This window comes from Vipera berus (genome assembly GCF_964194415.1).
Source record: "Vipera berus genome assembly, chromosome: 12".
In the NCBI taxonomy this organism is placed as follows: domain Eukaryota; kingdom Metazoa; phylum Chordata; class Lepidosauria; order Squamata; family Viperidae; genus Vipera; species Vipera berus.
Genome location: NC_138215.1, coordinates 14,997,096 through 15,141,274, shown reverse-complemented (window position 1 = coordinate 15,141,274; position 144,179 = coordinate 14,997,096). Strand labels below are relative to the sequence as shown.

Here is a 144,179-nt window from a genome sequence, read left to right as displayed (position 1 = left end):
TAGAACTCAGGACTTCCCTCTCTTCTTGGACATCTTAAACTATTATGCCAGATCAGCTTTTAGGTCAAGGGGTTTTCAAAGAATAGAATAGAATAGAATAGAATAGAATAGAATAGAATAGAATAGAATAGAATAGAATAGAATAGAATAGAATAGAATAGAATAGAATAGAATAGAATAGAATAGAATAAGCAATAGAGAATAGAATAGAGTAGAACAGAAGAGAACAGAATAATAAAGAATAGAATAGAATAGAATAGAATAGAATAGAATAGAATAGAATAGAATAGAATAGAATAGAATAGAATAGAATAGAATAGAATAGAATAGAATAGGAATAATAATAGAATAGAATAGAATAGAATAGAATAGAATAGAATAGAATAGAATAGAATAGAATAGAATAGAATAGAATAGAATAGAATAGAATAGAATAGAGTAATTGGTAAAATGTGATTACACACACAAGGAATTTGTCTCTGGTGCAGAAGCTCTCAATGTACATGCAAAGCAACAGGTTAATAATAACAGATGGTAATAAGAGAAGGTAGTAGAAAAGATAATAGTAATACAGCCCTCCTAGACTGGTAAATAGGCTTAGACATAAGACAGTACTGTGAAAATTAGGTGTTCAGCAGAATGAGGGTACCAGGGAAACAACTCTCTTTGTGACTAGCTGTTTTGGCATGCAATGCCCTATAGCGCCATCCTGAGGGGAGGAGTTGAAACAGTTTATGTCCAGGATGTGAGGAGTCGGTAGGTATCTCCTCAGCGCTCCCTCTGAGTAACAAAGAAATCCAATTAAGAAGTCAGTGGGCTTTGTAATTCCCCCCCACACACACACTTGGTATTCTCACACTCCCAAACTACTAAAAAGGAGATAACATCTTGTCTTCCTACACCAAACCATCAAGCTAGGCAGAACTCTTGAAAGTCCACATATTTATGTCAAGTTTAAAAAGGATAGTCAAAAAAGCTTTCCATTCCAGCCTGAATTCACTTCTAACTCCCAATGTTACCCTTAAGAGCAATATTCCACCGCTGAATGAATTTCCCATTTCTCAAGATTATTTTTTTTGCCTAGCTGGATCTCAATGTCATTTCTCTGTCCTTTGCAATGAGCTTTGCCACCCTTCACTAGGAAAGGTGGAACATTAATATAAAATATTTACCCAGGTTCTCAACAGGAAAATGTTTTATCTTCTGACTGCCGAAAAAGCTTTCCTGCTTATAAAAAGGAGGCGTCATCAGAAGCTTAAAGAGCACCGCTGCGAAGGAAGGAAGGAAGGAAGGAAGGAAGGAAGGAAGGAAGGAAGGAAGGAAGGAAGGAAGGAAGGAAGGAAGGAAGGAAAGAAAATTATCCAAAATTGGAAACATTTTACAAGATGCTGAAGAAGCCCTAGACTTTTATTTTCATTTATTTCCTTTGCTGAATGCTATTTCATCACCCCCCTCATGAAAGTTGACTCTTTTTATTAGTCTAATTTTCCAATCAGATGAGATGAATCTTGATCGGGGGGGGGGGGGAAGGTTTCTGCTTTTTTTATAATTAATTTAGCTCCTTGTACGTGGCTTTAATTCATTGTCTCCTGAATGTCAACCCCTCTGGGAAAAACACACAACCTAAGGGTGATTTAAGTTGCATTTAAACAGATAAAACTTTGAAGAAATTTGGATTCATTTGTTTTCATCACCCGTGTCCTTCCTCCTTTCGGGTTTTTTTTTTAAAGGCATGATGACATTTCAAAAGCCTTTAGGATGCAAAACACATACCCAACATCCTGCCAAGGACATTGTAGTGTAAGAACCAATGCCGGATGTCATTTCAGAGCAAACAACGCTTTTGGAAGACTCCGATGTCAATCAATACATGCACACGCCACCTTTCTTAAGATACAGATAAAAGTAAGGACTATCAGCAAAAAACAGGGGCAAACATTGAGCATATTTGCTAAGATGGCATAGCTAGGTCTTCCTAGCAAGCTGCCAATTTCAGGAGCAGTGAAGGGCAAGTCATAAATATTGTCCTTGGAGAAGCACTGTTAAATAGGCCAAATCCCTGGAGCCATTTGGTTATCTTAGTGGCTTCCTTCCATTGTCAGCTGGGCAAACACGTATGTTCCTCTGCAATGGATAAAGAGCTTCAGACATTGCTTTCCAGATGATATTAGGAACAGGTTGCAATCTTGACCAGAAGATAAATCAAGAACCTGGGACACAGCCTAAATCACGTGGAGATCATTCTAACGACAAAGGAGGCTATCTTGATCTGTTGAAGGTTGCACAATCTGTTGCAGGTTTTGTGCTTAAAAGGAGGGCTGAAACAAGGAGCGGGTGAAGGCAGAGTAAAAAGGAGAAGGGGAATGTCTAGTTCTACAGATCCTGACTCACAATTGTTGTGTGATGCTAAAAACATCCTAGCAGGCCAATTAAGGTACAAAAGAGAGAAAACTTAAAAGAATAACCAACTAAGACCATTTTGGAAAATTTCCAAGATTCCCAAGGAATCTGGCTACAAAAACAAATTGTAAACACATTGATCTGCAGTTCTGTTGTATTTATTATTATTATTTATTTATTTATTTATTTATTTGGGGGGCTTTCTGGGCATCGGTGATCTGTTCTGCTCATTCCAACTCTCAATATAACTGTTTTGTTCCAAACAAAACCATCATCTTGAGAGTGCTCCAGACACTGATCGGCTGAAGATGACACAACCAGTTGCAGAACCACCAACTGGGATATCATACAAAGAAGATTAGAAAAAAGTTAAGAAGCAGCAACGGAGACTTTTCAGGATCAGCAAATCTGCTGGTCTGCAAACCTCCCTCGCTAATAAACAGCAAGACTATAGAGATTTAAATTATCCTGACTACTGTCAGCAAAATCCATTTTGAAATAGGTGTTGGGAATAGGCTAGGAACTCCCAGATGTGAATAATGCTTTTAATGGCCATGTCTCACTGGCAGGATTATTAACTCTATTATTATTATTATTATTATTATTATTATTATTATTATTATTATTATTATTATTATTATTATTATTATTATTATTATTATTATTATTATTATTATTATTATTATTATTGAAATTGATTATGTATAGTTCATCAGAAGTGCTCCCTTTGGTCAGTTCAAAGGGAAACATTGGAACTTTTTGAGTATGTGAAGATTTCCTCAACCCTTGAAAATGTGGCCTTTTCCACACTGACCTTTCTTTTTGCTAGTGATTCTAATACTGGTTTGAATTACCTTTAAGAAAATGACCCTGAAAAACATGGGCAGGAAAGCTGCTTAAACTTTTTAAAGAAAAAGAGAAAGGCGTTATCAGCAGTTGGATGGCCACGAAAGACAATGCTGGGTTGTTTCATGGGTCGAAAAGTGCTGCAGCTGTGAAGGAATTATAGCTGACGTGCTCCATAATATCAAGATATTGCTGTCTAATTTGCTTGCTCTCTAACCCCCCAATCTGTGGGGAACTAGGAAATTCAAGACTGTAACTGCAGGGAATAACAGAATAACAGAGATGGAAGGGACCATCTTGGGGGGAGGGGGGTTTCTAGTCCAGCCCCCCTGCTCAAGCAAGGGAGCCTATACCTATTTTACATAAGAGACTGTCCAATCCATCTGAGACCAAATTATCTTATCTACTACAAATAAACTTTTCTCTATAAAACGATGACCCATAAGGTGGACTCAGGACACTTTAACAACAATTCTGAAGAACACAAGCAGAATAATAACAACAACAACAATAATAATAATGATGATGATGATGATGATGATGATGATGATGATGATGATGATGATGATGATGATGATGATGATGGAAGGGACCTTGGAGGTCATCCCCCTGCTCAGGCAGGAAACCCTATACCATTTCAGACAAATGGCTGTCCAGTCTCTTCTTAAAAACTTCCAGTGGTTGGAGCATTCACAGCTTCTGGAGGCAGGTTGTTCCACTGGTTAATTGTTCTCACTGTCTGGAAATTTCTCCTTAGTTCTAGGTTGCTTCTCTCTTTGGTTAGTTTCCATCCGTTGTTTCTTGTCCTGCCCTCTGATGCTTTGAAAAATAGGTTGACACCCCTCCCCCTCTCTTCTTTGTGGCAACCCCTGAGATATTGGAACACTGCTATCATGTCACCCCTATCCTATTATTCTTTGGTCTCTTGCTCAACAGATCAGGTTTCTGCTCACACGTCCTTCCCCTTCTGCGTCCTTCATCATTTCTTGATTCAAAGCCGTCTTTCAATACTACTGCTGACACCAAATATTCCTTTCGTCTTATTTATGTGTTTCAGATTGTCTGTAGCCTATCCTTTCTCAGCAGGGCTGCATCCCTGCCTCTTCCATTTAAGATCTGTAAGAGTTTTGATCAGAACCCTCCTTTGTTTATTCCACCCTGGATTCCACTCTGCGTCTGTAAACATGCTGTAAAAGGGGCCATTGCTTCCACTAGATGCCACACATACGTGTGTGTGTTTCCTACGGAGATGGGATTAATGGCCACATCACGACTTTATGATAACTCGGCAACTTTGAGCACTTCTTAGCAGCACCTTAAGTATTTTCCAGGGTTGTTATATTTCATTCATGTTTAATTGCTGGGCAATATGGAGGACTGGAATCCTATTGTTATGTTGCCTGCAGGTTATGAATTCAACAATGCTGAAATCTGTGCTATTATTGCCTTATGCAACTTCACCTTCTTACCAGCTTGCAATCTGTAGGATGGGTTGACTTTGAAAAAAAAAAGAATCAAAGATATATTTTATATATTTTTGTAGGGCGGGGGGGAGGAACTAACCACAGCCAAGATACATATTAGTCGAACCACAAGCTTGCAGCATACAAAGGTCTTTGGCAAAATGAGAGGTACAGATCCTATTTATCATCTAAACAGCTTAAACAGGCAGCTGGCACTGATGCCCATGAAAACAACTGCTTCTCCCTACACCTTGAAACTTCTCGAACTGTTGCTGACCAAGTTAAGCAACCACATTGCAGAGCTCAGCCAGGATGATATGCCAAGTTCTGTTGGGTGAGGCTTAACGGTTGAAGCTCGAGAATAAGGCTTCAGGTAAGGTAACTTACCTGAAATGAACAGGTTATATAAGGAATTGCTAAGGTGAGAGAAAGGACAAGGTGATCAGTGGGGAAGAAAGAAGATTCTTATACAAAGGTGCTACGGGAACTTCCCAAACTACGTACAGAGTTACAGCATCCATACATCCACCTCAAATAGTAGAAGAGGGTGCCCACAAATTCACTACTAATACAATTTATAATTTATAAGGCTAATTCTAAAGGTGTCTCACAGGGTCATTGACTAGAGGCCCCAACAAAGAATGTATCTGATGCATAGTGAGGAGGGTTAACAATCACAACAAGCAAACCAACATCAAGACTTTAGAATGCAAACAAGGTACTAGAACAGGGGTCAGCAACCTGAAACAGTGAAAGAGCCACTCGGAACCGGTTCCCTCACAAAAGGAAAAACTGGGAGCCGCAAAAAAATGTGTGCACATGCGCGTACATGCACACATGCGCAGAACAGGGTTTGATTGAAGAGTGGAGCCAAGGCAAAATATGCACCTACCCTGCATATTTGAATTGATTGGTTGAAATTTTTTAGTCCCGCCTTTTTTTGGGGGGGGGGACTGCACATGGCAGAGGACTGGGAGCCGCGGGAGATGGCTGAAAGAGCCGCATGCGGCTCCGGAGCCGCGGGTTGCAGACCTGTGCACTAGAAGAAAGGCCCCTGTAAAAATTAGTCCTCCTATTACCACGAAAAAGTTTCCAGCATTTAAGGAAGTGAGAGGCACCTTACGACTGTTAACTTCTTTTTGAAAACCTCATAATATCAAGGCAAAGAGGCTGCAAGAATACGGATGGGTTGTGTTCTGCAACAGTTGATGAATAGAGTGGTTTCTGTTGAGAAGTTTTTGGCAAAGGGATCTGTAAATGCTGCAATTTTGTATTCAAGCAATGTGAAGTCAGAGTTGGCCTTAATTTCATGTTGTGTCAACCAGCTACATTGAAGGCCGCTGGCAAAAAAAAAAAAAGCTAATCTTTCTTTAAATTTAATCCCCCCAATCATTCTTAATTAGCATCTCTTGCGTGTTTCATCAGAAGGGGCGGGGAGGAAAGACCTGCTATGAACATCACAAGATCATTGAGATACGTGAGTCATGTCAGCTTCAAAACTGTATCCTCTTGCAAACAATAATTTAAAGACTACAGACAGGAGACATGTGGGAAACGGAGAGAAAAAATAGAAAGCATTCAAACAAATCGAAGTAAAACAAATCCTTAGCGTTGAAAGTTTAGCAAAATTGCAAAATAAATATGGCAAAATTGTTGATATAAGTTCAACTGCTCATCGACTGAAGATTCCCAGGGGTTTGTCATAGAAGATCATGGGTCTGAAACACAGGCAGAGTAATTTTGAGTTCCGAAAAGGAAAGATGGGATAGAATAAATAGATAAGTACAACTTATCAAGAATTTGAATCTGAATCTGAATACCATTTAAATGGAAGTTAGATCCAGCTTGGATTTTAACTTTTTTTTCTCCTGGTTTCACCAAGGACAATATTTCATCAATATCTTGATTGGATACATGCGTGCACGCGCACACACACTCAAGGTACTTAACTCCAATGCATCCTTGGCTTATGACAACCCGAGTTTTATTACGCAACCCTTTTTGACACCACTTTTTGCTGCTAGTTAAGAATTTCTGAAGCTGATCTCTCCCCTTAGTTTAGACCAACTCCACAATTGTATTGCTCCGTACGTTTATTTAAAATAAAGACCCCAGGAGGTGGGCTGTCTCTGGCATGGTGTCCACCTTACAGAACATCGTCTTCCCCAGCATGTGGTCAGTTCCATCCCTGTTGATTTTCCAGAAGTCCCTCAAAATCTGGTTATGCCGTCAGCTCAGGGGCTTCCAGGAGACCAGTGAGACACTGAAGAGGTTCATTGGTTATTGACATCTGCTGTTCTCTCTTAGCCTTCGTGATATTAAAAAAAACTTTTTAACAATAGCTTTTATCTATGAATTTTAAATACTCTTGCTGTACACTTCCCAGAGTAACTTCTTTGTGAGGTGGGCAGCCTTATAGATTTGAAGAATAAATACAGGGATTAAATACAGCTTGTTTTGTGACCGTTCAAAGTTACAACGGCGTTGAAATGTGACTTTATGACCGTTATTCACAGTGATGACCTTGGCAGCATCCTCATGATCACGTGATCAAAATTCAGATGTTGGGCGATTGGTTCGTATTTATGACGGTTGCCGTGTCCCGTGGTCCCTTTTGTGACCTTCTGACGACTAAAGTCAATGGGGAAGCCAGATTCGCTTAACAACCGGGTGACTGACTTAACTACAACAGTAATTCACTTAAGAAGTGTGGAAAGAAAGGTCGTAAAATGGGGCAAAACTCACTTTTTTTAATTTAATTTAATTTAAATTTTTAATTTTAATTCCATTTATATCCCGCCCTTCTCCGAAGACTCAGGGCGGCTTACAAGCTTAGCAGTAGCCTTCATTCTATGTATATGCCTGCTTATTAGGGCTTTCACACACACCCCAAGCGGCATTATTACAAAGTCAGCTTAATTGCCCCCAACAATCTGGGTCCTCATTTTACCTACCTCGGAAGGATGGAAGGCTGAGTCAACCTTGAGCCTGGTGGGACTCGAACCTGCACTAATTGCAGGCAGCTGGTGTTACTTAAGGAGGCATTGGCCCACTGCTCCACCAAGGCTCCTTGACAACTGTCTCACTTAGCAACAGAAATTTTGGCGCTCAATTGTGGACCACCTGTAAAGGGCTCCTTGTAGATCCACTGGGCTCACATCCCATTACTGACCAAGAATCTAGGCAGACATAACTTGACCACCTTACTGGCTCCATTCAAAGCCAACCATGGGGCCATTCATTCAGCCCATTTCCAGTGTGGGTCTCAAAAAAAGCCAGCCAGTGATATTTCTGTTAGCGTGTGTAAGCTTTTGTGAAGACTTAACTCCCCCAGGTTTTTCAGATCCTAGCAGAAAAGAGCTAAGCCAAAAACTTTAGTGTAAAAGGTGGCTTAATACGCTGAAAGAATTCTGGCCAATAAAGGAGAAAGAAAAACATCTTCAATACAGCTAAGAGGACACCTCTTCTTTGCTCTTTTATTAGTCCAAAATAACTCCCTGTTTCCGACATTAAGAAAAGAGGTAAAAGTGAAGAGAGGAACAAGAATCGCCTAGAAAAGAGTGAACATCTCAGCAAACTGTCTCTTGCACGGCATGGCACAATATTATTAAAGCATCCCCCACCCCTTGCTAAAAAAAACTTCCCTAAGATTACAATAATCCCAATGCTTTGCTTCAGTTAAAAGCGTTGAATCTTTATGCGCAATCACTCACATATAGAAGAAACACATCACAAGGTTTATTGAAAGAGGATTTCTAAGTGTCCACTAAGCTTATTCTGTACTTTGCTATCTTTACATCACAGCATGAAACGTCTTCTGACCGTGCTTATTTTGTTCCAGGTTTTACATATTCTTGGGCCTCTTGGAAAAATAAACTGGCAGAAAACAGCCCCAAAGTTTGGAATAGTAGCACACTGATTCTATTGCTGGTGTGCTGGAGAAGAAGAAGAAGAAGACTCATTTCAAGGATGCTTAAATTCACAAGTTCACACTGAACAAAAAGGATTTATATTCCTTGCAGACAGCTGGTCATTTGCATTCTTTTAGACCAGCTATCTGAAAGGAATGTAAATATAAATATAATTCCTTCCATTCCCCACCATGCAGTCAGAGTTGAAGAAGCTTCTTGGATGAGAAGCGAAATATCTTCAAAGAAAAACAAGAAAGTCCAGTTGCCTTGTGAAAAAGCGCCTTTGGGATAACCATGACCTGGATGACTTGAGAACCTCCATAGGCATTTCTTCTTGATTGTGAATTTAAGGTGAAATGCAATTCAACCAGTTATCCCTTGACCAGGCATTGCCACAACTAGCATGATATTCACAAGAGTGCCTAGAATAGCATTATTTTTATTTTTCCAAACAACAGTTCACCACTTCCGCCAAAAATAATTCTTCATCTCTTTTGAGATCTTTAAGCTGAGGTCTCAAATGATCTTCATAACGCAAAGCAATGCTTTTATTGAACTTTCAAACGGAGGCCATCATCTTGAAGAAAACCTACCTACACACACGTACAAATGTAATTACATTCAAAATCAATTGCTCACTGCAGCCAAAAAAGAGCCATTAAAGTTATAAGAAAAATTTTATAGGTGTCTCTGGGATCCCTGTTTTTTAGACTTACAGTGGCCAAATCGTTTATTCAGTTATAAATGGTATATGTAGCCCTCTCTAAAGGACAATCATAGATCATAATAACATGGATTTTAATGAAGCAATAAATTAATATATCAGTAAATAAATCACAGAGTGCCCCCAGGTGGGCTCATAAGAACATAAAGAAACTTTGGCCAACCCAGACCAAGGATTCAAAAAAAGCTAGTTTGTAATTTCCAGCAATGAAGGCAATTTTGTTACTCTACAATGCAGTTGATATAGACTAGAGCTTCCCCACCTGTGGTCTGCAAAACCCTTGGGGGGGTGTCACGATGTCATCACAGGGGGGGGTCCATGAAGACTTGATGCAGTCTAGTACTTAAAATTTGAGTTAATCCTTGGTGGTTTGTGGCCATAGTCCGTGGCCACAGAAGGGGTCCATGGTGAAGAAAGCCACTGATTTTCATTTCATTGTGTAAGCATTTCTTGAGCTGCAAATTGCATCCCAAAACTTAGAAAAGTGTACATGAGGATCCGTAGCTGTATCCTCTGCATAAGTTCATGAAATACCCCTTGGGAAATCAATCTTAAAGTGAAAACTCATCACACTTCTGTTCCCGAAAGAAGGACATTTCTTCCAAAATAGATATGTGACAGGTGCAAAGGATCAGGACCATACGTTAAATTGCAATTCAGAAGTATTTATTGCTCAAGCCTATACACAAGAATCTAGCCAGCTAAACTTCAAATCTGAAGCAACGACAGATGGGGGTCAACAGAATTCAAAGGGGAATGGACTTGGATCTTTTGTGGGAACATAAGGATTCTAAGCTGATGACATGCTTAACTCCATCCCCCAGCTCTGCCTGCTCTTCTCCTACCATATGCACGCATACACACTGCTGATTCAAGCATACCTACCCTCTGGCTGGGGCACAATTCAAATGAGTAATAAACAATAACAGGGTCAGTCATCCCCAACATCCTTTTTGGGATTCCAGCCTTCTTCCATTAACCCACGTAGAGCCCAGGTGATACTTTTGAATTGTCCAATTGAAGCCAACGGGACTAACATTCTCTGCATCAAACTTCAAGAGACAACTGAATTAATCTCAGTTGTTATATTGTAATACAATTACTCCATTAGATTTTCTTTCATTTTTGTAAGAACCACACTGTAATAACAAGATTTCTTCTTTTTTTTTGAACATCAGATTGTAAAGGAATTACTAGTTATTGTAGGTACAAACAATGGATCAAAGTGAAGTGCAGTTAAATATAGTGCAGAAACAAAGGAAGCTCCAGGTGAGTGAGGGCTCTTACGCTTGATAATCATTGTAATAATGTACATAACAATCAGTGGGAATTTCATCATTGGTGAGGTAAGGAGGAGGATTTTTCGGTGTAAGCAATTCTGGTACAAGAAATAAAAATTACTAAATTATTTGAAAATTGGGCTTTAAAGGTGAGGTATGTTGCCTCGTAATTCTTACCCTTCATCCTTTTTGCAGTCCTTCTTTATTGAAACCTACATTAAATAGTCCTCAAACGTACGGACCACAACTGAGCCCAAACTTTTGGTTGCTAAGTGAGACATTTATTGAGTGTTGCTCCATTTTACAACCTTTCTTGGCAGAGTTGTGAAGTGAATCACTGCAGTTGTAAAATTAGTAACAAAGTTGTTAAGTGAATCTGGATTTCCCACTGATATTGCTTGTCTGAAGGTCATGAAAGGTGATTATATGAGGCCGGGACAATGCAAACTATTATAAGTGTGAAAAATCGTGATAAGATAAGGTAAGGTAAGGTAAGGTAAGATAGGATGAGATGAGATGAGATGAGATGAGATGAGATGAGATGAGATGAGATGAGATGAGATGAGATGAGATGAGATGAGATGATGAGATAAGATAACCTTTATTGTCATTTTTTTTACTGTGGGCACAATGGCACACATCAAAAATAAAATTTAGTTGCCCACTCTCAAAGTGAAACACATACATGACACACACCTAAACATACTATATACAGCATATGTATAGACCCACACCCCTACATATATATGCCCTGTTCACCGCCCTGAGTCCTTAGGGAGAAGGGCGGTATACAAATATAATAAAATAAATAAATAAATAAATAAATAAATATAACAAATGAATATTAAATACTGACCATCTTGAATATATGATGGAAGGAGGAAGCTTGAGAGTTCACAAGGTTAACGCTGTATGGAATGATGCTGTGGCTGAATCTGGATGTTCTGCTTCAGATACCACGAAGCCTCCTCCTCCCAGAAGGTAACAAGGGAAACAGGTCGTGAAAAAGATGTGTAGTGTCCCAGATAATCTTACGGACCCTGCTCAAGCAACGCTTCTATGCCATCTCCTGGATGGAGGGGAGGGAACTGCCAATGATCTTTTTGGCCATCCTCACCACTCTCTGCACCGCCTTCCTATCCGAAGTGGTGATGCTTCCAAACCAGACTGTGATGCCGTATGACAGGATGCTCTCGATCGTCCCTCTGTAGAAAGTGGTCAGGACAGGGGAAGGAAGACGTGCTTTTCTCATGCGATGCAGAAAATGCAAGCGCTGCTGCAGTCACTTTTTTTTCAGTGCTGTTGTAACTCTGAACGGTCGTTAAACAAACAGTTGTAAGTCAACCTGTAGTCTTGGATAAAGAGTTGGGAGGGGGATTATCTGGCATTATATTTTGTTTTCTTAAAAATGGTCTAATGATAAAGATGTGTTCACTGACTAGACCCAGTCATTCAGTGAGATGTTCCAAATCTCAGGGTGAACCTCATTTTTCCACCCCTAATCCAACAGCGTCCCCACTACACTAAACTGGGTCTTAGACTGAAAAAAAATGCTTGATCCAAGGTGGCCCAAGGATATTCTGTGGCTAAGGGGGGAGGACTCAACCAGGACATCCTTATTTGTAGCCTAACATTTTCACCACCACCTCACCCAGGTTCTTGGGCTGAGGAAGAGGGACTGGCCCAAAATCACAAAGGGAGTTTCCATTGCTGACATGGGACCTGAAACAGATTCTCCATGATGCCAACCCAACACTTTTACCACTACACTAAACTCTCTCTTGGACCGAGAATGTGAGACTGGCCCAAAGTCATCCAGAGTGGATGTAGAAAGTTAGGGAGATGTTCTTGAGGAGGAATAGACAGGATCTGTTAGGTGAACAAAGAAGGCTGAAACGTTCCTTAAATCCTGAAAAGCAAAGTAGTACTCAGAAGTAACCCTAATTTGATCACACAAACCAACTGAGAACCAAGTTTGTATACATTTGGTGGGTGTCATGAAGCAAAACCAGATTTTGTGTCATGAGATGGTATGCGTGGCAATTCTCAACCAGGTCCACATAAATGTATGTGTGTAGTGGAGGGGGGGGGATAAGTCCAGATTTCAAAACACAACCAGCTGAGAACATAAAATTGTCTAAAAGTGGCACTCCTTTTCAAAACAGATTATTTGAGATCAGCTTTCCAGCCTCTTCTTAGGTGGCATGGTTCCCGTTGACTTTTCTTTAGACAGGTGCTTAAAGACAACTTTGTTTAATTTTGCTGATTTGATGCTTTTGTAGTGGAGAAATTCTCTTGCTGTGCCTTGAGACTTGCCTGCAGGAACTTGCCTGTTTTTATTACAGCAAACAATTTTACTTGTCCCTAAAGCTTCATGTCTCCCTGCACTGTCCAGCATTTTTCCCCCTATCTGGCTCTCTCTTTGCATTATTCTATCTGCCAGTCCAGACAAGTTTCAGAAGCTGCTAGCTTGTATTCCTTGTTGAGCAAGAGAAGCCTTTTACATAGACTTGTCTTCTTGTCACAGTGATCTTGCAATGCGCCGTGATGACTCAACCCAATGGTGGAATTGTTTGGGCTACTGAGCCCTGCAAACAGATGAAACACACCATGTGGGCAAAGTGATTTCAGGGCCTCCTCAGCATTGTGGAGACACAGGTAGTGCTCAACTTACGACCAAAACTGAGTCCAAAATTTATGTTGCTAAGCGAGACATTTGTTAAGTGAGTTTTGCCCCATTTTACGACCTTTCTTGCCAGGTTTGTTAAGTGAATCACTGTGGCTGTTAAATTAATAACATGGTTGTTAAGTGAATCTGGCTTCCCCATTGACTTTGCTTATCAGAAGGTCACAAAAGTGAATCATATGATACCTGGACAGTCACGTAACCATGATTTTCAGGGGATTTTTGCCCGAAAATGGTGTTTGCTTCTATTTTTCTGGCAAAATATACCTAAAGGGTATAATGGGTTCATTTAATGACCGCCACAGTTGCTTAACAACCATGACATCAGTTTAAAACTAGGGTCATAAAATTTAGCACATTCACATGGTGACCTGCTTAAGACCGCTATGACTCATGACCATAATTCAGGGTTCAATTACAGTCATACATTGAGGTCTACCTACAATGATCCTTACTCATTTGAAAATGTCTGGTCCCTGTTCCACCAGCTTCATTCCAGTCCCAGCTCCAAGCAGGGAGCCCAATTGAGGCCTCCATGGCAGATGCCTGTTCATCTTCCATCTGAGATTATCCAATGAAGGAGAGCCTATCATCTTTCTGGGTAACCGAGCATATCTCCCACATCAAATGACTTTTTGGTACTTTCTCCCCCAAATCGAAAATGTTATAATGAGGTAGCTCTTCTGCAGTGAACTGTCAAGGATGAAACTTTGGCAACTCCGTGCCTCCTGCGTTTCAACTTGCCTTTAGAGTAAAGGGGGAGGTGTTACTTTAGAGTGGGTTAGATGGAGAAATGAAATTTCTTCAATTCCACTGAAGATGTGAGAGCCTGAAACCTTTTCAAGGACACCATAACAGGTGTGGATTTGAAGCAGACAGTTCCCATAACAAAATGAACTTGTTTATTTGGACTACGTAAGATGTTGGGGGTTTGGCTGGGAAAATTAATTGTTTAAGTCTATGATTTGGTGTTGGAATCCCAGAGTTAGTTTTGCTTCAACTTTCTGGGAAACTGAGTATATATTCCAAATCAAACAACCTTTTGGTACTTTATCCCCCAAATCAAAAATGTTGTAATCAGGTAGCTCTTCTGCAGTGAATGTTATAACAGAGATGCTCTCCTAGTCCTCCAGTGCTGACTTCTTATGACTGTGACAGCCTGTGATTATATTACTAGCAGACAGAAGGTAGATGGAGCTGAGATAGCATCTGTTTGGGATCAAATTCCTTGTTAGTCAAAATTATACCCTTTGTTTTCTTCCTGGTGTCAATGGTTGACTACTCATCTCTTCAGTAGTGCTGAGGTTACTAATGATCTTGGAGAATCCTGAAATGAAACCTCCTCCAGGTGGTACTAGCCACAACAGGTCCATTTTCTTCCATGTCTTTTATGTCCCCAAAGACTCTAGTTTTTAACACACATCCTATCCACTGTTTCTAACCTTTACATCCTGACTTGATTGCTGCATCTCCCTATTGTTTTGTCTGCAAATCCTAGCAGAATTTGATTTATCCTGTTTTGACAAGGGAAAAGTAAAGTTGGTAATCCATTTCAGAACCGGTGACCTTTACATTCATAAAACAAGGCCCATTCATAGATACCTGTTGCACTGCTTTGATTGCTTCAATAGCCATCACTCATCATAATTATGGCATCATACTTCTTTACGTCTCATTTCCAGCAGAAATCTGACAGAACTGCAAAGATCTTACTTCTCCAGGTCCCCAGGAGATACTTTTCAGCTCCTGCTTCTGAGAGCAATTAACCTGGTTTGCCATTCAGCACCAAACTCTGTTTCCATCAAGCTCCACCTTTGATTAGATTTACTCCATTGTCTGCTTCTCAAAAGTCAAGGTTAGGACAATAGAATGGAGCACAGCACAGATTTGGTATGCAAAGATGTGCATTGTCAAAAAGCTGGCATCATTTCAGATCTGGGTGGGGACTCTTGAATATATTAGCCAAGTGGTAAATTTGCTCAATAGCATAAAACTGTCAAGTGCCCTCATTTGCATGGCTAAAGTTTAATCCAGAGAATGTCACTTTTTTCTTCTTCATTCAAGTTGCTTGCTAGCATTTCGTTTGACCTCTTCACTGCCTGACATATTTTATCCATTATCTGATTTATCTCTGCAGCTTGCATTCAGTTAAATTACTAACATTAGAGAAATAGTGTTCGATATACAAAATAGGAGTGCCAGGGAAACAATGCTATAGGGATGCTATAATGACTATATGCTATGAAGGCTATCATGTTCCTATTAGAAAGGACTTGGTGAAGGGACAAATTTTCCACAGATCCAAAGAGATATTATTGGCATTCCACAAATGAAAACAGAGAATATTACGAATTTCAGAATAAGAAATTTCCTTGGCAGATCACAAAGATGGAATGGACTTCTGTGTACACATTGGGAGCCCTGGAACAAAAAAAAACACCTGGAAAATGCAAAGAGTTTAACCTGAATTCATATCTTATTTCCAGTTCCAGTTCCTTGGAAAACAGGTGTTACTTTGGGCACATGATTCTTTCAAGCCACTGATCCTTCCATTCCCCACCAGTCAGGAAGAAGCGTCTTGGTTGAGAAGTGAAATGTTTTTTAAAGAAAAAAAACCAAGAAAGTCCAGTTGCCCTTTGGAAAAAGCACCTCTGGAACAACCATGGTTGGATGATTGAAGATCTCCATAGCCATCAAGCTTCTTGGATGAGAAGCATAGTGTTTGCAAAGAAAACCCCAAGCAAGTCCAATTGCCTTTTTGGAAAAGTGCCTTTGGGACCTTTGCAGTTTTAAAGTGTTAGGCAATCTGGTCCAAAACATATAGTTTCTTGCCGTTCCTCATTTGCAAGTTTCCACAGAGGTGGGGACTATGTACATTCAATAAAGAAGAAATCGTAATTCGCCAAAATCTAACCGCATGGTTTCCTGGATTTATGAATGCCCTCGACAAGAAGACGGGGTGGTTGTCAGGGAAGGCCTGCCAATGTTTCATACTTTCAGTAGAAGTAAACAAAACTCTGCTAGCTTGGATGTCTTTCAGGAGAGATGCAAACCCCAATCTGTTTTTGAGGCATTTTGGGTGAAGCTAAATCTGGATGATGCATTGTCTCAATCCGTACCTCTCGTGTGCGTACATTGACTTGCAAATTGTAATGGTTAAAATGTTACTGTTGCCTATGAATTGACTTATTTTCTTAATTTGCTGAACCACTTCTCAGAAAGAGAAATAAACTGAAAATGAGACCATCTGTTTTTGAACAAATGAGTTAACACCAGTGTCTTGCTCAACCAATCACCGGCTCGCCTTGGATTTGGTCAGCAACATTCACGGACTTGATGTCTTTACCATTATCACCACATGCTCAACGCCTCTTGGCTGGGAGCTTCTAAACACATCCTCATTTTTCAAAATAACATATAATTTCACTCCAAAAAAAATTGTAGCCAGCCTGTGCTTCTGCTACTGTTGCTGGGTATGGAGAAGATGTCCAATTTTACATTGCAATTTTGTATAGATGACTGCTCAGATGAGGTTTTTTAGCCGAAGCAAAAGCATCCTCTTCCAAGATACATTGCAAGTCAGAGGAAGGCTCTGAGGAGCTCCAAGACTTACAGTCTGACGAGGAGCCTGGCCCCTCTACTCGCGCTCAGGGTGAGACACAGCTGTGCTGGGAGCCTGAGTTGGACAGTGATGAAGAACAGTTGGGACAAATCCAGGATGCATGAAAGTGCCGGCAAGAGAAGCAAGTAGGACAGAGGAATGCAATGGGGCGGCTCCAAAGGCAAAGGAGAAGGCATTAGAAAGCCACGCCTTGGCTGAATTACAAAAGGGAATGTGTGAGAGGTGAGAGGTGTTAGGATTGAGTTTCGGTGGACTGTGTTTGTTTGCCTTGGACATTGACTCAGGTCTGTGAACAATAAAAGGGGTTAGTTTTTCTTGTGGTTCCTGCCTGCTTGTTGGAAAAGGGGTTTCTCCTTGTGAGCATAACAAGGACTCACATAGGCTGGGAAAGAACAGGATGCTGCAAAGGTCATAAGTCTTAAAAACGGTCCTAAGTGGCTTTTCTTTAGTGCCATTCTAACTTTGAATTTATTTATTTTTTTATTTTATTTTAATTCCATTTATATCCCGCCCTTCTCTGAAGACTCAGGGCGGCTTACAAGCTTAGCAGTAGCCTTCATTCTATGTATATACCTGCTTATTAGGGCTTTCGGGGGCCCCCAAGCGGCATTATTACAAAGTCAGCTTATTGCCCCCAACAATCTGGGTCCTCATTTTACCTACCTCGGAAGGATGGAAGGCTGAGTCAACCTTGAGCCTGGTGGGATGCGAACCTGCACTAATTGGTCACTGAGTTGTTGTAAGTCGAAGGCTACCATTGAGGACCATTGAATGGTCACTGAGTTGTCGTAAGTCGAAGGCTACCTGTATTGAGGACAAGAAGAAATCAGCAAGACCAGCCTGTTTGTCTTCACCCTGCCTGTGTTATGCTTCCAAGCAGGCAGGGATAAAATTGCAATCTTCTCAGAGCAAGACACCTGCTCCCCCAGAGAGGTTTGCTTAGGAGCTGCCAAGTCTTTTGTTAGCTTTTCCCCAGATGCAGTGATCTTTCCATCTGGAGCATCTCTCACCCACAGCCACCTCCAGACGCTTGGCTGCCACAATGCCAAAGTGCTCAATGAATATGTATTATCACCACACAGGTAAGGGGCCAAAGTATTAGGAAGGGAAGAGACAGGATACGTTGAACCATCTCAGATCAGACTTTTCCTTTTAGTCAATCTTGGTAGCAAGAGAGCAGGGAGCAAAAGAAGTCAAGATGGTGGTCATGCCTTTGTGGCTGAAGACCCGCCCCTTTGAAAGAGGTGGGGCTTTGATCTCCTGGTTGCGTATCCGCCATTCTGACTTCTCTGAGTCAACCGTCAGACACCCCTGAAATAAAGATACTCTTGTTTTTAGACCAGCTATTGGTGATGGTGGAGTATCCTGACCTTGAAGGGATTTGCAGATCTCTGGATAGCTAGTATGATGGGAACACTGTAGTAAAAAGGGAGAGCGATTTGCTTTCTCCTTCATTCTGTTCTTCTTCTTTGACTCCATCTTGTCCACCTTCTCAGCTCTGGAAAGCTCTGGAAATGGCCCTGGTTCAAATTTTATGCTCTTTGTTTGGCCTTGCATCAAGAAGTTGTCTTATCCTCCTTAAGTAACACCAGCTGCCTGCAATTAGTGCAGGTTCGCATCCCACCAGGCTCAAGGTTGACTCAGCCTTCCATCCTTCCGAGGTGGGTAAAATGAGGACCCAGATTGTTGGGGGCAATTAAGCTGACTTTGTAATAATGCCGCTTGGGGGGGGGGGCGAAAGCCCTAATAAGCAGGCATATACATAGAATGAAGGCTACTGCTAAGCTTGTAAGCCGCCCTGAGTCTTCGGAGAAGGGCGGGATATAAATGGAATTAAAATAAAAAATAAAAAAAAATATGCTTAAATTTTCTTTGCACAAAGCAAAAACGAGAGGTTGCAACGGGCAACCTACCCAGGTCAGTTTTGCTTGGGCTGAGACTCACAGGCCAACACTTGATTCTGGCATTTCATGTGCTGCTTTGTTTTCTGCCCTCCAAAGGCGTCCACCAGCCAAGCGCACTGCAGGGTGCTTTATCTCATATATGCAAATGTTACATTTACAAGGTGGCTAATTTTTGCTCTTCTTCAAACGGTGCTTTTAATGTGAAGTGTGCGGTGGTGACATCCTCTCTCCCAATTAGTACAGTACTTTGTGGGGTCCCGGGATTTCATTTCCATTACTGATTGGTCTGGCGTCAGGCGGGGAGAAAAAAATTAAAATATTTTGAGTATTATCGTGCTGAACTCTGCTGCTCAGTTTCTCATGGACAACAACAAAAATCTTCCCCTGTTAAAAAATGGTTTCTGCTTTATCCCTTATTTTTAGAAGATCGGAAACCTTCTTATAGATTTCTCTTGCTGAACTTTTTGGGGTTTTTTTTGAGGTAATTCTTTGTGGATGTGGAGACAAAGGCAGGACTTCTGGTGAAGGTATTTTATGGCTGGTGGTTTTATTTTATGGCTGCTTCTCAACCTGAGACTCATTAGCAGTGAGAACAATTAACCCAGAGGTCTTCAAACTTGGCCCTTTTATGACTTGTGGACTTCAACTCCCAGAATTCCTCAGGCAGCATGCCTGGCTGAGGAATTCTGGGAGTTGAAGTCCACAAGTCATAAAAGGGCCAGGTTTGAAGACCCCTGAATTAACCAGTGGAAGTTGCCTTCAGAAGTTGTGGGTGCTCCATCACTGGAGGCTTTTAAGAAGTGAACGGACAGACGCTTGTCTGAGAAGGTGTAGGTTCTCCTGCTTGAGCAGGGGGTTGGACTAGAAGACCTCCAAGGTCCTTTCCAGCTCTATTCTGATTGATTGATTGATTGATTGATTGATTGATTGATTGATTGATTGAAAAACTTGTTTGAAAAAAATAAGTTCCTTCATCAGACTGTCACTTGCTTGTACAGGAAGCTACAGAAAGTGTCATGTTCCAATGCCTTAGCCCAGAGGAAGCTAGACAGATTGGTCTAGTGGTTAAGTCATCAGGTTAAGATCCAAGAATTCTAGCCCCACCTTAGGGACAAAGCCAACTGACTGATCTCAGGCCAGTCCCTCTCTCTCAGCCCTAGAAAACAGACAGTGGCAAAACATTCTGAAGTCTTGCCCATGAATACTGCAGAGACGTATCCAGGCAGTGATCAAGAATCCGCATTGACTTGAAGGGACCCAAACAAACAAACCCAGATGAAGCTTCTGCACAAAAACTTCAGAACCCTGGGGTGTGTGTGTGTGTGTGTGTTTGTGTGTGAGTGTGTGTGTGCGTGCGCGTGCATGCAGAGAAGGACCTTTTCACAGCATTATTCTTTGGCCAAGCAGAAGAACAAGCCCTCCTTCCAAACAGAATCCTGAAATATGTTTCCAAACCATAAGGTTAAACTTTTCTTGGACAGTTGACAAGCCCTTTCCAAAACATGTCATTTTACTGTGTGGGTATGTAATTTAATGCATCAGGCGCCAGCAATGTTTGGTATACTATAATTGGGAGAGTCCGGCAAGGGAGGAGGGAAAAGGGCATGTTATTCAAAGGGCTACGAGGGAAAGCTCGGCTGATGTGAGTGTCCAGGTTTATAGCCTTATTTACAGCATTATATTATTACTATACTACTATATATTTGTATTACTGTAGCTATAAAGTTGAGGCACTTATAGAGCCATCTAAAGTACAAAGGTCCATGAGATTAATTCCCAGCAGTGGGTTTAGCACCATAGCGACTGTAAGTCAAGGGCTACCTGTATTCTGAAAAGCCAAGAGGCACAACTGGAAATTGTAGCAGATGTGCACTCGCCTTAACCTGCAGTATTATTTTTGCACACACAAAAGCACTCACGCAACCACACCAATGCCCTGTATTTAGTCATCTGAAGGGCAATTCCCAGCAGAGGGTTTAAACTCCATAGAAAGATCTATCCCTTCGTGCAGGTAGTCCTCAACCTAAAGACCACAACTGGGCCCAAAATTTCCGTTGCTAAATGAGACATTTCTTAAGTGAGTTTCACCCCCATGTCACGACCTTCCTGGCCACCGTTGTTAAGTGAATCGCTGCCGTTGTAAACTTAGTCACACGGTTGTTAAGTGAAGGTGGCTTCCCCCATCGACTTTGCTTGTCAGAAGGCCGTAAAAGATGATCCCATGAACCCCGGGACACTGAAACCATCATTTTACATGCCAGTTGCCAAGGGTTCAAATTTTGATCTGTGAGAAGTCAGCCCCCACCCACCCCAGAGAAAGAAATATTTTTGGAAATATTTAAAAGACAGAATAAAGGTAAAGGTAAAGGTTCCCCCGCACATGCGTGCTAGTCGTTTCCGACTCTAGGGGCCAGTGCTCATGTCCCTTTCAAAGCCCAAGAGCCAGCGCATATCCGAGGATGTCTCCGTGGTCATGTGGCCGGCATGACTAGACGCCAAAGGCGCACGGAACGCTGTTACCTTCCCACCGTAGTGGTCCCTATTTTTCTACTTGCATTTTTACGTGCTTTCGAACTGCTAGGTTGGCAGAAGCTGGGACGAGTAACAGGCGCTCACTCTGCTACGCGGCACTCGGGATTCGACCCGCCAAACTGCCGACCTTCTGATCGACAAGCTCAGCGTCCTAACCCACTGAGCCACCACGTCCCTTAAAAGACAGAATATGTTTCCCTAAAGGATTTAAAGGCATTAACCAACACCCCGCCCCCCCCAAGTCTCTCTGTCCCAAACAGAAACCAAGTCTGCAGAACTGCAGATGTGATAATCTTGTCAGAAAGACTGGAGTCAGGAAACTGGGATTTAAGAGTCATCAGCCACAGCCCTAGTTAAGCAGGATATGACCTTTGGGACATAATAGGATTAACCTACCACCATCAGAATAGCAGAAAGGCACACTCAGACTCAGGTCAAAGTTCATGCCACAGGAACAACTCCAAACACAAAAGCCCAAGAAGGTATAAAACCCCACTCCCTACATGTGCTCGCTCTCTTTTCTTCCACAGCCATCTCTCTGTCTGGCTCTCCTCTTCAATAAACTGCAACCATCTTTCTAAAGCAGTCGCCGTGTTGTTTATTCCTGGCTTGGACTGAACCATGATGAAGACTTTTCCTTCAACAAATCACATGACCATGGGGATGCTGCAATGGTCCTGTGAGTGCCGTTGTCACTTCAAATGGTCACTAAAACCAACTGTCGTAAGTTAAGGAATACCTGAAGGCTAAAACATATAGGGAACAGTTGCTGGAATTGGGTATGTGTAGTTTAATGAAGAGAAGGGTGAGGGGTGACATGATAGCAGTGTTCTAATATCTCAGGGGCTGCCCCAAAGAAGAGGGAGTCAAGCTCTTCTCCAAAGCACCTGAAGGCAGGACAAGAAGCAACGGATGGAAACTAGTCAAGGAGAGAAGCAACCTAGAACTAAGGAGAAACTTCCTGACAGTGAGAACAATTAACCAGTGGAACAACCTGCCTCCAGAAGCGGTGAATGCTCCAACACTGGAGGTTTTTAAGAAGAGACTGGCCAGCCATTTGCCTGAAATGGTATAGGGTTTCCTGGGTTGGACTAGATGACCTCCAAGGTCCCTTCCAACATTATTATTATTATTATTATTATTATTATTATTATTATTATTATTATTATTATTATTATTATTATTATTATTATTATTATTATTATTATTATTATTATTATTGCTATAAAGCTAATGCACTTATGCAGCCATGAGCTCCATGAGGTTGATTCCCATTCATGGGTTTGAGCACCATAACCCACCAGTCTGGGTAGATGGAGATAGACACAAATCTCTGTGTTCTAGGAAGAGGCCGTCTTCTCTTGATCCCATTATGGGCCAAACATCAGACGTGGCCTTTGTGAGTTTTGAGAGCCAAAGACCAGACTCCCCAAACTAAGAAAGAGGCAGAGACAACCAAAAGCTAAGCTGAATTCAAATGCCACCTAATAGTGGGCCCAATCAAATATTAAATATATCATGAAATGGATTCTAATTCAACCCGATGAGATTGCTCTCCGGTCATGCACTGAATTGCTTCTCCTTTCTGTCCCATTAAGCATTGGATTAGCTGACCATTTCAGGCCAGTTCTGTCTCTTCCTCCTAGCCTCAGCCTGTTCTGGCAGACGATCATTCGTTTGGTGTTTATTTTAGATCCAGGCTGACATTCTGCTGTTATTAGAGGCATTGCTTTTTTTCTTTTCATAAGTTGTGTGAGTCAGTTATTATTTTGGGGATATCGCTCGGATGATTCATAAACCAATAAGCACACCGGAACATTTTGAAGAGCGGCAACAGGTTGCGTCTTTCGGAAAGCCGATGGGTGGGAAACCTGAGTTTTTCTTATTCTTCCCTTGACAATATTAGAGAAGAAAGAAGCCCTGTAGTTATAAAGAAAAATTATGAAACTGGAGTTTTGAAATTCAACGATCACCCTTGTGTGTCCAATCACACTTGGCCAATAAAGAATTCTATTCTATTCTAAAACTTGGGGTGCTGCCCCCAATTGTCTCCAAACTGTCATTTGCAACAAGACAGCATACTATTAAATAAATGAGGATGATTATCATCAGCTTTTTTTTTCATACATGAAAGAGGTAAATATAATATATATTTTTAGAACTCTTCTGTCATTTATGACAGTGAGAAGTTTTGAATCTTCCAGCTTTTTTTCTTGGCAGATTTCAATCTTCATTCACCACAAAAGGTACGCCATTGCTACTAAGATGGCCAGGAATTTCGATTGGCGGTCCTTTATTTGACTTTCTTCAAATTCAAAACAAAACAAGAAGGGCTTGCATAGCTAACCCAGATTGCCTGATTATTGTAATGCCATTAATGGAGTGTCCATACCTCAATGTCGTGGTTAGATGGCTCCAGAGTTTTTCTCCAAAGAGGTTCTGCAATCAGATTTTGAGCCAATATTATTCTCTTGTGCTTTTTGCTCTTTTGTCAACACAAGTTCCCTTGTATATTTCTTTTAAAGAGTAAAATACAAGGCAACTTGTGTTGATAAAGAGTGCAACAGCAAGTGAAAAGAAGGACTAGGGGGTGACAGGATAGCAGAGTTCTAATATCTCAGGGGCTGCCACAAAGAAGAGGGTGTCAAGCTATTCTCCAAAGCACCTGAAGGCAGGACCAGAAGCAACGGATGGGAACTAATCAAGGAGAGGACCCACCTAGGAATTTCCTGACAGTGAGAACAACCAGTGGAACAACTTGCCTCCAAAGGTTGTGGGTGCTCCATCACTGGAAATTTTTAAGAAGAGTTTGGGCAATCACTTGTCTGAAATGATATAGGGTTTCTTGCCTGAACAGAAAGCTAAAGATCTCCAAGGTAACTTCCATAATAAGCACAAATTCTACCAGCTCCTATATATTGGGAGCTTGAAAATTAAACCAAGGACTCAAATTCATAATCCCTCAACCATACCCTGAACACAATACAAAATCAAGACATTCATCGTGAATTTGGATCAAAATGAACTGAGAAGGCTGCAGACTTCTTAGCTTTTAGGACCTTCGCAAATCTATTTTCAAGTAAAACGTATTCCAGAACAAAGAGCTGCAAAGTTGTCCATCAGTCAACAGTTAGTAATTACCAATGGACTAAGCAGAACAGCTACCGCTGTCTTTCTCACTATAGGAAGGCATGCTCGGTTTAAGGGATAGTAATTATTTCCACAGTTGCAACTTTACCCTGTAAATCAACTATGAAATTTTTACGCATACAAGCATCCTCTTTCTTTGGCACGTAGAGGAATCGCCCTCCTGCAGACAAACGGGAAAGGGAAGAGGTATCCCGTCATGCCCTGGATTCTCTTCCCCAGGGCTAAATCAAGGGGATCGCTAATAGGACTGTTTTATTGGTCGCCTTCTTCCCTGGGAATAAAGGAAAGGTCTCTGGTGCAAAACTTAGAAACCAGGATTCAGCTGCAGAGGCAGCGACAGCTGGTCAATGAAAGGCCCATGATAAAACACAGTGCTTCTATACTGTATCTGAAAATGCATTAAATGTAATTCGCAATGAAGGTCCTAATGCAGGAGCTCTGGGACTGTTGTTTTTTTAAAAAAAAATCATTGTTGCTAAAGACAAAAAAGAAAATCTAGCACAGTGTTTTGGACAGAGTTAACAGGCTCAAACTTTCTGGGAAAAACAAACAGCGTGGCCTCAATTTTCTCATCACTAGTCACCTCTCTTGTTGGATGGCTACTAGCTACTCATCTTTAAGGTAAAGGTAAAGGTTCCCCCGCACAGGCGTGCTAGTCGTTTCCGACTCTAGTGGCCGGTGCTCATCTCCATTTCAAAGCCGAAGAGCCAGCGCTTGTCTGAGGATGTCTCCGTGGTCATGTGGCCGGCATGACTAGATGCCAAAGCTTCTGCCAACCTAGCAGTTGGAAAGCATGTAAAAATGCAAGTAGAAAAATAGGGACCACTATGGTGAGAAGGTAACTCATCTTTACCTGCAACCTATCAGCCAGCCAGCCTAAATGTAACTGCCAGGGACACCCATTAATTCAGGACAAGTATTGGAAGATGCTGCAGTAGATAGGTCCATGAGAAATCAATTAAAAAACGACCCAGTGTTTTAAATCCTCTAATTTCAAAGTAATTTGAAATCCGTGTTCTGCAGAGCCTGGATCGACTGAGGAGGTTCAAATTCCTTCTCAGTCTTGATGTTCACCTTGGACATTTTTCAGCGCTACCATCTCTCAGGCAATTGCTTTGAAGATAGAAACAGGGATGCAGATTTCTCCCCCTGCCTTTGAACTGCAGGAGAAAAAGTGGCATATAAATGTCAAGAGGGGGAAAAATCAAAGAAAATGCAAAAAAAAAAGGAAAATGCAAAAGACCACACCTGGACGGAAAAAAATGAAAGTACAAGAAGATGACAAAGAGTGACAAACCTATCACGAGGCTGCTGGTGACAACTGAGAAAGATGTCAGCTAGTTTATCGTTAATTTTTTAAATCAGGAAAAGAATGAATTACACCCAGCTTGCCAAACTCAAAGGAAATGACAGGGAGATGCTGCCACCTAGAGGAGAGATTATTGTCAAAAGCTACTTTTAGAGTTTGCTTTTACAGGTACATAGGTTCTCATTTAGTAACCCCAAATGGGAGCCACAACTGGGTCATAAAGTGAAGCAGTCACTAAGTGAAACCACAGTGGTGTTTAAGGTCTTCTCTCAGCTTTCCTTTGCTTTACAGACCTATAAAGTTCATCAGTGCAAGAACTGGTCTCAAATTGTTTCATCCCCCTAGTCCAGGGGTCTTCAAACTTGGCCCTTTTATGACTTGTGGACTTCAACTCCCAGAATTCCTCAGCCAGGCATTCTGGGAGTTGAAGTCCACAAGTCATAAAAAGGGCCAAGTTTGAAGGCCCCTGACAGAAGGCAACTTGGTGGAAGTAGAATGTCTAAGCAGAGGTATGTTGAAGGAGGGGTCTTCAACCTTGGCCACCTCACGACTTGTGGACTTCAACTCCCAGAGTTCCTCAGTAGGCAAGCCTGGCTGAGGAATTCTGGGAGTTGAAGTCCACAAGTCATCAAAGGGCCAAGTTGGAAGAGCCCTGGTGTACACCCACAGAGGCAACACCTTTTACCAAACAAGAACGAAGAGATGGGGAGGTCACTTGTCTGCTGTGGCCCCCACCGGGGCACCACATCCTGGTGAATTAGCTGCCCCTTCCAAGCCCCCTCCCATGCTGGCTGGGGAATTCTGGGAGTTGAAGTCCACAAGTCATAAAAGGGCCAAGCTTGAAGACTCCTGCCCTAGTAACGGTGAATGTTCATTAAACAAGACAATCACTAAAGGAAGACTACCTAGATATCCAAAGTTCAGAGGAAAGTGCTTGGGGAAGAAAAGTCCTGATGCTGGGGTGAGGGACGCTAGTTGCCCAGCAAAGTTTTTTTTTTTAACCCAAACACAAAAAGGGATGCCGCAATGAGATTCAGAGAGAAATTTCATGCTTTAAAATAATGCTGGTTGCTGTTTCTAAAAATTGACCATATCACCCAGGGAATAAAATTCCTGATGCCGGGGTCAGGGATGCGAGAGGCTGGGAAGCCAACAATTTTTTTTCATTTTTTTTTCAGTTTGAATGCAAAAACGGACGCTGGGATGAGATTCAGGGAGGAATTTCATCCCTTAAAAAGATGCTCGTTCCTATTTTTTTTAAAACTGACCAAAAGCAAGATCAGTAGGTGTGAGACAAAGCTGTAGTGTGGGGGGAAAAAAGTTTAACATTAGAGAGAAAAGATCTTAAAAGGAAAAGGAACAAAGTCCTTGATTATAGAAAGACTTCTCTGGGTAACCAATGCTTGCTGAATTTTCTCATGGGCTACAGGAAGGGGAATTGAGCAAGACAAGAATCAGAATGAAGAAATTTGAAGAAGAGTAAGCCTTGCAGCTGGTGGAGCTCAACTTTATGGTTGGTTGGTATCAGGGGGGAAAAAGAGGGGGAGGGAAGCCTTATTTCAACCAGAAAGCCAAATCAATTGTAGACCATCTGTGCAAGTGTGAACCCCAGACAAACTAAACACGAGTGTCTATTACCAACTTAGCTTGAATCATGTTTCCTAAAGCAAAGGGGAAAAAAGCAAAAGGAGAGATAACTAAAAACCCTAACCTTTCTTTCCAACAGATATTAACAAACCCATTATCTCCCTTTCCTCTTAACTATCCCAGAGATCTTTTCTGCCCCTTATTTAATCCTCATCTTTCTCAATCATTAAATCCACAAATCATTGTTTCACCTACTGATTGATGCTTTCTTGGTACAACTCCTTAATAAAAACCAATTGTAGGTTGGAAGGAGATGTAAAGAACATTTATTTTCTCCCAGTTATTAACCAAAACAGGCCCCAGGTTTTCTCACTGCTGCCACTTGATATGCAGCTACATGGACCAATGGTCTAAATCGAAGAAAACAGATACCCTTTGTTGATATAGATTTTAAGACCCTGATAGAGTAGTATCTTCGCTCAGATAGTCCACAAAAGCTGGTCTGAGAAGCACTTGCAGATTTCATTAGCTGATTGTTAATAAACTAAGGAATAGAATAGAATAGAATAGAATAGAATAGAATAGAATAGAATAGAATAGAATAGAATAGAATAGAATAGAGTAGAGTAGAGTAGAGTAGAGTAGAGTAGAGTAGAGTAGAGTAGAGTAGAGTAGAGTAGAGTAGAGTAGAATAGAATAGAATAGAATAGAATAGAATAGAATAGAATAGGAGTTGGAAGGGACCTTGGAGGTCTTCTAGTCCAGCCCCCTGCTCAAGCAGGAGAACCTATACCTTCTCAGACAAGTGAATGTCCAGTCTCTTCTTAAAAATCTCCAGTGATGGAGCAGCCACGATTTCTGGAGGCAAGCTGTTCCACTGGTTAATTGTCCTCACTGTTAGGAACTTTCTCCCTAATTCCAGGTTGCTTCTCTCTTTGGTCAGTTTCCCACCATTGTTTCTCATCCTTGCCTCTGGTGCTTTGTAGAGTAACATGACTCCCCCTCTTCTTTGTGGCAGCCTCTCAAATACTGGAACACTGCTATCATGCCACCCCTATTTCTTCTTTTCTTTAGACTAGCCAAACTCAAGTGCTGCATCCAAGTCCTGCAGGTGACCTGATAGCAATCTTCTAATATTTGAGGGACTGTCACACAGAAGAAGGAGTCAAGCTATTCTCCAAAGCAACTGAAGGCTGGACAAGAAGCAACAGATGGAAACTAACCAAGGAGAGAAGCAACCTGGAACTAAGGAGAAAATTCCTGACGGTGAGAAGAATTAACCAGTGGAATGGCTTGCCTTCAGAAATTGTGGCCGCTCCATCACTGGAGGTTTTAAAGAAAAGATTGGACAACCATTTGTCTGAAATGGTATAGGATCTCCTGCTTGAGTAGGGGGTTGGACTAGAAGACCTCCAAAGTCCCGTCCGACTCTGTTATTCTGTAAATAAAACATTCTGAAGTTCATCTGCATCTCCCTTATCAGTTGTTCCAACACACGAGTCAACCTTTGAAGGAAAGTCATTCAGAAACAAAAGTCCTACATCAGGAGAAGTGATAAATTGGGACGTTATCTACAATTCATCCTCACACATTTCAAGGCATTAGCACAAAAAGGCTGACATAATCTGCCATTTTCAAGGAATTCCTTCGGTGGGAAGAAACCAGGGCAGGAGAATAAAAACACAAAGGCGAAACGTGAAATCTCTGCCTTTGCTAAGATGGATACCCTGTCAGCCTTTTGCCAGCAACTATAAAAGCAAATGAAAATTTAAGTGCAGATCAGAAAGAAATGTGAGCACAGCACGGCTACATTTAAAACCACCTGGCAACAGGCAAGCCAGTCATTTGTTATCTACCAACCCACTAATGTAGGCATTTAAGCTGTTCTTGGTGCTCTTGGAGATTTGAAGGAAGGAAGGAAGGAAGGATGTTTTGGTTCTTATAAAATTGCCACCCGTCAAAAGGTAATGCAAGGTTTATTACTTTAGAGTAAGATCACCACGCTGCCTTGGATCAATCGTCCTGCTTTTCTTTGTCACCCGCAACAGTCAAAGATGTGCCAGGTGTGTACTTAGTCCTCTGGCCAGGAACAGGAGATGGTTTGTGTAGTGTTCGTGACTAGGTAAGCCAGTGATGGCAAACCTACAACATGCACATCAGAGGTGACACGCCGTCATGTTTTATGTGACACGCTCACCAACGCTCAACAATTATTCTCAAAAGCACCCCCTGTTCTCATGAGACTTTTGGAGGCTGCATTAAAAGGAGGTTTGCTCTCCCACAGCCTCTGGAGCTTCCCACACACACACAAAAAAAAAACCCCAATGACTTTGTCTTACTCGTTTTCATTTTTGTAATTACTTGACATTTCTTTATATAAAGAATGGAATGGAATGGAATGAAACAGATGACTGGGCTGTATATTTAAAAATAAATGAATATATTAAAAATGTTGCTATACTGATTGGTGTATGTGAGAGAGAGAGAGAGAAAGAGAGAGAGAGAGAAACAGAATGAAAGAGAGAGAGAGAGAGAGAGAGAGAGAGAGAGAGAGAGAGAGAGAGAGAGAGAGAGAGAGAGAGAGAGGGAGGGAGGGAGGGAGGGAGGGAGGGAGGGAGGGAGGGAGGGAGGGAGGGAGGGAGAGAGAGAGAGAGAGAGAGAGCGCAGCAGAGGCATTTTTTGAATGTTTGACACGCCGAGCCCAAAAGATTTGCCTGTTCTAGTCCATCCAGGCCAACAACAACAAGAACTTCTCAGATTCCTGGAATGATTTCTAGGAGAATAATGTAACAGAAATTTGAAAACTTACCAAAGCAATTCACCAGAAATAACTCCAGATCAAGTGGAGTGGCACTGAGTCTCTTTCTTATGCTGCCTCCTCTGTCCTAGGGATCTTTACTTTAATGGTCTTGCTCTCTTCTCATTTCCAGAGTCTTTTAGACATTTGAGCACAACAGGATCACCCCCCAAATGACACCTGCAGAAACTAAAATGATTTTACTTAAAAAATATTAAAAGGCCTGGCTAACGATGGTTGAAATCTTGTGAGATTGCCGTTTCTCGTGAGATTACACCATTGCATTGGTGATGTTACATAGTTTAGTGATGAAATGTCTGCAAGAAAACCACCAGGTTCAGAGCGCACCCAGGACCCCATAGTCGTCGTCGTCCTCCTCCTCCTCCTCCTCCTCCTCCTCCTCCTCCTCCTCCTCCTCCTCCTCCTCCTCCTCCTCCCTGCAAATCCCACTCCTTCTAGCACTGATGATGTTACCTAGTTGGGTTGTGAAATGTCTGCAAGAAAACAACCAAGCTCAAAGAGCACCAAGGACCTCACCATCTTCTTCCTCCTCCCTCCCTCCCTCCCTTCTAGCACTGATGAAATTACCTAGTTTAGCAATGAAACATCTGCAAGAAAACCAGCAAGCTCAGAGAGCACCAAGGACCCCCACAGTCTTTGATTTCACCATTCTTACATGCATTGCAGGGGGTGAAGCCACCAAAAACTCACCAGCACTAGCAAACCTGCATGATCTGGAGGGATTGTGGAGGACCCTGCCCCGGAATCAGTTACCTATCTTGGGTTAAACACCTGAAGTCATTTTATAATAATAATAATAATAATAATAATAATAATAATAATAATAATAATAATAATAAGAAGAAGAAGAAGAAGAAGAAGAAGAAGAAGAAGAAGAAGAAGAAGAAGAAGAAGAAGAAGAAGAAGAAGAAGAAGAAGAAGAAGAAGAAGAAGAAGAAGAAGAAGTAGTAGTTGGAAGGGACCTTGGAGGTCATCTAGTCCAACCCCCTGCTCAGTGAGGAAACCCTATACCATTTCAGGCAAATGGCTGTCCAGTCTCTTCTTAAAAACCTCCAGTGATTGGAACATTCACCACCTCTGGAGGCAGGTTGTTCCACTGGTTAGTTGTTCTAACTGTCAGGAAGTTTCTCCTTAGTTCTAGGCTGCTTCTCGCCTTGACTAGTTTCCATCCGTTGCTTCTTGTCCTGCTTTCAGGTGCCTTGGAGAATAGCTTGGCTCCCTCTTCTTTGAGCTGTGCTATATAACCGTGAGATGAAAACCCCTTATAGTCAACACAACATTAAAAGGTGCCACTTTCTTTTCCTCTGTTGCTGTTGCTGCAAAATGGGAGAAGAACCACAGGGACCGATCTTCATCTCCTGTGAACTTCAATCCCGAATCTCCGCTATTATCCTGCCTGCATTATCACCCTTCCCTTGCCTCGCCTCGGCCCGTATCTCATCCTCCTCCTTGTTACTGAGAGAAAATGCTTTGTATCTTTGCACCCGGTGTGAATGCATCCTACAGCCCAACTTTTCATTAGACATCCTTTGTGGCAGCGATTCCTCCTCCCCTTTCTATTCTTTTTCAATATCTCCCAATATAATAGCTGTCTTCTTTCTCTCGGTCTTCTAGGTTTTCTGTCTTCTCCATTTCTCTACCACAAAAGAGTTTCCTTTTCCCCCCCTCCCGATTTTTACACTTCCTAATTTTCTTTAAAAGGGCAGTCCACCCCCCACCCCCTCTTTATTTGAGATCATATCGCTTTCATCCCCCTTGAGCAGGTAAGCTCTCTTTAGGCTACACAAGGATGCTCAGAAGCATCGCAAAAGAGGCGAGTTTGTTCTTCACTCTGTGGACATGGTTGTGGACATCCCGTGTCACCACCAGCGTGTCGACCATTCCTCCTGGAAACTACAGATAGCAGTGCAATGCTACACAGACACACAGACACACACACACACACACGCACACGCACACATTATTTTAGTGCATTGTGAATCATACTTGCTACCCAATCATCTTTTTTTCTTCTTCTTCTTTTTCCATAAATGGTGTGTGGGGGGGGGAGAAGACAAGCAATTGCTGCTTTGAGACATTTCTACTTGAAGAAACATTGGAACCAGACATTTTAAGAGGTGGAAGAAGATGAGTTTTGATAAGGCAACAAAAGGGGCTGCATTTCAAAGCGAATGCTTATGAGACTTCAGGCAGGGAATTGTGGTGCCCAGATTTTCACAAAAGGAGCTTCTTCTCTCTTTTTTTTCTTTTTCTTTTTTTTTAAGAAAAGGCCCCTCCTGTTCATATTATAAAATCTGACAAGCTAAATGCCACTGTTGTGCTGAATGAAGGCGGCCATCAGTTAAAAGGAAGGACACGGCTGTTCGAATCTTTATGTCTAATCTGCAGTGACCACTTGAACCCAAGTTAATTTTCTGCAGCTATAAACGAGTCGGAGGAGAGTGACACATTTGTTACCCATCATAAAAATGATGAAGTAACCACTCTAAAGGGATTGAAACAAACAACAGCCAGAGTTCTATATCAAATTGATGCACCTTTATATAAAAAAAATACCAAATAAATAACTTTCTCCCTTGTCTATAGCTCAAAGTGCAAAAAGCATTGAATTGCAGATAAGTCCTGATGACCAAAATTTCTGTTACTAAGCGAGACAGTTATTAAGTGAGGTTTGCCCCCATTTTATGACCTTTCCTGCCACAGTTGTTAAGGGAACCGTTGCAGAAGTTAAATTACTTACCCGGTTGTTAAGTGAATCTGGCTTCCCCCGTTGATTTTGCTTGTCCGACGTTCGCAAAAGGGGATCACGTGACACACACACACACACACACACACCCTGGGACGCTTGGACCATCATAAATACAAGTCAGTTGCCAAGCGTCTGAATTTTGAACACGGGACCATGGGGGATGCTGCCAGGGTAAGTGTAAGTGTGAAAAGCGGTCAAAACCCACTTTTTTCAGTGCCGCTGTAACTTCACTAAATGAACTGTTGTAAACCAAGGACTCCCTGTGGTTTGGAACCAAGCAAGGTGTTGTGCTTCCTGGATCTGGCGGCTGAGTCTGAGGAATCAGAGGAGGAGGGGGGACCTGGAGAGAGTCAAGGGAGGCTCTGAGGAGCTCCAAGACTTACAGTCTGACAAGGAGCCTGGCCCCTCTACTCGCACTCAGGCTGAGACACAGCTGTGCTGGGAGCCCGAGTTGGACAGTGATGAAGCACAGTTGGGAGAAATCCAGGATGCACGAAAGCGCTGGCAAGAGAAGCGAGCAGGACAGAGGTATGCAATGGGGCGGCTCCAAAAGCAAAGGAGAAGGCATTAGGAAGCAACACCTTGGCTGAATTATAAAAAGGAAGGTGTGGGAGATGCTGTTGAGGATGGAGTTTCTGTGGATTGTGTTTGTTTGCCTTGGACATTGACTCAGGTCTGTGAGAATTTAAAGGGGTTGTTTTTTTCTTGCGGTTCCTGCCTGCTTGTTGGAAGAGGGGTTTCTCCTTGTGAGCATAACAAGGACTCACGTAGGCTGGGACAGAACACAAGGCTACTTGGTAAGATCTGGTTTAATTTGCTCTTATAAAGATAGTAAGAGTTGCTAAGCACATTGATTTGTGCTTAGATTGTAAGCCGCCCTGAGTCTTCGGAGAAGGGCGGGATATAAATGGAAATTTTTAAAAAAAAGAGTATTGACACTTTTGAACTTTGGGGGTTAGAAAAATAACTCCTGTGAATACTGTATCATAGATAGCCAAGAAAACAAATGGAGTGTTCAACAAATCAACCCAAGCTTCTCCCTTGAGGCATCAATGACTAGGTTCAAATTACTTTCAATTATATTTTGCAAAGACCTAGCTGTTTAAGAAAGTTCCTGATACTGGGGAAGGTGGAGAGAAAGAGAAGAAGAGGACAACCACCAACAAGGTGGACTCCTTGGGATCAATTCTGACTACCTTGGAGAATCCTGGTCTAGACTAGAACGTTGCAACTTAAGGCATGAAAATATGGATCTTAAGGTTCCAAAACTATCTATCGCTGTTCCAAACATAGCCTAAATTTTTGTTGTGTGCTGTTTTTCCAGTTTCATAGAAGAGAAAGAGCAAGTGTGTGAAGTGTGATCTCTTAAGGAGATCACTGGCAAATCTCAGCCACACACCAGATATTTACTGGAGAAATAATATCACTTTGTTTCTACTGCTTTTACTAATGTGCTTATTTTTTTTCTTCTATCTATTGACTTTTCTGCCTTTGCGATAGAGAAGAACTTCACTAATTTGCACTAATGGCTGACAAGGGCACCGCAAAAATCTGTCGACTTTGCAAATTAAGAAACTGGCAAACATTCCTAACCCCAGAGGTGAGAAAGTGTTGCATTGTTGCTTTTAATTTATCTTCATACAAGTTATTCATCTCTCTGTGTGTGTTTTTTCTTTATTTCTCCTATTACAGCTTTATCGGAAAAATAATTCTAATGTATCTTTTTTTTAAAAAAATCCCCATAAATATTGATTTACCCATTTGGGGTTTTATTCTTAAGAACCCACATTTTGCAGGAAACAAAGGGTGAGGAACACTTTCTTCTTTGCAAAATAATCTTTCAATTTCTGTTTTTGAAAAGCTATTAGAAGGCAGCTTTCATTTTAAAAATATTTTTGCTTGAAATTGCTCTCAAATCGAAGTCCGGTTACAAAACAATTCTGAGAAAAGAGGAAGATTTTATTTTTGTTTTGTCTTTTTTTTCCCTTTTCTATGTGTGTTTCTGTGTCATGGCGGCTTTCACTTTGCCATAAATCTTGATTAAAAGCAACCGCTCTAATCCCTTCCTCCACAAATTCCTTCTTTATGGATTACGTTGCGGGAACATTATTATTGTTTATAGTAATTATTATATTAATGCCTTCTGCTGTCTCTCCTTGGTTAAAATTTAACCAAATTCCTTCGGAGAAAAAACCCACTTTTTTGTTGTTGTTTATTACTTTGTAAATCACTAAGTACATTAACAGCACTACATAAAAATCATGGCAATTACTTATCTAGATTCTTTTTCTAATGTTCTTACCCTACAAGCATTAGAGATAATTATCTACTTCTTTTCACTCTCCACTATTGAAGTTGACAATTTACCAGTATTCCCTACACACAGAGAGAGGAGAGGAGAGGAGAGGAGATTTGCTACTGGACTGCTATGTTTACAAAGCTTTTCTTTCTCCTGCTGCACCCCAATTTCTCCATTTTCACCTATTTTTCACCCTCCCTTCCTCAGAAGCCTATCTATCATCATCTCATTTTTTTATTTTTTATTTTTATTTATTATTATTATTATTATTATTATTATTATTATTATTATTATTATTATTATTATTATTATTATTATTATTATTATTATTATTATTATTATTATTATTATTATTATTATTATTATTATTACCCAGAGTTGTGCTGCAGGTAAAGAAAGCTCACCAAATGAATCCAGAGGGAGAGGCTAGTGTCACACACAATGCACCTATATATTTTTTTCCCCTAGGATTTCAGAGGAGAAGCAAATCTGATGATTCACGACTCCCACCAGCAAATCCTGGTGTCTCACGGTTTGCCATTTTCGCCCACAAGCCCACTGAAAATCCAAAAGGTGAACTGTAGTTGTTCCTCTCCGGAGGTAGAGCTAGCAAAGAATCTAAGTCAGAGGAAGCGATGCAGCAAAGAAATATTGCAGAGCTTTCCCCTTTCCTTCCTCCATTGTACACTTAGAAGACTCTCTAAAGCAGTCTCTCTCAACCCTGGCGATATTAAGGTGTTCAACTCCCAGAATTCCCCAGCCAGCCATGTTCTGTCGCGCTCTTAAATGTTATCAGTTTTGTTTTAACAAAGACTGATGATCCACAAAGCAGAACAAGGGGCATCCATGGGCACCTCAGTGGCCCTTCAGAAGATCCCTGGAATTATGTGTTCAAAACAGAATATTTACAGGACCTAAATTAAATAAGTACCTAGATATACAAACAACACCGTGCAATAAAATTTTGCTTAGGAGAAAAAATCCATTGGCTAACATGGAGCCCTGTTAATTTGTGGGTGGATCAGCTTACCAGAAACTCTTATCATCTCAAGAGCAACATGAGATATGTGCTGATGAGCAGATGATGGAAGTAAGCAACCTCAATCCTTTCCTTTTCATAACTTGAGATCATTTGCCTGTAGCCCATTCAATCTCTAATTCTACCTAGGGACCTCTTACCTTTTGGGGTCCCAGTGCAGGTGTATTGTTTTGCATTACCCTTAAACCAACCACCCCCATCCCAAAGGATCTCAAGAAAACCAGATATGGATTTAGAGGTGAAAACAGGTTTGGAGAACATTGTGACACTTTCAGGACCCTGGAGAGCTCATGGTAAGAGACTTGAGTCCCTATCTGCTGCAATTGAAATCTTGTAGTAGCTGCCAGTGGCCAAAAAAAAAAACCCACCTTCCTTGACCCTAGGCTTCACAAATGGGATCACACAACACATAAAACTAGGGTAAAATAAAAGTAAGTCATTTGTGGTTTGCAATACATTGGGAAGTCATCATACGTTACAGGTCATTTGTTCAAGCATTGCGTATACTACAACATGAACAGAATAATTGTAATGTGTTAATTCTAACTTTAGGGTGGATTGTGGTGTGTGAACCCAGCCTAAGAGTCCCTACCTCTTTCCAAAATTATGAGCCATCCTTTAAAACTGAGCAGTTAAAATAACGGGAGGGCTATATATATTCTTTTCTCTTTGAGAAAAACCACATTATGGGTGAAAGAGCTTTGGGGGGCTTCATTATTTTGCCTTTTCAAAGTCAAGAGACAATAAGGTTACAATTGCTCAATTAAGGCAATATGGTCCATGCTTATGAACTACGGTGGTTGGGCCAAATAAATCAGAACCAAATAAGCTTCCTTATGGCTTTGTACAATAATCCAGGAAAGTAATCTGTCTGTCTAATCCAGCCCTGCAGGTAAAAATCGCAAAAGTTTCCAGGAGAGCAGAAGTTATATTAGAAAATCTAAGAAGCCGGACTCCAGACATTTCTTATTATGAATGACAGCATATCTTCTTGTTAGTCCCTCAGCCACTGGCATATCCTTGCTGAACATGAAATCCCATTTAGTCATCCTGATCATCCATGCAAAGGATTGGTCTCTGTGGAGTTCTCCCTCCTAAAGCTGTTCATGTTCCTGAAACTCATAGCAACAATTCTCATGTTGAACTTTGCACCACATACTCGCTTCCTTACATCTCAAAGACTATAGTGCAGTGATAAAAGCATCTGATTAAGGCTAAGGAAACTTAGGTTTAAATCTTCATTCAACCACAAAGCTCTGTGGGACACTTCAGACCAGTTAGATTTTTCAGGTAAGTCTCTTTTTTTTTTCTTTTTCTTTTTTGACAGGTCTACTTAAAAAAAGATGAGAATCTTAAGATTCTTATTTTGATGCTACAAAATACAGAGATCCAACTGAACTGACATTCCAAGGAGTTCCTTTCTGGCATAATTTGTCGTGTGTGTGTGTGTGTGTGTGTGTTTGTGTGTGTGTGTATGTGTGTGTGTGTGTGTGTTTGTGTGTTTAAAGTAAATCTTGCCCTTTTTTCAATCGTCCTAGTGGATGATCAGAGGGCTTTACCAACTGCCACTGTTGTGTAAGATTGGCCATTTTAGGAATTAATAAACTGTGGGAGACCAGTACCGACTTATCCATTGCCGAAGTGGCTGGAAACAGAAAGAACTGAAATTCTTGCAGTTTAGGAAACGCTTCTGCCTCTCCCAGAAGCCTCTGGTTGGCTCCAGAAAGTAACAGGCCCAGTGAAGTATTTAATCTGATCTAACAGTTCCTCAGGGACGTGGTGGCTCAGTGGGTTAGGACACTGAGCTTGTCGATCAGAAGGTCGGCAGTTTGGCGGGTCGAATCCCGAGTGCCACGTAACAGAGTGAGCGCCTGTTACTCGTCCCAGCTTCTGCCAACCTAGCAGTTCGAAAGCATGTAAAAATGCAAGTAGAAAAATAGGGACCACTACGGTGGGAAGGTAACAGCATTCCGTGCGCCTTTGGCGTCTAGTCATGCCGGCCACATGACCACGGAGATGTCCTCGGACAAGCGCTGGCTCTTCGGCTTTGAAACGGAGATGAGCACCGGCCCCTAGAGTCGGAAGTGACTAGCACGCATGTGCGGGGGAACCTTTACCTTTACCTAACAGTTCCTCAGAGTTAAAAATGATGGTTCAGTTTTCAGTGCTTCTCTTTCTTTTATTTTTCTTTACTAGGATGCTAAAGCAACTGTCTTTTCTAATGTGTTTTGCAGGAATCTGAGACTAAGTCAACATAAAAACCTCCACAGTAAATTCTTTGAAATGTACTCCTACTCGTTTGCTTTTTCCTCTCTTGTTCCTCTTTGGTCTATCTCCGTATCCATGTCCCACCACCACGGTGGACTTGTATCATCCTCCCAAACAAGATACTCTGGGTCAATTCACCGGTCCTGGGAGGTCAATCAATTTCCCAAGCAAATGTAATTGCATCCTTATTTATAGGATATTCTTTCAGAGTTGCTATCAAAGGCTTCAGTGAGCACAAGTTTGCAAGGCGAATTTAATCAGAACAACAGCCACCAATTTGCAAGCCACTTTTAAAAGAAAGTGTGGGCGGGGGAGGGGGGAGGGAGGAAACATTTCCTTGGAGAAACAGGATGTTGTGGTTCCGACCGATGAAACTGTCGGAATGACAATGTGGATCGTGGACAGGGTTTTCTTCTTTAAAGTAGGCCACCAGACATGGCAAAAGTCTGACCCTCAACTGAAGGGACGCGGTGGCTCAGTGGGTTAGGATGCTGAGCTTGTCGATCAGATGGTCGGCAGTTTGGCAGGTCGAATCCCGAGTGCCGCGTAACAGAGTGAGCGTCTGTTACTCGTCCCAGCTTCTGCCAACCTAGCAGTTCGAAAGCACGTAAAAATGCAAGTAGAAAAATAGGGACCACTACGGTGGGAAGGTAACAGCATTCCGTGCGCCTTTGGCGTCTAGTCATGCCGGCCACATGACCACGGAGACGTCCTCGGACAAGCGCTGGCTCTTCGGCTTTGAAACAGAAGAGTTGGAAACGACTAGCACGCATGTGCGGGGGAACCTTTACCTTTACCTTTACAACTGAAGAAGAAAACCTATGTTGCACTGAGTTTTTCCCCCAAATACTTTGACCATCAACCTGGTCAATTAGAAAAGAAAGACTTTCAAGCCCATGGTTAGCCAAAAGTATACTTCACTGAAGGCAAGTGGTTGCAGAAGAAGCAAAGCTGGATCTGAGGTTTTCGCAACCAAAGCATAAGGTTAATTTTTCGCTTGTTCCCACCTTCCACCCTGGTTATGTACAATTAGGTGCTAACAAATTGTTTGGGTAACAGTCCCTGACTTTGTGGGCTGGGTGGTTCTGCATTCCGCTGCATGACCTTGGAACGGTCAGCAGTTCTCACCAGTCTGATGCTTAGTTTCAATTCCTCTCATGCTACCCCGCCGCCCTTATCCCTCTGCACAGCTCTCCCTCCCCATCAAGTATGGCAGACTGACAGCAGACAATGCATAGCGTAGCAGGATGGAAGTCCTGATATGTACATGCTTCCTCAGAAGTCAGGGGATGCCCAGTTAAGTCAGCAGCCTTCACCCAATGCAATTAAGTTGTGCTCTGATGGCTGTCCTCTTCATCTCTTTCCATCTACCTTTCCTGGTATCAGAGCCTTCTCCAGAGAGGGCTAGGTCTTCACATAATCTGTCCAAAGTAGGATTGTTTCAGCCTGGTCATTTGTTCCTCAAGTGAGAACTTTAGGTTGAGTTGTTCAATAATCCATCCGTTGGTTTTCTTGGCTGTTCATGGTTGTTCTTAGGAGTCTTCTCCAATACCAAAGTTCAAAAGCATCCACATTCTTTCTGTCCATCTTGTCCAAAGTCCATCTGTTGCTCTCATAGAGTGTTACAGGGAACGCCACTGTTTGCATGTGAAAGCATAGCTACATCACAGTATATATCATGCCAGAAGGTTAAAAACAAAACCTTTCAACCGATTCTTTAAAATCCTCATTATTCTGAAAGACTTCTCCTTGCTGTTCACTTAACCCCCGCCTTCCTTCCTCAATCTGCCACCCTCCACATGCCTGCATTGAGACAATACATCCCAGGATTCCCTGCCAGCAGTCAACTGTCTCAGGCTAACATCACCACCGGATCAAAAGCTTCTTTAAAGAAAAGAGTATTTTTAAAGAGCACTTAAGGCTGAAGTAGCGAGAGAGAAATCTTGCAGCCTTTCCATAGCTCTATTTTTTTTCCCCTTCAAAGCTGCTCAGAGAAGTCCCCTTTTATCTACGGCAGGCCAATTTTTGCAGCTTTTGCAGAGGGCTTCATCAAAGAGGGCCTTTCATTACAGATCAACAATCACGTTGAGGCTGAGACCCCCAAATGCTTAGTCCTTCTGAATCAGAAAGGTACGGGGGGGGGCAAAAAGGGGTAGACCAGATAAAATGGGAGAGGTGTCCTGAAGAAAAAAGAGAGAGAGAGGGAAAATATGTGGGTGAAAAGAAATGGTTCACTTTCTTCTGATGTCATCTGGGGCCCTCTGGTTGTTTATTAAGATAATATGATTATCCACCTATCTGCAAGTTTTAAGGTAGAAAGTAGGCATCCTTGATGCTCTCTGAGCTTGGTTGTTTTCTTGCAGACGTTTCATTATCCAAGTAGGCAACATCATCAGTGCTAGAAGGGAGCAGGAGGAGGAGGAGGAGGAGGAGGAGGAGGAGGAGGAGGAGGAGGAAGAAGAAGAAGAAGAAGAAGAAGAAGAAGAAGAAGAAGAAGAAGAAGAAGAAGAAGAAGAAGAAGAAGAAGAAGAAGAAGAAGAAGAAGAAGAAGACTGAGGGGTCCTTTGTGCTCACTGAGCTTGGTTGGTTTTTTGCAGACATTTCATTACCCAACTAGGTGACATCATCAGTGCTAGAAGGGAGAGGAGGAGGAGGAGGAGGAGGAGGAGGAGGAGGAGGAGGAGGAGGAGGAATATGACTGTGTGGTCCTTTGTGCTCACTGAGATTGGTTGTTTTTTGCAGACATTTCATTACCCAACTAGGTGACATCATCAGTGCTAGAAGGGAGAGGAGGAGGAGGAGGAGGAGGAATATGACTGTGTGGTCCTTTGTGCTCACTGAGATTGGTTGTTTTTTTGCAGACATTTCATTACCCAGACTAGGTGACATGATCAGTGCTAGTCACTAGTATTAGCACAGTTTTACTAGAATGGATAATGTTGCCTAGTTTGGGTAATGAAACATCTGCAAGAAAACCACCAAGTTCAGGGAGCACCAAGGACCCCTCATTTCAACCCTGAGCTACAGTATAAATATTCTCCTTTAAAGGTGGAAATTGAAACCTTGAAATAATTGGGCTACAAGCTACCAGAGCATTCAACCAGCTTATCCGAGTTATGAAAGAAGCCATGTTTGTAACTATTCAGCACATTTATGGAGAAGAGCAATCATGATGCGGGAAAGGAGCAATTTGGTTAGCCTAATTTCTCAGCCTCCCTAAATATGATTTATGGGCCTGGCTTAATCACAAAATATCTAACAGGCGTTCCTGAAAGCTTGGAAGCAGAGCGATTTTCAAAAAGGAAATGTGAACAAGCTTATTTGCATTACTGGATCACAAAGATCCATCATTGGCTTGGCTGGGCTCCGTTTGCCATCCTGTAGTTTGTAAACCATGGTCTAGGATTTAGTGTCATGGACAGTGAGGGGATTCAGATATGTGAACAACCGGTTCTCTATGTGGATGCTGCTTCCAGAAGTCCATTCTGGGACTGGGCAACAAAAAATTAGTTACCGGTTCTGCTGAAGTGGTGTGATCTGGCTGAATCCCACCACTGGTCATGGATGAAGACTGTAGCATGCAGGATTTTTTTGTTTGAAAGGAGAGAAATATATAGTACTTTTATAGAAGAGAATATTGGTAACTCAGGGTTGAACTATGGAGTCCTCGGTGCTCCTTGAACTTGGTTATTTTCTTGCAGACATCTCAGTACCAAACATCCTCTAGCATACCTAGTTTGATAATGAAACATCTCCAAGGAAATCACCATGCTCAGAGACCACCAAGGACCTTCTGTGCCTGGTACTACAAGGGAATGTGAGGTGGATATTCAAAAGATGGGAAGCAATCTGGATCCGAATGGAAGGCAAGAAAAAATTAGGTATGGTCAGTCGAAGTAATGGGGAGTTTTGTAAAGGGGAGATTTAACGTATGACCTACACCAGGGGTAGGCAACCTTGGCTTTTTTTATGACTGGTGGACTTCAACTCCCAGAATTCCTGAGCCAGCCATGCTGAGGAGAAATGGAGAGGTTTCCATGCTGCGCCATGCTGGCTCAGGAATTCTGGGAGTTGAAGTCCACGAGTCATAAAAGAGCCAAGGTGGCCTACTCCTGACCTACACTTATCTGAGCTCGTTTTCTCAAAATGGATGCTTCCCATACAGATCCGGATTCAGATCCCAGAATGTGGACATTGAGACAGAACCTCTCAAGGCAGGGAGAACTAGATCAGAATGGAATTCCAACATCTAAGAAGGGGGGATGTACTGGGTGAACACGATGGACTGGAAGCTGAGAGACCTGGGTTCTAGTCTACCCTCAGCTAGGGAAGGTTCCTGGGGAAATTTCAGTCAATCACTCCATCGGCCAAAACCCCCTCAAAGAGTAGTTTTTTTTTGTGTGTGAAAGAAACAGGATGAGGGACCACTTCCTGTTCTTCCGTCTGGCCGTGTATAGAAAGCCGACAAACAAACAAATAAATAAATAAATAAATAACAGCTATCCCAGAGGGAGGAAAGAAACAACGAACTCATTCATCTTCTCTATGCAGAGATCAATTGCCTTTGACCTTTTCTTAATCAATCCATTAATTAATTACTGGGGCTTCTGTGCCCTTCTAGTCTAACGAACAGAGGGCAGCTATGTTCCCCAATTGTTTTCTATCTGAGCCAAGCATGAGAGAAAAGCTTCTTTCCCCCCCCTCCCCCTCCCCACTTTCTCTTCATCTGTTTTTCCCTACGCATCACATTTTTTAGATTATAAAGCTAAGGTCAAGGAGCCTCTTATGCAGATATTTATAAGCTGCCCTGGGAGACCTTTTTAGGGAGAAGGGAGAGAAATGTTGAAAAATGAATAAATGCATTTATGCAGACAGGAGAAAAGAGTCAGCATCCCACTGAGATCTAATCCAATAAGCCGGTCATTCGTTGTGTCCAGTAAACTTAAGTAGGTTGGGTGACCGCAGCAAAGGTTTACTCTACCAATCTTAATAAAGGGAAGAAAAAGTGATTTGGGGTGGGCTACACATCCCTGAAAGGAGAAAAAAATAAAATAAAATAAAAATGATAGCCATGAGGTGTGATTAAAGCCCCCTCCCTCCTTTTTTTACATGCATTACAGGGCACCCTTAGAGCGGTGTGGTAGCCTAGTGGTGAAGACACTCACCTCCCATTCAGAAAGTTGACAGTTCAATCCTAGCTAGTGGCAGAGGTTTCTCTCCCAGGATGCAAAGAAAAAAAAATATCTGCCGTGAACTCCACATAGGTGTCAGGAAGGGCATCCAGCAAATAAACACTCAACTCCATCCAGTCTCCTACCCTAAGGTAAAGGTTCCCCCGCACATGCGTGCTAGTCGTTTCCGACTCTAGGGGCTGGTGCTCATCTCCGTTTCAAAGCCGAAGAGCCAGCGCTTGTCTGAGGACGTCTCCGTGGTCATGTGGCCGGCATGACTAGACGCCAAAGGCGCACGGAACGCTGTTACCTTCCCACCGTAGTGGTCCCTATTTTTCTACTTGCATTTTTATGTGCTTTTGAACTGCTAGGTTGGCAGAAGCTGGGACAAGTAACAGGCGCTCACTCTGTTACGCGGCACTCGGGATTCGACCCGCCAAACTGCCGACCATCTGATCGACAAGCTCAGCGTCCTAACCCACTGAGCCACCGCGTCCCTATACTCCTACCCTAAATAGGGTACTAAAAAGAGTTATTGCAGGACACCTTTAAAACTTGCAGGACTTTGCTTATGCAGTTGTAGTTGCCACGTTGACCTTTTTTTAACTCCTGCCCACAGATGTCCCTGGTACAGCAACTGTTGTATTCTAGACATTATCCCATTATACCGGATAATCATCAAGCCTTCCAGTGGCCGAGCCCAGAAGTTAAAGAGGATTGTACATTTTGTACAGCATCTAGGCTAAAAACATTTGATGTTGGTTCCAATGAACCCTATATTCTGACCTTATGCGAAGAGCTAGCTCTATGGAAAAGTCTGCCGTGGTGGGAAGGCGGAAGAAACAAAGAGGAGATGACAACCAGCAAAACGGATGGATTCAGTTAGAGTGGTGATGAAGATACCGTCGGAACACATGAAGGATATCTCTACAGTATGTGATGGTTAAGAGATGACACCGATTTGATGGCGTATCATCTATCAATCAAAATAAGATCTACAACACTGAGAGTAGATTAATAAGTCCCCAGATGAGTGATTGAATCTTCCAGAGGATAAAAAATTGTTGGGCAAGTTCTGGTTCTCTAGTGGATGACAGGCCACAACACCCTAGGACCAAAACTTGCCCAAGAATTTCTTATCCTCTGGAAGATTCAATCACTCATCAGGGGACTTATTAATCTACTCTCAGTGTTGTAGATCTTATTTTGATTGATAGATGATACACCATCAGCGTTAACAGCGTTCCATGCGCCCTTGGCGTCTAGTCATGCTGGCCACATGACCACGGAGACGTCCTCGGACAAGCGCTGGCTCTTCGGCTTTGAAACGGAGATGAGCACCGGCCCCTAGAGTCGGAAACGACTAGCACGCACGTGCGGGGGAACCTTTACCTTTACCTTTACACCATCAAATCGGTGTCATCTCTTAACCATCACATATTGTAGATATCCTTCATCTCTTCCAATGGGATCTTCATCACCACTCTAACTGAATCCATCCATCTTGCTGGTGGTCATCTCCTCTTTCTCGTTTCTTCCACCTTCCTACCACAGCAGACTTCTCCGGAGAGCTAGCTCTTCGCATAAGGTGAGCAAGACATATTAATTTTACCTTGGTCATCCATTCTCCAGGGAGAAGTCTTGATGGATTGATTTGATGACTCCTTGATTTGGTTTCTTGACTATCTGTGGTATTCTCGGGAATCTTTTCCAACCATGACATTTAAAAGCATCAAAGTTCTTTTTTTAAATTTTTATGGAAGCTGTAACCTAATAATTATTTCACGGCATACAAAACATCCTGCAGTTATAGAATGGACATGACACAATCTTTTTTAAACCAAAAAAAAAAATCCTAGCATAAGAAAATCAGAAGCTTCCATAGGTAGCCTCCTTTTGGTCTTTCTTATCTGAAAGCTGCAGCTGTGATGGAGGAGAGTAAAGGAAGAAGAATGGCAGCTCCCCCCCCAAAAAAAGTGAGTGTGATTTGTGTTATGCATCAAATGCCAGCCCACTCCGGATGATTAAACCATAACTAGGCATATGCCTACCTTCGAAAAGAATCGTACAAGATTGTTCAAGTTTATTTGAAAGGTAGACCCATCTCTGGAGAAAAAGGTGAGAACACACACGCTCACACCGGAGCACAAATGGAAATATTCTCCTAACCATCACTTCAGAACTGACAGCTTTGTATATACAAGGGACTGTCTCTCGTACAAATTAAAATGTCAATCTGTTAACACATGAAAAGGGGCAGGGCTTCCGCTGTGTGGTTCCAACCACCGCTTTGATTATTTCAACTCTCCCTGTGGATACCTCTGAGATATAAAGACATTCCCCTTAGGAATCCCACTTCCAAAACTTTACCTTTTCAAAAGCCTGAAAATCTACACGCTCAGTCCCAGATGCCAAGCATCGCTCTTACTTTATTCTACTTTTTTCCCCCAGATTTCTGTCTCCCAACTTAAATGATTTAAAATATTGGCATCTGCTTAGTACATGTGAAAATCCCAAAGCAACAGTGGAAAAGCAATGCTAGGAAATCAAAATTATCCATTGAAAAGGCTGGCATTTAAAGGGTGATGCTTATCTAACATAAGGGTCTCCAAACTTGGCAACCTGCTGGCTGGGGAATTCTGGGAGATGAAGTCCACAAGTCTTAAGAGTTGCCACGTTTGGAGGCCCCTGATCTAGCAGAAGGAAATTTTCCTGAGCAAAATCTTCCACTTCAACCATTAGCCCTGGGTGTCTCTTTTCCAATCATGGCAAAATCCACACATGGGGGCAGGGGGGGGGGAAACAAAGCTCTTGTCTCCTTCAGAAGCAACTGGGGCGCTTAAAAGTTCTCAAGAACAGCCCAGCAGAAGCATGAACCGAATCAAAGCCGCAGCTGCTGTCTTCGTGGTTTTAAATCATGATATATTAGTGACAAAACTGTTTGCCGGCCAAAATTCAACAAACGGTACATAGCCAGAAGAAGAAAAAGAAGGGAGGAGGGTCCGTAGACTGCTGCTCCATCTGTTGCTAAATTTAGCTTTTCTGCATCAGCTCTCGGAGATTGCTTGCTATAACAAAATCAGACAAGCACGTTATCTGAATAAAAGCATCACAGGTCTAATTTCAAGGGGAGACAGTTGAAAAAGGTTGAACTGGATGGTTCGTTCAGTTAATTCATATTTTCCAAATCATCAACGCGTGATGTTTCAAAATTATGGGTGGATAAAGTGCAGGAGAGATAAATGGATTTTAATAGAACAGTACAAACATGTTGTTGATTTCAGATTCCACATTGTAGCTACGTTTTAAGAAATGTCCACCTGCTTAACATTGGTGCAGTACAAGAATATCCACCATTATTTGAGAGGGGGTTAAAAGGTGTTATGTATCCAATGCAGGCATCTGTATAGCAACAGCCACCAGGGGGCGTTGGCCTGGACGGTTTGGTGGGAAACCTAGTTTCGGCGGGAAACCTAGGGCCAACCCCATTGGCTGGACGCCTACCTGGCTAGGTATTTAAGGAGGCCAGGTAACCCTTGTTCCCCAGTACTTTCCCCCCCCCCCCAATAAAGAGCTGAACACATACTCCGGCTATTGCAAAATATTCCTCCATTTTCCATCTACATCTGCACAGAAAGTGTAGAATTTTTGTCCTATACTTCACTCACCATGTGTCTATCCATACATTTCTCCTCAAGAAATTCAATTTTGAAAAGTAATCTCCTCCTCCTCCTCCTCCTCCTCCTCTTCCTCCTCCTCCTCCTCCTCCTCCTCCTCCTCCCATCATGAAAATCCTGACCATACTTCTGCTTGTTAGCAGAAGACAACAACAGAAATATCCCGGCCTTTAACAATCAAGGCAGGACAGCAATAAACGTGACAAAGGAGACATTTTAGTTTAGCTAATGTGAGTGATGCTCCATTTTCTCTTTCCAACCGTTTCACACCTGTCAAAAGAACAGAACCAGGATGGACCGCTTAGCTCCATCACCAACTCCTAATGGAGTTTGCTCAAGCCACAGTTGAAAATAGAAATTCAACTCCTCCTTTGGTTTCTTAAAAAGAAAGTCCTTTGTGAATTGATAAGGAGCTGGCCCCCAACTGATAGCAGTGATCTAATTTGCATAGAAATAGGCTCACAGTTCCATGAGTTGACAGTAATTTTATAGAACAGATTCCTGTAGGGGGGGGGGGGGAGTGGTTACAGGATCCTTTTTTTCTTCTCCAAGAAAAAGGGGAATGAAGGCTTTAAATCTATGAGAAGCCAAAACTGAATTTCACATTCTAAGACACATTGGTCAAAGGAAGTCACTGGTGTCAACGCTGATAACAATGGATGTTCTTGCTTTGACAACATATGGAGATGCAGCCATTTTCCTTTTACTTTGTTTTACTCTTAGAGTTAGAATTAGATGATACTGGGGGGAGGAGGAGGAATGTGGATGGGAGTTAGACATAACAATATTGCAGTAGTATGAGAGTCAAGGTTTTTTGAAATGAGAGATGATAAGAAATGGCGGGTTGGAGAACTGGAGGGAAAGCCTGCATTTCAAATTAACTGGAGAATGTGATTTATGACTGTTAATTAGAGGAGGGAATTACGCCAGATAATATGTGCTCAAGGGAGGGGAATTTGGATTTTGGCTTCACCTGTGTACGCGCCGATGCTATGCTACTCGAATAAAGATTCTTTAAGGAAAACAATGCCTTGAAGTTCTTTGAAGAGTTTCATCTGTCAGAACCATGAGAACTGTTCTGGATGAGCCTTCGTCTCCTCTACTGAGGCAGCAGGTGCACGCATTTTAAAATGCAACTTTGCAATAAAACATGACTGGCCACCAAAAGATCCTCAGTGTTGCACCTTTCAGAATTGAGGTCACAGTCTAGATCCGGGGACTGAGAAGCTTCCTCAGAAAGAAACTGGAGGTTATGAAAAGGATTAAGTCCCCAACTTACGACCGCAATCGAACCCAACATTTCCATTGCTAAGCAAGACAGTTGTTAAGTGAGTTTAACCCCATTTTATCGCCTTTCTTGCCACAGTTGTTAAGGGAATCACTGCAGTTGTTAAATTAGTCACAAAGTGAACTTGGTTTCCCCCTTGACTTGACTTGTCTGAAAGCCACAAAAGGGGGGGTCACATGACCCGGGGACATTGCAAAGTATCTGAATACAAATCACGTGACCAGGGGGATGCTGCAACGGTCCTAGGTGTGAAAAATTGCCACAAGTCACTTTTTCCAGTGCTTGTTGTAACCTCAAATGGTCACTAAACAAACTGTTGTAAGTTGAGGACTATCTGGACACTAGGTCTAGAACAGGTGTCAAGTTGGTACAAGTTTATTTTATTCATTCATTCAATTTTGATAGCTGCCCATCTCAAGGCAAGTGACTCTGGATAGCTTACAATTCTAAAACTACAAAACATTTAAAACAAAAACAATACAAACATCCAAAAATTAATTACATAAAGCAGCCAAGATAGTTAATCAACTAATAGCAAAGCCAAGAAACGAAGCTCTTAAAATATGCTGAGCCGAGGCCTTTTAAAGCCTGACAAAGGATTGGGGACCATTCTAATCTCTGAAGGTAGAATATTCCCCACAGCATGAGATACGTCCCGAAAGTGCTTGTCCAAAAGGTTAACTGGACTTTTTTTTTTCTTCTTGAAAACATTTCACTTCTCAGCCAAGAAGCTTCTTCACAACTAAGAAGCATTTTGAATGAGAAGCAAAACGTTTTCAAGGAAGGAAAAAAAAAAAGAAATTCCAGTTGCCTTTTGGAAAAAGCACCTTTGGGACAAGCATGATCCGGATCAGGGGTAGGCAACCTTGGCTCTTTTATGACTCGTGGACTTCAACTCCCAGAATTCCTGAGCCAGCTGGCTCAATTCTGATTCAATCCTGAGCCAGCTGACTTCAATTCCCAGAATTCCTGAGCCAGCTGGCTCAGGAATTCTGGGAGTTGAAGTCCACGAGTCATAAAAGAGCCAAGGTTGCCTACCCCTGTGTTAGGCAGATCAATTTAAAATGTCCAGCCTCTGTTTCAGCAGCCATAGACCTTCCTAGGTGGAACAAATCGGCCTGGAGGAATGGGGTGGGGTGGGGTGTTAAAGCATACCCCCACATCTGACCCATAGACTAGTGTCAGTTTTGTCCACAGGAGTTAGAATTCAAGAAGCAACTGGTGATCCTTCTATCTGTCTTCTTATTTAGGGCAACTAATAGGCCCAAGTAGTATCTCCATGCAAATGATAAGCCAGACTTCAATACACCATTGCTTAACAGTATCAAAACACAAGTGTGCAAAATTGACATGAAAATATTTACGAAAGCCAGCAAATAATTCAACAGAGCCGTAACTTGGCATTTTGCCTTTCGATAGCTTGTCATTATTCCTAGACAGATAAAGTCTGTGTCTTGAAAGAGGCGAGTGTATTAGCATTTAATCCTTAATTACATGGGTAAGTTGCCTTGTTGACAAAGGGCATCTGAACAACTGGTGAAGAAGTAGCGAAAAGGTTTTGTTGTTCACACACTGCCCATTTGTTTGTTTTTTCTCACTTGGATAAAAAAAAATTTAAAAAAATGTTTCAATTAAATTTTGTACTCTTCGCCTGGAATCACCTATGTGTGAGTTGTGGGACTCACCCACGGGTGGCTATATAAATTTGTTTGATAAATAAAAGCAATGAATAAATGAGAATCTTTTTTCCCTACCCCTTCTCCCCCATCCAAGCAGAGCTGGGGGGGGGGGGGTAGAGGCCATCCCAAAGAATTTCTTTCCCTTTTTTTCAGAAGTGCCACCATTTTTTTTTATTTTATTTTTTTGACCATGCCCTGTGGACATTCCTGCCTTCCCTTTTCTAACCAACTCAAACAGCCATTTGTCTGAAATGGTATAGGGTTTCCTGCCTGAGCAGGGGGTTGGATTAGATGACCTCCAAGGTCCCTTCCAACATTATCCGTGAGCTGCATTGGTTGCCAGTTGCCTTCCGGGTGAGATTCAAGGTACTGGTAATGGTGTTCAAAGCCCTCCATGGCATGGGGCCGGAGTACCTTAGGGAACATCTGCTGCCGGCATCAAGCTCCCTGCGCCCTGTGCGTTCCCACAGAGAGGGCCTCCTCAGGGTGCCACCGGTCAGAGAATGTCGACTGGTGGCCCCCAGGGGGAGATCCTTCTCTGTGGGCGCTCCGGAGCTATGGAACCAGTTACCGGTTGAGCTCCAGATGGCGCCCGATCTTCGCTCCTTTCGCCGCGATCTCAAGACGTTTTTGTTTGTACAAGCCGGCCTAGCCTGATGGGGATTGGTGGGGTTTTTTATTTTTTGTATTCTTAATTTTATCTTTGGGGTTTTATAATTGTATATTAATTGTTTTAACTTGGGCAATCATTTAATCTCTTTTTAATGTTTGTATTTTGTATTTCACTTTTGCCCTGTGAACCGCCCTGAGTCCTCAGGGAGAAGGGCGGTATAGAAATATTATTAAAATTAAAAATTAAATTATTATTATTATTATTATTATTATTATTATTATTATTATTATTATTATTATTATTATTATTATTATTATTATTATTATTATTATTATTATTAATTATTATACGTTTGAATTATTATAAAAGTTTTACACCATGAGCTGATCTGCTGAAACCTCACCGAAGTTTTAAGACTTCCAAGAATCGTGGCATAACAAACCAACCAACAATGACCCAAGTCGCGGTCAAAGGCGCACGAATTCCAACCCCCCCAAAAAAAGAAAAAAAAACCCTGCTCCGGCTGATCCGCGCCGCTTCCCAAAGTCTTTGCTTCCCAGGGCTTTTAAGCCTCCCTCCCTCCCTCCCTCCCTCCCTCGGGCCCCGAGCCGGACGAGGCCTTCCTAGCGGACTCACATGATGCCCCGCTGCCCCCCAAGCCTGGGCGCCTGCCTGTTTGCCCAGTGCGCGGCTCCAGCCTTGCAAGATGCGTCTGACTCAGGATCAGCCGAGAAGCCCCCGGGCGCCCTGCGTGGTCGCCGTGGCTCTGGGGCTGCTGTGGGGGAGCGGAGGCTTTGCAGGGGGGCTTCCTGCGCCGGGGCCGAGCCCTCAACACCTCCGCGAGGATCCAGGTAAGGCCGGGCTTTTGCAGCTGCCGCTCCCTGTCCTGCGCGCACCTATCCCGGGAAACCGGATCCTTAGGAAGTTGGGAGTTGGGGCGCTTTCTCCCCCCCCCTCTCCTGGACTCGTCTACTTGTGAGTAAGTTGTACCCGGCGCGGCCAGCTTGCTCTCCGATAAATCCTTGCAGGCGCAGGAAATGAAAGATGAGGATGAGGATGCTGAAAAGGCAGGCATTCTGGTTTAAATTCATGGGACCGCGGCAGCCAAAATGACTAATGAGCCTGTTTTGAGGGATAAGATGGTCTCAGGATTGTAACGTTCGGAGCTCACATTCCAGAGTGAGCTTTGGAGTCGTTGTGTAGCCCTTCCCAGCTCGGCAATCCTCTTGAAATGGAAGGGCTTGGCGTCTGCAGAAGAAACTCTGCCTGGAAAAGTTGAGTCTTGTTTGGGGATGTCACGAAGGACTTTTAGGCTGCTCCATGTTTTCTGCTAATCGTCTCCCGAGATTCTCAGTCATCCAGGCCACGGTTGTGTCCCAAAGGTGCTTTTTCTAAAGACAATTGGACTTCGTTTCTCCTGGAAGACATTTCCCAGTTTGTCTTAGCTTCAGCAGTTCTGAAGAAGAAGCTTCTTGGATGAGAAGCGAAACGTCTTCAAGGAAAACCATTTCTGCTAACAGGCGGGAAATGGCTAGGAAGAGGACCACACCTGCAGGGATGATGGGGGTAGAGGTCCCAGCAGCCTCTTCTTCCAAGAGCAGAAAACATCGGGGGGGGGGGAGGAATTATTTTTATTTATTTTTATTTTAATTCCATTTATATCCCGCCCTTCTCCGAAGACTCAGGGCAGCTTACAAGCTTAGCAGGAATTGCCCCAAAGGTGCTTTTTCCAAAAGGCAACGGGACTTTCTTGGTTTTTTTTTCCTGGAAAACGTTTCGCTCCATATCCAGAAAGCTGATTCTTCAGAACTGAAGACGCTTCTTTGGAACTGCAGCCAAACATTTTCAAGGGGGAAAAAAAAAATCATGGAAGTCCGGTAGCCTTTTGGAAATAGCACCTTTGGGACAACCGTGACCTGGATATGATTGAGAATCTCCATAGACATGTTGAAGAATCAGGTGAGAATACTTCAGTAAGGATAAGTACACTTAGCGAGAACCATGTCCTTTATATATTTTTTTTAAGCTAAGGGTTTTTTTAAAGCTATTTCTCCCAGAAAAATAGGAAGACCATCCTTGTAACTTCTGCATTGCCCTCCAGTTCTTCAAAGGAAATCTACTAAGGCAGCTGAGATGTGCTTCTTGTGAAATTTGCTTTACAGAAAACAAAAGCCAGTGTGTTCTCTCCCCATCGTCGGAATTCCCTGACGGGTTTTTCACTCCGCAAGAACGAGCCGAAGGCGGCATCGTGATCTATTTCATCATCATTTTTTACATGTTCCTGGCAGTGTCCATTGTCTGTGATGACTACTTCCTCCCAGCTTTGGAGATGATCAGTCACAGTAAGTCGCTGATGGGTCTGCCCTGGGCTATCTTATCCCCTTCGCAAGAACCAAATTGCTGTTTGAGACAATTCTGTGCACAATTGCTTCTGCACTTTAGGAAACGTTATGCAGTGTTTTGTGGCTTTATTATATTTCCTATATTATAGGAAAAGGATCTGAAGCGAGGAGCATTATGGCTGGCAAAGAATTCAAGGATTATTTCTTGGGCCGGATCAGAACTGAACAAACGGCCTCCTTTGTAGAGTCAAAGTGCTGAGAGCATATTCATCTCCTCGGCTGATAAAAAAGGATTTGGGAAAGCAGCTATGAAATGGGTTGTGTACAAAGCCAAATTTCTGAGAGAATATTGGCAGCACCCACATAGTGGGTTGACTAACTCCTTTCTTCGTTAGTTCAATTTATATGGCCTCCCGCTTCAAATACATGTATGACTCTGGGCACTTTACCACGCTTAAAAAATTAAATAAAAACAATATAAAAACCATGGGTAATGAAACTCTCCCCCAACTCACCAGGTTCGTATACACAATGACCAATATGTTAAACGCATGGAGCCGGCTCTCGGCTAAAGTGTGGTTGACACTAAGAATTAAAATTCCAATCTTTTCTTCACTAACCAATGGGCTGTTAGGGTAAGTTGCCATTTCTGGCTAGGAGAACTGGCCAGCTGTCGATGAGAAATCTCGGCTTACTCTAAAATGGTTCAAACACAACCTATTGAAGAGTAAGCCGGACCCATGTAACGTATTGATCCATATGTTTACAGATCACAGGGAGTGAATTCACACCACACACTAAGCCAAACCTAAGATGCTTTGACTGCACATTGCCATCTTTTTTGACACACACACTCTTCACCAATATCCCTGCCCATCTCCCTTCCTGTTGCTTTACACAACTGAGTGTACTCTGAGCTAAAACATGGTTTTTCAACCATCGTTATTGAAGGGCCTTTATGCCTCTCTCCCCCTCTCTCTCTCCTATCGATCTATCATCTATCTATCTACGGTATCATCTATCTATCATCTATCTGAGCATATGTGGGGGCGCAATGGTTAGAATGCAGTATTGCAGGCTAATTCAACTCACTGCCAGGAGTTCGATCCTGACCAGCTCAAGTTTGACTCAACCTTCCATCCTTCCAAGGTCGGTAAAATGAGGACCCAAATTGTTGGGAGCGATAGGCTGACTCTCTCTGACTTTACAGAGAGAGCTGTAAAGCACTATGAAGCGGTATATAAGTCTAAGTGCTATTGCTATTTATATCTATCATCTAATTTATATGAAGTATAATTATCTTTCGTGTATATTTTTTGTCCTATTACATCAATGTCTTGTAAGTTGTTTGGAGCAACTCGATATGGAGGGATATATGTAGAAGTAAGAAAAATAAATGGAGAAGTGAAAATGTTACTCCTTGATTTTTATTCAGCCCTGATGGTTGCATGCATCTTTTCTCCTGTCCCCACTGATCCTTCCTCCAGCTCTTGGCCTCTCTCAGGATGTTGCAGGAGCAACCTTCATGGCAGCTGGCAGTTCTGCCCCTGAATTAGTCACCGCCTTCCTCGGTAAGCCCCCACCCCCACCCCTTTAACCAACACACAGTTCAGACTTGGCAATAGTAAAAGTGGGTCCTATCAACCAATGCTTCATTTTTAGGTGTTTTTGTCACAAAGGGAGATATTGGAGTCAGCACCATCCTTGGCTCTGCCATCTACAATCTTCTCGGCATCTGTGCAGCCTGTGGACTCTTATCTGGCATGGTGCGTGCTCTCTTTTATGATTCTGCCTTCCACTTAACTGCAAAGGGAAATTAATTTGGGGCCAGTTGACAGCATTTCACAGATAGGTTATCAATCGGGTAACAAAAAATGTTTATCATAATAGTTAGTGAGATCTTGGTACTTTTAGAAAGTTGATAGTGAGGAACATACATCCTGTAACATGTTGTATCCAATAATTTTACTTCAGATGGACATATCTTAGATTAAGTAGAATGAAGTTGCTTACTGGGTGTCTTTTGACATTTTTAGGCCATTCTCAGATGAAATTTGGGACACATCAACCAAAATATGGTTGATGGTAGATCAATGGCTATTAGTCTTCATGGTGGCGGGAATGCCTCTGAAGGCCATCTGTTGGGAGATGGTGGGCTTCCATGTGTACTTAGTTGGTCCCTGGGAGAACAAACAGCTGGACTAGATGGGTCAGGGTCCAATCCAACAGGGCACTTATGTTCTTGAAGCCCCGAAAAAGCTCATGTAATCCAAATGTCCTGTTATCTGAATTATACCATCTAGGTTTCACACCTGTCTTGCTGGCCATTGTTCAGAGATTGCTTGGCTTACATTATTAGTGCTGGTGCAGTTCTCGCCATGATTGTCGACAACCAAGTTTATTGGTAAGTGTTCCCTGAAAGTACCGCTCCCGCTTACTTTGTTCAGGTGAAACAGAACAGAAAGAACTGGCTGCTCATATATGCATTGGAGATCTTCTAGAGAAGTTTGTCATGTTCCTTTTTGTTTTCCTTTTCCACATTAACTTTTAGGTGCAGGGTTGGCTGATTTAAAAAAGTGGATTGACTGGTTGCTTAAAGACACACTTTAAATATTTGGGGGAGGAGATTCTGAAATATTACAGTGAGTGGGCAGCATATGCATTTAATAATTTAATGAATTTCTGCAACCAAACACTTTTCAAGCATTATCAAGCCACCTATGTTCATTAGAGACAAAACGAAAATTGCTCCCAAGTCCCGGAATTCTTTGCTTTGAACTAGCAATCTAGCATGTGGAGTGAATCTGAGCTCTAGATCATGTGGACAGCCAGCTCCCAAGCAGGCAGCGTCACAATGCTACGCAGAGGTTGCCAGCTCCTTATTCAGCCAGATATTTTAGCAAGAGCAGATATGGAGCCTTCATTTTTTCTTGCCACATCTCCGCAGTTGAGGGCCTGAGTTATCTTGAATGGTTTTTGTGAGAGAGGAATTCATTGCCACAAAGAATTATTCTTCAACCACAGATGCAACCTGTGTTATCTCTTGCATTTGGGTGGTGCTGGTGGACCTTGGAGATCTAGTGAAAGTGCAGAGCAGATGTTCTAGTGAAATCTGCCTGTTTCTGATGCTGTCTGAATAGAACCTGATACGATTTGATTTCTTCTGGTCACTCACATTTCAAGCACAAAGTCTGCAGTTGGAGCTAGGCAGACCTAGAACATTTTGTTCAATATAAAGCCTATGTATTGCCATGAAAAGGTCCCAAATTCAAACCATACAATCTGCAGGAACAGGTGGAAAATACTCCTGTACTGAACTCAAGAACAATTGCTAGTGCGATGGAAAATGCAAGGTACGCTGAGTTGCTTCACCCAGTCTTGTCACAGTTGGTGACTGGGACAAGCTGGCTAGGTTTGCCTACCACATCAAACCAAAGTGGGTGGTTTCACATAGCTTGCTAAGCCCACATTGACGCAAAGTCTTTACTTTGTCTTAGGTATGAATGTGCTTCGCTCCTGTTAATATATGGAGTCTATATTTTAGTACTCTGCTTTGACATTAAAATCAACCAATATTTCATGAGCAAGTTTAGTCCTTGCTGCACCTGTTTCTTGGTGACTACAGAAGAGGCTGAAGACCAGCCACTGTCTGGATGGAAGGACGAGACTCAACCTCTAGTTCGGCGACAATCAAGACCTGACGATGACATTTTTCATGAGTCTGATTACACTCAGCTTTCAGCAAGCTTTCACGGACTCGATACCATTTCTGAAGGTATTTTTTACCAAGAGCCTCTTTAAAAACTATTGCAAGAACTGTTAAGATAGATATTTTTGGAATCCTAACCCCCAAATTATGAGACATGTAGTATCTTTTGAATTCCTCATATTTTTCAAATGCTGAAAGTAAAATTTAGATACCAAGGTACCTAAACATCTGATAAGTACGTCATGACTATGTCATGACTAGTTTGCAAAAAGGTTGTGATTAAGTATACAACTTCCCAGATGGCAACAAGAGATATCCGTGGGGCAAGCCAAGGACAAATATCTAGTTTCTGCTTTTTGTTGTTTAAATTCAAATTTTTGGATTTTTATTATCTAGAGAAAAAAAATAGTGAAATAATGAAGCTCTACATATCTATAATAAAGACAGGTTTGTAAAGAACTAAGAGCGCTACATTGCCAGGAAAACTGCATATTTTTAAGCATCAGGATCTCATTTCTTAAATGATTCTTTTCATCGGACAGATCCTCCAAGCGTGTTTACCGTGCCTGAAGCAGATCTGAAGAGAATCCTGTGGGTGCTTGCCCTTCCCATCATTACTGTGCTATATCTGACAATTCCAGACTGCAGAAAACCCTTTTGGGAAAAGTGGTTCATGCTTGCCTTCTTCATGTCGGCAGTCTGGATTTCTGCTTTTACGTACATTCTGGTATGGATGGTGACCATAGTGGGTAGGTTTACAGCCTAGTTTTATTAGCCTGTCTGCTCTAACCAACACGGTAAAAGCATCTCAAAATACCAAACTTGATTTCAGGTGATACTTCTGCAGTGATCACATGCAAGATTGCAGATTAGTTTAATGCCCACAATACTGATTGAGGGCGGTGTACGTGTCTAGAACAGCCAAGGGTATGTTTCTTAGAAATCACTTGAGGGTTGTGCCAAGCCAGCCTTAATGTCCCAAAGTGTATGACAAGTTTAAATGTGTAGCTCCTGGCGAAGGTAACCCACACCTCCAGACTCTGAAAGGTTTTGCCTAAGCATCTAATGCAAAACACTGCAGGCATGGTCACCTGCTTAAGGTAAAATCATTCTAATACAAGGATTATGTAAAAAGAAATAAGACCTAGAACCCTCAGACTGATAAGTAGTACGGTCTATAAAAGAGCTAATCTGGACAGGAAATGTTTTAAGCTAGTAAAGAAGAAACTGACTTGCAAAATATCAGACTGTGGCATATTTTGACTGTGCATTCCTGAATATGCCACAATGGCTGTGTTACATAAATAAAAAAAACAAGCTGACATTGTGACAGACTCTTTTCCATAATCCCCCATTCAAAAGGAACTAGAGTCTTTCCACATATCAGATGCCCTGTAGCACTGGGCTACAATCCTTGGCCCAAAGACCCAACATTTGCCTGCAATTACATTATCTAGGAGAAACCTCTTGAAGGACTTCAAAACATCCTTCAGATTGTTTCTCATCTATCACTACAAGTGAAATAAAATTCGAAACAAGTGTTGAGTAATAAATCTAGATTTCTGCCTTTAAAAAGTGAGCGGTTATTGGCTCTATTTATTTTTAAGCTTAGGAAACCCAAGTAAAAAATTGTGCCTCACATTAAAAGCTATTTTACAGCAGGAAAAAAATGCATTTCACCACTTTCTACAAGCCAAATGTCTCCCTTACTTTTCATCTGGATTTAGTTTTTAGAGAGCAAGGATTATCAGCAGACTCCAAGCCCCTCTGCCTATGGGAATGCAAGTATTTTTTCCAAGAGTAGATTACTGAGAGAGGTTAGTGGCTCATATGACTTCAAACAGCTCATGTGATAAACATGCCAGAGTAACTGAAGGGATTAGGCTGGTTGAAGCTATTCCAAAGGGTTGTGGTTGTCAGGAATAGCAGACTTCTCTGGTATTTGAAGGAGGTTATATGGCCTTTCATAGTATTCAGTAACCAGGTTTTTCAAAGCTAAAAAGCTACCTCTGTTCAACTCATGCAGTCGAGGGATTGTCAGTTAAAAATATAGCTTAATTTATTAGCTCCTGGGCTGCTGTATTCCAATCAGGTCATTTTGATATTAAAAGGTGATTCTTTAAAATAGTACTATGATCTCTTCCTAATTCATTCTCAAAGAAATGAGCTATTTGATTTGGATTTTTTCTGATTACAGGGGAAACCCTGCATATTCCTGAAACTATAATGGGCCTTACGCTACTAGCAGCTGGAACCAGCATTCCAGACACAATTGCTAGTGTTCTTGTGGCTAGAAGAGGTAAGTCTTTTGCATCTATTAAGCTATCATGGCAAAGTTGGTAACCATATGACATCTTTTCCAGTTGTTGACATCTAGTTGCCCACATTCACTAAATTAATAAGCTGACTACATTCAGAACTGCAAGTGGTTCTTCCAATTCTTTTACCTAATAATTACTGGGATGAGACCACTGCCTTTCGTTCTACGTGGGAAGCCAGTAGAAAGACAAAAATTAAAGGACAAAAAACTAACTTCATTCTATTTTGGATGAGTCTAGCGGTGTCATTCTTAACATTGATCAGAAAGTATTTTCAAACTTGTTAAGACCATAGATTATGGTCCTATGGACAAGATGTAGCTAGCGCCTTTTAAACATAAAAACGGATTGCTGTACGTGCCCGGAGTCACTTTCTGTGAGATGGGAGACCATCTAAATTTGATTAATACATAAAATACTATAGGAAGTTTCTTAAGGTTGACGTATTTAATATGTTTTATCTTGCAGGGAAAGGAGATATGGCCATGTCGAACATTGTAGGATCCAATGTGTTCGATTTGTTGTGTTTGGGATTACCTTGGTTTATAAAAACTGCCTTTGTTGACCCATCTGGTCCTGTGCTAGTGAACAGCACTGGACTGACTTATACTGCCATTTCTCTCATTTGCTCCATTGTTTTTATATTTCTGGCTATTCATCTGAATGGTTGGAAATTAGACAAAAAGCTAGGAGCCATTTCCCTTCTGTTGTACTTAGCCTTTGTCACATTAGCAATTCTGTATGAACTTGGAATCATAGGGAACAATCCTATAAAGAATTGTGGCAACTAATTAGTTTGGCTTTTGGTTTTGTATACATTCATGATAATGGAAGATATAGATAAGGAAGTGAAAAGAGTCAGTCTCTTTGTTTCACCAAGAAATAAAAACTCCAACATCTCCATGGGCTGCAAAATTATTTAGAGAAAAAATCCACATCATGACATTTTTTTAAAAAAAAAACACACCACAGTTAATGCTGAATGTGATCAGGAATTAATAAGAGCAGCAACAACTATCAAAGCTTGTAAAACAAATGGATGAGAAATGAAAAACCCGCAGGCTTTACAATCGCAAGACAGGCAAAGCTGACAAAAAACAAATTCCACTATACAGACTTTTATTAAACAGAGAAAATGGCTTGTTTTATTAAAAACAGTAGAACCATTCATTTAAACTGAATGACTAGAAACACTTAGCATGATTTTTAAAGAGGCATGAAACAGCCACAACCTCTGAGTACAAGAGAAGGTGGGAGGCGGTTTAGGCCACTGAACAAGTCAGGAAAAGTTTCTCTTAAAAATCAAAATGTAGTAAGAATTAACAAGTTCACACAGTATATTAAACACTATACTGTTAAAAGGCTGAGGGGGTGTGGGGGGGGGTGAAGGGTTGTTTTAAAAGTATCGTTTCTTCAACTCAAATAAAGCAGACAGTGTTACTGGGAATGACTTACTGGGAAAGGGGGAAAAAGGAAGGAGCTACGGGAAACTGTCTAAAGGAATGTTCCCCAACATGGACTTATAAATTACGCAATGCGATCCAAACGTACGTCAATTTCTCTGCCACTGATTTTTATGCCGTTCATTATTCTACAGGCTTTTTCTGCCGATTCGGGCGAGTCAAATCTGACTGTTCCACAGCCTTTCGATTTTCCATTCTCCATTTTTATTTCTGCAAACATTACATGACCTGAAAAGTTAAAGCTCAGTTTAGCCAACCAAGTGCAGATAGAAGTCCTATATAATTACCATCAATTAATTATTATTATTATTATTATTATTATTATTATTATTATTATTATTATTATTATTATTATTATTATTATTATTATTAAAAAATCAAGCTTACCCACTCTGGGAAAGTTAGGATTATCAACGCAAAGGGTTCAACTATGCAGACAAGATTAAATTATCTAGCAGCTTTTGTTATGCCATAGTATGAGACAGTGTAGTCACACTGAAGGATTGTCAATGCTTACAGTATCACCTCAAATCTTGCTGCATGCCACCTCCTTCAATCCCCCCCAACCCTTTTGATTGGCTCCATATTTCCTCCTCATCTTCCCTGGTTTCTCCACTTCAAAGCAAATCTTGTTTCTACAGTTAGTTTGTTATGTAGTTGATAATAGATTTTGGTTGTACACTTGGACTTTTTAAGTAAAATGGAGCTGAAATATTTTAGTTCACATTGAGGCTCTTTAATGTTTTGGTCACTGGAGTACATCTAAATAACGACACCTGTGGATTTGCTGAACTAAATGTTTGAGTTAATGTTAAATACTTTTGAATATTGTGAGCCAGAACTTAGGCACTGCTTATAAATAAAATAAGAACAATGTTAAAAAGGCCCTCTTGGGGCACTTTTAGTTGGTCTAGTTAAACCCCCATTCACATTAAGAAAGAAAAACAGAAGCCAGGTTTTTTTAAAAAAAACAGAAAGCATAATGTCTTAAAACTATATACAAATATCACCTTATGAAGAACACATGTGGAAAAATCTTGCTTTTTATATTTTTACCGCAGAATACAAAGGACAGTGATTTTCTTGCTTTTTAAGGTTTTAGAATGAACAGATAAACATATTTTTCTAGTAAAATGCTACTAAATATAAAATAAACATATTTAAAGCTATTCATGTTTATATATATACCAAAACAAGTTTTAGCTACAGGTTGCAACATATTGAAAAAAGCAGGCTTATCTTTAATAAGTAAATAAATTGCATGTTAAGTCTTTTGGCAGAAATTGCAAAATCATTTTTCTCTTTGTGCAAGTTTTCAAACCATAGAAAAATCCCTGACCTTTTCAGAAAAAAGTAAGAAAAACCCCACCCCCTTCAAAATTAAAAAACAGCATCTGTTCGGAACTTGAATTCAGTTTAAAACTAAATAAATGTTAACTAATCTATTGAACAGAATATAAAAAGATTATGCCCCCCAAAGATTTTGCCACCAGATGCTTATATTTGTCAAAAGCTAAATTGTTACAATATTCAGATGTATCTAAAAAGGTCTTACTTATCAAATATAAGGTTTTTCCATGGCATCCAACCGTATTTACAGCCACCGCTAGGCTAACAAGTTTAAACCTAATTTATAAATAAGCCATAACAGCATAATTTGCGTACTACGCTATGCAAAAAAAACCAGACCGTGCTATAGATTAGCATTATCCATGAAACATATTTACAGTATTTCAAGTACTATGGATTATTGCAATGTAACTAAACCCAGTCAAAGTCTGAATCGTAGTTTGAAAACCTCAGTTTGGGCAATCACATCTGGACCAACGAACTATAATTTAGGGTACTGTACTACCCTTTGAAATCACAGTGATAGTCCAGAGCCTGATCTCTGCAAATACACACGGCCCATAATTCATGGCCTAAGAGGAAGCTTGTGTTGCGTCTTTCAAGTCCCTGTTCCTCAAGGGACTCAAAAGCTTTTCAAGAGGGGATAGTTCTTCTCAAACATGCACTTCAAGATCCCCGCGCATGTGCCCTCATTTTTTTGCAGCATCAAGGCAGACCTCAAGAGGCTCCACAGAAGAGAAGAGAGGAATGGATCAGAAAGCCACCGATGCACACATTTGTCGTGGCTTGTTAATTCCGAGAGGCAGCCTTATTTGTGCCTAATACTTACCACACTGGCTGAATTTTTCCTTAAGCTTCTGCCAGGTCAAGTCAAAAGGAAGCTGAAATGAAGATAAGCATAGAGTAGTAACCTTCGGGAGAAAAAGCGGGAGAATTATGCTGCTCATTGGTTTTAATTCAGAGGCTTACATTTCTGACAAATATTTGGTTGCCTTTGGTGCCTACTCGGTCTCTCACACCACTTCCCATGGGGCCAGGCACAAATCCTCGATCCATATCAATGTTTCTCTCCAGGCCGCTTCCCATGGTGGGTCCCATCCGATCGAAACTGGTACTCATCCGATCCATCCCCATCCCCATCCCCATTCCACCGGTCATGCTATTCATGCCACTTATTCCGCTACCTGCAAAGACAGAGAAGAACAGAGGGAGGAAGAGTGAGTCTTCGAGAATCCCAGAAAAAAATATATATATCAAGTGGAACTGATTGGGTTGTTTTTTTTTGCAAAGGGAAAGGCAGAGGCATTTCAGCAGAGGGAGCTAAGTAGTTCTTGTCAATGGCACGGACTAATGGAATAGTACCTCTAGGGCAGGGGTAGGCAACCTCGGCTCTTTTATGACTCATGGACTTCAACTCCCAGAATTCCTGAGTCAGCATAGCTGACTCAGGAATTCTGGGAGTTGAAGTCCATGAGTCATAAAAGAGCCGAGTTTGCCTACCCCTGCTCTAGGGGTTTTTCTATTATTATTCAATGATGTCTGATTCTCGGAGACTTCCTGAACAAACCCCCTTGCAGCTTTCTGGACCAGAGTTTTCAGAAGTGGTTGCCGTCCCCTCCTTCCTAAGGACGGAGAGAAACTGACTGGCTCAAGATCACCCAGCTGGCTTAGAATTCACAGTCTCCTGGTTTCTTGCCTGCCGCCTTAAGCACTACACCAAAATTGCTTCTCTAGAGATGTCAGGCAGATCCTGCTACACGCAGAGATGCCAATGTTTATCAGTTCCCTACCTCCCGCCTTCCATTCCATTCCATCTTTCTAGTTAACGCTCAGTAATTTATGGCTGTTCTCACTGAGTGGCCCGGGGAAATGGAAGTCGCCAAACGCTGCAAGGTTGAATCTCAACTCAATCTGTTTTGAGGTTGTCCCTGTTGGTCCATGATTAAGAATAATTACAATTGCCATTGCTCTATAGCTAGGGAAAGCCGTAGATCTATTACAAACTCATTAAATCATACAGCAATCTACTGATTCCAAAAAAGAGGCTCCCTCCATAGGATGTTATTACATAGCTTACAGCAGCCTTCCCAGATATTCTAGTTGTTCTGCAGCTGGGGTCAGACATCATCACAGCATGCTAAAAATGGACTGGGTGCCTGCTGTTTGCTCAGTGCAGGAAAGGACTGTATTTTAAGTGAAACTGCACAATCTTCAGATTCAATCTCTAAGATCCAGGTGTAAAGGTCTCAGATTCAATCTCTAACATCTGGTTAGACATAAAGCCAGGTTCCTTTCTTCTTTTTTATGAAAAGGCACTGGTTTTCCAAAAAATAAGCATAATGGTTCTCATGAGCATGGAGCTGTCAATACGTAAAGCCCTCGAAAGAGGACGAAAGTATTTCCAGCATGGGTGATGGCACACAATCACAACTGCAGCGCAAAGCATTAACACACAGCCATTTCATTTATCGAACAGCCATACATGACAACTCAGTGAATCTTCCTTTTACAAATATAAACCTCCCATATAATTTAGATGCATCTGAAGTATCATACAGCTAGAATATTTTTTCCCCCTAGATCCAACTTAAATGCTAAGAAGCCTTTCTACAACTGGATTTATGCTTTGTTGGAAGGGATCAACCTACTCATTCCAGATCCTACTGGGCCCATATTAGAAGCTCCCATGCCTCCTGCAAAACCACCAACCATTGCACCACCTAAATGAGGACAGAAAAAAATATAGTTACATAAATCCATTTCACTTAAAAGCTAGGGAATTTTACCAAATGTGTGTGTGGGGGGGGTGTCTTATAAGCGTCCACATACTTCGTCTGAGCATATTATTCAAATAGATCTTAAGTTTTTTTAAAAAATTGGGGAAATACCACAAGAGAAGATCCACTACTATTATTCTGACATATAAATTAAATAGTCGGTAAGGCTGTTAAGCAGCAAAAGCACCTCCTAAGATTAAAAAAAAATCAGGCTTCTGTCTTAATTCTATTGTTTCAAAAATATGGTACAAATGAGATCTTGCATCGTGTCCCTCTCTGGAATGAAAGCACAAACTTTTTTTTAAAGAAAACTATACTGAGAAGAGAGATAAAAGAAAGATTTTGAGTATGAAGTGGCATCATGCTCATTTGTGAAAATGACTTGCTTGCTCCATGCTGGATATTAGATTCTTTTTTTTTGGGGGGGGGGGGGGAATTGGTTGCCCAGAGCCATACCCATTCTCCCGAAAGTGTCTCCAAAACCACGGTTCAAGGCCATATCACTTCGACCAAAGTCTCTGTCAAGGGCTCCTCCCATGCCACCACGGAACATTTCTGCAAGGAAAAAAACAGCATTCAGTGCTTCGCTGATCCCTGAGCTGCGCACAAATCACAATTCAGATGCTCCGATAGTACAAACCGCTTTTCAGAGGTGGCCCCTGGGAGAATGAAAAACTAATTAACTGACCACTGTAAAATGGCTAAGGAACTCGGCGGCACCGTATATTTATTTTGGATATTTTGTTTTTAAAATGGTTTTTATTGCTTTCATTGTTCTCGTGAAATTGTAAGCCGCCCAGTCATTGAGATGGACAGCTATAGAAAATGAATGAATCAATCAATCAATGTGAACGAGAAACGTCTCAAACATCAGACAGCTCTGTCAGAGGATCACTGAAGCTTACTTTTCACAGAATTTTTTTTAATTAAGAAGGCAGTCCACTTTTATATCATTTATTATAATCGCTTAAACCATAATAGCCCATTTTTTTAAAAAAAGTTTACTTTGAAGGATAGTCTGGTCTGATTACCAGACGTAAAATAAAGCTAAACTTACCTCCCATCCCAGCAGCCATGCCTGTTCCCATGCCGCCGCTCATTCCGCTAGCAATGCTCCCTCTGAAGTCATCTACGCTTCCCATTCCTAGGGAGATTGTATCTTTAACAATATCGCCAGATAGCTTAACACTTTGTATTGTAATGAATAAATGTTTACCTACCTCCCAGTCGGCTGACTCCACCAAATCCTCCCATGTTTGCCATGCCTTTCATGCCACCAAATCCGCCAACACCTGAACCGTAAGTGAAGAGCTTTTTATGAATGTCATTAACATTTACACAGAAATAAAGAACAGGTGAACATACCTACCTCCACTCATTCTATTCATTCCTCCAAAACCTGGTCCATCTACACCCATTCCTTAAAACAGATGAAAGGAATCATTGCACAATTACAGCTTTTTTTTCCTCCTTTCTTTAGCATAGGTTGACAGGAATTTATAACGTAGCAAATAGATACCGTATTTTCCGGCGTATAAGACGACTGGGCGTATAAGACAACCCCCCAACTTTTGAGATGATTTTCATGGGTTAAAAAGTCGTCTTATACGCCGGAAAATACGGTAGGTATATTTCCTTCCTTCCTCACTTCCTCCCTCCCTCCCTATTAACCGGCAATAAAGTAACTGTTAATCTAGACGGATACTGAATTTTAAAAGCTGAATGTCCAAACAAAGGATAGAATTGGGAAGATTATAGCTATTTGAAGGGGAAGAATACCGTAAAAAAGTGCCAGCATCTACTTTTTCCCCTTTACCTGCCTCTAAGTTAAGAGACCTAACACATCAGTCTACATTTGGCACCTTCTATAAAAGTCCAGTTCCCTGCTTGTCTCAAGATCAAAAAGAGAAAGTCTACTAACCTCCTGGAGTCACATTCCCCATTCCACTCCCCATGCTCAGTTGGGTGGCACTTATTGGCTGTCCCCCAGGACCAAGTCCCATTCCGATCCCTCCGAGTCCACCTTCAAAAGCAAAAAAAAATCTCTCCATTAATTTTAAGGGCTATGGTTGCTCCAGAACGGTACTGGAGCCACGTAGAGTTGAAAGACAAAACTATTCTCTGAAAAGTGAATTGGTATCCAAAGACTATTCTCTGAAAAGTGAATTGGTATCCAAAGACTATTCTCTGAAAAGTGAATTGGTATCCAAAGACATATTAATAAACAGCAAAGAAAAGGACCATACTCACGGGGTAACTGCGGTGTCTTGCTATCTGCTGCACGGAAATCGTCATGAGGAATGGATTTGTCATCCTAAAAACAAGCCAAGGCTTTTGAGTAATGGTTCCATGGCTGGGAGCCCCCGTGGGAAAAGCAGAAAGGCACAACTCACCATTTTCACATGCATGGGTCTGTCAAAGAGGAACTGCCCATTGAACATTGCTGAGTGCAGAGTCAAGGATCCTTGCTTTTAAAAGTGAGAGATATTCAACCAAAAGCCATCTTTCTCTCAGATTTACACTGTGCTACATACACATGAGCTATCACCAATCACTGGTACGTTAATTAGCATCAAATGGCACTACAGGGGTGGGCAGAGCAAGGGGAAAAACTAGATTTGATTTCATTAACATTTATAAATAATTAAATATAGCTAATAAGATTCTGCCACCCTACATTAATTGTTGCTTTTTTCTTATTTAAAATTATGTTTCAGTAGTTCTCGGGGGGGGGGGCAGTTAAGGCTTCAGATTGTCTACCTCTCAACTAATTTAACAATTTATTTATTTTATTTTTTTATTTTAATTCCATTTGTATCCCGCCCTTCTCCGAAGACTCAGGGCGGCTTACAAGCTTAGCAGTAGCAATTCAATCTGCGTGCTGTTGCATATGCAAATTTCAGGCTAGTAGAAGGCACTGAACTGCATGTAAACATTGAGAATTCCACAAGAGCAGATTAACGCCTTTTTAAAATGGTGCCTGTTTGCTGATTAAATAAAGCCACCTTTTTCAAGCACTAATTCAAATAAGGCAGTGCACCACTTGTGCAGTTTCTTCAACTGCAGGAAAGCACTAAATTTCAACCCCGGGGGTTTGGATAACATCTCTGGTTTATAAAAGCTATTGGGGGGTGGAGGTGTGAAGGAAAGCTGGGAATTCTGAGTTTCATTGTCAGCTTCCCTACATTTCATAATGAAAGCAGTGTCGCATCCCAGCTGATTACAAACACTTTCGCCTAACAGAAAATAGTTATCTGAAAACTAATTATCAAAGAACAAAGCAATTTGGGTGCCAACTACGTCACTGATTAAGTCTCCTTCAACCATAGTTTAAGAGCAGTATTACCAGAACACTTTTCTTATGTACAGCAGTGACCCATTGAAACAATAGCTTGTGAACATCATAAATTCTATTTATTTTCCGTATCATCTACCTACTTTTGCCAACAATTCTGGTTTTTTTTCCCAAAAAGGTAGTAATTGCTACCACCAGAGCATAGCAAAAGAATTAATTAAATCACTAATAAACAGCTTTTACAGTTGGATTAGCAAAGTAGCTGGAATTAATACCCTGGCTTCTTTGTTTTACTCAGATGATTATGTTTTTCCCAAGCCAAACCAATTCTCAATCTCCCTGCTTGCCAATGCTGAGAAAATGATCAGGTATTAATTCAGGGTACATTACCAATTCTGATTAAACTGGAAATCTAATTATCTGCTCAGATCAAGTATCAGAATCCCTCTCTAAAAACAGCGACCCATTCCAACAGTGCAGGAATTTGGAATTTCAAGATGGTATTGAACCATGACTTAAGATAGCATGGCCAACAACGAGGGAGGCTGGTGAGTCACAGGTTCCCCTCTATACAATTCCAGAAGAGAAAATACACTGTTTCTAAGCCACTACAAACTACTATAATCTCTTAAGAACTGCCAATCTACCCCTACACACCAATACTGCCACCAACAGATACCCTCCAGAATATAGGACCAGTACTATAACTTCAACTACTGTACAAAAGCATGCTCTCTGTCAAAAAGAGCTGGCAGAGTTTACACGCAACCAAGCACTCTCTGAAGTCAAATATGGTAGAAACAATGTTTTAACTTGCTTATGCAGACTAAATTTGACAACATCGCTCTTTGATTAGATTTACTGGTGAGGATACATATTGCCTGAACAGCTTCAATGGGCTGCTCGAAAGTCACGGTTCCCATCCCCCGACTTTTGCCGTCTTTGTCTTCTTTGATATCTGCGCGTTTTACAGTTCCAGCAATGCTGAATACTTCTTTTAATTTCTTCCAGCCAACCTTAAAGTCAAGCTTAAAAAGACAAAGCTTCCATATGATACATGAACACAATTTTGCCTCTCCTAAATAGAGAGAATGGTTCTTCGTTCTGTTCATGCTCTCAACGCACCTGTTCTTTCATTTTTCAACATGCTGATGAACAAAAGAAGCAACACCCTCATTTCCCAATGAAAAGTTATTAAAAACGCAAGTAAGTAGTAAAACACCATTATTCATTTCCCATTGATTACAACGTCCACGTGAGCAATTTGTGAATTTTGAAAGCAGATTACAAAAACATGGAGCTAAAAATTCTTTGTAAAAAGAGAGTAACTAAATCTTAGAACTTGGGAGAAAGTCAAGACATACAAAGACAACATCAAACGATATCTATCAATGCTTAACGTCCCATTAAAATCAGCATGGCTTCTCTCACTTAATAACGCACTGTAACAATTGCCTAGAAATTCTACTGCTTTTCTATACTTACATTGGCAACAAAAATGGTGGAGCCAAGCCTGCCAGCTTGTAGGTTGCTGATAATCTCAGGAGGAATGTTGGGGTTATTAAGAATGGAAGGCGGCAAATTCATTAAGCCAGGTGCTATATCTGGACCATGACTTCCTGTAAATGGCCCACTGCCACGCTGCAGTGCCCTGCGGGCATGCTCACCATCCAGATCCTACAAAATAGATAACAAAGAAAATAGGCATCAATTGATCCCATATCAGTAGTAGTAAATAATCAGACAATTTTAAATTCCAGGGAACCTTCACAAAGGTTAGCATCCTTAGCAGGGGTAGCGGAAGAAACAATTATTTCATGTTGATAGAGACCTAGCTCCTTCACTTCTTTAAGTAGTCTTGAAAGATACATCATCCACTGTCACTTCTTACTGTGTTACTTAGCCCAAAGAAAATCCAAAGTAGGTAAGTCAACTTAATGTTTTTATTCCAAACATCAAATTCAGTGATTTTAGCATTATCTACCATTTCTACCCTGGTTCACAATTAGGCAGTCGGAAGATACACAAATTCAAGTCATATACTGTTTAAAATCATCATTCAACCAACTCTAGATTTAAAGCCTGTAAGTAAGTAGATATATTTCAAATCTTACAGAAGAAAATCAGTGGTGCTTGACAAAGCACTCTTACTTGCAAGTTTCGTTATTTAGGGGCCTGAGAATTTTCTTATGAAATCTTAATAAGACTAGAACGTATTGCATTACCATTTTACAAAGAGAAGAGAAATGAGAACAGGTCTCATATATATTTGCAATTTAAAAGAGAATTTGCATTTTTTGACATCTATTGCTTGTTTGCAGAAGTTCATTATTTTGCAAAATCTGTAACTCTATTCCAGTTTTATTTATTTTAGAAGAAACCCACTATGCTCTTAGTATTCTGCAGTAAAAATGCAAACATACCTCTTTTATGTTGAGTGGTCTTCCATTAAGATCATATTTATTCATAGTCTCTAGTGCTTTCTTTACAAATTCTTCATCTTTGAATTCAACCACACTGGATTAAAAAAGAATTAAATGTTTATTTATTTGTTTACTTTTTCTAAATATCATAAATGTTAAGAAAAAAAATATATAAAATACACTTACCCACAACCCTATATCCATGAGGTTTGTCAATGCAGGAAAGAACAGAAATAAATGAAAAATCAATCAGTAAATGTCATTGTTTTTCAGAGTTTAGATAAAACGAAGAATAAAGTCTGAATAAAGAACAGAAATTTTGGAGTGGGAAGGCCAGTTTTAACTAGAATTTATCCTACCTCCATTTACTCAAAACATTTTAGTTAATTTGAAAGGAAAAGAAGGTGAACATTCAATTTGTTTTATTTCAGATTCTTTCTACTAGGATTCTCTCAAGCCAAATCATATATATATATGTATATATATATATACATTCTATATATAGAATGTGGAAATGGCACACAGACAGCTTTACCCACAAAAAAACTGATGATATGCAATACTATCTCTGGACTGTTATCTTGAGGAATAATATTCAAATTTTCCAAAACATGTTGGCAATTATTAACAATTGTGGGTATTTTTGCCTTATTTAAAAAGAAACATTTGATTTTTAAAAAGTTACTCTTTAACCAGCTTTGGTTTTATTTTATAATAAAAATTCCCAAGGGTCAAATGAAAATTACACTTAAATAAAAATCTTAAAGGGGGGGGGGGAATAATCAAACACCAAACAGGTTTTTCCAATTACATTTGAGTCAAACCTGCATTTCTCATGTTCACAGAGCAGGCTCAGACTTACTACAGTTGGAACGTTTGACCCTTTTAAGAAGAAAGACACAAAGCAGCTTTAAACATTCTCTGCACAAAATTGTCTCCCTTGTTGCAGGTATCTCCTACCTAACAGCCAACTTCTTCCATTCCTTTTTTAAAAAAATCCTAGACAAGTTTTTTTAAAAAAAACCTAGACAAGTTCAATAATCCAAAATAGTCCTGCGCTCTTTAGGCTCATCAAAGTTTATACCCAGCCTCTAGTTAGAATGCTACTCTTAATTTATCATTTGGTTTTTTTTTCCAGTCTTCAACTTAAACACACTAAACACAACAGAAATCCTAAAGTGAGCTGCTGTTTTAAATTAATTAGGTAAATGCCATTTATTTAAAACACATGTTAAAAGGGCTTGTCCCTTGCATCCAACTACGCAAAATTTAAATAAAGGTTGACAAACTGTATCTGATACAGAAACCTCTGTCTGTAATATCAATATTAAAAAAATGAAACTTACTTTCCAGTTACTGGTACAAGTATTATACAAAAGTAAAACTGCTGAGGAACTTTAAACCTCTAGCAGATGTTTGCCCACGGCACTTACCCTTGATTTTCCTTCTGCATCCTTAAACAGCTCCACGTATGTAACCTCACCAACTACATAAGACATACAAAGGGAAAATACCAAGAGACAATGCATTTAAACACCAGTGTCTTTCTTTGCTGTGTCCCTGTGCACAACTCTACAGAGAAACACCTATTATTCACCAACAATCAAAACCAGACCAACATACCTCCTGTCAAGGGCTATATAATTTAGCTAATTTTCAGGAATATGCAACAGCCACATTCTCAAAAGCTAGAAAAAACAACTATGTTTAACCTAATTCATACTATAGATCATATTTTGGCCAGTATGATATGGTTGGTGAACAAGTTCAGATATACAGATAGTCCCTTCACCTATCAATTAGAACATCAACAATAAACACTTTTCAGTGACATTTGTCATCCTGCTAACAACAGCTGTTTTAAGGTGACTTTCTCCCTGAATAACTTCAAATAGTAAAGAGGTTGCCTTCAATAGAATAACCAATTTACAAGAGTCAAAGAATTTCACAGCAAGCCACACACTTTCTAAAATAAAGTTTCATTGCATAAAACCAATCATATAGTCACGTCACCTTACAACAGATACACCTAGCACAATTAAAGGTTTGTTTTGATTAAAATACCTAGAAACCAAAATATTCTTGGCATGATTTTGAAGCAATCGTATTTTCCCAGATTAATACAAAACTAGCTTTTGACATTTCGTGAGTTGAGATTTCACCTGTCCCAGACCTGCCCGTGGCAAGAAGTTTGAGAAATTCAAATAGTTCTGTCAAACTACAACAGTAGTCACACACTTGATAAGAGAGCTCCAGACAGACAAGTCATGGCAGAAGTGACAAGGCAGACAGAAATAATTCCACAGCCAGATTCCACCAAGGAAAAATACTGAGAAATCTTTTTGAGAGGTATCCTTTATCTTTCATACTTAGGAACACACTAAGTAGTGCTTATATTCAGAACTATAGCGAGACATAACACACTCCCTTTAAAAGTTCATGAGAATTGGCATATTCACTACACTGTCTGTTGTTGTACTAGTATAGGAGAGTGGATTTGTTCATTTACCAGACTGTCCTCCAATGCAAATGTCTCCAGTGAAAGGAAAAGGGGGAAACAGACATATGAAGCAGAAGTTGGAAAGGACACACCAAATTTGCATGATTTTATAATATTTCAGATATTTATGATGGTCCCTTTTTTGTGAAGAAGATGGCAAGAAGTAGGTTACCTTTTTCTCTCATAAGATCTTTAATGGACTGCCATTTCATGTCATATGGGATGTTGCTAATGAATACTCTATTATGATTTACTGTCTTCTTTTCCCCGGTGCCTGCACTCTTTTCCTTGGTATATGGATGAAATCTATTCCTGTGTCCAAGAGAAGGGATTGCCTTTGGTTTTGAAATATACTTTGCTTTCGCTGGTAGGGTCTCATCTTTTCCTGCTTCATCATTTTCCCTGCATTTGGAAAGAACAAAACATTATGTTGGCTTTGGAATGTAGGATGCTTGCTTTCTCAACCTTGGTACCTTTAAGATGCCTGCATGAACCCCCTAAACATGAACAAAATTCTCAGAACTATGAGACCCTGCTGCCTTCTAGTTACACTGCACCAAGTGGCCTCTTGAATCTTCTCACTCAACACAGACAAGATTTAAATGATGGATGTATACAAGGATGCCGTTTTCCATTTCTCACATGAATGCATTGCCTCTTAAGGTCAGATACTTGAAATTCTACTAGATGTATTTGTATCTGCACTCTTATGTTTTTATGAAGAGCTGCCACATTAATGAATCCAGATTGTAACTGCACAGGAATGTATGAAAACATATGAAAACGCATGAAGCAAAACCAAAGTATATGTCTAAATATCAGAGGCTGACATGCTCAGATGCACATCCTTACTTGTTTAAAAAGATCAAATGAGTTGTTTGCAAACCAAAGAAAGCTAAATTATCTTCTATGAAGCTATCACTCTAAGAGCAAGCTGAGGGACAGAGTTATTGCCAAAACTAGGTAGAAAACATAGTTCTCCCAGGAACTATGCAGACAGTCAGATAATTGCTTTGCTTTTCAATAGACTGGAGAGCTGCAAACACCCTTTCACAACAGCAAATGTATTAGCACAAGACTGCTACAAATGGTCCTATAGCCCAGAGTTTTTCACAGCAGCTCATCAGATAGGAAGCTTACAAGAACAACCAAAAGATGGGAGTTATGTACTATAATTGTATCAGATGTTTGATACAGCTATCACAGCAATATCTTGTAATTCAAATGGCTACTTGCATCTTATATAATGCTGAATGCCATCTAATTATTGATGAATAAAATGCCACGTGTTTTCTTTGTACTGTACTGCTGATCAGTTGCACTGCAAAAAAATGTTGAAATTATAGAAGCAAGAAGAAAAGACAAAAAGCCTTTACTATTCATGATTATCCTGTGGGATAGGGAATGGGAAGGTCAAAAGGACGCAGATATCTACCTAATTATAACAATCCTGCAACAGTTTGACATGTGCAAGTTCCTTCAGACCCTTCTAAGGGCAGGGCGGCTTGCTTTGTTACCTGTGGGAATCCATCCAGAACAAGGCTGCAAAACAATGGCAGGAGGTTAAAGCTTCTGCCAAAATAAAAATATAAAGAGGCTGAAAAAGGTAAATATGTTGGTTTACTATCTGCAATCTTCTACACGGTTTTAATTAAGACTGGTCAGTCAACACTATCCCACTGCAGGCTGGTTCAACTGGGGCTATCATGGACGATCAGGGTGCTTTTTCCATAGGACAAGTCCAGGGCTGTAGAGCAATGGCCACAGGGCATGCAATTTTTTTTCCCATGCTGCTTTTCACAATCTACTTGAGTCTGCAAACAATGGCAGGATCAGGAGGAGGAAGGGAGGCACTGCAGCCCTCGAGCATTTTTGCTCCAATCTCCACCCACCCACCCACCCCCGTTTTAAGATGCTAGGGAGGTTGGGCTGACCCCTTATCAACTCAGGAGGACCAAGGGGCAGCACAATGGTGAACAGAACGTGAAGGATATGTATATATAATGTTATTTGTGGTTTTTCCTTGTGTGTAGCCTGCACGGCACTTAATTTCACTGTGCGTTACACAATGACAATAAAGACATTCAATTTATAAGCTTCCCCTCCCCCCTTCAGCTCAATAAACTTGACTCCCGTCTTTCAAGGGTGCGAAAGGCTCCCCGGTAACAGAACCCCCCCACCTCTGAATCGGGACTGTCCCTCTTTCCTCCGCTTAGGGCAGCCTCCGAAGAGGCTTCCTCGCCACGACGGCCCCCCTTTTTTTAAAGCTGCCTGCCTTGCCTGTCTTCTCCCACCACGAAGAAACCTCCACCCCACCCACCCACCCCACGGGCGAATTAAGAGGAAAAATCCAGGCGCCTGCCCTCAGCCTCCTCCGGGGCGGGAAGGGGAGGACCGGCAGAGCTCCGCTCCTCCAAACCCTCGCCGCGCGGCCTAGGCGGCTCGCCGCATCCCCGTCCTCAAGCAACGGCTTCGGGCCCGGCGCCACGCCCCCTTCCCAGCTAGGACCCGCGGAGCGTGAGCGAGCGCGTCTGCGCAGGCGCGAACCTCTCTCGCTCTCTCTTCGCCCCCCCCCCCCGCCTCCTCCTCCCCCTGCCCGGCGGGCGCGCGCGTACGTTTTCACCCCGTTTGTGCTCCCGCCGCCCTCGCCGCCGCTCTCGGCCAGGCCCGCTTCTTCCTCCTGCTGCCGGTCGTGGTCGTTGACGGCGGCCTCCTCGGCCTCCCCCATCGGCGGCGGCGCGGCCGAGCCGGCCTCGTACTTGTCATCCTCCGCCATTTCCTCAGCCGTGTGTGAAAGCGGGACGCGGGTAGAGACAAACCGCCTCCTCCTCCTCCTCCTCCTCCTCCCTCAGCCGCCCGCTCTCTCCCCGCAGCGACTGCGCCGTGCTCTCGCGAGAACGGAAACATCGCGGGAACGGGAAAGAGGAGCCCGGCTGCCGGGGACCGAGACGGGACCTGCCCCGTTACTATGGCGACAAGGACTCTTCCAGCCGTCTCCTCCCCTTCTCGCCTTGAAGAAGCGGCAGTGCCTCGTGCTGTCGGCTGTTCGATTCCCTGATCTCCCTCCCTCCATTTCATTCATTCATTTTTATTTATTAAACTAATTTATATAGCCGCCCAGCCTCACACCCACACACACAGAGGACTCAGGGCCCGCATCTCTGTGGTGGTTATCACGTCCACCATCGTGATGGACATTTATTTTATTTATTTATTGCTTTAATTGTTTTTATTTTTGTATTCATGGTTTTAACTGCCCTGTAAACCGCCCCGAGTCCTATGGGAATAGGGCGGTATACAAATCCAATAAAATAAAATAAATAAAATAAAATACATGGCCGCCCTTCTCACACAGGATAATGATAACCTTTATTGTCCATTTTTTTTTCCTGTGGGCACAGCACACATTTAAAAAATGAAATTTAGTTGCTTGCTCTCCAATGTACACATACATAACACACATTTACAAACATACGTATAGAAGTACACCCTTACATATAAGTAACATATAAATATTAATCACTGTCCATTTTGAATACATAACAAAAGGAAGTGTGACTCTGGGTGGGGCATTATTTTCTTAGTTTCCTCCTCCTAGAGTTATTTATTTATCTATTTCTTAGATATGAGCCCTCCTTCCACACCCTCTCATATGGCTGTAGTTTCATTGTTTTCTTTTTCATTGTTTATGCTATTGTTCCTTTACCTTGCTACTCTTACATTTACACTTTTCATTTCTGTTTTTATTGTTGTAAGCTGCCTAGAGTAGCCCCGCGGTGAGATAAGGTGGCAAACAGATTTAACAAATAAAGTACAACCAAAAATATAGTAAGAAAAGGTTCATATAAGGTGGCTCTATAGTTCAGAATGAATCATTTGGGACCCTTGAATTTCAATACACTGAGGTAGAAAACTGGGTTTTTCCCCCTGAAAATTCTCCCTTGATAGCATTGTTTATTTGGGAGAAATTATTTGAGTCAGAAATTATCCTCCTTCTATTGATGAGTTATTATCTAAGGCTTGGAGAACATTACAAATGTTCACCATCAAACAGGAACCATGGAGATAACCATTATGCTGATAAGTAGACCATGATCAATTTGATTCCACTCTGATTAAAAAAAACAGCTTAGCTATCAGCAGCTAAATGTTTTTTTAAAAAAACCTACACTATTTGCCCACAAATACCAAGTTAATCAGAAAGTCTCCAAAGAGTGGAAATTTCCATTTTAACCACCCTTCCCAGTTTAAATGTTAAGATAGATAGATAGATAGATAGATAGATAGATAGATAGATAGATAGATAGATAGATAGATAGATAGATAGATAGATGGATAGACGGACAGACAGACAGACAGACAGACAGACAGACAGATAACGTTTATTGTCATTTTTTTTACTGTGGGCACATTGCCACACAATAAAAATGACATTTACTAGCTTGCTCTCAAAGTGTACACATACCATAACACACATTTAAACATACTATGTACAACATATGTATAGACCTACACCCTTAGATATAAGTAACATAAATATTAATCACTGTCCATCTTGAATACAAGGCCCAGCAATTTGTTGATGCCCAAGGTTTAATTGAGACAACCCCTCAGAACTATGGATCAAAAACTTATCCAGGTGACCTCTGATATCAGACGACCAAAGGACCATCCTCACACACGCCCTCGATTTCGACCACAAAGACCCTGATCCCATTGAATTTCCGGTCAATCTCAAATCCATTCCAAAAAAGAAACCACCTGGACTAAGAAACACAAGACGACACCAGGCAAAGAATCATCCCCAACGTCCAAAGCAACAGGCACAATGAAACACTCATCCGAAAGGAGAAGAGAGCACTAAAGGACAGTAAATGGATTGTCTTGGGGTTTTTTTGTTTGAAGATGTTTCACTTCTCATCCGAGAAGCTACTTCAGTGAAGTGAACTGAAGAAGCTGCTTGGATGAGAAAGTGAAACATCTTCAAAAGGGGGAAAAAAAACCAAAGAAAGTCCAGTCACTTTTTCAGGAGCACCTTTGGAATAACCATGACCTGGACGATTGAGAATCTCCATAGACATAAAGTCCAGATCTTTTTATTTCATCTAGGACATTTGCAGCACCCCAAATAGGTCCTCAAGGAGTGGCTTAACTAGTAGGCCACTCTGGAAATTGGGTGAAGGTTTAAAACCCAACCTGAGGGTTATCCAGATCAACAATTGGCTTAATGAAGTTTAACTTTGCTCTTTTTTCAGCTATCCCCATTGATTCCCTGGACACAGCAACATCAAAATAAGCTGACATGAATGTCTATTACAGGAATACTGTTTCTTCTTGGCAACGGCACCCAGCTTGGTAGGGACCCAACTATTATGCTCCTAAATTCCTGGAAGGAAATAGGCCTGTGAGGGAAAGAATTGAAGCAGGAAAACAACACCCATTGAAAGGAGGTGAAGGAAAGATTTGATCCAGCATCGGTCAAATACTGGCAGCACCTTTGCCCAAATTCAAAACAACACAGGTCAGCTGCACCCTGGATTGGAACAGCCTAAAGGGGGATGAAGCTTTGATATCAAGCTTTGCATGGGAATACAGGTAATCTTTGATTTACGACCACAATAGAGCCCAAAATTTGTGTTGCGTTGTTAAGTCCATTTTTGCCCCGTTTTACAACCTTTCTTGCCACAGTTGTTCAGTTAGTAACAGGCTTCCTAAGCAAATCGGGCTTCCCCATTGACTTTGCTTGTTGAGGGGGGGGGAAGGGGGTTTTTGCAAAAGGGGAATCACCTGACCCTGTCGTAAATACGAGTCAGCTGCCAAGGAGGGGCTGGATTTTGAACCCGTGGCCACTGGGATGCCGCAAGGGTCGTTAAGCGTGAGAAAAGGGTCATAAGTCACTTTTTTCCCCAGAGCTGCTGTTGAGCAGTCACTAAACGGACGGTTACAAGTTGAGAAACTACCTGTAAAGAATCCCAGCTGGCTTCAAAAGCCAGCTCGGCCATTCCCAGCACAGAGGTGCGGGGAGGGGGGGGCTCAACCCTCCCTACTAAGCCCCCGGGGGGGCTCCCTGTTCCAGCCCCTCCCTCCCCTTCTTGGCTCGGCAGCCCCAATCAAAGGCGGGGTTCCCACGGCCGGTTCAAGAACCCGAATGAAATCAAGGCATAGGCTGGCGGAATACCCTTTCCTCCCCAGGGCTCCCGAGGGAAGCCGGCAGGAAGCCGAGCTCCCTGGGGTTGGGCTGGCATCGCTTCCAGACCAAGAAGCTTCGCAAGGAACGAGCCGGCCAGGCCGGCCGCCTCCGCTGCAGCGCATTTGGGAATGCCTCGCACGTAGCCTTCGCCAGGAACTTTCCACGCGAGCCCGGAGGAGGCTGGGCGGCATCCCCATCACCCCCACGCTGCGCCCCCCCTCCCCAAATCGACACCCGAGGATTTGCCTTCGACAGAGCGGGAGACACCCCCCCACACACGCACACTCCACCCCACCCTCCAGACACGCGTGTAACCCGGCTGAAGGCACGCCCCGAGCAGCCGTGGGAGCCCAGTCTCTCGGGAGAAGGAAAGAAGGGATGCCGCTCTGAAAATGAACCCCGAAGATGGTCCCGCGGCTGGGCGGGGGTGAGCGGAGAGCCGGGGCTCGCTGGCAGATCGCAGCCCGGTCGGAGACCTTGAAACTTGGACCGGTCCTTAGCCCGGGAGGCGAGCGGGAGCTGTGCGCTCAGGATGTCTGGCTGGAAGCGGGGTGAGTGGGCTGGGGGGGGGGGGCTTAGAAGGAGGGAGAGAAGGGCTGGAGAGCCAGATGGGCCAGGAGGAGGAAGGGGGGGGGTGGTCGGCTTTCAGTGGCTCTTCGGCATCTGCTTCACGCAACAGGATGCCCTGACCTTGCTTTGCGGGGTTGGGTGGGTTTTTCATTGGGGCTAACCCAGAATCGTGGTTGTTTTCGTTGTTTACTGCCTCCTGGTCTAGTTATGACCAGGTAGGATCTGACAGCAGTGCTGAAGAAGGGAGGGGAGAGGATCGGGTTACCATGAGCAGATCCCAACGCTCTGGGTAGTAGCGCATGGAAATATTTGCATTTTCAAATGCCAGAGGCTAGAGCTACTGTATGCCCGATCCAGAGAGATTTAACCACCCGTCTCCTCACCAGGCTTACTTGAAAACAAATCCTAGTGGTTTCCATGAGGCTTCCCCATGTGGGTGCAGGTGACAACTGCAGCATTTATGAAAGAGTCTTTATCCCAGGAGGGTATCGGTTGAAGTGGGAATCAACAATTGGTTTGTTTTTTTTCCAGCTTTGCACGCTGCCTGGGGTGTGGCACCCACTGGTGTATTCATACGCAGCCTATTTACGTTGAAGTCCAGGCTGGATGCAGCGATATGGTTTTACGGCATAACCATCTCCAAGAATACTGGGCAAAATAATTCATGAAATAAAAGTTCAGAAATTGCTACCTGTTAATAAGAGGCAAATGGATGGTTTTCTATGGACTTTGGATGAACACAAAACAGTTGGCATCAAGTTGACTTTGTCTTGGCTCAGAAGCTAAGCAGGATCAGGCGTGGTTAGTACTTGGAAGGGAGACCTCCAAAAATTCTAGGACTGTAGCTAGATAATAAAATAGAATAGAATAGGAATAATAACCATGCTTGCCCTTTGGGCCTTGTAGATGTGCTGTGTGCATCACAGCACAATAGCTCAATTTAAAGAGACTACAACTTCTTAGGCTTGAAAGACAGTGGGGTAACTTTGGGCCAGCCACTCTCTCTGTCCAACCCACCTCAAAGGGCTGTTGTGGAAGCAGAGTGTTAGGTATGTCCATCATTTTCAGAGCAAGTGAGTAAGAGAGAGAGATGACAGAGAGGATAAAAGATATATAGATGATAGGTAGATTTTATAGATAGATAGATAGATAGAGAGAGAGAGAGAGAGAGAGAGAGAGAGGATTGATAGATGTGGGTAAGAGAGAGAAATGATACCTATTTTTCAAGAAAATTTAAGGGTAGCATAGAAATCTGATAATGAGCATATTACAAATTGCTTTTTAAAAATTAATAGGACTAATCTATTCACCATCCCATCCAATTCCGGCATCGACTTCCCTCCGCCCTGTGCGTTCCCACAGAGAGGGCCTCCTCAGGGTGCCATCGGTCAGAGAATGTCGACTGGTGGCCCCCAGGGGGAGATCCTTCTCTGTGGGCGCCCCGGAGCTATGGAATCAGCTACCGGTTGAGCTCCGGACGGCGCCCGATCTTCGCTCCTTTCGCCGCGAGCTAAAAACATATTTTTTTGAACAAGCTGGCCTGGCCTGATGAGGGGATTGGGGGGGGGTTGTTATTGTTATTTTATTGGGTTTTTAATATGTATTTTAGTATATGGGCATTTATTTAATCTTGTTTTAACTTTTGTAATCTTGTATTTTTATTCTTGCCCTGTTCACCGCCCTGAGTCCTTCGGGAGAAGGGCGGTATAGAAATATTATTAAATTAAATTAAATTAAATTCCATTAATTTACAAATACAGTAAGATAATCCATGCAGGATTTTTCCTCCTGTATTCCTCATTTAACTAATGAACCACTGAAAACTTTACCAAACCTGGCAAGGAGGCCCTTGTTATAGGTTACAATTGTATGTCCAACCTAGGATAATGGGTAAAGCTGAAGAACTGAAATCCATTACTTCATGGCTGAGCTGCCATTTTCATCTGTTCGCTGCTTTCGCTAAAGGGAAAAAAAAGTGTGCGCATGTTTTGTTCCCTCAGAATGTCCAGAGTTGTTTTTTAATCATGCCATAATACACAAATGAACTGGTGCAAGAAGTACAGGCTGCTTTTGACCTTCACAGTCACGCAATTTCATTTCGAAACCACTCTTCCAAACCTCAAGTAATGATGAAAGATAAGACGAGTCAGGATGAAATACTTCCACATCTTTTGGACACTCCTTCTCTTTCAGAAAAAGAAGTTGCAGGATGAATTCATTGTAGGGGAAAGTCTAAAATTGGATACTTCAACATTTTTTTAAATAAAGGAAATCTAATTAAGTGGTAAACTGAATGAGGTGACAATGGAGCAGCAGGTTAAACTATGAATTAGAACAGGGGTCTTCAAACTTGGCCCTCTTATGACTTGTGGACTTCAATTCCCAGAATTCCTCAGCCAGGCATACTGGCTGAGGAATTCTGGGAGCTGAAGTCCACAAGTCATAAAAGGGCCAAGTTTGAAGACCCCTGAATTAGAATAATAACATCTGGCCAAAAGAGATGAGCTTCTAAAAGTCCTCCTCCAAAATCAGTGGTGTTTTGTGTTTGTGTTACACAAACACAAGAGCAGCAATTGCTCAGAAAAACTTGTACTACAATCTAGCTTCTCTGAACCTCTTATTCTAACCTCTCAAGACAATAACACAGATGACCATAACCTGGAATTTTAAAGGATGTTGGGGACACAGATCAGAATTTTTATCCTTATGATTTTTCAGAGGGAAAAAAAACACTGTGGAAGACAACGTCTTGATATTTGGACTAGATTATTCCAACTGAATAATCACAAGAAAGGAATACAGCTAAAAAGGAAAAATTGGAACCCACAAAAGGCAGGCAAAGGAAATGGGGGTTCTGAGAAGGTCCATCTGCAAATTGGCTGTGAAAAACATGCCACAGATGGCACCTGGAGACCTGCCAAGCCTATTCTGCCATCTCAGTATTAACGGCTTGGTGAATCCCCCTGGGTCATATAAGCCTAGCCACCATGGGTTTGAAACTACAATACTTGAAGGGCAGAAGGAAGAAAAACATGTCGGCTAAAATGTTTATATCAGTGCATCCCAACCTTGGCAACTTGAAGATATGCAGACTTCAACTCCCACAATTCCCCAACCAGCCATGAGAATTCTGGGAGTTGAAGTCCACGTATCTTAAAAGTTGTCAAGTTTGGGAAATACTGGTTTAGATGAACATGGAGACTAGACTGGTGAGAAGTATATCAGGAAAGAAAGGGGAGGTGGGGAGAGGAGGGGAGGGGAGGGAAGGGGAAGGAAGGGGAGAGGAAAGGAAAGGACACAGGTGTCATCTCTTTATATCATTTATTTTGCTCTCATTTTGAACATTGAATTATTATCTGGAATTCAGCTCAGTACTTAAAATACTTCTTTTTTTAAATGTCTCTACAGCTATTCAAACTTCAGGAAACTCTGGAATTGTGCCTTACACGAATGTATCAGGTAGTATTTATTATATCAACATTTAGTTGGCTTAATCACTGCCTTTAACTGGGACTCCTAGCTCATAGCTAAAAACAAATGAGCCATTCCTTTCATTTCTTAAAGGAAGAATGATTAAGAAAAAACGAGGAGGAGGAGGGGGGGGAGGAGGAGGATTTTTTTGATATGGGTCAGAAGGATTGAGACCTGTTCAGGATGAAATGAAAAATAAAGTAGGATTCCAGGAAAAAATAGAAAGCAGGAACGCAGAGCAAAACTAGCACATTCTTGAGAAAGAAATCCAGTAGGGGATTTATATTAGCAAAATTATTGCAGGAATGAAATTTTTGAAGGGATGAAGGCAGCTCATAATAAGCTGCCACCAATAGATCAAGTTTACTCTGAAGCCAGGTCTCAGCTGGTACTTAAGTGCCAAATTCCATCATTGGGGTTGTCATAGGCTTGTCGTGTGTTATGCCATTCTGTATTAGCATTTATATCTAATTTTGATATAGGAAAATGAATAGGGTAGTTGGTAAGACAGAGGAGCCTCAGTTGCCACACAAGAAATGGAAACCAATATATCTGAGAGCCACCTAAGGGAGGATAAAATTAAGAAGATACATGTCAGCTTCCTTCAGACATGTTGGAGTGCAGGATTTGAACAGATGTGTGGAAAGTGCAGAGTTCCTGAAACATGGAGGAAGGCAGATGGGCTTGGAGGCATAATGGCTCCACAGAGACCTTCCTTGATGTGTCCTGGACTTCCTGCCTCATCTGACTTGTTAAAGAAAAAATCATATTTTTTAAAAAAAAAATGGAAGCACCCATCTCTAGCTTCACAAGGGTCAAGAGAAGCCATCTGTGTCTGCGTGATGTTGAGATGTCTGATCATAGACATCTTGGCAGCCATTTTGTGAACCCATCGTACGTCACCTTCTCACAAACCCAACCTGAGGAGACCATTTAATCACCTCAGAAAAAAAAACCCTGTCCCTACTAGCCTTACATTTTGGGTGGCGGGGGGATGGCTAGATCAGAGGACATCTGAGATCCCTTCCTCAGATCCAAAACAGTCTCTCTTCTCTTCTCAGTTGGTGTTTTGGTGTTTGGTATAGAGGTGAAGTGCAAATCCTGACTCAGCAGAATGTGAACCCCAGAGATGAGCAGTAGCTACTGCAACAACGCTTCAGTGAGCATGAGTGTCAACGAGGTGTCCAGTTTCCCACTGACCCTAGAGCAGAAAACCGGTTTTGCCTTTGTGGGGATTCTGTGCATCTTTCTGGGACTTTTGATCATCCGATGTTTCAAAATCTTATTGGACCCCTACAGCAGCATGCCCTCCTCCACTTGGGAGGGGGAGGTCGAAGGACTGGATAAAGGGACATTTGAATATGCTCTTGCATGAAACAAAACCCTCCAATCGTGTCCTGCCTTAATCCTGATTTGTTGTTTTTCTTTTTCCCTTGAAGCGGTGGAATTCGAAACAGGAGGCCTTCCCAATTGACACCCATGTTTGGAAGCATTTTTTGGGTTAAATAAAGCTTTGTGGCAGACTCGTACATCATTAGATGTGTTTTGTTTTTTTGACTGGGAGATGTTTCGGGGGGGGTCTTCATTTGGAGAATAAAAAGGGAAGAAGAGAAATCATTTGCAAATTCACTATGAGTAGAAACACACAAAATAACAGAATTTAACAGAATAAGAAAGTGGGAAGGGACCTTGGAGGTCATCTAGTCCAATCCCCTGTTCAGGCAGGAAACCCTATATTGCTCCAGTCAAGTGGCTGTCCAGTCTCTTCTTAAAAAACCCACAACTTCTGGAGGCAAGTCGTTCCACTGATTAATTGTTCTCACTGTCAGGAAGTTTCTCCTTAGTTCTAGGTTGCTTCTCTCCTCGATTAGTTTCCATCTGTTGTTTCTTGTCCTGCCTTCAGGGGCTTTGGAGAATTTAATAGTTTAATTCCAGCATAGACCTGCTTCTTCAGACACAACCAAGCTTAGAGCTCAAGGGACGGAACTTAGGCCTTACAACTGATTTTATTACCCTTTATTGGGTAGAGTCCAACCTCCCCATTTAGTTGAAGAATATTATTTAGTGACCAGAAGAATTTCTCTTACACCTCCACCTTAGAGGTAGTCATCGACTTATGATCACAACTGGGAGCAGATATTCCGTTGTTAAGGAAGGCAGTTGTGAAATGAGTTGTGTGCCTGGTTGGTTTTTGTCCCAGGTCTTAACCGAATCACTGCAGCTGTCACGTGAATCATGCAGTCGTTAAGCAAATCCAGCTTCCCCCAGTCAGAAGCTGGATGGAAAGATCACAAACGGCAATCCTGTGATCCCAGGATGCTGTAACCATAGCAACACGTTCCAGTTGCCAAGCCCCCAAATTTTGATCACATGACCATGGGGATGCTGTGGTGGTCCTAAGCGCAAAACGATTGCAAGTCCCTTTTTTCAGCACCATTGTAACTTTAAACAGTTGCTAAATGAATGTTTGCAAGTCAAGGACCAAATATCTGTTTTGAACTCTTATCTTTAGGGCAACAGAAAGGGGAAATGTTACACACATGGCATATTGTGTTATTAACTGGGATTAATGTGGTTTAAGTTTCATTTTAACTTGAATTTAGCCTCTCCTACTTCTTCCTGCCCTTACTTTGTAGAACCTAACCCAACAAGACGATCCTTGATCTGAAAAGGATTGTATCCTCTTTGCCTATACAGATAGTCCTCGCCTTAATGACCACAGCTGAGCCCAACATTTCGGTTGCTAAGTGAAACAGTTGTACTTTAAGTGGACTTTTGTCCCATTTTACGACCTTTCTTGCCACATTAAGCGAATCCCTTCAGTTATTAAATTAGTAACACCGTTGTTAAGTGAATCTGACTTCCTCATTGACTTTGCTTGTCAGAAGGTCACAAAAGGGAATCACGTGACCCCGCATGACTCTGCGGCCGTCATATATACATGAACCAGTCGCTAAATGAACAAATTTTGATCACGTGACCACGGGGATGCTGCAATAACCATGTGAAAACAGTCATAAGTCACTTTTTTCAGTGCTGTTGTAACTACAAACAGTCACTAAATGGATTGTTGTAAATCATCATATCACAATAGGAACATACAAATCTATTCAAAGAAATACAAAACACAAAGGAGCATAAAATGTAGAAGGATCTCTTCTGGAATCATTAAGACAGACACAACTTTTTCCAGGTAAGGCACAGAGAGACATTAACGCATCCAACTTCAAGGTTACCTCTTTGCTCGCAAAGATGAGGAGCACAAGTGACAATATCGCTTTTGACAGCCCTTCTATTCCATTTTAAGGGCTGCTGGAACCAACATTTCATTTTAACTCTGTTAAAGCGTGCTGCGAGAACTATTCAGATAAAGCCAATCAACTCAGGAAAATCACCCCTCGTGTCTATAATTTAATATTGTGCCATTTGCTTTAAAATGTAGACAGATGACAAACTAAGGGAATTGTGATTCTGTCAGCTAAATGAAACGCCACTCAAATCGAACCACAATTTACAAGAAAAGCCAAGAAGAACACATAGTTCCAAAAATAGAGTCAGATGAAGCCAGAAATATGGATACAGAGGAGCGTGGTTCTCTTCCACAGCACACACAAAATGTACCCATTTATCTGCCCATTCCTACAAGTGCTTAGATTTCTGAATGGGATTTTAGTAATATATGCATTTGACAAGCAACTTCCTTGAATATGTTTTGTCTAATATTTCTCAACTATTGTAAGCAACCTAGAATTTAAGGAGGAGTTAGAAGCATCTTTTTTATCTATAAATAATCAAATAAGAATGATTTTGTGTGGATTTGCCACCTGTTAAGTGCATTTTCGTACACATTTTTTAAGTTGAAGAACTATGTTTCAGGATTTGAATCCACAACACTTATAATATAAGACAAAATTCTTTTACACAATATTTGAGTAATGTCAGAAGACAATTAAGCACCATCAGTTGTGACAATAATCTGTAAATGAAACTTTGGAGCAACAGGAAATCCTTCTTCACTATCTATTTTTCAAATCTAATGCAAGAATAATAGTTATAATTCTTTGTGCACATGCTAAGCAAAGTCACTGAACTAATTGTAGTAGTGAATTAACTGGCACAGGATTGCAATATGATTCTCTTTCTGATCATTGATTCAAGACTTGACCTTGCAAATGTTGGAAATGTGATTCCGCCAGCGGCACTTTCTACCATCAATGGTGGACTTGTCCAAAGGTTAGGCGTTACTGGACCAATATAAAAAATTGGTTATTTCAAATAACAGGATATGATCTTCAATTGGACCCAGCTATTTTCCTCTTGGGGATGAAGCCACAAGAAGTACCAAAAAATGTTTGGTATCTAGTAATACATATTACAACAGCGGCGCGTATGATTTATGTGCAATATTGGAAGACAAAGGAAATCCCAACGGACTATCAAGTAATAGAGAAAGTATTACTATGCGCAGAGTCAGATCGAATGACATATATTCTCAAAGGAAAAAATGAATCACGTTTCAATAAAAGTTGGGACTCCTGGTATTCATGGTTACAAAATAGAATATTTCATCTCAACGGGGAAAATACCAGATGATTGTGTATTATTATTTGAGGTATAGAATCTGGAGATATATACAATTATAGATTTCTAATATTTGGTAATTAAAGGTTACTTAGCCTGGGATGCACGAGAAAAAGAAATTAGGGGTAGTATTACACTCCCCAGTCCTGTCTAATGTTGTTGTTTTTGTTTTTCTATTTGATGCACTTTTCAGTACTTTGTAATAATGTTCTTGTTTTTTATTTAAAATTTGTTTAATAAAATTTATTAAAAAAAAGACTTGACCTTGCATTTGTGTGATACTAAAAAGAACCTATAAATATCCAGCATTGTCACGATGGCCACAGACGTTTCTCCTAATTGAAACAACCATAAAAATAAGTTTGATTCTGCTGTTTTTTAATTACTGTCATCTCTCTTCAAATATTTTTAACGTTTTATATTATATGATTTAAATGGTGCCTGGCTGGCTACATTTAAACTATTTGGCTATATTTGATCATTTTAAAACTTGCCATTTATCAGCAAAGTTCAAATCAATAGCAATATTTGAGAGTCGAAATATGAAGTGTTTGCAATTATAATTATTCTGTCCTATTGTTGAGGCAATGTTTGCTCTATTGCTGTCCATTTTTCATTTATTTATGAAACAAATGTGTATGGTCACCCATCAGTCAGAAGGAATTTAACATTGTATTGGTGCGCCCAATTGGAATTATCTGCAAAAAATATATATCAAAATTTTACTGAAGCAAACATTTTTTTATTCAAAACACATTGCTAAATTGAGCCTGCAGGATAATGGTTACCAACAACCTTGCTCTGCTTCAAGGGTAAAAATAAAAATCAAATGTATTGGCATGAATATTTAAGGACTTTTTCACACTGCTGCATAAAAGTTATTTCAGTAGTGCATGACTGCTTGGGAATATGCTGTTGCTGTTTCATCTGTCATTTATAAACTTAGAACAGTGGCAGTTAAGATTTTGATGAGTATGTAAATGACTTTCATTAGAGCCACTGACTTTCAGTTAGAGACCAATGCTAGATTTGACTCCTACCATTCAAGTATTAATGAGTTCATTACAAGGTAATATTTAACAAACTGAAATATTCCTCTGAACAGGGCTAGGAATAACCAACGGTTGTCTTCTGGATTCCGGGATTGGCTGATTTCCTTGCTAATTTATAGTGAAACCAGTAAAATATGGTCCACAGTGAAAGATGTTTAAATTTCACTCCAAAATAAGAAACAAACCGCTGCTTCATTTAACAGAGCACCAGTAGCAGCTAAAACTATCTTGGATATGGTAGCTGACTTTATGCCTAGTCTGAATATACTTCAAGAAGAACAGCTGCAGCAAACAGGCTCCTGAAAACACACTTTCTGCCAATAGTTGGTTAAGAGGTAAGGTTTTTAATGTATTTAATTTCTAGCTAGGATTACACGTTGTTCCTAATTTACGTTTGAAAATCTGTTCCCTATTCTGAAAACAGCTCATCCATAACAAATAAACTTTTTATGGGGAGAACCAGACCACGCTTTCACATTTTAAAAAATCCCAACAACTGAATTAGTAAGTATAAGTTATACCAATCAACATCTTGAGAAAATGGCTTCAGTGATGCATAGGCTGTTGCTAAAGTACAATTTTTTTATCATGTTTAAATTTGCACCCTATGTTCAGAGACAAGCTGGATGTTTGAATATTCACACATGCTCTAGAAATCTGAATATGGGCATTTGTGTGTTGTAGTAAGTTTATAACAAGCAAACTGGTATAAGTTTTATCTTTTTTCCCCCACTGCTTGGGTATCAGATTAAAATATGAGGTTGATACCCTCTTAGATATTTCTTCTCAACAATCTTTCGTTTCCAGTAGTTGCTTATAGTCTTCAGCTTAATAGCTTAAAAATCAGACATAAATTTCATTTTACTGAAGAAGGTATGGAAGAAAATTAAATCTCTTTTTAATTAAGAGCAGCAATAGAAATATTGTGCGGAAAAGCATTTGCTACCAGAGTTTTTTGCTCTTTAAATTCATTTTGAGCAGGAAAAATGGACACCCACATCCTTTCATCACTTTATTTATCACATCTTCTCTGTTTTACATTGTTAATAATAATTTTTTTTGGGGGGGGGAAACAAGATCGTTACATGTATTTGAATTTCAAGGAAACTGTCGTCTGGATAAACAGAGGGTGGGAACGCTGGATGGACAGGTGAATGGACCATCTTTCAGTTTGAAATTCAGTTAAAACAACATCAATTAATTTTTAAAACTGCTTCCCTAAAGTCTTGGACTTCTTCCGGATTCATTCATAACCATTTACTGTACGATTTAGAAACATTCAGATCATGAGAAGCTGAAAAATACAGCTGTTCTTTCATCCTTAACCCAGTGTTTCCCAAACTTGTCTTCTTTAAGGTGGGTGGACTTCAGCTCCCAGAATTCCCCAGCCAGCAGGGGAATGGCTGGGGAATTCTGGGAGTTGAAGTCCACCCATCTTAAAGCAGACAAGGTTGGGAAACACTGCCTTAACCAGTCTCACCATTTTATTAAAAATAATCAGGTAATCCACATGGGTTGTAACTGTGGATATTGCTCTCAGTGAATGGGTACATTTGACTGAAAAAATCAGCACAAGATGGGAATCACCAATGTATACTAACCCCTTGACACTAAACCGGGACAGAAAATAGAAGGAAGTAGTTTAAACAAATAACCACTGAAAAATTCTTCCCAATTAGCACTTCCTGTCTTCTCTCTTTTAAACCTAAATCTACATTCCTCCCTATAATAAAGAATACCTTTTCTCCCCATGCTATTTCTTCTAGTTAGTTTCTATTGCAAAAAGAAAAGCCCTTAGGAGAAAAAAAATAAGGAAAAGTAATATTTGGGTGAGAAATTCAAGCTTTAGATTCTGTCTTTTTTATTATTATTATTATGGTGCTTTAGAAATTATTTTGGGATTGGAAGAAATAAACTGACACCTCAAATGAAAACTGGTCAAACATTAACTAAACCCAATGTTGAAGATCATAGCACTCTAAAAAAAATGTTGTTCCCCTCCTATTTTAATTGCTAGTCATCCAATTTTATAATGCTACTTGTTAACTGTTGACTAACATTGATCAGTAATGGATCTAGGCTTCTATTTCATGCACTTCAAGGTGCAATCATCCCCACTGCTTATTTCATTATGATTATAAAACAGGAACGTATTGTGAAAGAAGTACAAAATGAGTTCTTGGTTTTAAACAGTCAGCAGGTGAAATTTTTCAGTCTTTTACTACTGTAAAATGGAAGAGCCGTGGTGGTGCAGTGGTTAGAACATAGTATTACAAGCTGACTCTGCCCACTGCCAACAGTTCAATCCTGACCAGCTCAAGGCTGACTCAGCCTTCCATCCTTCCGAGGTTGGTAAAATGAGAACCCAGATTTTGGGGGGCAATATGCCGATTCTGTAAACTGCTTAGAAAGAGCTATAAAGTGCTAAGTACTATTGCTATTGTTGTTAGCCATTATAATTTAGCTTAATGTTTAGAGATAAATTAGCTCTTTTTAAATATATATATCCTGTGTTTGAAGGCAGAGTGAACAGCTTATTTTCACGTACAGCAGAGAACGTGTGTAGACGTGGCTCCTGAGTGAAACATAGCAGGTCACCAAGACAACTCAACAACTGCCTGCTGAAAAAAATCTGACAATACAGAATAGCAATATCGGTGAAGTAAAGTCCGGTTATCCACAACTATGTCTATGAATAATTCTCCAAACATATTTTTGGACCCACGTTTGAATAGATTTCAGGTGAATGTCATTAATGAAAGCCACGAGAACTCAATTCAGTCTCAAGGAGAGCCCGATCCACATTACGAAGAGACTTCTTTCACTAAAGATGCCACTAAGAGACTCCGCATCAGCTACAAGTCTGGAACTCAAGAAACCTACGACCGTTTCTTCCAAAATGGCGACACTGCTAAAACAGATGGAAGCTTTCATCCCTATGACACGCAGAGTAACACTTATTATCTAAAAACTTTTGGACATAATACCATGGATGTTGTGCCAAAAATTGATTATTACCAGAATACTGGAAGTATCAGAGGGGTCAAAATGAGCCGGCCAAGTCTGATGGATATTCACGAACACATGGCAAAGGTATGTCAAATGAAATTCAGGAAAACATGATTTGGCCTTCCCTAAACAGACAGAAGGAAAAGCATTCTTAGGAGTCCTAAAAATGTATAAAGACCTAAGGGTTCCTTCTTCTGGGATACTTGTAACTTGCACAAGTGTAGTTATGGAACATAAACCATCTAAGATGGATTTGTTTTCCTCCAAACATTTGCTATATTTGATGCCCCACACTTGGCATTCGTCCTCATGATATCTTAATCAATTATGAAAAACACCCCTACATTCGGCCCCAAGTCAAGGAAGTTAAGAACATTTGCATTTTGCCTCCTGAAATCATGTTTGTTCAAAAGGAACTCGTTGTTCAAGGTTGCCAAATGGAGGCGCATAAAATTGCAGCCTTAGGTGTTCAGAGACGTAGGGTTATGCCAGTTTAGCAGGACACAAATTAGCAGTTTTTAGAATATGCCTGCTCAATATAGACATTTTATATAATTATGTGTTTGTTGTATGTATGGGTGTGTGTGTGTGTGTGTGTGTATACATATATATATATACACACATATATACCATATATATATATATATATATATATATATATATATATATATATATATATATATACACACATATATATATACACATATACATACACATACATATACACTGGAATAGAATAATAGAATAGAATAGAATAGAATAGAATAGAATAGAATAGAATAGAATAGAATAGAATAGAATAGAATAGAATAGAATAGAATAGAATAGAATAGAATAGAATAGAATAGGTTGGAAGGGACCTTGAGGTCTTCTAGTTGTGTATATAAACATATATATGTGTGACTGTGTGTGTAGCCTTTCCTGCTGCTGTAGTTGCCCTTTGAGATGAGGCTGATCCCAATGTTCTCAAACATCTGCTATTTATTTATTTATCTATTTATTTATCTATTTCTATTTATCTATTATTTTTACAAATAACTCCGGGAGGCAAACATCTCTAATGCTCCTGCCTCCTCTTATTTTCCCCTCAACAACCCTGTGAGGTGGGTTGGGCTGAGAAAGAGTGGCTGGCTGGTTTTCATGGCTAAGGCAAGACTAGAACTGGCAAATCTTCCACTTTCTAGTCTGGCGCTTTAATCACTAGACCAAATTGGCTTTATGCATTCCATACTTCATATCTTGTCTTAGTTGCATAATATCCTTTTTTAGTTTCCTCTCGTTTCTTTTGTCTGTACTTCTTATTGTTGTTGTTAGTTGCGAAGTCGTGTCCGACCCATCGCGACCCTATGGACAATGTTCCTCCAGGCCTTCCTGTCCTCTACCAGTACTTCTTATAAGGAGGGACAAAGGGAAGTAGTCAGACATATGAGCTGACACTGCTCATCTCTTTACACTTGATGTATTTGTACCTAGCTATTATTTTTTTTAAAAAATGAAAAGACATAATTTTACACTTGATACATGCTGCGGGTTGTTCTGCCCCTATGGAATTCCCACCTACAGACAACACCCTTCCCTTTGCGTTGAATCCCAGTAAAACAAGCTATTTTGTTCAAAACTGTCTGATTAGAATATCACGGTGACTTCGGGCTCAGTGGACAAATTCAGTAAAGCAGATGGCAACGCAGAACAAGCTGAATGCCACAAGGAAGAAGCTAAAGGCATAGTGAAATTTGGATGGGTAAAGGGTGTCCTGGTAAGCAGCATTTATTTTTATTTATTTTATTTTATTTTAATTCCATTTATATCCTGCCCTTCTCCGAAGACTCAGGGCGGCTTACAAGCTTAGCAGTAGCCTTCATTCTATGTATATGCCTGCTTATTAGGGCTTTCACACACACCCAAGCGGCATTATTACAAAGTCAGCTTAATTGCCCCCAACAATCTGGGTCCTCATTTTACCTACCTCGGAAGGATGGAAGGCTGAGTCAACCTTGAGCCTGCTGGGACTCGAACCTGCACTAATTGCAGGCAGCTGGTGTTACTTAAGGAGGCATTAGCCCAGTGCTCCACCAAGGCTTGTCTTGTGACTGTACAAGTACAGAACATCTGCTTTTAAAATTTAAAAAAGTTGGTAATGCCATACTGCAGAAAAAGCAGACCAGATACTTTCACTGGGGATTTTTGTTACGAGATTTTCATATTCATCCATATGCATGAGGGTGATTTGAAGTAATCCTGTCGTATGATTGAGTTCTTCACATCTCTGTTCTTTTTCTTCTTCTTTTAAAAAAAAAGTTGAAACATTAACATTTTAATTTTTACATCAAAATTTCTACTTTAACCAGGTAATGACTGTTCTAACAGAACAGTTCGCTTCTAAAGATATTTTATAGAATTTGGGTTCTTTTTATTTCAAGCTGTTACAGTTTTTAAACTTGTCACGAATGCCTTTTTAATGCATTCCTTTTTTTTTTTTCAACAGGACTATTTTTGCCCACTTTAAACCTGTTGCGTTCTGCGGTTATAAGTTGATACAATTCTTTTTGTTTAATTTTAGGCGAGATGTGTGTTGAACGTTTTCAGTGCATTCAATGCATTTTAATTTTTCGAGGCATTTTCAAGGCTTCTGTTCTTTTTTCACGGAAGTACTTTTATCCGTTCTAAACCTGTTGCATTCTGTGGTTATATGTTGATATGATTATTTTTGATTGATATTTAGGTGAGATGCATGTTGAACATCTGGGGTGTAATGCTATTTATTCGTCTTTCCTGGATCATTGGCCAAGCTGGAATTGGTAGGTTTTTTTTGTTTTTGTTTTTTTTAAAGTACGGTATAAATTTTTATTATGGCCAGAGGAAACAGTTACTTTAAATTGACTACATGTTATAGTCTTGAATAATAGCTACCATGGGGATCGAGGTTACTATATTGTCTAGTTTATAGCCTGGGCAAGTTCTACAAAAGAATTTTAAAATATTAGCAAAAAGTATATAATTGAAATATATATATATATATATATGTGTGTGTGTGTGTGTGTGTGTGTGTGTCATATGTTAACTCTTAGATTACCTTGCTAGGCCCCAAACATGGGGCAAATCTTTATTTCCTGTTTTCAGCCATATCTCAAAGGCCATCGAACAGGCTGTAGTCACACCGGACAGTTCATATATTTGGCAGAATATATATATATTCTGCCAACCTAGCAGTTTGAAAGCACGTAAAAATGCAAGTAGAAAAATAGGGACCGCAACGGTGGGAAGGTAACAGCGTTCTGTGCGCCTTTGGCATCTAGTCATGCCGGCCACATGACCACAGAGACGTCCTCGGACAAACGCTGGCTCTTCGGCTTTGAAACGGAGATGAGCACCGGCCCCCCATGTAAGATTGAGGGTGTCTTGGCGACGTTTCGATGAGGTCCCACTCGTCATCTTCAGGCTTGTGTCTTCGGCTTTCTGCTTGAAGCCTGAAGATGACGAGTGGGACCTCGTCGAAACGTTGCCAAGACACCCTCAATCTTACACGGGAAAAGACCTGAATACACCAAGACCTACATACCTGTACCCGTGAAAACCTACAAATATATATATATATATATATATATATATATATATATATATATATATATATATATATATATATATGTAAAATTTTTAATGAATTGGACAGAAAACTGAGGGTTGTAGAATTATGTATGCCTGCTCACATACATAGATACAGATATATAGATATAGATATGACTATTTCTGAAATGTAAAGGATGTTTCCATTAGTTTTCTACCATAAATAATGTACGATAATTCTGGGTAAATCCTGGTCTGTTTTCTGTCATCAATGCTTACCGGTTTTCAAAGAGAAAAGAAGAATCTTCTCGGTGATCCCTCATTTTCCGAAATTGAACATTAAAATGGTCTCCTCAAAAACAGTCCATTCCAAGCATCTAAACTAAGATGGGCTTGTATTATAAAAACTAGCATCAGTGATACAGATTTTCTCTTAAAATGAACAGAATTTCATCCAAGCACTATTTAATTTCTCTTGCAAACAGATTTTACAGGGATTTTCTAGAGGTTTCTTAGAGTTCTTTGGAAATTTTCTGTGTCCCTAGTCACGCACGCCAGTTTAAAGGGCGATCCATCCCTTTTAGAGCACAAGGAACAGGCAGGAAATAAGCAGATGAGAAGCGGGGAACTTTTGTCAATCTACACAATTTTGCACGTTGGGCCATATGCCCGACAATCGGATGCTTAGGGAGTTTATGATGCATAGCAAATGAAGCCTTGCTGCTGGAGATCCATAGAAGTATGTGCCTTGCCATGCGATTCTGCATATTAACATTGCCAAGACTTTGCTCTGGGGTGTCATGCAAAATTGGGTCTTGGGGTTGTTGGTTTTTTTAATAGTAGCTTAGTAACTTATTACCATCATCAAGGAGCATTAAATTTGTTCTTAGGTATGAAAATAGCTAAGGGCAAGAGTAATTCATTTAAATGTTACTTAATGACCTTGCAACTGGGTTTTTAATCTAAACTTTAATCAGAACTCAGCCTCAGCCCGTAATAAGAGCAGATGCAATGAGTGAACATGGCACATTTCATTCTAAAATTACGATTTGCCAGTCATCAAATTTTAAAATGCAGGGGAGGTGGGGGGGAGGGATAGAAGAAAATAGGTAAAACAGCTTTTTGTTGCCTTTTCTTTTCAGACTGTATAAATATATTAAAGTACAGGTGGTCCTTGATTTAAAACCATTCATTTAGTGACTATTCAAAGTTACAACAAAGTTACATCCTCGCTTTTGCCCCCTCCCCCCCCGGCTGGTCCCCAAGGCTGAAAAGGTTGGGGAAACTGTGTTCTAACCTATAGTTAGATAACTTCAGAAAGAAAGAAATTGATTAGAAACTTATAATGAATTAGCAGGTTTATAGATGGAGAGGAGGGATGCGGTGGCTCAGTGGGTTAGGACGCTGAGCTTGTGGATCAAAAGGTTGGCAGTTTGGCGGGTCGAATCCCGAGTGCCGCGTAACAGAGTGAGCGCCTGTTACTCGTCCCAGCTTCTGCCAACCTAGCAGTTCGAAAGCACGTAAAAATGCAAGTAGAAAAATAGGGACCACTCCGGTGGGAAGGTCACAGCGTTCTGTGCGCCTTTGGCGTCTAGTCATGCTGGCCACATGACCATGGAGACATCCTCAGACAAGCGCTGGCTCTTCGGCTTTGAAACGGAGATGAGCACCGGCCCCTAGAGTCGGAAACGACTAGCACACATGTGCGGGGGAACCTTTACCTTTACCTTTATAGATGAAGAATCTAGGGATACACTACCGTTATTTTGAGGTGCGACCATTGGCCTTGCTGGTCAGAGCTGATGGGAACTGGAGGAAGAGAGAAATGAATGAATGAACCCAGGGAGGTTTCTATTGATGAATAGAGATAAAAATATTCTGGCTTGTAGAGGTGCCCATTTTTAATTACAATTTAGAAATGTAATCCCACTGCCTCAGTGCTCTGCAGATTATCAAAGCTCTTAATCCTTGTCCCAGTCACTTATTTAACATTTATATTACCTGGATATAAATGGATCTACAGTAAAGACGAGAGAGGAGTTCTTCCAGCAGCAGGGATAAAGGTGCTTTCTCAATGAAAAGCAGATTCCTTCTCATTTAAACCGCTACCTCAGGAGAAGCGTTTTGAAAAGTTGCAGACCATCAATTATATTTTGTCATCTTCTCCTTGCTGACAGGTCTTGGAGTTATCATAATCCTTCTTGCTACCATGGTTACTTCCATTACTGGCTTATCAACTTCTGCAATAGCAACTAATGGTTTTGTCCGTGGAGGTAAAAAATAAAATAAAATTCTTTAGGGTTTTTCCCTTTTCCACAGTGCTCACAAACCTCTGAATTAGCTCCCTGTTTATTGTCTTATGAGTCAAAAGTTCTCCGTTGTAACAAGCAGCCTAGGTCATGGTCATCCCTAGAACCAACAGGTGAGTCATACCCGCAACTCAATTAACCTTCTATAATTAATTCGCAAAGACAAAGCCGGGTTCAGTTCACGAAGGTCTCAGACTGATGGAAGAACGGAATCCATTTTTTCCCTAGATTTTTTTTTTAAAAAATCAGACTCAAAAATTACAGGTTGCATTTCCTGGACTGGACTGGACGTGAAGACCATTATTCCTTTCCCGCTAACACTTATTCAAGTTCCCTAGAAGGTATTAATTCATTCTTCTGCTTTTAAAAAATACCTGTTTATACACTATCCACGAGAACACAGGCAATCAGCTCCGATGGAAGCAGGACCCACAGTTCTTGACAGGTATTTCTTTAAATTCTGATGAATCGAGAGTGCGTGATCAGCTATTGTCAGCTCCAGTCTGACTTTCCCCTTGAGAGATGGCTTCTTATCCAAGGAAACCAGCTTCCTATTCGTGGATTTTAAAGTGAAGGATATAACCAAGGTACTTGGGTCAAAGATCTCTTTTGGGACTTTTTCAGGTCTCGGAGTCGTCGTTATTAGCCTGAGCGCAGTTGTTACAACCTTAACAGGTATTTCCATGTCTGCCATATGTACCAATGGAGTGGTAAGAGGAGGTAAGTCCCAATAAAGGAGAATATTTGTAGCTCAGGATTGAAATGAAGGGTCCTTGGTGCTTTCTGAGCTTGGTGGGTTTTTTGCAGACATTTCATTAGCCAAACTAGATAACATCATCAGTGTTAGAAGGGAGAGGAGGAGGAGGAGGAGGAGAGCTGTGGGGTCCTGGGTGCTCTCTGAGCTTGGTTGCTTTCTTGCAGACGTTTCATGACCCAAACTAGCTAACATCATCAGTGCTAGTGAAATGTCTGCAAGAAAATCATCAAGCTCAGAGCATCAAGGAGGTACTGTAAGTCCATTTGCTGTTAGAATAGAAATTATGGTTCCTTCTGGACAAACTATCACCCAATAGATGGGCACAGAACTAAAATATAGTAGAAAATCATATGAGTCATAAAGAAACATTTCTGATAGAAGGAGGAGGATGGCAACTTAGAAGGCTTGTAGAAGCAAAAGTAAAAAAAAAGAACAGCTAATACTCTCCAAATCTTTACACGAGCTGAATCGGTGAGGGCTTAAACATCTGCTTAAAGTAATTGTGAAATTACTTTCCATTGCAAAAAAGCAGACTTAGATGATGTAGCTGAAGAATAGGTTGAAAAATAAAAATAAATTAAGGGAAATTGCTCCTGTTGGAAGTGTACTGTACAGGAAGAGGCTTAAATTGCTTTCTTATCTGCTGCCCTTGCTTAGTTCTCATTATTTTTAACCAGCATGAAGATGCTCGAGCCTTTAAATCGTGAGTGACTACTACGTCTTTAAATGTTGTTCAACACCGTACTTCATGGAATCCAAAGAACCTGACATGGCCTGTTGCATGCTGAAATGCAAGGATTTGCAGAGGAGATTGTGCTCCTGCAGACACGGAGAGAATTCGTTTCTATCTCATCTCTTTGTCTTTCCTAAAACTAGTGTTGTAATTCTATTGAACCTAAAGAGATTATTGTGAACAATCTACATACAGGAATTCTATAGAGCCATCTTGAGAAGACAGATGGGGAATGCTTTCCTGTGTTTTGACATATGTTCCCGTTCATCCAAAGCTCTTTATGCTTTATACAGAACGTGTTAAAATTAAAATAACGAAAACTTTTAAAAGGCTGAGCAGACTTTGTTAACTTTCAGCATCTTTTGAGAAGAAGCCACGATTCGTCTCAAAGAATGCTTCGTAATGTCATAGCAGAGGATAATCCTAGTCACGTTCAGCGTAAAAGGCAGTCCTCAACTCGCGACCCCAAAAATCGATCTTGCTAAGTGAAACAGCTAACTGAAGGTTGCCCCGTTTTACGACTTTTCTTGTCACCGTTGCTAAGCCAGTTGCTGCGGTGGTTCAGTTAGTAACGCGGTCCTTAAGTGAATCCGGCTTTCCCATTGTCTTTGCTGGTCAGAAAGTTGCAAGATCCGGGGGACCCTGCAACCGCCATAAATAAGAGTCAGGGGTCAAGCATCTGAATTTTGATCACGTGATCACGGTCCTACGTTGAGGACTACCTGTATGCAGATCGAGTGCTATTCAGGTCGTCCTCCACGTGCCACGCTTCATTTAGTGGCCGAAGATACTGAAAACAAGCGACTTGTGACCAATGTGAAAAATGGCCACAAGGCACCTTTTTCAGTAACTTCGGCCACTAAGTGAAGCGTGGCAAGTGGAGGACTGCCCGAATAGTACTAGATCTGCATACAGGCAGTCCTCGGCTTACGGCCACCATTGAGCCCTAAATTCATGCTGTTAAGTGAGAATTTATTAAGTGAGTTTTGCCCCATTTTACGACCTTCCTTGCCACCATTGTTAAGTGAATCACTGCAGTTGATAAGTTGGTCACCCAGTTGTTAAGTGAATCCGGCTTCCCCCATCGGCTTTGCTTGTCAGAAAGTCACAAAAGGGGATCACGTGACCCCCCCCCCGGGACACTGCAACTGTCGTAAGTATGAATCCGTTGGCAAGCGTCTGAATTTTGATCGCATGACCCTGGGGAGGCCGCATAACGGTGAAAAATGGTCGTAAGTCACTTTTTTCAGTGCCGTTGTAACTTTGAACGGTCATTAAATGAACAGTTGTAAGCCGAGGACTACCTGGTGCTTCACGTTAAGGCAGGGCTCTTCAGACTTGGCCCTTTGATGACTTGTGCAAGTTTGAAGACCCCTGCATTAAATGAAGCAATGATTTACAACAGGGGTGTCCAACCTTGGCAGCTTTAAGACTTGTGGACTTCAGCTCCCAGAATTCCTCAAACAGTGTGCCTGGCTGAGGAATTCTGGGAGTTGAAGTCCACAAGTCATAAAAGGGCCACGTTGGAAGACCCCTGCATTAAATGAAGCAATGATTTACAACAGGGGTGTCCAACCTTGGCAGCTTTAAGACTTGTGGACTTCAGCTCCCAGAATTCCTCAAACAGTGTGCCTGGCTGAGGAATTCTGGGAGTTGAAGTCCACAAGTCATCAAAAGCTACTGCTAAGCTTGTAAGCTGCCCTGAGTCTTTGGAGAAGGGCAGGATATAAATGGAATTTTTTTTTAAAAAGGCCATGTTTGAAGACCCCTGCCTTAAGGCAAAACATTTTGGATCACATACGGTCCTAGCGAAAACATAAGGTCCCGTGCAGGTGCGTCCATCAGCTAAAGCCTCTCTTTATTCTGCCGGCAGGTGGTGCTTATTACCTGATCTCACGGAGCTTGGGGCCTGAGTTTGGGGGCTCCATCGGTCTCATCTTTGCCTTTGCCAACGCTGTGGCAGTGGCCATGTACGTGGTGGGCTTTGCCGAAACCGTTGTGGAACTCCTGAAGGTGAGCATCCTTGTTTGCAGACGGCTAAATTTAAGGAAACCTGCTCCGTAGCTTTTCTTTGCCTGCTGTAACAATCACAGGTCTCATAAAAGACAAGTCCAGAGTTCCTTCACCGCGCTGTTTATTCTGAGTCGTATAGTTTTGCTTCCTTACTACCGGATCAAGGAAACGCTTCTTCTTTTCCCCCCAATGTTTTATTAATTTTTTTTTACAATCACAAATCCTTAATATTTTATCAGCAAGGTATTGTCTGGGTTTCAATATTTCGCTTACCAATTGAACTCCTTTCCCTCTACCTCATTTTTCTAGCCATTGGTAAAATGTATCCCATGTTCTGAAGGAAATGCTTCTGAAAGTACTGTAAAAGTTTCAAAAACTGCTAAAGGGAATTAGGGCTCAAAATAGGCAGCCCGTCACCTTGACGGCTGAGGTCCAGGCAAGATATGAAACGCAAGACTCCTTACCCATGAAATGCAAGGAATCCCTCTGTAGAAATCCCCTTGTATTTTACTGGAATCGTCTTACAAAAAATATATTCTTAATAATTACTTTCTTGCTGTTTTCTTTTTTTTCCAGAACAGTAATGCCATCATGGTTGATGCAAGCAATGACATCAGGATAATTGGCATCATAACAGTTATAATTTTATTGGGCATTTCGGTGGCTGGTATGGAATGGGAAGCAAAGGTAAAAAAAAATTTTAAGCATAAGAGTTTAGAAAAACAAATAGAAAGCCATTCTGTCTACTGGTGAGACTATTGTTGGATTTGAGCATTTATTTTCACTTATTTTTTACTTGGATATATAAGCCCCAACTAAAGAATTATCCCAAAGAAATCTATTATGAAAATGTTCTTCTTTTTTCCTTACAGGCCCAGGTGATTCTTCTACTTATACTTCTGGTTGCCATCATAAATTTTTTCATTGGGACTGTTATCCCGAGCAATGCTGAAAAGAGGGCAAGAGGTTTTTTCAATTATCAAGGCAAGTGCTCCTAAGTGCTAGAGGGCTTCAGAAGTGAAAAATCTGTCACGCTAAACAAGACTCACATTAATACGAAGTGGCAAGTTGCAGGAGAGAGCCACTGTAAATAGGAATAAAAAAGCAAGCACTTACAGGTAGTCCTCAACTTACGACCATTTTGTTCTGTACCAGCCTGCTACCGGCCCTGCAGAAAAGGCAGGGACAACCCCTTTTACAAGAAGGCAAGAGGCTGGAATTAAGCCTGCCAAATTTATTGATACAAAAACAAACGGAACAAGACACGAACCAAGAAACAGGAGCTTTTCAAGTGGTTGCCTTCAGCAAACCAGCCCTCCCACACATTCCCCTTTTATACAGTTCAGGGTGTGGCTTCTCTCTGCCTCCTTCCGAGGTGCCCCATTGCCTTCCTCTGTTTACTCCTGATTGACTGCCTCCTGCGTCGGGCGTCCTTGAACAGGGCCAGCTGTGGGTCATCTTCATCCACGCTGTCAGGCTCACACAACTGGGTCTGCGTCGTGACCAGGTGGGAGGGGCCTGGCTGAGGGCTCTCATCAGCAAGCTCTCCAACACCCCCCTCCTCCTCTGAGTCGTCCGACCCAACTGCCGAACCCACAGGCTGACCCTGAATCACAACACATTTGCTTAGTGACTGTTCAAAGTTACGATGGATACTGTAACAGACGACCAGGCTGATTTTATGACAAATAGCCAATAACTTTCCACTGATTAATCTTAGTTGTGCTCCTCCCAACCAGAGGATTTTAAGAAGAGGCTGGACAGCCATTTGTCTGGAATGTTACAGGGTCTCTTGTTTGAGCAGGGGGTTGGACTAGACAACCTCCAAGGTCCCTTCCAAACTCTGTTATTCTCTAGAGTAGATTTTGGTGAAGGAGTCTATAGAAGAGAGGGAGAAAAATATAAAACCAGTCACAATGAATGATTAAGATCTCTGGCATCTCTGGAACTTGAAAAGTTCACATCTTCCCTTATTTCTGGTGTGTTTGTTTGCAGCATCCATATTTGCAGAAAACTTTGGGCCAGAATTCAGAGGGGACGAAGGTTTTTTCTCGGTGTTTGCCATTTTTTTCCCAGCAGCCACTGGCATTCTGGCAGGAGCCAACATCTCTGGAGACTTAGAGGTGTGTACATTGAACAGTTAACCATAAAACCACAACGCTGTCACAGTAATGTCGCCTTAGATAACCTCACGTCTTCTGGGGAACAGTAGGAAGAGTTGAGTATTAAAAAAATATTTTTAACACAGGAACAAAGAGCGAGATTCAAAGAATCCTGACTGCAAGGGGAACATTTCGTATCGATTTGGAAAATGCTTTTTGCAAGAACTTGTCAAGTGTATAATTAGTAGATGTCTCTGGAGAAATACTTCTGGATGTAGTTTCATCTATTCACCTAATTTGTTAGCTTACATTCCGTTCTTGCTTCCCAACAGTTGGGATTCGATGATAGAGGTAGTGAATCTGTGGACAATCAGACATTGTTGAACTCCGAGTCCCAATCTATTATAATAATGGTAAAGGATGACGGGATTTGGAGTCCAATGTCTATACTAGTGGTGCAGAATCATTGCCCCCCTCATGCCATAAGTGGCCACCAAAGATTCTGAACCTGGCCCAAAACTTCTAAAAATTACCACCTGGTTGCAATTGGAAGCCTACTAAAGGGTACAGGAATTAAATACCTGACAAGTAAGCATTTGAATTAAATATAAATTAAAGGTAAAGGTAAAGGTAAAGGTTCCCCCGCACATGCGTGCTAGTCGTTTCCGACTCTAGGGGCTGGTGCTCATCTCCGTTTCAAAGCCGAAGAGCCAGCCCTTGTCCGAGGACGTCTCCGTGGTCATGTGGCCGGCATGACTAGACGCCAAAGGCGCACGGAACGCTGTTACCTTCCCACCGTAGTGGTCCCTATTTTTCTACTTGCATTTTTACGTGCTTTTGAACTGCTAGGTTGGCAGAAGCTGGGACGAGTAACAGGCGCTCACTCTGCTATGCGGCACTCGGGATTTGACCCGCCAAACTGCCGATCTTCAGATCGACAAGCTCAGCATCCTAACCCACTGAGCCACCGCGTCCCAAAATATAAATTAAATTGCATTAAATCTTGTCTTTGTTCTAACCCTCTCTTCTGCTCTGGCCATAGCTCCATTCACTGTAATCTTTTTTACTGTAATATCCCAGGATCCCCAAGAAGCTATACCTAAAGGAACAATGCTTGCCATTCTGATCACAACCATCGCTTACATAGGCGTTGCAATCTGTGCAGGTAAGAAACCAACCCGTTTGCATTCATATTCAGAGTGCTACTATCAACGTATTTTAAATCCCTTACACAGATCAATCACATTACAGGTAGCCCTTGACTTACAATGTTCTTTCAGGGACTGTGCGAAATTGCGAATTTACCCCTGAAAAGGGACACAGGGAGTCCTCAACTTACGATCATTCGTTGAGCGACTATGCCAGGATACAGCAACACTGGAAAAAGTGACTTATGACCACTTTTCACATGACGGTGGCAGCATCCCTCCCCCCCACGGTCACATGATCAAAATCCGGGCGCTTGGTAACTGACATGTATTTATGTCGGTTACAGTGTCCCAGAATCATCTGATCATCATTTGCATCCTTTCCAGCTGGCGCCCGACAGGGAAAGTCGACGGGAAAGCCAGGGTCACTTAACAATCATGTGACTCCCTTAACAACCATCACAAAGCCAAGCGCAACTCACTTAACAACTGCCTTGTTTAGCAATGGAAATTCTAGTCTCAGTTGTGGCCGTTGGGTTGAAGACCAGGTGTAACAAGGTGCAATAGGGACAGGTGAGCTTTATGCAAACACAAGACGCTCCGCCCCTTTCTGTGTCCCTCTCTTGGCGGCTGAGAACTATGGGAGCAGAGCATGGGACTGTTGCTGGAAGAGAGGACGGGCAATTTTCAGAGTACTTTTCCCTCCGATTTAAGCAATTAGGGATTTGGAAAAGGTGCGTTAGGCAATCCTGATTTATTTGCCAATAATCAGAAACACAAGACAAAAATGGCCCCATTGCATAGCGATCTCGCTGACACGAAGCCCTACAGAGACCCAGTTCTTCTACTTCAGGGTTCTTCAAAGTGGAAGGATGGGGGCCCAGGATGGTGCTGTTGTTTGCAGTAACTATTAGTTAAAAGTTATTTCTGTGAAATGGTTCTCACCTAACAAATGCTTGGGGATCGATAATCAATCAGAGACTTCATGAATTAAAGAGTTTAGGGGAGCCCTGCTCTACTTCATCAACGATGTTTTATGATTGTTCGAGGTGTGGTAGGTCTCCAGCGACTTCTCTGCCATCTTCCTTCGATATTAAGTACGGCGCTGTAGGTTTAATCCTTTGTCAGCGGCACATTTTATGTGTGTTCTCCTTCGCTAAAGTGGACAGTAAACCCCACAGAAACATCAAACCGTTTTAGCAAATGGCCCCATTTATTTGCAACCTACGTGGCCTCAGGATAACAGGCAGAAATGTGCATGGAAATATAAGGAGCCCAGCGATATTATTGTGCTGTCACAAGGAAGAGGAATAATAATAATAATACCCTGTTATTTCCACAGCTGCTTGTGTCGTGCGCGATGCTACAGGGAATGTCAACGATACCGTGGTATCTGGGATGAATTGCAATGGATCGTCTGCCTGTGCCCTGGGCTATGATTTCTCCAGCTGTAAAATCCAGACATGTGATTATGGGCTGATGAACAATTTCCAGGTTCAAAAGCATGCTAATTATCCAATTTGTATAACTGTGTGTGTTATACCATATATTTGTACATAATAGCATGAACTAAATATTCACATAAGCATGGATAGTGTTGGTTTTTCAATACTGCTACTGACCATCTAGCTGGGGGCGGGGGAGCAGTTATGTATGTGTGCAAAGGAAAATGAAAGAGTGGAGTCCTTCATGCTCTCTGAGCTTGGTTGTTTTCTTGCAGACGTTTCATTACCCAACTAGCTAACATCAACAGTGCTAGAAGAGAGGAGGAGGAGGAGGAGGAGGAGGAGGAGGAGGAGGAGGAGGAGGAAGAGGAGGAGGAGGAGGAGGAGGAGGAGGAGAACTGTGGGTCCTTGGTGCTCTCTGAGCTTGGTTGTTTTCTTGCAGACGTTTCGTTACCCAACTAGCTAACTTCAACAGTGCTAGAAGGGAGGAGGAGGAGGAGGAGGAGGAGGAGGAGGAGGAGGAGGAGGAGGAGAACTATGGGTCCTTGGTGCTCTCTGAGCTTGGTTGTTTTCTTGCAGACGTTTCGTTACCCAACTAGCTAACTTCAACAGTGCTAGAAGGGAGGAGGAGGAGGAGGAGGAGGAGGAGGAGGAGGAGGAGGAGGAGGAGGAGGAGGAGGAGGAGGAGGAGGAGGAGGAGGAGGAGGAGAACTATGGGTCCTTGGTGCTCTCTGAGCTTGGTTGTTTTCTTGCAGACGTTTCGTTACCCAACTAGCTAACATCAACAGTGCTAGAAGGGAGTGGGGTTTGCAGAGTAGAGGAGAAGGTGGACTATGGGGTCCTTGGTGCTCTCTGAGCTTGGTTGTTTTCTTGCAGACGTTTCACTACCTGACTAGGTAACATCATCAGTACTAGAAAGGAGTGAGGTTTTTTTTCTGTTTATATACAAGTGACTTGCCCTGTCAGCGTTGGTGGGAGCATTCTGAAACGAAAGGGCTTTGGAGGACTGCACCCAAACTATATTTCATGTTCATCCTTATCCAAATGGCCATGAACTATGGCTTGCAGGAGCAAGACAGCTCAGGAGGAGCAGATAAATTTCCCACATGCAAAGTTTCATACCTAGCTTGTAGGAGCTTCTACCGTAGCTCCAATTATGATCAACAGAAATGGGGAAAGCCCTTTTCGATATCCAGTAGAGGATGATCTTCTATTAGACAACAGAGACTAGTTTAACCGGTGATAAGTCATTTTTTTCTTTCTAAGTTTCTGCAAAGTAACATTTCGTTAAATGGATGGAGTGAGAATTCAGACATCCTAAAGTTCATGATCCAAACTGGAATTCCATCAAAACTTTAGACTGGACTAATTCATTGCAAAGTACACAGCCCAACTAAATGCTAAGCGATAGAAATTATTTACTCAAAACCACACCACGAAAGATTGTGAGAACTTGGATGTTCACTCTTTTAGAGACTATTTTAAAAATGCATCTACTGGAAATACATAGAGTTGTCTATGATTTAGATGTCCATCAATAAAATGTCTCACAAAAGGTCTCTATTCACTGTCTAGGCTACGCAGTAACTTTCCCAGATACTAGTTCAATGAAATGCTTGATAGAACTTTCTTAAGGAGGTCATACAATAATATCTATTTATATACATGCCTGGATTGGAGACTGCTACACATGCAAATTCTCTTTTGCTTATAGAAAGCTTGCTTCCTCCTTAAGATATAGCCAGCTTGCCTTTTTTGGCCTCTTGTTCCTTCTGAACGGCGTCATTTGCAGAAGAAATAAAAACGATGCCTTTGGCTTCCAAAGGAACAAAACAAGTTTCAATTAAAGAATAATCTTCTCCATTATGAGCAAATTGTGGTGGGGTTTTTTTGACAACAAAAAGTAATTTGCTGTGCTGAACAATCTCCCTGACAAGCTGTTAATGGATGACTTAAAAGATCATAAGAGAAGAGCCAGAATAACAATGCACGTTGTTATAAATTCAACAATCAAGGGATTTGCAAATTCTGTTTATAGCCTAGCTGGTACAAATTTAATGGCTTTCTTTTATTCTTATTTTTCCCTTCCCAAAGGTTATGAGCATGGTTTCAGGATTTGGACCCTTAATCACCGCTGGGATATTTTCAGCCACCCTGTCTTCCGCGTTAGCTTCGCTTGTGAGTGCGCCAAAGGTTTTCCAGGTACATTCAGGGGCCAAACGTGTTTTTTCTATCTTTTCCCGTAGCTCTACAATTTGTTAGCCATGCTTATGCTGACCAGTTGATCAGCCGGGGTGTGCATCGCAAATACAACAGGCGTGAATCCCATAGATTACGTTAACACATTTTGCAAGATATACATTGGAGAAGTTTTGAAAAAGGCTCGAGAAAATATCTAGCATCATTTAACAACTCAAAAGGGAATTCTTCTCCGTGATTTGTCTAAAATGGTAGGGTTTTCTGCCTGAGCAGGGGGTTGGACTAGATGACCTCCAAGGTCCCTTCCATCATCATCATCATCATCATCATCATCATCATCATTATTATTCATTAAACATGAACCTGTCAACTGAACATTCAAATTGACTGACGCTGATGGTTGACACGGGTTGCTGCCTGCATCCTATTATTATTGTTATTGTTTGTTCAAATAGAGGTTCTCCTCGCCCACGCTCTTATTGTAATTGCACTACAGGTAGTCCTCGATTTACAAACATTCATTTGTTGACCAGTTACAACAGCCCTGGAAAAAGTGACAAATGACTGTTTTTCACACTTACGGCCACTGCAGCATCTCCATGGTCAGGTGATCCAAATTCAGATGCTTGGCAACTGACTTGTACTTATGACCGTTCCAGTGTCCCGGGGCCAGTTGAATCCCCTTTTGTGACCTTCTGACGAGCAAAGTCAATGGGGAAGCCAAGATTCCTTTAACGACCGTGTGACTAATTTAACAACTGCAGGGGTTCCCTTAACAACTGTGGCAAGAAAAGTCGTAAAATGGGGCAAAACTCATTTAACAACTGTCTCGCTTAGCAACAAGAACTTTTGGGCTCAATTGTGGTTGCAAGCCCAGGACTACCTTACTACAGAAATGCTACTTTTTAATGGTGGTGACCTTGATGGGATGTCTGAAAACATGATGATCGGTACAAGTCAGTATCCCACACAAGGGTGCAGATGGAGTTATTTACATCTTTCGCATCCTCACAGGATCACTGCACTCCCAAGGTTATCAGGGTGGGTTAAGCAACTGCCAATTCATAATAATGTAGTTTAAACCCAAGACTTTAATGATACATCACTTAAGTGATGGGCGTGCTGTTCTTTTGATGATGGCCAAGAGACCAAGAAGCCAAGAATTACACTTCTTAACCAAACTCTGCTCTTTCAACAGGCTCTCTGCAAGGATAATATCTATCGAGCGCTCCACTTTTTTGCCAAAGGATATGGGAAAAATAACGAACCAATCCGAGGATATATTCTGACTTTCCTCATTGCTTTGGCCTTCATTCTGATTGGTGGGTACAGCTCAGTGGGTGTTGGATTGGTGTTTGCAATGGAAAGACCGAGAGCAGTCTGAGAAAAATACAGTACCACCAAAAGCATTGATTTTTATTTATTTATTCAGTTTCTATAGCTGTCCAATTCCACCAAGCAACTAGGCGAAACAATAATTCCAGTGGAAATGTATCATAAAAGCCCATCTAAATTCCGATCATCAAAAATTCGATAATATACTTTCTATTCTAGTGACAAAAAAACCCATGGTCCAAATAAAAAGCTGCCTGGAGAGGAGTCACTTTGGATAGTGAGAGACATGGAAAGAAGAAAGAAAGAAAGAAAGAAAGAAAGAAAGAAAGAAAGAAAGAAAGAAAGAAAGAAAGAAAGAAAGAAAGAAAGAAAGAAAGAAAGAAAGAAAGAAAGAAAGAAAGAAAGAAAGAAAGAAAGAAAGGGAAGGAAGGAAGGAAGGAAGGAAGGAAGGAAGGAAGGAAGGAAGGAAGGAAGGAAGGAAGGAAGGAAGGAAGGAAGGAAGGAAGGAAAGAAAGAAAGAAAGAAAGAAAGAAAGAAAGAAAGAAAGAAAGAAAGAAAGAAAGAAAGACAATCCATTGAATCACTGAGTTTATATATCAGGCTAAACCATGATGTATTGATGTTTGTGCCTTGCACTGTGTCACTCAAGCCATTATGGTTAAGCATGGTACATCATGGTTGCACCAGGTATAAGAGTGGTTGAATCAATGGAAGCTTTGCTCCCCCAAAGATTTGGCTACAGATACTTGCATAGTATATATGCATCTTACTCAGTTCCTTAAGAAATCAGGCAACTTCTTCAGGGCCTTTCAGCGTAGCATTAAGTGTTGTTGTTTTTTTTCCAAATGTCTACATAAATCAAAGGTCTGCTGTTCCAAAGCAACAGCACAGCGAATTCCACCTGCTTTTATAATAAGTTCACAGCGCTGATCCCTGGGAGATTTCTGCTACAAACGTTCCCATTTGATCATCCTTTCTTTCATCTTACGTTGTTTAAAATTCCTTTGTGATTTCCTATTTGGAATACACACAAAGCTTTGTCACTTTTACAATAGAGTTTTTGGGTTTGGTGCAGACCATACCTATTCCATTCTAAAGAGAGAGAGAGGAGAGGAGGAGGAGGAGGAGGAGGAGGAGGAGGAGGAGGAGGAGGAGGAGGAGAAGAAGAAGAAGAAGAAGAAGAAGAAGAAGAAGAAGAAGAAGAAGAAGAAGAAGAAGAAGAAGAAGAAGAAGAAATAATAATAATCTTTCATAATTTTTATTTTGTTTTTAAAAAATGGAGGGCTTAAACAATTACAGGTAGTCCTCAATTTACAACTGTGTGTTTAGTGACTGTTTGAAGTTACAGACCTGCAGATGTATGACCGCTGCAGCATTCCCGTGGTCACGTGATCAAAATTCAGACACTTGGCAACTGACTCATATTTGTGACGATTGCAGTGCAAAGGCATGTGATCACCTTTTGTGACCTTCTGACAAAAAAGTCAATGGGGAAGCCAGCTATACTTAACAACAGTGTTGCTAACTTAACAATGCCGTGATTCACTTAACAACTGGTTCAAGAAAGGTGATAAAATGAGACAAAACTCACTTAACAACTGTCTTGCTTAGCAAGGAAAATTTTGGATGAAGTCTTTCTGACCAGATTTAAAGTTAATTCGGGTTAATTTATTTATACTTGATTTTGAAATCATACACAAGTCCAAACACAACGCTAACAAAATACAAAATATAATGCAATCCATCACATCACCTCTCCCTTCGTAGACACAATCCATCACCCGTATATTTTGTCATATATATATTTTTTTTACAGCCGAGCTGAACACCATTGCTCCTATCATCTCCAACTTCTTCCTGGCTTCCTACGCCCTCATCAATTTCTCTTGTTTCCACGCGTCATATGCAAAATCTCCAGGTTAGTTTTTCATTGCGGATTTTCACTTGCTTCTACATCTGGTAACTCAGTTTTTTAAGACTTCTTCCAAGAGCGAATAATTCCAGGAGGCTTAAGCAGGAATAGGGACTTTAACATTAGGGGGAGCCGAGGACTGCAAATCTTGCCTAACAAGCGGAGGAAAATGTGCTTTACTCCTTGGTGGGTTGCCTTTTATATTGTGGCATGTGTTTTATTGGGCAACGACTGTGTTTTATTAGATGCAGAGAAATGACTGAGGGCAGTAAATATATATTGGGGTACGGCACGCTAGATCCTAGCAAACGAAATAAATCCAAACAGCCCTGTAGCGTCAGCTGCCAAGGGCTCGAACAATCCTCTCCTTTTATTATTTAGCGACTTTACCAAATCCAAAGAGGCTCAAAACAAAATCATGTAAACCAAAACAAAAATAAGTCACAATTAAAACCTTCTTCTGCCTGGCAACTCCCAGTCCCACATTGGCAGTAATGCTTATTCAACAGCGTAAGATATATTAAGGAACAGAACAACAAAAGTTGGAGAGGACCTTGGAGAGGTCTTCTAGTCCAAACCCTATACATTTACTCAATCAATCAATCAATCCATTCTATCTGGCTGATTAGGAATTGACCCACTTTTTCTGATTCCCATAGGCTGGAGACCTGCCTTTAGGTATTACAACTTGTGGGTGTCCCTTTTTGGAGCTGTGCTCTGCTGTGGTGTCATGTTTGTCATCAACTGGTGGGCGGCTGTGATCACATACGCTATTGAGTTCTTTCTGTATATTTACGTGACCTACAAGAAGCCAGGTAAGGCTCAGAACAATAAGTAAATAAGCTGCTCCGGCTGGGGAGGGGAGAAAACTTCAGGAGAGTCTAGAGAACATAAAAACAGTAACTGTGAGAGGGACCTTGGAGTCCTAGTGCACAATCACTTGACTATGTGCAACGGCAGCCAAAAAAAGCTAATACAATCCTGGGGTGCATAAACAGAGGCATAGAATCAAGATCACATGAAGTACTAATACCGTTTTACAAAGCCCTAGTAAGACCACACCTGGAATACTGCAGCCAATGTTGGTCACCATATCACAAAAAAGATGTTGAGAGTTTGGAAAAAATTCAGAGAAGAGCAACTAAGATGATCCAAGGCCTGGAGGCTAAAACATACGAAGAACGGCTGCGGGACTTGGGTTCGGCTAATCTAAAGAAAAGAAGAAATAGGGGAGACATGATAGCCGTATTCCAGTATTTGAGGGGCTGCCACAAGGCAGAAGGGGTCAGGTTATTCACCAGAGCACCAGAGGGAAGGACGAGAAACAATGGTTGGAAACTGATCAAAAAGAGAAGCAACCTGGAATTAAGGAGAAACTTCCTGACACTGAGGACAATCAACCAGTGGAACAGAAGTTGCCTCCGGAAAGCATGGGCGCTCCATCACTGGAGATTTTCAAGAAGAGACTGGACAGTCACTTGTCTGAGAAGGTATAGGTTCTCCTGACTGAGCAGGGGGCTGGACGAGAAGACCTCCAGGGTCCCTTCCATCTCTATTCTATTCTAAGGGACCTCAGAGGTTTTCTAGTCCAACCCCCTGCTCAAGGAAGGAGACTTTTTATACCATCTCCAACCAAAGGGTTGTTCAGTCTATTTTTGAAAAACTCCAGTGATGGAGCACCCACAACTCCAGAAGGCAAGCTATTTCATTGATTAACTGTTCTCACTGTCAGAAAATTTCTCCTTGCTTCTAGATTGGATCTCTCCTTATCAAGCTTCCACCCATTACCTTCTTGTCCTGTCCTCTGGTGCTTTGAAGAGGCATCTCCTGAAGAACCAGAAGACAGTTATCAGGTCCTCCCTAATCCTTCTCTTCGGTGGGCTAGACATACCTAGCTCCCTCAACCGTTCTGGGGCAGAATACTTTGTATTGGAAACAATTTCTAATATGAGAGTCAGCTCTTATTCCTTTTCTGCCCACTCTTAGTTAAAATCTCACGTCCCAAAAATTTTGCCTGCCCTGCTTTATAACCGATCGGTGCAATATCCTTGCTGTGACTACACCCCAACCCATCTGACAATGAAAAAGTTCGAGATAGACAAAACAAGCAGAGGTAATCAAAAGCACACACACACACACACACACACACACACACACACAAACAGACAAAAGCTACAGGGTAATTTACAGGTGGTTCTCTTATTGTTTTTCTTCCTTACTGTATGTGTGACTTGCATAGGTACGTACTGGAATCCATCAGCCTTTCACTGCCACGTCTAATTTAGTTACCAGGGGGATGTTCCTAGTGGAATTATTTTTAAAAGAAGATTCTGATTTCAATTTCTCCTTTCTTCGTTCTTCTGCTTGTCCCCAGGGTGCTTTTTAATGCAGCTCAGTGGGAAAGATTTCAAACAAGCACACACTTTTTTCCCCTAAGAATCCGGTGTATTCCCATCTCTGATAACTAATCCTATCTGTTAGATGACTGCTGCCATTTTAATCTGGCATGCTCTCTCCTGTTAGGAAAAAAAATATCTCTGGAGGGATCTCCAAAGGTAGCTTTTGAAAAATGGTTTCTTTGTAGACTACCAACATATTGCCAGTAATGAGGTTTTTATGAGTTCTGTAGAGCAGCATTATTGTAGCTTTTCTACACAGAGCGCTGGAATTAACTAGAAACCTTGTCTTGCTTGCTTGCTTGCTTTTATGATTATTATTTAGAAGTCTAATAGCTATGCCATCACGTTCACTTTCTGTCGATCCCCTTAACTGAAGTAAACAATATTTCTTTAGCTTGTATCAACGCTGTGCAAGCTTTAAACGTGTACGTTTTCTCTGCTTTTTTTTTCCTTAACAAGCTTGTTTTCCATAAAATACTATATTATAAGCTATGCGATTCTCAAAAAGAGCTGAAAAACATTAATGCAATAGACTTCATGGTTGCCTTTGAAAAGTTGTCTTTCTACTTAATAGTGAAATTTGGCATCAGGCTGGTTAACTGTTCAGAAGCCAAGCAAGAGAGAGACAGAAGTGTTTTCAATTCTAGAAAAATCTCAGAATTGGACAGAAACAAATAGGCTTGAATGTGAATGTAAATCACCAATACCACTGCAAATGTTGGTGATAAAACTTCCAGGTTTAAGAACGTGGAAGACACCAAGATAACAAAATGTTTAGAAGTTCACTTGAATATCTATTTTCACTCTGTTGCACAGAACCAAGAGAGAATGGATTATTTCAATTTTTTTTTATCTGATAAGACTGGTTAGAAAAGAGTCAAGCAGGAGAGGTATAAAGAAAGGCAGAGAGACGACTTTGGGGAAGGAATGGGAGAATTGTTAAAGGAGAAATGCCAACTCAGTCCCGAGAAAGGAACTCAACATATTGATCAAATAATCAATAATCGATGTCTTGTTTATGTAGCTTTGATAGGCTTACAAAAAGGGGTGGGCAATTAATTTTCCCAAGGGGCCATATGAGACACTAGGATTGTCGTGAAGGACTGATTCAATAGAGCTGTGAAGGTGCGCCGGCATGCACACATACATGAATGGGGGGGAGGGGGAAATAGCAGTTGCCTTCAAAATAGAAGCGATCCATGTGGACCTGACAGCGACAGCCAATGGGCCAGATGTGGCCCAGGGGCCATAAAATCCCCAGGTCTGGCTTACACAATTCTGTTATTACACCCTACAACAATGAAGTCATTTTCTTGGAATCTCAGCAATGTCTGTTTCTTGATCTCGCCTACCTTGAAAGATTGAAAAAAAAGGCAGGAATGCAACAGGGAAAACCCGGGTGACCACTTTGAAAGAGTCTGCATATATTGTCGGGGTAAATTTAAAAATTCAGTAGGGCTGACTTCCACTAGCCAGGCATAAGATCACAGTTCGCATATAGCATTCCATATATAAAAATCAAGTAGTACTTCTTGTTACGACGGATCCAAAATAGGGTATCTGTAAAATGACTTTTGTTGAATACAGAAGCTAAAAGCGATGTGGTTTCTTTTTGCTTGGACCACAGAAGTAAATTGGGGATCCTCTGCCCAGGCACTTTACTACATTAATGCCATTGAGAGCGCATTGGAACTAACTACAGTGGATGATCACGTGAAGAACTTCCGGTAGGTTGTTGCAGAAAGGGATTCAACGATTATCAGATGTAAATGCACCCTCAGATGTAATGCATCTCCTTCTACCTTTTGCAGGCCTCAATGTATCGTTTTAACAGGAGGACCTATGACAAGGCCGGCTTTGTTAGACATCACTCATTCATTCACGAAGAACAACGGTCTTTGCATCTGCTGTGAAGTGTTCATGGTAAGTTTGGCCCATACATATCTGTACGTGATTCACAACTGGAAACCGCGGTTTTCTACACAGAAAGCTAAGTCACAGACAGATCTTCTTTGATAGGAAGCTCGATCCTGACTGGCTCAAGGTTGACTCAGCCTTCCATCCTTCCAAGGTCAATAAAATGAGGACCCAGATTGTTGGGGGCAAGATGCTGACTCTGTAAAACTGCTTAGAGAGGGCTGTAAAGCACTGTGAAGCGGTATATGTCAAAGTCTTATTGCTATTTTCCTTCCTTCCTTCCTTCCTTCCTTCCTTCCTTCCTTCCTTCCTTCCTTCCTTCCTTCCTTCCTTCCTTCCTTCCTTCCTTCCATAACTCTGCCAACTGCCAGCAGTTCAATCCTGACTGGCTCAAGGTTGACTCAGCCTTCCAGCCTTCCAAGGTTAGTAAAATGAGGACCCAGATTATTGGAGGACAATATGCGGACTCTGTCACTCACTTAGAGACGGCTGTAAAGCAAAGTGAAGCAGCATATAAGTCTTAAGTACTATTGCTATTTCTATTTGTTCAGTAACTGAAGTTACAGTGGCACTGCAAAAAGTGAGTTATAACCATTTTCCACACTTATGACCGTTGCAAGATCCCCACGGTCACATGATCAAAATTTGGACGCTTGGCAATTGGCATTATGACGCTTGCAGCACCCTTTGGTGACCTTCTGTCACTTAACACTTAACAACTGTCTTCCTTAGCAAAGTCAAGGACGACTCTTCCAAATAATAAAAACAGCACAATCCAATAAAGGGTGGATTTTTTTTGCCCCGTTAATTTATAATGCTAAGTTTGACTCCTTATTCCAGTAGGTATTTTATTCCAGTCTATAAAAGCTTTGGACAGAAAGGTTTCCATTTTTTTTTACTTATTGGTTTCTAGTTTTATATGTCTGCAAATATTTTATATAACATGCTGTGTTGGTTTAGGTGTTTTAAATTCCTTCTCTAAAATCTCCAATAACATTTAGCTTTACTGACTAATAAAAATTGACATCATGAACTACTATGAGCAGTTTAACTGGGAAAATAAGAGAATGATAAAATAGGAGCGGGCTATCGATACGACTCCCATTAAGATTCTAAATGATTCTTACTTATATCTATTAATCCTCGGTTTAGTTTATATTCAGCTGATGCACGAATCTAAATTTTGGTAGCCATTGGGAAAAAACTATAGCTAAGTACCTGTTTTTATTTATTTTTTAATTCCTGTAGAGAGTGCTGTTTATTCTAAGCCTTGGAAAAATGCTGTCAGGACCCACCTCAATCCACATCTTAGGAAATAAGAACTCTTGGATGCAAGTTTAGTCCAAAAGGAAAATGTTTACTAGGATGGAATCGATTGTGGGAATACAAGACGGAATCTGACAAAAGTTACATTTCAATCCTATATAAACCATTCCCATTTCAGCCCCTCCCCTCATCCATTTGGTCAGGCTGTCGTCAGTTGCTAGGTGTCAGGTCCTTCCATGGGAAAGGGAACTCTCCTTGGTTTTATGGTTATTGCTTTCCTTTTCAGTTGTAAATGAAGATACAATCCAGACCTGTCTGTCCCCCTCCCTTCCCCAGTTAAGACATCCCCTGTTGTTTGAAAATCGCTTTAGTAACCATCCTTTCCCCCCCCCCTCGGAGAGATGGCAGAATCCCCAGAAATAGCACGTTGTTCTACCTATACAATTATGAAATGTGATATAAATGGATTCTGACAAATGCAGCAAAGCTACATGATGCATACAATATACCAATTCAAAACGATACTCTTTCATCTTTGATGCCTTATGCCATATCCCAAATTTAAGGCCAGGACTAGCAGCCAAAAACTCAGCATTAAGATCCTCTACAGAAGATCTGATGCTGATGGAGGCCGTTCTTGACTTACAACAATTCATTTAGTGACTGTTCAAAGTTACAGCAGCACTGAAAAAAGTGACTTACAACCGTTTTTCACACTTACGACCGTTGCAGCATTCCCATGGTCACGTGATCAAAATTCAGATGCTTGGCAACTGGTTCGTGTTTATCACGGTTGCCGTGTCCCGGGTGACGTGATCCCCCTTTTATGACTTTTTGACAAACAACGTCTATGGGGAAGCCAGTTTCACTTAACAACCATAAGGTAAAGGTAAAGGTTCCCCCGCACACGCGTGCTAGTCATTTCCGACTCTAGGGGCCGGTGCTCATCTCCGTTTCAAAGCCAAAGAGCCAGCGCTTGTCCGAGGACATCTCCGTGGTCATGTGGCCGGCATGACTAGACGCCAAAGGCGCACGGAACGCTGTTACCTTCCCACCGGAGTGGTCCCTATTTTTCTACTTCCATTTTTACGTGCTTTCGAACTGCTAGGTTGGCAGAAGCTGGGACGAGTAACAGGCGCTCACTCTGCTACGCGGCACTCGGGATTCGACCCGCCAAACTGCCGACCATCTGATCGACAAGCTCAGCGTCCTAACCCACTGAGCCACCGTGTCCCTATATAACAACCATATTACTAACTTAACAACTGCAGTGATTCACTTAACTCTGGGAAGAAAGGTTGTGAAAAGTGGCAAAGCTCACTTAACAAATGTCCTACTTAGCAACAGAAATTGTGCTTCTAGGTCTAGGATTACCTGTATGAACCTTCAGCAGTCCAGTCCTGAATAAGCCCGTTATTTTCAGGATATCTTAGCCCTTTCAAGACCGACTTGCAAGTTTAATTTTAAACATGACAAAGGAAACCTTTGCATAATGGCTTCAAATTCATATTTTCCATGGCTAGACTGGAAAGCACTGCCATTACATGGCCAACAGACTTGTAAACGGGCCTGTGTCAAAACTGGGATTTGTCGGCATATGTTTGTTTATATAAAACATATCCTCTTCGCTTCTAAATGTTGAGAAAACATTTAGGGCAGCCAGCAATCATAAAACTCTCCAAGAAGTTCCAAAGCTAATCTAATTTGAAACAAAACAATTGCAAAGCGGAAAAAAGGGAGGTGGTGGAATTAGACAGTCTATGACATCAGGTGAAATTTATAGCCAGTTATCACTGAAGGGAATAGCAAATTGTCTTCTGCAGGAGGAAGAAAAAAAAAACCTTCCACAATTTAGATGTAATTCCTGAAAATGCCCTTTCTTTGCTCCCCCATCTGCTGCTGAATTCTTTTATGCAAAACACCATGACTAAATCCCCAGGTTAGGGAGGCTTTCGCGCATAGATACTACGAAGTACGAACATTATTTTTTTAAAGAAAATAACTGTGAATACTTGGGAGTCCGGTTACCATAGAGTTTCTCTGTTAATCCTTCATGGTTCCCTCATTAATTGAAACTCCCAAAGCTGAATTTTTGAAATGGGTCTTTTTCTATAGTCATCACGAAACTTACGTGGCTCAACACAGACTGAACGGAAAGTGAACGATTTGGACCAGCAAAAAATTGAATCTCTGCAAAAAAAAAAAAAAACCACCAACTTTTGTGGGAATCTATTTTTTTTCCTTGACACACGTCGCAGCCCCTCACCGAGTTGATTCATTCCCTCCCTCGAAATCAGGCTATTGTGTAGGGCATAATGCAGGCTCCTCTCTAATGTATGATCGTGTCACACAGGGCCCACGCAAGCTGTGCGTTAGAGAGATGAACAGTGGCATGACAACGAAGCAGGCCTGGCTGGCGAAGAATAAAAGGAAAGCTTTTTATGCGGCGGTGGCAGCCGACAGCTTTAGAGACGGAGTCAGAAGCCTTCTTCAGGTGAGCTGCTTGAAGTGTGGCTTCAAAGCAGCCTCCGCTAGCCAAGAATGTTGGTTTATTCGGGAAGGTTTACCTTTGGAAAGCATCATGGAGCTGCAGAGGGTATCCTAGGGGCACTGCTCTTTGTATTTTAGCTTACTTCAAGAATAACTCTACTTTGAGGCAATGAATTTATAGGGGGAAAATGAATCCATTCCATATTCTAATGTTTCTCACTTCGGTAGCTGGAAGATGGGTGGGCTTCAACTCCCCAAATTCCCCAGCTATCATGACTTACTTGAAAGATGTGTAGATTTTTACTTCTGGAATTCCCCAGCCAGCATGGGAATTCTGGGAATTGAAGTCCACCCCATTTTCAAATTGCCAAGGTTGGGAAACATTGCATGCTGGCTGGGGAATTCTGGGAGTTGAAATCCACCATCTTCAAAATGCCAAGGTTGAGAAACATTGATGCTGGCTGGGGAATTCTGGGAGTTGAAATCCACCATCTTTAAACTGCCAAGGTTGAAAAACATTGCATGCTGGCTAGGGAATTCTGGGAGTTGAAGTCCACCCCATCTTCAAATTGCCAAGGTTGAGAAACATTGCCATATTCAATGATCAAGGTCCTCTATAAATAGGAATGCTTTGCAGAAACCTAAATGTCCTAAACCTACTCAAGCAATTACCTACATTTATGTAATACTACCAGTATTTTATATTGGATCACAAAATATATTTAATATAGTGAAATTAACACTTCATCTCCTAACACTGGATTACACAGGGGGAAAGAAGCTCGTTATCATACAAGCAACCAGATGTTCTAATTGCTGTGAAATTAAACAATGAGTTTATGATCAGAGTATTAATTTGATTGCTACACCATCAGATATAATGAGCAAGCGCACTAATGCTTCTGAAACAAGAGAATATTTTCATTTTTTTAAAAATGACTAGGCTGCCTCTTCAATCAGAAAGCACTCACGATTTTCAGGGGGAGGGCAAAGTGGAAAATGTGCTTGTTCTAAAAAAAAAATCCAACTGTATTCCAAAAGATTTACTCTCAAAGGAGACAGAGCGCATCTTGAACGTAGTAGCTGTCCTATGAAAGGTTTTATATAACACTTGCCCAGTGTTATAGCTCTTTAAACATATAAACATCCTCGCTTTCTATAAAGGGCTCTGCAAATGCTGGCATGGATTGTGTTAAAAGCAATCATACAACCGGTAGTCTAAAAATCTGTTGCTCTTTGGTTTTCAAACTTTGATTTTTAAATCCAAAGAAATGCAAATGGATGCTGCTATAGTCAATTACATTTCTGCAGTTTAAAAATTATTTTACACAGTAGCTGAGATGATTTAGAACTAATCTTTATATGTGCTGCTTGGGTACAAGCATGAAGGACACCCGCCAGATAGATTTTAATCTTAAATCCCTCCAGAACGTTACTGTAGTCCCATTATCTTTTGGCACTACTTCAAATTTTAGATAAATCTTGCACATGCCTTGCTTTAAACTGTTTTTTATACCTGGCAGGCCTCTGGTTTGGGGAGAATGAGACCCAATACTTTGGTGCTTGGATTTAAAAAAGATTGGAGACATGCCACGGCAATACAAGTTGAAAATTACACAGGTGCCATACAGTAAGTTTGGATTTGGAAATATATTATGTTGCTGGAGCTAGAAGCATCTCTAAACAACTTCTTTTTTTAAAAAAAAAGCCTGATTTATAAAATCATTTTTGAACTTGCAGTTCAAAATTCCAGACATGGCAAATCCAATTATTTTCATTTATCATGCACAATGAGCTTTACAGTAACTGTTAACTATTGCAATGCAGGTAATTATTATTTTTTATTATTTTTAATGCAGCGATGCGTTTGACTTTGAATTTGGTGTGATAATTGTTCGAATAAGCCAAGGGTTTGATATATCGCAAGTCCTCCAGGTTCAAGGTATGTCAAGACTTAGGAAAATTTCCATCCAGTCCTGTAAGAAAGTAATGCTTTCTGGGAATAAAAACATTCCCCTAATAATTCTACCAATTTCTAAGCACAGAGAAGTTTCTTCCTTGAAAGGGGTGGCAGAGGAATTCTGAGAGCTGAGGTCCATACATCTTAAATGTTGCCAAGTTTGAAAAACAGTGCTATACTAGGGTTGGTACAGAATGCAATTCTGCTAACAGGTGAAAACTCTTATAGCAGAATGCCACCTGTATTGTGTGAGTTGCTGAATCTGCAGTGTTGGCTTTCTGGCTCCCTCCGTCCCATGTGCTGGTCATAATCTTATATAACACTTTATATCTTGAATCCCTCTACCTTTACACACATCTTAACATCGCCAAGTTTGAAAAACTATAGATTCTAAAGTCGCCTTCAAGAGCACCCCACAATAAAGCAAAGGGTAGTAAGTTAACTGGGAAATGACAAAGCATGGTAGGCAGTGCTTCCTAACTAAGGAATATTATTGTATCTTCTGTGCAATGCATTATATGACAATCAGATCCCCATCGCTATGTTATCCTTTGTGCAGTCAGTTTTAAAAAAAACATTATCAGGAACTAAATGTGGGGGGGGAAACAGCAAAATGCCATTTCACCTATGGAACAGATCGTTTTTCTATGCAGTTCTTGCTTTAAAATATTTAGATAGATTTTTTTTACTTTTACCAAGAACTAAGAATAACCCATGATTTCTACTTCAAATATTTTTAATACCTTAGCTATAGGAACCCAGACTTCATAAACTGCTTTCCAGCTAGTTTCCAGTTGTGGTTTATTACTAACTAACTAACTAACTAACTAACTAACTAACTAACTAACTAACTAACTAAATAAATAAATAGAACCTAAAGCAAATCCAGATGTTCAGTTAAAGTATAATTAAGTAAACTCAAGCCTATTCTTAATGGCATGTAAAAACCAGGCCATTAAGTCTGTATTTATGATTTTGTTTTTCCTTAAAATCAATGCGTGAGCTGTCATAAAAAATTGTAACCCTCTGCTGCCACCTGCTGTCTTTTTTGTGTGATTCCACACAATTGATACTTCCACTAAAATGTTTCCAAAATACCATGAAACAAAATGCAGAAATCAAATGTTTATGCCCCATGCATGCATGTTTTCAAAGTAAAAAATGCATTTATGGATGTCCTGAGGCAGGAATTTATTATAGAGGAAAAAAATGCTGAAGCAGCATCTTCATTTAAGGGTATCTGACAGGAGGCAATCATTAACAGGTAAAAAGGAAATGGAAAAGCTGATATCCCAGGTTCAGAGATAGAACCATCATTGAATTGTATCCGTGTTTTTCTTGGACAATTCCTAAATAATCACCCCACCAATCTTTCTTTTGGTTAACAGAGGAACTGAAGAAGATGGAGCAGGAGAGACAAGCCCTAGAAGCAACTCTTAAAGATAATGAATTTGAAGAACAAAATTATGGTATCCGTAGATTCTTTAGCAGAGCCACCAAGCTCAACTTTTCAAAGACGATGCCCAAAAAAGGTATAAGTTTAAAAATAGTGTGTGCATAAGACCTGCCTGTAAGCTTTTTTTCCCCTGAGGAGCTACTTCGAGAACAGACTGCCATTCAGTCACATTAGTCTCTTATAACAAAATAGACAATATTCTAGAAGCAACTTAAAAAGCAAATTGTCAGATTATTGAAAAAGAGGAAATAATTCAGAAAAAAAACACACAGATTTGCAAATTTTATGCTAGCCACATTGACAAAGTGATATTTTCATAGAGAAGCAAACTGGGAAATAATTCCTATAATCAAAAAAAGAAACGCCATATTATCTTACCGTAGTGCAGAAAATTCTTTTGCAAGGTGAATCTAGTGGCCCATTGCTAACTGCTGAAATCTCTCTTGCTAATGTTCTCTACATGGTAGTAGGCATAGTTTTTCAACAGTTCCTCCAGTTATGGAGCAGTCTTTGAGCACAGAACTTTTTAGGAAAGATCTATTTTCTCCACCCCTTTTTTCAAGTGCTAGCACCCAAATCGAGAGGTAACTCCCAAACAGAACAAAATACCAATGGTGGCAAGTTACCAAATGCTGTGTTTGTAATGTATTACACGTTCATGGATTCCACACTTCTGATTATTGGTTCTCATCATCTTTTAAGTGATATTTTAAAACCCAATGCTGTGTGTTTGTAATGTATTACACGTTCATGGATTCCACACTTCTGATTATTGTTTCTCATCATCTTTTAAGTGATATTTTAAAACCCAAGCATTTGCTTTGAACATTTACCTAAACAAAAATGTCTAAAACGATTATTAAAGCTAACTATGAGCTCATCTCTGTCTCGTTTCAGATTGCAGCATTAGCACAATCTCTTCAGTACACGTTGGGGAATTCAATCAACGGCTACTTGAAGCTAGTGTTCAGTTTAAAAAAAAGCAAGGGAAGGGTTCCATCGATGTGTGGTGGCTGTTTGATGATGGAGGTAAGCCCCCAAAAGACCACCACCACCTTAGGTGCCAGGATCAGGACTATAACCCTGTATAAGATTTACAAAACAAGTAACCAAAAATGTAATTAAAAAAAACCTTTTTAAAGTCAATGACCTTCCACTTTCAATATTAGTGAAAAAATACATTTATCAATTATGCAGTGTTCTGACTTGCTACATTGGTGTGATAATAATAATAGAATAGAATAGAATAGAATAGAATAGAATAGAATAGAATAGAATAGAATAGAATAGAATAGAATAGAATAGAATAGAATAGAATAGAATAGAATAGAATAGGAGTTGGAAGGGAGCTTGGAGGTCTTCTAGTCCAACCCCCTGCTTAGGCAATACAGCCTATACCATTTCAGACAATTGGTTGTCCAACCTCTTCTTAAAAACTTCCAGTATTGGAGCATTCACAACTGGGAGCATTCATAATATGATCTAATTTTTTTCACCCAGGGCTAATCCTCCTAATTCCCTACATTCTGACACTCCGGAAAAAGTGGAAGGATTGCAAACTAAGGATCTTTACTGGTGGAAAAGTTACTCGTCTTGAAGAAGAAAAGTTGATGTAAGAAAATCCATAACCTTACCCTGCGAATATACTTTTACTGCATCCTTGTCAGCCTCCAAAAAGCAAGTCATTTTGTGATTCTTCCAAGCATTGTTTTCTTTATTGTTCCTCATCTCACAGAATTTTGATAAACTAAAAAATGCCAACCACCCCCATAAGGTGGTTATATTCTGGGAATTATTAAGGAGGAGCTGTTCTCACCCTCTCTTGCTCCTCTAGAATGCAGCTCCTTCCTCCCTGGAATTCCAGACTAAATTCCATCATATTCCCAAAATTATTTGCGTATAGGAAGAAAACGATGTGTCTAAAGCTGTTTGAGATATCTAAAGTACTGTGCAACCAGTAGTAGAATTACAGTATTAACCTTGTGAACTCTAAAGCTTCCTTCTTCCGTTATGTATTCAAGGTGGGCAGTGATTAATATTGATATGTTACTTAAATGTAAGGGTGTATATATAAATGTTGTATATAGTATGTTTGAAATGTGTGTTATGTATGTGTACACTTTTGAGAGGAAGCAACTAAATTTCATTTTTTTAATGCATGCCATTGTGCCCACAGGAAAAAATGAAAATAAAGGTTATCTAATCTAATCTAAAGTAAATCTTTCATAGCTTATTTTGTTGCAGCATTACTTCTTAGAAATACACGGTGTTTGTTCATGTTTCAGCTCCATCCCTTGCTAAAAGGTATTCTGGATTCTCTTTTAGAAAGGCAGAGAGAAAGTGATCTGGTCTTGGTTGTTTATACATAAGACTGCAATCTTAGCACTTACCTACTTCAGTGTAAACAAATTGCATTTTGCAATCCAATGCAAAGGATTGCCTATCAAAATATTGCATCCCATGCCTGCTGACTTTAACTCTCACACGTTGAATAGGATTGGAAGTAAATCCCTTATGTTTTACTATCAAGCTTTCTGAATCTTGCAATTAAAATGGCTTCCTTTTTTTAATTTTTCAGGATGGCTTCACTGTTAAGTAAGTTTAGAATAAAATTTGCCGACATTAATATAATTGGAGACATCAACATGAAACCCAATAAAGAGAGGTAAGCTTCACAATTTTCCAAGAAGTGCAGTTGTTTTAAAGGGAACACCTAAACATGGAATATGTAAAAACCTGCTCTTGCTGCTGGTTAAGTCTTATTTTTCCATTTAGGAAAAAAAAGATCCAAACAAAATCATGGGTGTTCATTCTATTGCTGCAGAGAAGGTAGCAAGCTGCCAAAGAAAAATGGATTTTTAAAATATTATTGAAATTGGTGGGCGTTTCTGAAACAGGAGATGCTCAGGCAGCCATTGACATCCACTTTTTTAAAGGATAATGTGCTTAACTAAATAAATAATTTATTTTATTTCATTTGTATACACACATACACAAAAAATAACTTTAACTACTAGTGTTCTGTGTGGTCATTTGGATGAATTGAAAGATATTTTATTCGGTCTTGAATTGTGGCTAATCATATGGCTATAAAGGCTATAATTTGCTTAATGAATATTAAATAAATTCTGGAATTATAGTTTATTATCCCAAATGCAAGGGTAAATACGTGATTTGAACCCAGCCTGGCTATACTGCTGAGACTTTTCAGGGGCTATGAAAGTGCACTTTACCAGAACCAAGGTAGAATGCAAGTTAAAATTTATGATATCTCATTCAAATCTTCTAAATGCCATTATTTAGAAAGTCTGTAAGAGCTGGGTATTAGTTGTCTAGATGTAGCCAATTTATTTCAACATGATAATTTCCAGACATACCTATGTTAAGTATGTAACCACAAAGAAAAGACATAGTGTGGCATCCTTGTTTTTATATGAAATAATTTCACTTAACTTCAATGGCATTTACTTCCAGTTCAGTTTTAATCTTCTTTAATCTAATCAACAGTAATAAAAATAAAGCTAATATTAGGGTAGAATGCAAGCAGACTTTTTCCAAAAAAGGCTTGTTTCTCACGTACACATCTATGAATATATTATGTAGTATTGTGAAATGAAATATTATGTATAACTTTTATCAATTCAACATGGAATATAAATTGACAGCAGTGGCAAACATACACCAGACAAACTGCGATGGCCATGCCTACGCTTAAAACCTGATACAGTTTAAAGATTTTTACTGAATTTTAGCTATCATTCTACAGCCAAGATCTTGTCCAATCTTAAGAATACCTGTAAAATGAAGAGTTAGAGTCCTGCTGTGAAGTCTCTTTATAATTTCTGTTCCAGCTGGAAATTCTTTGAAGAGATGATTGAACCCTATCGCCTTCATGAAAGCTGCAAAGATTTAACAACTGCTGAGAAATTAAAGAGAGAGGCACCATGGAAAATCACTGACGCAGAACTGGAAGCATTCAAGGAAAAGGTAACCAGCCATACCTTTAGTTACCTTCGACACTATAAAGAAGCTACTTGAAAGAGAAAGCAGAGCATATCGATTATCACCAGGGGGGAAAAAACACAATATCCATGATATATATTGCATGCTCTTTCTACCCAAATTTTACTCATAATCATTTTAAAGCAATAACTTTCATCGAGATTATTCATTTTATTAACAGAAGACAGTCCTTCTCTGGGAGACAGCTTTTGAGATGGCAGAAACTTTGCTTCAGAGCACTGTTTCTCAATCCTGGCAGCTTAGATGGGTTGATTTCAACTCCCAAAATTCCCCAGCCAGCATTCTGGGAGGTGAACTCCACCCATCTTTAAGCTGCCAAGGTTGAAAAACACTAGCTTAGATGAGAAAGCAATGTTTCTTTAATTGCCCAATAGCCTATGCTTTCCAAAATCTGTAGTCCTCATTTAACAACCCTAACTGGGACCGGAATTTCCACCAATAAGCAATGTGGTTGTTAGGTCGGAACCACTAAGCAACAATAATTTCTGTTGTCCTTGTTCCTCATTCAAACTCACAGTCTCCTGGTTTCTAGGCCAGCACCTGAACAAGTCTCACCAAGTAGGACTCAATCTTCAGGAGATGGATGGGGAGAACATCTAATATGATATATAATCTAGTAGTGAATTCTGCAACAATTTGTCATCCCACATCAAAGCATTTGCAGACAACATAACACTGAACCTGTTCTTTGCACTGCTCTAACTCCAACAGTGAATGTTAATTTGGGATATACAGTATGTTAGCTGAATGGGACCAGTACATATGACACATAAGCTTCATTGTATATTCTCTAAACGTTAAGGATAGCATTGTCTGGGACAATTGCCAGAGGAGGATCAAAGTAGGATTCAGTAGGATCATTGATCTGAGCACAAGGCTAATCGTACATTTTAAAATCCTTCCAGCTCTTAATTTCTTTAAATGAATTTATGTGCATAGTTATTATATTCTGTAGCCATGAGTATTTCATGAGGCAAGATAAATATGGATTCATATTGATTTAATAACAGAAAATAACTATCCAACAAACCAGGCTAAGTGTCTTGCTTCCAATTTGCAAATTACGTACTTTAATTTACAAAAGTGGTATTTCAGTCAACAGATTTATCCAAAGACAGGCAGAATTGTATGGCATGCTCTTATTTCAGTTCCTCATGATAGAAAAAAAAATATTTCTAATGTAATAACTTTTGATTTTAAACAGAGTTACCGTCAGGTCCGTTTGAATGAACTCTTACAGGAGCACTCTCGAGCTGCTAATCTAATTATTCTGTAAGTTACATATTTTTAATTTGTTGACCCTACTGGGGCAAGATTGTAAATTGAAGTACAGTCATCTACAGTATGAATTGCTTCCATCTGGTAACCCTAGCCTAGCCTAGGAGACGATTAATATACTAGCACTGATTCTAATACTTCCTCCTATTCAACAGGAGCCTACCAGTGGCAAGAAAAGGAATTATATCAGATTACCTCTACATGGCTTGGCTGGAAATCCTCTCCAAGAACCTACCTCCAGTGTTGCTCATTCGAGGCAACCACAAAAATGTACTAACGTTTTACTCATAACAAACTCCCCCCTGGAGTCCATTACATGCATTCTGGATATAACAATGGACTTAACCAACAGACTCCCAACAGATTATTTTGCTGTCAGTATCCCAGAGTAAAAAATGAATCATATCCACAAAAAGGGGAGAAGATACAGAAAACCAGGATTGACAAGGCAAGGTAAAATGGAAGAGAGTACCTTGGGGGGAAAAAACCTGCATTCCACATTTCAAGTCTCTCTTTAAAAATCTAACTTTCATCACAAAAAAAGTTCCCTTGATGTCAGAATATACACCAACTTCCATTCCTATTATGAATATATTAGGTTTGATTACTGCAGTCCTGTGGTCCAGAATAACGTACAATTCTAGTTATGCAGAAAGTTCCATTCTCCCCCAAAGAATCCAAAATATATGATTTTCTGTTCAATGCTATACCAGCCTACATAACTTCAATGTTTGTGTTCCATAAATAAATCTGGTTGTATTTTTTTTCTATTGATGTCAGTGTAACTGGGGAGCAAAATGTCATAATTTATAATGTGTAACATGTAATTTCAAATTATCACCTCAAGATAAGCTGAAATCATATTCAATCAACACTTAAGACAACTTGGAAAGCAAAAATATGTGTACTAACATGAATATTAAAAGATTTCATAGTGACATTGATTTCTTTAGAATTAAAAATGGAAGTAAACTAGCACAGTGGCTTGGCACAACTTAAAATATGTTTTTTTAACAAATTTTAATCTTTTTCTGACTGGTAGGAATATTTCAACTTGTATTTTAATTTGTTAACAAATAAAAATGAATCAAAGGTTTATCCCTATTGCATACTTTGATTTATTGATTTTTTTTCTGTTTCCATCTGAAAAAAAATCAAAGAAGCATCTTTATTAAATTTGTTGCAACACAGGCTACACTGAACATTAGAAAAACTAACACATTTGTCACAAAATTTTGTGCACTAAAATTCCTATTATCCAAAGCATCATAAACTGGCAACAAAAATATGTGGTTTGTCATAATTCAAGTGATAAATATTATCAGCCATATATAATAACATTTGATACACAATCATCTTAGAAGAGTTAGATTTCATCTAAATAATCAGAGATTGTTTCAGTTTTATTGATTAAACATATTTTATTAGATAAGATTTGTTACTAATTCAGCATCACAAAACAATATTTGTTTTACAGAAACATTCTTGATAGCAGAAAGTATTGGCTTTGTAATAAAGAGACAGGAATGGGATGAATGGATATAAATCTATTTATTCTTGAAAAAAACAGCATAATATACAGGATTGTTGGTGTAAGTATACAAAAGCAAAATTGTCAAAGGATATTTAACTAGTTTGGGGGGAACTAGAGAAAGTATTGCCAAAAGAGATCAGAATTCAAAATGAGATAGGGCATGGGAAACTAGTGTTATTTTAATCAACCTTTCTCCACCCAGGAGAACTAGAACTAGAGTTCCAAGAATTATCGTGCAACAGTCATAATTCAATGTTATGAAATTGAAATTGACTTTTGCAAGATGCAAGGATAGAAATTCAGTTTGCTGGCATGAATATAGTTTATTTCTGTGTACTGCTAGCTGTCTTTCAAAAAAGATAAAGACAAATCCATACAAAGATAGCTCAGCCAACACATCCTTGTAATACTAAGAATACCCTTCTGGTTGCCAATAGTGTGCTTTTCAGGGGATTTACAGAATCTCCAGAATCAGAGCCACCTCAAGGCTGAGCTCTCCTTCAACTGGACCTACTCCAGGTGACTTACAGGGATGCACCCTTGCAATTTTGACAGACTTATATGGGAGCCCTCTGCATTTTCCCCAGAATGCCTTTGGGTTTGTTGGACTCCCCACTCTTGCCTACACCCATAGCCTTTCCAGGATAGCCATAACCAGGGCAAACCCATATCAGCTTCTAAAAGCAACCAAGGCTGGTGAAGAGGTTCAAGATAAAAGAAGCCTGCAACTGTAATGTTTGCATTTTTAAACAATGGAAATTTAAATGATGCCTTGGTCATGGGTGCTTTCTTTAATTTAGGGGGGGGGGGTTGACTAAAAACAAAAAATCAGACTTCTCCAAACTTGGAATGGCCTCCTACTCTTGTGTCTGGCAACCTCTGAACAGGAAGAGGAGGAGACTCCAGAAATCTATTAAAACATGGTTTTTACAGCAGGCTGGAGGATCCCATGGAAATAGGGATCTACCCAGAGTCATCTTGCAGGGGAGATGGGCCGAATGACAGTTTAATAAATAAAATTTTAAAAAGAGAGCCCACAAGGTTACAAAGTGTGTATGGATGCTGGTCCATGCGTTATATTTACATTTAACTGTTTTTAATGGGTTGTTTTATTGAACGCTGCACACAGTCACAGGTGTGAGATAGGTGGCTATATAATCTTGATAAACAAGAGTTCCCAAGATGGACAGCTATGTAAGTTTGACTGATAAAGAGATAAACAAGAATTCCCAAGATGGGCAGCTATACTGGTTTGACTGATAAATGAGTCAGTCAATAAATAAATGAGTCAGTAAATACATACATAAACACATACATACAATCCCTGAGGTCTCTGGGCAGATCTGGGCGATGAGTTCCCAGTCCTCCATTCGTGGAACTGAAGCCAATTAAGCTCCTTAATCCCCATTCAGGGAATCCCACCTGAGCAGCCCCCTAAATAAGAGCCCGTGTTCCGGTTTCTCCCAAGGCAAAGTCACCCGGCCCAGGGAAGCCAAGGGGAGAAAGTCCAGTTACAGCGGCCTAACCCAGCCAGGCCCGCCCCCAGGTCTCCGTGTGAAGCCACCTTCCTAAACCCGGGTCAGGGGCGTTGTGTGAAAGGGCCTGGGGGGGAAGGAAGAGAGAGGGGGGGACACACAGGGCTGCCATCTTAGCGTCCTCCCGGCCGAGGAGAGACAGCAACGTTTTTCCTCGCTGCCAGTCGTTACCTGCTGAGGCGAAAGAAGCGAGGCCGAGGCCGAAAGAAGCCTTCAGGCGCCATGGCTCCCCTGCGCTCCCTCACGCACAGTAAGAAGCGAGTTTTTATTTCCGCCCCCCCCCGTCCTTTGCTGAAGGTGGACTCTTCCATAAGGAGCTGTAGGCCCTCTCGGCCTTGCCGAGCCCCAGTGGGCCAAACCATTCCTATAGGCGGCGGGGGGAGGGGTTGGATTCGCCCTCCAAGGAGAAAGCGACGACGGTAGCCACGGCGACAGCTCAGTCGAGTTAACCTCTCATTCGTGCGCTTTTGCCTCCCGCCAGAAAAGCAGTCGCCATTTTTTTTAAAATCTGACTGAAAGGAGCAGCCAAGCCCTCAAGTCTTGCTGAGGAAGGCCGAGCCCACCCAGAGCCCCCCCCCCACGAACCGCGAGCATCCAAGCGGGCATTTAGGGCTACCGTTCTCGTGGAAGAAGCAGAAAAGATGGCCTAAATCCCAGGTTAACTTCCCAGCGGCTTAACTATTCCCTTCCGTTGTATCCCTTTAAGAAAGTCCCGCGAGGGGAAAATTCACTTTCTCCTACATATTGACGGACAGGGCAGGTCCCGCCTACGCCGCCCGCCCATTGGCTAGGAGTCCCGCCTCCGCTCCGCGCCCATTGGCGATGGGTCCCGCCTCCGCTCCACGCCCATTAGCTATGGGTCCCTCCTCTGCCGCGCGCCCATTGGCTATTGGTCCCGCCTCCGTTCCATGCCCATTGGTTATGGGTCCTTCGCGCGCCCATTGGCCGTTGGTGCCGCAGGCGGTTCCCTTTCAAAAAAAAAGCGCGGGCTTCTGGAGCACCTCTGTCTTCTTTTCCCCTGAGAATTGGCCGCTTTGCTCCGCGCCTTCGCCATGCCGGTCTCCACAGTAACACCTGGAGAATCTTCCCCCGCCACGCTAGATATTCCCAGCGGGGACACGTCTCATCAGAGCCTGCGCTTCGTCAAGCTGACCGAAAATGCCTTTGCGCCCTCTAAAGGATCTTCCCGCGCGGCGGGCTACGATTTGTACAGGTAAGGAAGAACCAGGGGAGGATTCTGTGGAGATTTCTCTCAGATTCTTGTTTGGTTTTGTCTTGGGATACCTTTTATCAAGGGCTAACGTGTATCAGTTAAGTTAAATGTTGGAAACCCAGACTGTACGTTGCTTATAGAATATTAAGCATTTGTGATGATAAAAAAATTAATATGTAGATATATATATAAAAAAATCCAGACACTTGGCAACTTAAATAATAAGAAAATACTTGTAGCTCGGGTTTTAGATTTTGGCAGTGGTTTTCCTCTCCAAGCTTGTTTCAATTTATCTTCTGAAGTTCGGTTACCAGACTAGGTAACATCATCAGCAGGATTTTCTTGTCCTCAGTTTATGACCATTGCAGTGTCTCGGGATCATGTCATCTTTTCTGACCTCCAGGCAAGCAAAGTCAATGGGGAAGCCAGATTCGCTTAACAATTGTGGCAAGAAAGGTCATAAAATGGGACAAAGCTCCCTTAACTGGAGCTCCCTTAAGAGGCTGAGAGTTGTTTTTTTTCCCCCCCTCAGGGATCAAATTTTATTATTTTAACTGTTTTTAACTCTTGTATTGATGTTTTTAAATACTTTGTAAACCGCCCTGAGTCCTGGGGGGGGGGAAGGGCGGTATATAAATTCAATAAACTTAAACTTAACAAATGTCTTGCTTAGCAACCTAAGTTTGGGGCTCAGTTGTCCAGGACTACCTGTGTATAAAAAGAAATGATATCTGCATGCAATTTGAACTTAGTGATTTTTCCTTTTCCTAGCTATTCATATATATTTTTTATTTTTAATGTTTGCTTTCATAGTGCATATGACTGCGAGGTCCCTGCTTTAGGGAAAGCTATTGTGAAAACAGATATTCAGGTTGCCCTTCCTATTGGTTGCTATGGTCGAGTCGGTGAGTTGTTACACAGAAAAATTGTAATCTTATAGGTTGTCTGCTAAACCTTTATTTATGAAGGTTAGAAAGTGAGTCCTAAGTCATAACTAAATACTTTTTCTTTCTTTGATTTAAGCTCCTCGATCGGGATTAGCTGTAAATCATTTCATTGATGTTGGTGGTAAGTAATTGTTTCTGCATGCAGATAGATGGTGTATGCATTTAGATGTTACAGCCTAACATTCATATTTCGTCATTCTTAATTTAGAAAAATTCTTAGTGAAATAAATTGGCAGGCCTCTAAAATATGGCTTGCTTATATCTATTTGCATATTTAATAAGATGGAAGTACTGTACTCTAACATTCTGGGAACAGAAGTATTGAAAGATGAAATGTGAGTTTTCTTTATTATATAAATAAGCCTATAATTTTAGTGAAGCTAAATGACGGAAGGTATGTTCTTTGCACAGTCTGTAATTTATGATCAAGTTAATTAAAGCACCTCTGTTAAAGCAAATGACTGTGAACTAAGCTCTGCAGAACTGTTAGCAGTTGGCTAGATACATTTATCCACTGCATATATTTATTTCAGTTAAGCTATGCTTGGAAACAAACGTTTTCAAACTTTTTAAGGAATCTTCACATTGATCCATTTGTAACAGAGTTCCTGAGCTAATAAGACTGAGGTTCTACTAAATGTAGATTTTAAGTCATGCCACCCACCTATGCCTCATTGATTTTAATTGAAATTAGGTACAACTAGAGAGTAAATTCTGCTACTTTTAGATATATCGTAGAAGCCCATTGCTAGAGTGAATTTAAAGCAGTATTTGCAATATGTATCCATTGCAATATATATGCTTATCTATTACAGATATCAAATGCAGGTAGTCTTCGCTTAACAAATTCCTATACAAATGATGAACTAATCTTTTGAACAGTGGACCATAACCCGGTTTTGAGGCGTGCTAGCATAGCCAACCTTGTTGATCTGGTAGTGGCCTTTTTCTCTCTCTCTCTCTCTCTCTGTTAATTGAAGCCTCCATTCCCCCAACCAATTGTTCTATGTTGTGGACAAAGTGCCTATGTTTCTCCAATTGTATGTCATTCATTCCTCAAATACACAGTGAAACATCTATACTGTTGCATTTTTTTTTACAGCTGGAGTAATTGATGAAGACTACAGGGGAAATGTCGGTGTTGTATTGTTTAACTTTGGAAAGGAACCATTTAAAGGTAAAAACATTAAAGTTGGAGATTTAAATGTTAAGCTGATACTTTCATTGAATTTCCTGCTTTTAATAAATAAGAGTTTACGTGTAAAAGGTGTTAAGAGGAAGATTAAAAAAAGCATGAGTGCTGATCAGTTTTGGCAGAGTAACTGAGGGAGCTTCAGGACAATTCTCCCTTGATGGAAACATGTATACTGCCTTGTAAATATAGCATTAATCAAAAACTCCCCAAACTTTTCAGCTCATCATCCCCTTTATAAAGTTTCAGATTGCTCTTTGATCTCCAAACATTTGTTATATGAAAGTAAATACTACAACAGCACTAGCTATAATAGCAAAAATAATAACAGATAGTCCCATTCACCCTTGGGGAATGATATTTTTTTAAACAATATTAGTTTTTAAATTCCTTTTTTTTTTAGTTAAAAAGGGTGACAGGATTGCTCAGCTAATCTGTGAGCGCATCTACTATCCGATTCTTGAAGAAGTCAAGGTAAGAAATTGGAAAGAAAACTGCTAACCCAGATATCTTACTGTTAACAAAATATAGGAATTTAAAGGATTTATTTAATGAAAAAATAAGGGCAAAATCTGTTTGGTTCATGTTTACTTCAAAATCTTTTTTTTTTTTGGTCTGGTCTGCCGATTTGAGTTTGTAGGAATATAACAAATTACTTATGAAAATAGATTATAGATGATTATAAGAAACCATGTCTGTCGCTTATTGAAATGTTTAGAAATGCTTGTGTGAATATAGAGGTAGACTTTCATACCATGACCATTTGAACTTGCAACAACCCTAAGAAAGGAGATTTATGGCATCCTTGACTGAACTTGCGGCCATTGCAGTGTCCCCAAAGTCATATAATTGTGATTTGGCAACTGGCACATATTTATGCCAGGTACAGAGTCCCACAGTCATTATTTGTGACCATCATAACCGGCTTCCAACACGCAAAGTCAGTGGGGAAGTGGGTAGCAAATCAGGGTCACATGATGCTGCAAGTCTGGCAGAGTCACGCAATGTTACATTTTATGACTGGGTCACTTATTGACTGTTGGCAATCCTAACTGGTTAGTGAGGGATTGGGATTTAATGTGTGAACTTTTTTCTTCTGCTATTCAATTAAATGAATTCTATTTTCCAGGTTTTGGATGAAACAGAACGTGGCTCAGGCGGTTTCGGATCAACTGGGCAGAAATGAAGACAGCTTTTATATATTTTTTGTACACCTTTTAAAATGTAAATAAACTTTTGTTAGAAAATTAAAGGATTTTTTTTTCTTATAAGGGAGGGATGAATTTAAAAACATTACAGCAAGGAAAAGAATATAGATCTTATAGATACAGGTTGTGTTTACTTATTGGTTTTGTGGTGAGAGGAATCTGCCAAAAATAAGTAACTTTCATAGACTACTTACCCCATTTGTAGATAGCCCTCACCTAACATCCACATTCCCCGACTTTGAAGTTAAGACTACAGAACAAGGAGGGCTTACAACAGGTCCTTGTTTTGCAACAATTTTGCAACAACATTTCTGTGTCCCTCATTCATACAATCAGTATTTGTGACCACTGCCAGCTTCTGACAAGCAAAGTTGGTGGGGAAGCTAGCAGCAATTCAAACGTGATTCACTTATCAACCCAACGAACTGACATGCTATATGGCAAGTCAACCAAGCCATGTGGCCGTACATGTTACAACCACATAGCGGCAGAGTTCCCAGTCCCAATTACTATTGAGAAGCAGCAGCTACCTGTACTCAACAGGTCAAAAAAAAGTCATTGTCAACAACCTTCCAGCTCTGTTCAGTTCCAGCTAAGCTATCTTCAAAAGCAATCCAATTCACAATTTCATGTTCTAACCAGGAACACGACAGTTTAATCAACATGAGAGCTCAGAATCATGCTTGTTACTCGCGTATATATTTGCCGCAACCTCTGAGCACCAAGCTCCTTCTGGTAGATATTTGCCCATAACAATCTATACTAGTCAAAGCCTCTGCAATCAAACATGCTCTTAACTTCTCCCTTTGCGTGTACAGCCAGATGGGTAATTGCAGGACCAGATAAATTCTGACAGTGCAATTTTGCAAAGCAACATCTCAAGCTTAATCAGGTTAATAGTGTAAGAAAAGGAACAGGATTTACTTCCATCTTTCTCTTAACAATGAGCATAACATGATGAAACTTACGCCATCTATAGATTGGTATTGTCTATTCTGCCATTTTCCTTTTGCCTGAAAATGGCTAGCTGAGTTTATTTATTTATTTATTTTATTACATTTATATACCGCCCTTTCTGAAGCAGTAGGTGTGAGCTTAAATGGACTCCAGAAGATGGTAGAGGACAGGAAAGCCTGGAGGAACATTGTCCATAGGGTCGCGATGGGTCGGACACGACTTCGCAACTAACAACAACAACCGCCCTTTCACGAAGGACTCAGGGCGGTTTACAGGGTGATTAAAAAACCAAAATACAAAAGTTAAAAACAAATTTTAAAAGAAATTATATGTGTCCCTGTCTAAATAAAACCCCAGTTAAAATAAGATTAATCCTCAGCCTGGGCCAGAGAGTTAACCAAGTCCACACGGCATTCAAGTACAGTACTAGAAATCCTATTTCAATTTGCAAACCTGGATTTGGCGAGACCATAATAAAAGAGCTTATCAAAACTAGAAAACTGCTGCTGTATTAGTAACAGCTTAAGCAAGCCTTATCTAATTCTGCTTGTAAACAAAATTTAAACGCGTTGCAGCTCTGGTTTTAGCCACATAAGTTTCTTTGCAAATATTAATGCAAATTTTAAGCATATTAAAAATTACAAGATCAAGAACCTCGCTACTGTAAAGCCATAAAAGTTGATCAGACAAGCCCAGGACATGTATTACATTGCCCAATAATACTGCATGGCCTTTTGTTCCCTGACAAATATATGATGATAACTTTTATTGTCACTTTGAATGTACACCAATCGGCATACATCAAAATGAAATTTCATTGCATACAGCTCTCAAAGGGTCACCACCTCCGATATATACTCCTTGTTCGGGGGCCCGCTCAAATTTCACATTGTCCATTTTAGTCTCTAGGGAGTGAACGATGGCACACAGGACAGATGGAAATGGGGCTCCATGTGGATTAGCCCTCAAATTTGCTTGTATTCTGACAACCTCGCCTTCTTTTTCTGATCCTGACTCTTCCACCTTTTCTTGCTTCTTTTCGCCCCTGGAACACGCTGCCACCAACTCCTCCAAAAGCCTCTCTCTCTTCCTCTGGGCCTGCCGACAGCCTCATCCAGTTCCTTCACTCCATAAGCTCCAGGTCCTCTCCTCCTCTGCCTCCTCTTAGTTCCACCATGTTGCTCAAACACATTAAAATCTTCTTGATCATGTGGCCTATAGCCCTTACTATCCCTCCCCAAACTATTTGCCTTCAAGAAAGAGCCAATGCAGCCGCAGCCATTCCAGGCGCCGCCATCTTGTAAAATATAGAACCTAAGATAGATAGCTAATAATTTGAGGGGTGAAGGATAACCATCATTTCCACTATAGCAAATAAGCCACTAGATGGCACTTGAAAATAGCCTTTTCCTATTATTATTTTTTTTCCTTTCCCCCAAAAGTGTCTAGGTCTGTAACTAATCATCAATAGGCCTTCCCCTGGAGATTATGTTGGTGGAAAGCAACAGAGCAATGGATGAGAGAAACTTGGCAAAAAGATGTCAGGGCATGGCGAGAAACAGAATCTACAAGTGAGAAGTTTTTGGAAAGACTGGACTGTTTGCACAATTGTTCCTGGCTTACAAACACAAAAACCTTTCCCCAGCTTGGTTTTTCAACAAGAATGGAAAAATATAGCTAAGAGAAACATTCTTCTTCCCCCCCCCCCACTTTCTCAGTCCATCAGCTTTCATCTTTTTTTTCAGTTCAACTTGATCCTTGCAAGCATGTTCAGTGCTTTGCATTTTAGTTTGTGGCACGCCCTCAAAACAGCAGAATTTTGTGGCCCTTTATTACTATTCCTCTATTTCTGCCTTGCCTGGGACCTAGGAAACATCCAGAAAGGTAATTAAGGTCTGCCATTGTGCTTCGGCTTCAAGATCATTAAATAAGCTCCAGTATAAACTGACCTGGTAGTTTGCTGCCCTATCAACTCCTTCCTTGCAAGAGTAACTTTAGAGCCTTGGTGGAGCAGTGGGCCAATGCCTCCTTAACTAACACCAGCTGCCTGCAATTAGTGCAGGTTCGAGTCCCACCAGGCTCAAGGTTGACTCAGCCTTCCATCCTTCCGAGGTAGGTAAAATGAGGACCCAGATTGTTGGAGGCAATTAAGCTGACTTTGTAATAATGCCGCTTGGGGTGTGTGTGAAAGCCCTAATAAGCAGGCATATACATAGAATGAAGGCTACTGCTAAGCTTGTAAGCCGCCCTGAGTCTTCGGAGAAGGGCGGGATATAAATGGAATTAAAATTAAAAAAAAATAACTCATTCAATGGGAGTTTAAAACTTTGGGGGGGGCAGCTTTGGAATTTTCACCTTGGATACAGCTGGGACCTTGCATGAAGCCATCTTTGCTTCACTGCTTCCCACCTGTGTGAACGTGATGCACATTTAATAAATAGAGATGTCCTTGTTACAGATTCTTCAAGTTTCCAAAATAGGCCACAAACTATCCCATTAATGGGAGTGGGGTGTGGGGGGGAACTTTAGCTTGTTCTTTCAAATATTTTTGGAGAACGTGCTCTAAGATTCTCTATTGGGATGGTGCTATATCTATTGCAAAGAGCACTTCTCAGTGTAATTCCTTTTGTGTACTCTTTTCCAGCACCTGTCAGAAATTTTTAATGTTAATTCATCAGCACCCTGTTTGGATGTCTTAACAAGTTAATTATCCATGTTTTGGAAGAAGAACTAAATGATAGCCAGGTAACCCACTCAACTGGGTGGTGTTCCAAATATTTACTTTGATTACTAATTGTGACAAAGACAATAAAATAAACCTACCGTATAGGTCATTGAAACAATCTCCAAAATAAAATCACGTTTTACTTTAATGTGAACATCTTATGCTTTAGAATCTGGACAGCACAGCAACAAAAAACAAAACAAAGATAATAATTGAGATTAACTCCAATTGTCCAGCACAAAATTACTGCAAGATGTCATAATTGGACGAAAACCAGCCTATTTCTTTTCCAACTAAAGAGAGCCAACCAGATGTCTTTAGACCTCCTTTTACCACCTGCAGAGATCATAGCTTTGAAAATTCCTCCTATACCCAAGAGTAGGATGGCTTCTGAAAAATGTAAATTTTTAAGGTTAACATCTCCTCATCTGAACCCTTCAAAAAAAGGGGGGGGGCATTAATCAGCCTTCCTTAACCTGCTCTTCTCTAAATATATTGTATTATGGTGGCCTGATTATCTACCCAACGTGGTTATTATCGTCCTCTCTTAATTCAGAGATACTGCTGCACAGTGATGGGAGTCCATATTTAAGGCTTCCCTGTCCACCTTTCACCACGTTCATAGCCAGAGATATTTATTCTTAAAACACAAAAGGCACGTCAATCGGGAAGCGTGAAGGTGCTTAGAGCAAGAAGACAAGGCTGAAACATCATCGTGGGGAATCTGTGCATGTAACGGCATTTGGGGATGACCTTGAAAGGCAAAGGGAAGAAGGGAAGGGTCAGATAAGAGAGAATATAGCCCACAGGTCCATAGAGGGCAGAGCAAGACGCAGAGAGATCAGGCTGTAAAAAGAGATGGGGGGGGGAAGGAGGAGAGAATTGTCCATTCAGACTTACAAGATTTTGTTAATGTAGCCTTACAATAAAGCAGAATGAGCTCATCTGCTCTGGTTTCCCCATCTACTCTACCTGGGAGGGCTGACGCTGCCCCACCCAAAGTGAACCGAACCTTCAGCCACCCCAGCCAAAATAAGGATAGTAGCAACAAAGGATCCAGAAAATTGCAGTTCAGCACTTAAGAGAGCTAGGGTTTCCCACCTTTGCTCCCCTACCCGGAACTGTTCAAAGCAAATGTGGATATCCTTGAGGGAGAAGAAGAGCAACAAACATGATTAGAGGTCTGGAGGCTAAAACATATAAGGAACGGCTGCTGGAATTGGGGATGTCTACTTTAATGAAGCTTAAATGGATTCCAGAAGATGGTAGAGGACAGGAAGGCCTGGAGGAACGTTGTCCATGGGGTCGCGATGGGTCGGACACGACTTCGCAGCTAACAACAACAAGAAGTTTAATGAAGAGAAGGACGAGGGGGGACATGTTAGCAGGGTTCCAATATCTCAGGGGCTGCCCCAAAGAGGAGGGAGTCAAGCTATTCTCCAAAGCGCCCAAAGGCAGGACAAGAAGCAACAGATGGAAACTAATCAAGGAGAGAAGCAACCTAGAACTAAGGAGAAACTTCCTGACAGAACAATTAACCAGTGGAACAACCTGCCTGCAGAAGCGGTGAATGCTCCAACACTGGAAGTTTTTAAGAAGAGGCTGGACAGCCATTTGTCTGAAATGGTATAGGGTTTCCTGCCTGAGCAGGGGATTGGACTAGATGACCTCCAAGGTCCCTTGCAACTTTACTATTATGATTATGATTTTTTAGACAGGGAAGGGGGGAAAAAAGTACAGGCAAAAGCAAGGCAAGAGAATAAAGTCGAAGAGTTTGGGAGCAGCTGGCAAACACAGCAGCTTTGCTACCATTCGCTTTCTCTGAAGAGTAGAGATGCCCTCAGAACTGGTGGAACTCATTCCTTGCTCTTCTGAAGCCAAAAGGACCATCTGGCCCCCGTGCTCAGCTTGCACTGACTCCGTATAATGTTTTTCCACGCAGTTTTGACTGATTTGGAGGTAGGGCTTCTGACCACACTTTGCTGCAATAATAAATCATGTTGATTAGAATAACGCAATTCATTCTAGCCATATTGAAGTATATGACTACTTCCCAAGGCCTGGAATGCTGTTGTGTCAAATATGCCTCAAAAGCCAGTTTGGCACAACAGGCTTTGTTCCTTTTCTCCTGCTTTCTGGCCAAAACCTTCAACTGCAAAGCAACCATTTGTTCAAAGTTGCTGCTAAGCAACGCTGCAGAGTTGATTGGAAGACAATGGCACATTCTACATTGTTTTTCCCCACTGTGCTTGGATCTGGAACCCACCCAGTCATTTGGGAACATGCGTCGGTTCCCACGTGGTTCCAGGATGGGGTGCAATCTACAACTCCTTTAAGTTCAAGGAGAAACTTCCTAATAGGGAGAACATTTAACCAGTGGAACAGCTCACCTCCAGACGTTGTGGGTGCTCCATCACTGGAGGTTTTAAAGAAAAGACTGGACAGCCACTTGTCTGGAATGGTATAGGGTCTCCTGCATGAGCAGGGGGGTTTGACTAGAAGACCTCCAAGGTCCGTTCCAGCTCTATTCTGATTGATTGAAAATAATAATAATAATAATAATAATAATAATAATAATAATAATAATAATAATAATGATGATGATGATGATGATGATGATGATGATGATGATGATGATGGTGGTGGTGGTGGTGGAAGGGACCTTGGAGGTCATCTAGTCCAACCCCTGCTCAGGCAGGAAACCCTATATCATTTCAGACAAATGGCTGTCCAGTCTCTTTTTAAAAACTTCCAGTGTTGGAGCATTCACCGCTTCTGCAGGAAGGTTGTTCCACTGGTTAATTGTTCTGTCAGGAAGTTTCTCCTTAGTTCTAGGTTGCTTCTCTGTTTGGTCAGTTTCCATCCGTTGCTTCTTCTCCTGCCTTCAGAAGGTGCTTTGGAGAATAGCTTGGCTCCCTGAGATATTGGAACACTGCTATCATGTCACCTCTCTTCCTTCTCTTCATTAAAGTAGACATACCCAATTCCAGCAACCGCTATCATGTATATTGAGTCTGCAGGAATTAAGACTTTATTGTTCAATATTTCTATGGTTCTCTCGAAGCCTCAACTAGCAATGACTGAGTGGACAAGCCTATCTTTCTGTGTCACTGTCTTCTTCCAGAATGTTATTCTGAACTTTCCAAACTAGCTCAAAGCACTGAGATTTTCTGCTGGCTCTCCTATCTTAATACTCAACAGGAGCAACTTTGCTGAAGTTGAAATTTTCCCACCGTTAAATTTGATGTCTTCTCTGAAAAATATGTCAACAATATTTTGGGAAGGGTCCGTCTGTGCTGAATAAACAAAAAGGATGGCACCACATCTTCAATGGTAAAACTTTAATGGGACTGGCTGAGAATTCAATGCATTAATATTGTTGTGCACCAGAACAATAACTTGGTGTTCCAAGTATTTCTAAATAGCTAAAGCTGAGGTCAAAACGATAAAAAAAAAGTCACAGTTACATCTTCCCATCGGTGGGAAGGTGTTTCTTAGCAAGGTTGCCAAGTTATGATATTTTTCCCCCCAGCATCAAGAACTTCTTACCAAGGCTGCCAGAATACCTCATTCTTTTCTCAGTGTGCACTGTTTTGGTCTGCTTACCCATGTTAGAGAAGTCCTCTGCTCTTATTTCAGTTATTGATTTATTAGCAAGTCATTATTGTTCTTCCTATTACATAAGGCATTTTTAAAGAAATTCAGCCAGCATTTCAACATCTGGACTTGGCAAAGCCTGTTCTTTCTCATTCGTTCCGCTCTAACTTTATGAGGACCAGGGGAGCGAAATTGTGTACAATTAATAAATCTAATGCCAATGAAATCCTTGTCCAAGTCTCACAAGAATTTAAGGTCACTGCTATCTTTTTTCCCCCCAGTGATCTTTGTTGAAAATGGTCGTGGTTTAAATGTTGGCCCAGTAAAACGTTGGTGTGTCCCTTTTCTGCCAAAGAAGCTGAAAATGATGAGAATTTGCTAGAAAGAGATAAAAAGTTAAAATAAAATTGATAATCTTCAACCTTTTTGGAACTAGAAACCATTTTTAGTCCATTTCAGACATTATTATCAGGAGACCCACATCTTTAATATTTTTAGTAATAATTGCACAGTGTTGGGGGTTAGCCCCTTTTTAAGTCAGATGACTAAGTTCTATAATTAGGCTTGACCCACCAGCTGGAGACCAATAGTTTATCCACAGCTTTTATAAATTCTTCTTTTAAAATATGGTGCATTATACATCTTAGACTAGCAAAGGAATGCTAATCATATGTAGGCCAAAGAGAAAATAGAGAAGATGGTTTATGATAGTCCTACTGATATTTATTCATTCATTCTTATGTCTGTTCATTTTATATTAGTGTTCAAAGCACCAATACAATATCCCATTATTCTGAACTTAAATCTTGTATTGCGAGTCATTATTTCTTATCTCTTGGGTTTTACATTACCCCTTTCCATGGGGCTCCCATGGGGCTCCCAAACATTTTTATCCTCACA

General features: G+C 41.0%; 5 protein-coding genes across 5 annotated transcripts; 4 read left to right on the top strand and 1 right to left on the bottom strand.

Moving 5' to 3' along the window:
* Positions 1-51,763: 51,763 nt before the first annotated feature.
* SLC24A5 (solute carrier family 24 member 5) lies at positions 51,764-60,175 on the top strand (the record flags this gene model as incomplete). Its single annotated transcript, XM_081337782.1, has 9 exons — positions 51,764-51,866; positions 53,178-53,357; positions 54,845-54,928; positions 55,020-55,123; positions 55,661-55,761; positions 56,855-57,132; positions 57,609-57,815; positions 59,264-59,365; positions 59,853-60,175. The coding sequence occupies exons 2-9, from the start codon at positions 53,291-53,293 to the stop codon at positions 60,173-60,175; spliced, it is 1,266 nt and encodes a 421-aa protein (XP_081193908.1). The 5' UTR covers positions 51,764-51,866; positions 53,178-53,290.
* A 118-nt stretch (positions 60,176-60,293) lies between these two features.
* On the bottom strand, positions 60,294-76,027 carry MYEF2 (myelin expression factor 2). Its single transcript, XM_081337253.1, has 18 exons — positions 75,808-76,027; positions 73,365-73,594; positions 72,126-72,178; positions 70,879-70,886; positions 70,693-70,786; positions 69,755-69,946; positions 69,144-69,297; positions 67,368-67,417; positions 67,225-67,288; positions 66,896-66,997; positions 66,344-66,394; positions 66,195-66,266; positions 66,032-66,118; positions 65,431-65,529; positions 64,846-64,917; positions 63,167-63,381; positions 63,027-63,078; positions 60,294-61,075 (listed from the first exon to the last, which is right to left on the bottom strand). The coding sequence occupies exons 1-18, from the start codon at positions 75,966-75,968 to the stop codon at positions 60,912-60,914; spliced, it is 1,920 nt and encodes a 639-aa protein (XP_081193379.1). The 5' UTR covers positions 75,969-76,027; the 3' UTR covers positions 60,294-60,911.
* A 3,682-nt stretch (positions 76,028-79,709) lies between these two features.
* CTXN2 (cortexin 2) lies at positions 79,710-84,904 on the top strand. Its single transcript, XM_081337267.1, has 3 exons — positions 79,710-79,933; positions 83,361-83,411; positions 84,485-84,904. Exon 3 carries the CDS (start codon positions 84,553-84,555, stop codon positions 84,796-84,798), a length of 246 nt encoding a protein of 81 aa, XP_081193393.1. The 5' UTR covers positions 79,710-79,933; positions 83,361-83,411; positions 84,485-84,552; the 3' UTR covers positions 84,799-84,904.
* A 6,837-nt stretch (positions 84,905-91,741) lies between these two features.
* SLC12A1 (solute carrier family 12 member 1) lies at positions 91,742-128,662 on the top strand (the record flags this gene model as incomplete). The annotated part of the gene is made up of 26 exons (XM_081337242.1): positions 91,742-92,149; positions 93,696-93,821; positions 94,788-94,863; positions 98,563-98,658; positions 101,302-101,441; positions 102,018-102,128; positions 102,314-102,425; positions 103,437-103,564; positions 104,624-104,708; positions 106,034-106,185; positions 108,231-108,338; positions 109,534-109,657; positions 111,487-111,588; positions 112,242-112,397; positions 115,609-115,708; positions 115,793-115,904; positions 119,518-119,658; positions 121,178-121,284; positions 121,514-121,596; positions 123,003-123,146; positions 123,968-124,099; positions 124,571-124,682; positions 125,649-125,735; positions 126,922-127,057; positions 128,298-128,365; positions 128,527-128,662. 26 exons carry the CDS (start codon positions 91,742-91,744, stop codon positions 128,660-128,662), a joined length of 3,282 nt encoding a protein of 1,093 aa, XP_081193368.1.
* Positions 128,663-131,270: 2,608 nt separating this feature from the next.
* Positions 131,271-136,008, top strand: DUT (deoxyuridine triphosphatase). The gene is made up of 7 exons (XM_081336990.1): positions 131,271-131,690; positions 132,464-132,653; positions 133,467-133,558; positions 133,677-133,721; positions 134,703-134,777; positions 135,196-135,266; positions 135,922-136,008. Exons 1-7 carry the CDS (start codon positions 131,663-131,665, stop codon positions 135,976-135,978), a joined length of 558 nt encoding a protein of 185 aa, XP_081193116.1. The 5' UTR covers positions 131,271-131,662; the 3' UTR covers positions 135,979-136,008.
* Positions 136,009-144,179: the final 8,171 nt, after the last annotated feature.

What these genes read in the sequence shown, in the direction of transcription:
- MYEF2 (XM_081337253.1), bottom strand. Translation starts at nt 75,968, where the DNA reads ATGGCGGAGGATGACAAGTACGAGGCCGGCTCGGCCGCGCCGCCGCCG. An exon ending in GACCACTCAACATAAAAGAG is followed by an intron (nt 69,947 to 70,692) that starts GTATGTTTGCAT and finishes TCTATTTTGTAG; the next exon opens with GATCTGGATGGTGAGCATGC. An exon ending in CAAGACACCGCAGTTACCCC is followed by an intron (nt 66,998 to 67,224) that starts GTGAGTATGGTC and finishes TTGCTTTTGAAG; the next exon opens with GTGGACTCGGAGGGATCGGA.
- CTXN2 (XM_081337267.1), top strand. Translation starts at nt 84,553, where the DNA reads ATGAGCAGTAGCTACTGCAACAACGCTTCAGTGAGCATGAGTGTCAAC.
- DUT (XM_081336990.1), top strand. Translation starts at nt 131,663, where the DNA reads ATGGCTCCCCTGCGCTCCCTCACGCACA. An exon ending in TGGTTGCTATGGTCGAGTCG is followed by an intron (nt 133,559 to 133,676) that starts GTGAGTTGTTAC and finishes CTTTGATTTAAG; the next exon opens with CTCCTCGATCGGGATTAGCT. An exon ending in TGGAAAGGAACCATTTAAAG is followed by an intron (nt 134,778 to 135,195) that starts GTAAAAACATTA and finishes TTTTTTTTTTAG; the next exon opens with TTAAAAAGGGTGACAGGATT.